Genomic DNA, 113,185 nt, shown 5'->3' on the forward strand with positions numbered 1-113,185 from the left:
AGGTGCTCCCAACCACCACTTCTGGGTCTTCCAAAAAGTCCCTTAAACTCCATGTGCCTCAGTGTCCTTATTTGCAAAATGGGAATACTCATAGTTACCTGCCTCATGGAGCTGCTAAGAGAATTAAATGAGAAAATGCTAGAGCATAGCACAAGCCTGGGCAAACAGTACTGATGATTAAATTAGAGGTTATTGGGATTATAAAGTCCTTCCTTGGGAAGGCTGTCTGCCATCTAAATCAGAAGTCTTGTTATGCTTCTTGTTGAATGTACCATACTCTGTAATTACTTTTTAAATGTTTCTAAACTTGGTGTCTGAGCTCTGTGAGGGCCAAGGCCATGCTTATCTCGCTCCCTGCTGAGACCCAAGCAATCAACAGATGTTTGTTGAATGCATAAATGAGTGACCTCCTTTGTCCCATGGTGTACCTGCAATGTGGGCTTTGAAGGGCAAGGGGTAAGTTAGGGGAGCAGACGGGGCAGGGCCGCCCACATGGTTTCATATCAGCCTCCACTATCAGTCTGCTAGATGGTCAACATGCCAGAAATCCCACCATTCCTGGGAAAGCCAACTCCAAAAGGAAGGGAGTTAGACCACCCAGAGGATAAGTCTGCCCCTGACTGGGGTGGCCAGGTCTGGGGGAGCAGAGAGTGGCAACTGCTGGGATGGACCAGTGTGAGACCTTGTGGGGGAAGCTAGGAAGCCTGGAGGATATTGTGGGGGGAGCCAGGACAGTGACGTTCTATTTGTATGTTTGGCTCTGGCCATACCCTCCCATCTCCAGAAGAAGAGGCTGTGCATTAGAGAAAAAACAGCAACAGGAGAACCACAACACAGAGCCAAGAGGCAGTGGGAAGATTTTACTAACTGCACAACACACAACTTTCCCAGGCCCCTGTGGGTGCCAGCATGCCCTTCAGCCATCAGGCCCCAGCAGTGCCCCTTGCTCCTGCACCCACTCGGGACTCTCGCCGGTAGGGAGGACTGGGCTGACAGTGTCATGGGTGGGAGAGCCAGGGTCAGGGTGGGACTCAGAGCTGGGGTCAGGGCTGGGCACAGGATCCGGGTCGGGGCTGGGACCAGATCTGTGATCAGGGCTGGCCCCAAGGTCGGAATTGGCATTGTGCCCAGGCTCAGGGTCAGAAGATTTGACAGAATCAGGGGTGGGGGTAGATCCAGAGCCAGGGATGGCTTTGGGGCTGGGATTGGGGGGGGAGCCCAGCGCAGAGCCAGGGTCAGGGTCAAGGCTAGAGCTGGGGCCGGGGCTGAGGCCCAGGCCTGAACCCAGCACAGAGACAGCATCAGGACCCAGAAGGGAGATCTGCCCCGGCCTCAACATCGAAGCGGGGCTGAGGCCCAAACCGGCGGCAGCCGCAGCAGCTGCAGCGGCTGCACCCTCATGCACCCGCTTATGCTTGGTGAGGCTGGAGGCTTGGCCGAAGGCCTTGCCGCAGAGCTGGCAGCGGTAGGGGCGCTCGCCCGAATGCACGTGCAGGTGTTGCAGCAGCGCCGAACTCTGCCCAAAGGCCTTGGAGCAGTGGGGACAGGCGTAGGGCCGCTCGCCTGTGTGGATGCGCAGGTGATGCTGCAGGTTGGAACTCTGGCCGAAGGCCTTGCCGCAGTGGGGGCAGCGGTAGGGGCGCTCGGCCGTGTGTGTGCGCTGGTGCTGCAGCAGCGCGGAGCTCTGGCCGAAGGCCTTGCCGCACTGCGGGCACGGGTACGGCCGCTCACCCGTGTGCGTGCGCAGGTGCTTAAGCAGCGCCGAGCCCTGCCCGAAGCCCTTGGCACACACCGGGCACTTGTGCGGCCGCGGGCCGCCGTGCGTGCGCAGGTGCTGCGCCAGCAGCGAACCGTGCCCGAAGGCTTTGCCGCACACGGGGCAGTGGTGCGGCTTCTCGCCGCTGTGGCTGCTGCGGTGCTTGAGCAGCGTGGAGCGCCAGCCAAAGGCCTTGCCGCACGCCGCGCACTGGTAGGGCCGCGCGCCTGTGTGGATGCCGCGGTGCTGAGCCAGCGTGGCGCCGTGGCTGAACGACTTGCCGCAGTCGGGGCAGCGGTAAGGCTTCTCGCCGCTGTGGGTGCGGCGGTGCTGGCTCAGACCCGAGCTGCGGCGGAAGGCTCGCCCGCAATCCGGGCAGGAGAAGGGCCGGGGCGGGCTGGCAGGTGCAGGGAGCACCGCGGGGCCGGCAGCCAGGACCTCGGGGGTGGCAGTGAGGTCGGACGAGAGGGGGTCCAGGTCTGGGGTGGCAGCGGGACTGAGGGTGTCGCTGTTAGGGTCGAGAACCAGGGGGACGGGGCCGATGACGTCTGGGTCGTCAAAACTTGAAGACATGGGGTCGAGATCTTGGGGATCCGAGTCACGGAGCCCCGAGATGGAGCTCGGAGCTTCCACATCGGGATCCAGATCCTCGGAGACAGGCTCCAGATCTTCATAGCTGGGGTCCACATCTTCAGAGACAGTGTTGAGGTCTTCCGGCTCAGGCTCTGGGTTTTCAAAAACTGGGTCCAGCTCTTCCCTCTTGGGGTCTAGGTCTTCTGAGTCGGAGTCAAGCTCTTCATAATTGGGCCTCGGGCCTTTGTGGCCTGGGTTCCTGACTAAGACCGAACGCCGCATCCTGGGTGTGGAAGTGCTGGCTGCTTCCGGAGCAGGATCTACAGGGTGAGGGCAGAAGGTGAGTGCAGGTAGGTTCTGGGGAACCGGGGGTCTCTTTTGGAACCTGAGCAGGGAAGGGAGAGGGGGCCAGACCATGCCCCAGATCCCACTCCGGGGCACACACATGGATCATTCTCTTGTACTGCAGGGAGATTTTGCACTCGCCCCCGCCAGGGCAGGGAGAAGAGGGACCCTGGTGGGACACGGGGAGGGTGGGGGGACTCCCTTCTCAGCCCCACACCTGGATAGAAGTCGTGGGACCCAGCACTAGAGGTCTCTAGTACCCAGCTCCATAGCTCTGCCCCTCTCTCCATCCTGGGCTCCTCCTCTCGTGGGCAGCTTGGGTCCTGTGGAGGAGAGAGAGTCTAGATACCTATCCCCTTGACCATGGCCCCTTCATGGGGAAGGGGGGTGTGTCTGGGTTCCTGTGCTTTCTGCTAAGTACATGGCCTGAATTCCAGTCCCATAGTTGGGGGTGGCACGTTTGGGGGTTCCTAGTAGGGAGGGCGACCCCTGGCTCACCTCCTAGAGAAGAAGCATCCTGACCTCTGAAGCCTCTATCTGGGGGAAGAGTGGGGCGGGGGCAAACAACAACTGGGACTCCTCACTGGGGGAGCGCAGAAAGACCCCTGGCTTGCTTCCTGGGGAAGAGACAACGTGAATTCCAAACCTCACAATTCTGGGGTAGGACTGAGTCAAAACACCTGTATTCTATCTTAGATAGAAGATCCTGAATGCAGATTTCTAAAGCTAGAGTGAGTGTGGGGATATAATATGTGGGACCCCTGGAGGGAGCAGGGAGACCATGGATCCATTAGCCAGGAGGGTAGGGACAGGTGTCGGTATACCTGTTTGCCCAAGTAGATAGAAGATCCTGAATTCTACCCCCTAGCTGGGGTGGGCAAAATAATACCTGGGGCTCCTCTTGGGTTACTGGAGGGACCCTAGGCCATCTCCTAGGAAGGAGAGATTCCTGAGTGACTGACCCCACGACCGACGCACGGGAATGGGCGTCAGGAACTCTGGTCCCCTCTTGGAAGAAAGATCCTGAATTCTAGCTCCATGGCTAGAGGTAGGGAGGTGGGCAGAGAAACAAGCTGGGATCCCTTCAGGGGAGCAGGAGGAACTCAGGATTACCTGAAGGGGAGGTGATGCCCACCACATGGCTAGGCCTTGGGGAGAAAACAACAAATAGATCTATTCCTGGGAGACAGGGGAGGACCTCTGGCTCTCCTTCTGGGGAGGGGGACCTCCAGAGCCACAACCCCAGAGCTGGGAGTGGGTACTCAAACAGAGAGGGCTGAGTTCCCAGTTCACCTCCTTAAATTCCACGATGGAGGGTCAGGGGACAGTGCTGAGTCCCCTCCTGGATTCCCAGGGGGCAGGGGGACCCTTAGATTCGCTCCTGAATTCCCATCTCTGAACTGCACGCTGGGAGGAGAAATAACTGGGATCCTTCTCTGAGTTCCTGGGGGCAGGTGGAACCCTGGATCACCTCCTGCGGAAGGGGCTTCCAGAACTCTGGACCCCAAGACTGGAGAGTGAAGGGAACAATAACTGGGGTCCTGGGGGAGGGAGGGAACCCCTGGATCCCCCTCTTGAGGATGGGCCTCCTGAACTCCCTACCCCAGGCTGAAGGGTGAGGAGAACAATACCTGGGGCCACTTCTGGGTTCCTGGGGTGGGGGGTCTGGATCGCCTCCAGGGGAGGCGGGCGTCCTGGACTCCCGCCCCCACCCCAACTGAGGGGTTCTCCCCCCACCCCCCTACCTCCCGATTGACGGCGCCCAGCTCGGGCCGGGCCCTCCCCCGGGGCCGCAGCGGCGGAACCGGCGCGCTAGGCCCGCGGGTCGCGCGGCCCCCTCCCATCGCGCCGGCGTCTCTGCTCTCCCGGGCCGGGGCTGGCGGCGCGCGAGGCTACGGAGGGGGGTGGACAGAGGTCGCCCAGGGCCGCGCCCCGCGTCGGGGCCCCCCGCCCGCCCGCCCCCCTCACCCCCGCCCCATCGCGGCCACCGCCCGCCCGACCAGCTCACGGGGACACTCACCCGGCGCCCCTCGCCCCAGCCCGGCCCGCCGCGCCCGCCGGCGCCCCCAGGGCCCGCAGGAAGCCCCCCGCCCGCCAGCCCCGCCGGCGGCCCCCTCGGCCCTGCGGCCCCGCCAAGCGCTCCCAGGGAGCGAGAGGGGCCGGCCGAGGGCCGCAGCGGGAGCTGCTGGGACTTGTAGTTCGCCCGCGTCCGCCTCGGCCGTCGCCATCGCTGCCCCCGCCTCCCCCCGGGCCAGCCTTTGTCCCGGCCCGGCCACCCGGCCGCGCGGCCGCGCCTTTGTCTGTGCCGCGCCCCGCCCGCGCTGTCCCCGCCGCGGCCTCTCCTCTTCTGCGTCTCTCTCAGCCGCTCTCGATCCCTCTCCGCCTCTTCCTGTCTCTCTCTGTTCCTTCTCTGTCGCTCTGTCCCTCTATTTCTATGTCTCTCTCCATTTCAATCTCTTTGCCTCTCTTGCCCTCACTTTTTCTGCCTCTGTCCCTCTGTGTCTCTATCCTCTTCTCTCTCCCTGTCTCTGCCTCCTGCCCAGGTCTCTGACTCTCTCTGGTTTCAAGAAACACCGAACATTCTCTCTCTGTCTTGCAGACTGGCAACGCACATCAGCATAGTCAAGACGCTGAGAATTTACAAACTTGTGTATCTTTGCTCAGTCCAGCATTTCCCTCTAAGACTCCTCCTCCAAGGAAAAGAGTTGGGGATACTGAGTGTTTCCTCCTCCTCCTCCCTGGTCACGCACCGCTGTCACTGGTGGACTCCCCGTGCCTGATGCTCTGAAGCCTAGACCAGATCTGGGAAGCACTCTGGGCAGACTTTACCTGGAGACACAGATCCCTGTGAGAAGGGAGTGAAATACAGCCCCGGCAGCTGGCAGCTGGGCTGTGTGATGTTCTTCCCTGAACATAAACAACGATCCCAGAATATAAACAATGATCACACAAGGCCGCTCTGTGACCGCGTCTGAGCGGAGATAGACACAAGGCCACTCTACAACCACAAAAATGAATACACACCCCCTTCTCTCCCCCGCCAACTAACTCAGATGACCGCCGCTTCTTCCCAATGACTGCCGCATGTCCATCCTCCCACTTCTGAGATAAGAATCACTAAAATACCCAGTCCCAGTCGCCGATCTGCTCCCTGCTTGCTGACAGCACCAGGCTAGAACTGCTTCTACTCTCCTCTTCTTAAAATTACCCAGCACAAGCCTGAATCCTATAAGATGCCCTCCTGTCCCCCAACTCTTCTGGAGATGCCCCATGGTTCCCCGCTATGGGATCTTCCTTGTTGCACAAGCTAAAAAAATTTTTTTGACTACAGGTGTGCTTCTGATGGTCTTTGACTGGTGAATTTGGACAACACCTACCCTTGCATGCAAATCAGGCCTCCAGGAGACTTCGCTCTTCCTTCCAGGACCTTCTAGATCTGGGCTGAACTTGTGGCCTGAGACCTGCTTTCCAGCTCTCTGTGGAGAAGCCAGCAGCAGATCTGAGAGACTTGAGACTGCAATTGGATTATGTTGCTTGTTCTTCATCCTGCTGGATGATCCCATTACAAATAATACTTGTAATGACAGCTGTCACTTCAGTCTGCCCACTATGTCTCTCAGCACCTTGCTTTCCCTTTGTGGAGCCCCCTCCACTACTCCAGCTGGAACCGTGTCTAACTCGTGCCCCCCCATACCATGCGATCTAAATTTACCAATCCAAGAACCCCACCCCCTGGCCACAGTGAGGTCTGGGATGAAGCCATGAAGTTGGAGAATCTCTTTCTTCCTTTGGGATCATGAGCTGTTTATAGGCTTCATTCTGCCTGCACCCACATTCCTCAGTTGTCTGGAAGAACAGTCTGCAGATTGAAGCCAATCTATACCAGGATGTAGAGGTGAGAGACAGAGAGACGGCTCTAGCTATGTTGGTTGAGCTCTTGGACATAGCCATACCCGAAGCCGGAAGCCCACAGTATCACGAGCCAACAAATTTCCTGGGTATTTGAGCTAGTTTAGTGGGTTTCTGTCTCTTGCAGTCATGACAGTCTTGACTAATTTAGACATGATTTCTAGAAAAGGGAAGGGTATTGAAGGAAATAACTTAATATGTGAAATTGGCTGAACAAAGGTGAAGTGGAGGGCCGGGGCCACCTTGACATATATATTCATTATGAAGTGAATAGGGCTTCAAGACTTGTGCAGTGCACAGCCTCCCCAGATATATGTGGCAGCCCTGTAGAAGGGCCTTGCTCAGGAAACCAGAAATCTGTTATGTTGAAGAAAAATAGCCGATTAAATTGTTGCCCATTTTATCTTCGCACTCTGTGTGTCACCTGAGACTGTGGCTCGAGCGGTTTTGGAGGAAAATATCAGGATGTTGGAATATGTGGGAGCTTTCATGAAGTCTTTGGCAAGGTCTTATAAGGTAGACACAAGCTACCTCTATGTGCTCCTTTTTTTAATACATTTATTTATTTGGCTGCACTGGGTCTTTACTGCTGCACATGGGCAGTACTCTTTGTCACGGTGCATGGGCTTCTCACTGCAGTGGCTTCTCTTGTTGCGGTGGCTTCTCTTGTTGCGGAGCATGAGCTCTAGATGTGCAGGCTTCAGTAGTTGTGGCTTGCGGACTCAGTAGTTGTGGCTCGCGGGCTCTAGAGCACAGGCTCAGTAATTGTGGCGCATGGGCTTAGTTGCTCCACAGCATGTGGGATCTTCCTGGACCAGGGCTCAAACCCGTGTCCCCTGCATTGGCAGGCGGCTTCTTAACCACTGTGCCACCAGGGAAGTCCCTATGAGCACCTTCTTAAAGCAGAGTCTAGCACCTGCTCAATTTTGTGAGATTGCTAGGGCTGAATTCTCTGCCCCAAGCTAAAAGAGGAAGTTAGTACTGAGATGGGGAGATAAGATTGGGATTATCAGAGATCTGGTGGTCTCTTAATGCCTCAGCCTTTCAAGCATTGGACACTGAACACTGCCTGTCTGTTAGGCACAATTACCCTCATTGGGAAGAGCCTATTGGCTGAGTCTTTCTGCCCTCTAGATTGTAACCTGGGGCAAGATAGATGCTATGGGGCTGGGCAGGCACAGGTCTGTTGCTAGGAGACAGGATCCAGCAAGATTGGGCTCCAGACTCCAAGATCCTGGTGAGGTCTGGGGAACCAAATCACCCAGGCATCCAATCACAGCATTCCATCCCTCTGGGCACAGTGATTGGTTCACAGCTGGCCATGTGACTCAAATGGGCCAGTTGGAGGGTTGTTAAATTCTAACGTGAGGAGTTGCAGGGAAGACCTCCACCCCTTCCTTTGGGGCTTTAATCATTAGGATTTGGGTTTTGTTTTGTATTGTTTTTGCTTTTGTTTTTTGCCACTGTTTGAACTGAGAGGTGGCAAGGGAGAGAGCATGCCTAATGAGGAATTAGCAGGCTTGATGTTAGACCTAATTACAGACTTTTCTTGTTTCTAAGTCAATAAAATCCCTTTCTGCTTGAGCAGATACAGCTGGGTTTCTGACACTTGCAACAAAAATACCCAAGACATTAACAAAACTTAGGCACTGTTTATTGAGCTGCAGCCAAGTGCGAGGCCCTGTTTTAAGAATGGTATATGCGGGCTTCCCTGGTGGCGCAGTGGTTGAGAGTCCGCCTGCCGATCGATGCAGGAGACACGGGTTCGTGCCCCGGTCCGGGAGGATCCCACATGCCACGGAGTGGCTGGGCCCGTGAGCCATGGCCGCTGAGCCTGCGCGTCCGGAGCCTGTGCTCCGCAACGGGAGAGGCCACAACAGTGAGAGGCCCGTGTACCGCAAAAAAAAAAAAAAAAGAAAGAAAGAAAGAAAGAAAAGAATTCGCCTGCCAATGCAGGGGACACGGGTTTGAGCCCTGGTCCAGGAAGATCCCACATGCTGTGGAGCAACTAAGCCTATGCGCCACAACTACTGAGCCTGTGCTCTAGAGCCCGCGAGCCACAACTACTGAGTCCGCGTGCCACAACTACTGAAGCCCACGCGCCTAGAGCCCGTGCTCCACAAGAGAAGCCACCGCAATGAGAAGCCTGCACACTGCAATGAAGAGTAGCCCCCGCTTGCTGCAACTAGAGAAAGCCTGCGCGCAACAAAGACCCAATGCAGCCAAAATAACATAAATAAATAAATTTATATATATATAAAAGAATGGTACACGCACATTTTATTTACTCCTTGTAACCACCCCATGAAGGAGGAACTGTTGCCATCCCCATTTTACAGATGAGGAAAGTGAGGGTCAGAGCATGAAATCATTTGCCTAGGGACAGAAAAAGACAAGTCTGCTGCTTAGCAATGATTACCATTGATAAAATGTTTTCCTTTAAAAATTAATCTGTTTTCCCGTGTTCAATCCTATTTTACTCACCTTATTTCATAAGTCTTTTTAGTTTTTGTCGTTCATATGAAATGCCTTTTCTGGGGGGGTAAGTGAGATATAGGAGGGATAGACATAAATCCATAGAATACATCCAGAATCATCATAATGTAGTGTCTTTCTGTACTGAAGACATCTTGAGTAAAGTTTCTGTTTTTTCCTGGCAACGCATCCTGGGGCTGGTCAGTTCCATTGTTAGAAAATGCTTCAAGTTGTGCTGAAATCTGTTTCCTTGTAACTCCTACCCATTATTTCTCATCTGATCTCTCAGTTGTTTGAACCATTCCTAGAACCAGGCAGGAGTACACATAATCCTGCAACTGGAGCTACATGGAATCAAAGCAACCTTTCTGAGCTTCCTGGCAGGCAAGGCAAAAAGGAAAAGCTTTTTGTACACGTAGTCTGGTCAACAAGCAGACTGGCTTTACCAGGAGAGACTAATTTGATCCTAGGAATCATTGTAGGATGGGTTTATTGCAGTGGTTCTCAACCAGGGGCAACTTTTCCCCCCAAGGGACATTTGGCAATGTCTGGAGACAATTTTGGTTGTCACAACTGGGCGGGGGAGAAGGAATGTGCTACTGGCAGGTAGTGGGTAGAGGTCAGGGATGATGCCAAGCATCCTACAATGCACAAGACAGCCTCCAACCGCAAAGAATGATCCTACCCAGAATGTCAATAGTGCCGAGATTGAGAAAGCTTGTTTTATCATGCGGTAATTCAGATGAGTGTCATCTGCATCACTGGTGGAAGATGAGTGTCATCTACATCATTAGTGGAAGCAAGCAGAAGAGGTGTTCTGCCTCTAGCAGACCCTCTCATGGTCAAAACATGGATACCATGACTGCAGCCAAAAGGTCCATCTTGTCCCCGTGGGACCCAAAACTGGACTCCTCTCCTTCCTGTGGAAACGACAAGCTGGTCTCACAGATTTGCTGCCCATGGGGAAAGGGCTCCTGGCCAGGCTTGAGGTTGGCTATTAGTGGCCCACTGGATTGGGGGCCTTGCTCTTTAAAGGTCTGTCTACAGGGTCAGGGAGCCGTGTTCATGCCCTGAAACCAGATTCTCAACAGCCTGCAGAGGCAGGGCCCAGGCATGGCCACCAAGGCCCATCTTATCATCCCAGACAGATCTGGCTTCTTGGTGCTGATTCATCAGACCCCAAGAGTTCAAGGTGGGGTGCTGTCCAAGGTACTAGTCCTTGACATACTTGATGTCCTTGACATACTTACCAGCTTCAAGTCTCCACCCCATACTCCTCCTTTCCACCCTTTTCATTCTGTCTCTGGCTGAACACCTACCCCCTTGGGCCTGATCACATCCTGATGACTTTTGTTGATTTGCCCCTGGACCCGGCTGTGATCTGGGGGGCCAGCTGCCCAGCCAGCCAGTGCACCATTCAGCTTCCAGGCTCTGCTCACAATAGGGGACATTGCTGGGCCATTCTCAGCATGTCCACCCTTTCGTGCCCCCTCTGGGCCTCACCCAGTCTCTCAATGATTGAGCTCCATCCTACACCCTCCTTACCTTCATCCTTGGAAAGGAAGCTCTCCCTTCTTGACCCCCAGCCACACACACTAACCAGTGTGTACATTTCTCATTTATAACAATCTAATGAGAGAGAGCTATTATTTATTTCCATTTTACAGATGAGCAAATAGAGGCTCAGAGGGGTCAAATGACTTGCCCAAGACTACTTTCCAGGACATGGAGGAGTCAGGATTTGCACTCTGTCCATTCAGCCCCAGGAGCCTACATTCTCAACCTCTCACCACACTGCCTCCGTTCAACAGTGTAACTCCATCCTCCCACACCATTCAGAAATTTTGGCAGCGAGAATTCCCTGGCGGTCCAGTGGTTAAGACTCGGCGCTTTCACTGACGTGGACCTGGGTTCAATCCCTGGTTGAGGAAGTAAGATCCCACAAGCCCTGTGGCACAGCCAAAAAAAAAAAAAAAAAAAGAAAGAAAGAAAGAAAGAAAGAAAAAAGAACTTGTGGTATCACCTGAACACGTTACAAGCGTCGGACCACCAAGGTTTTGCACAAACTGAGGTGGCCTCCCTGCCCAGAGTGGGATGACACCCAGGGTCTGCAGAAGTTCAGGGCTTCTCCATGGAGTCATTCTCTGCCATACATTCTCTCACCAACCCCACAGGCACCCTATCCTCTTTCATGGCTGACTGATGGAAAGTGGTGGGATGTTGCCAAAGTGGTGTTTATTGCTGGTGTACCCATGCTGCAGCATGGGTAGGTAGGGGTCTGGGGGGCCCGAGGGTCCACCTTCCCAGCCCCACAGCCCCACTGGCGAGGGGAGCCCAGGGACACATGACTCTCCTGGAGGTCGTCCCATCTCAGCACTGCTGGGCCCTGGTACTTGAAAGCAAACTCATCCTTGTTTAGGGTTGAGAAGAAGCGCTGTCTACCCAGCGGGGGCTCCAAGTGGCTATACTTGCACTGTGGAGTCAGGGTGGGGAGCCTGGCAGGGCAGCCTGGAGGATGGCTGGCCCACCCTGGCCACCCTGTAGTTTCCGCACCACCTTGGGAACATCAAAGAGTGGGGAAGGGCTCAGCGCAGTTTGGCTGATGATTGGGTCCTGGGGAGGTGGGCAAAAGGGAACCCCAGGTTGGGCTGACCCAGGAGCTGGATGAGAAGCTGGAGAGAAAGCAGGTGGGCCCCTGGAATGACCCCAGGGCTGGGTTGACCCTAGGTGACTCTGAGCTAACCCTTGGCTTGGAGTATAACTGTGGCTGGTGATACGAAGCTGACCCTGACATGACCCTGGGGCTGAGCTAGAGATGACCTGGGGCTGGGATGACATTAAGATGACCCTGAGCCTGGGGTGACCCTAGAGTGACCCTGAGTGGACTTGACACTAACTCTGAGTCTGACTTGATGTTATAATTTTCCTGAGATAACTCTACACTGATTTCGGGGGTTACCTGGTTAGAGAGATACCCCTTCCCCCTCCCTCACCCACTGTAGCATCTCCTCAGTCATAGAGGCTGGAGCTATTCTGTGTGGCTTCAGCACCTTCTGGTTCATGGTTAAAAAATCTGTTTCTGGAGATATGGGAGGGGTGGCTGAGCTGAGGGGCTGAGGGAGGAAAGGCAGGGCCCAGGGGGAAGGGACATGAGAGACTAAGGATGGGGTAAGGGTTCAAGGGCGACGCCTGGGCTAGTGCTGAAGTTATCAGGGGAGGAGGATGGATATGAGGCAGGGAGGACGAGGCAGCCAGGGCAGGGCTGAGGACGCCAGGGGCGGGGCAAGGGTAGACTAGCGAGGGTCGGGGGCTGGCGGGGGGAGGGGTGGGCAGGAAGAATAGTCTAGCTGGTCAGGGGGCGGAGCCAGAGTGTCGCAGAAGAGGAGGGGTAAGAGTCAGGAGAGGGCGGATATGGAGATGGGCGGGGCCAGACCAGAGGGCGGAGTCATGTAGCGGTGGGGCCATGACGGGGTGGGGGGGGCGTTGGGAGTCACGATCACGAGGGAGTGGGGTTGTTCAGGGTCACAGTTGGTAATCTTGGCTCATGGGGTGGGATCTAGCCCTTCAGGAGGCGGAGCCAGACTCGGGCAGGGAGCGGGGCGGGATTGGCCGGGGGCGGGACCACAGCTGTGGCAAGGGCGGGGCTTCCGAGGTGGAGCCTCGCTCATCGCCTGTGCCCTGGGGCAGGTTGCTCTGCAGCAAGTGGACGTTGAGCGCTTTCGGCGGCTTCTGCATCCCAGGGGGTAAATAGTCTGTGCCCGTGGAGGTCTGGAAGAACTGTCCGAGCAGCGACGGCTCCCCTAGGGTTATGTGACTCTGCAATTTCTCATGAGGCACGTGGCGGCTGGGTGGCTTGGTCGCGGGCAGCGGCTGTAGGACCACATGGCATCTGGGAAGCTCCCGGTGTCAGGGATGTCCCATGGCCAGGACGGAGGGCAGAAGTGGGCGCTGTGTGACCTTGGACGGCTCACACTCTCTCTGGGTCCCACGTGATGGCGCTGGGAGTTGGTGCTGTTATCTCAGTTTACAGGCAGAACCACTGAGGTCTGGAGTGGTTAAGCGACTCACCGTATGTCACGCAAACAGATCCAGGAGATCCCCGCACACATGTCAAGCTCCCTCCCACCTCAGGGCCTTTGCACTTGCTATTATTCACTCTGCTTGGGAAGCCCTTTTCTCTGATGAGCCCTGCTGCCTTCTTCCCCTTTTTGCTGACCTGGCCGTGGAAGAAGTGCATGGAGGTGGTGAGGCTGCCCGGATCAGGGCACCCATTTCCTTCCAGGATGTGCGACTCTGGAGTCTGGTCGTGGTGAAGAACAAAAGGCTCTGCCAGTGGCAGAGTAGGTCCTGAGCAGCTCTGAGAGGCTGCTGTGGGAGCGAGGGGCGGGGCAGGCAGCAGGCTCTCACCTGGCTCCCGGGCATAGAAGTGTTCACCCTTGGTGGTCCTGCCGTGGAAGAGGCCATCTCCAGGTCGAATATTCACACCGTGGATGTGGGCTGAGGCCTGGGCCTTGTCATACCTGCAGATAAGGAGGTGGGAGGAGGACCCATCTGATCTGGGCCCTTGCAACTCCCAGGAAAAAGGAGAGAGGGACAGGCTTTCTAATGGCCGAGCTGTGGGGTGCTAATCGTGGGAAGTGTGGCATAATAATGGGTCTTGCCTGTGGGTGATGGAGAATTCAAAGGCACAGCATTGGCCCTAGAGCCTTAGGTGACACATCCCACATGTCGTTGAGAGCCGTTTGCCCCATCTTAGTAGTAGGCCATGGTCCCTTCATACCTGTCTGGGGGCAAAACCTGGGGCCTGTAGGCTTGTTTCTGCTCTGCACACATGGGCCCATAGCCAATCTTGAAGTCTCCTAGTTCTGTGCTGGAGGAAGCCTGTGGGAGGACAGGGGTGGGAAGGGCAAGACCACCCAGCGCCCACCTCTGCTCCTCCCCCCCACCGCCAGCAGCACCAGCCCAGCCTCAATTTACCCTCTTACATGTCAAGGCAGGTGGGCCTGGAAGGGCCTGGAACTGTCTCTGGTAGGAGGTGCTGTCATCCTGTCTCCTGTGCTCCCACTCCAAAAATAATAAAAAATAATGAGAACAAGGGCGTTCCTTTGTGGCCAAGTGGTTAGGGTTCTGGGCTTTCACTGCTGTGACCCGGGTTCAATCCCTGGTCGGGGAACTGAGATCCCACAAGCCGTGCAGTGTGGCCAATAACAATAATAATAATGACAACAAGAATAGCTACCAAGTTTTGAGCCCAGTACCTAGGTTAAGTGGTTTGCACCTCATTTGGGGGGCCGATATTATCCCCCGCCACCTGAAGCCTCCTTGAAGCTCGGAGAGGTCAAATAACCTGCCAGAAATAATAGAAATTCAGAACCACCTGGAGTCAAAGCCAACTGACAATCCGTGAACCCAGCTTGGAGGGTCTCTGACTAGTGATGTCTACCAGAAGGTCCTCTGTATCACAGAATTGGAAAATCATATGAATGATAGCGACCCTTTGTTGAGTGCTCAGTATTTGACAGGCATATTCTGCACTCGGGGCTCTTTCGGCTTCACCAGTAACTATAAAGTGGGGCCCTGTTGTTGCACCCACTTTGCAGGTGAGTGAACTGAGGCTGGGAGAGGTCGACTTGCTCAGAGTCACACAACTACTAAGGTCACAGAGCTGGGGTGGTGGTGGGGGACACTTAGCAGATTTGTCTGACCCCAAACCAGCTTTCATGACTTCGGGCCACCGCACAGCACCCTGGAGAGATTCGGGAGACATGCCCATTGTGTGGATGCAGAAACTGAGGCTCAAGGAGCTTCCAGTGTGTCTCAGCCTCTGCACTATTGACATTTGGGGCTGGATAATTCTTTACTGTGGGAAGCTCTCCTGTGCGTGGTAGGATGTTTAGCAGCATCCCTGGCCTCCAGCCGCTCCCTGACGGTACCACCTTCTCCCCCCACCCCCACATCCAGTCGTGAAGACCAAAATATGATCCCCAGGCATTGCCAAATGTCCGCTGGGGTGGGCACAGAATCCCCGCTCGCCATGAGAACCATGGTGTTGGGTAAATTGCCTAGGGTGCCCGGGCGCGCGCTCACCGAAGTGGCAGGAGGGCTCGCGGAGCTTCGGGCAAATGTCGTGGAGCGAGAAGAAATCCTGGTGCGCGCTGGGCGGGATGGGCAGCTTGGTTCCGTCGCGGGATGGCACCGAGTCGCGGTCGAAGATGAGGCGCGCGCCGCGGATCTGCTCGCTGGCACGCTCTGGAAGCGCCGGCCTGCCGAAGTGGGCGCGCGCGGTGGAGAGGCCGGTGCGGGCGCGGGAGTCCGCGTGCGAGTGCAGGTTGCTGGCCTGCATGGCGAGCGTGCGCTCCCGTGCCAGTTCCCGCTCCCGCTCCCTTGACAGCAGCGGTGACGCGGGCGCATATGCGCAGTGCGTCTCCGACAGGAGCTCCTGGCCGGCCCAGCGCGCGTCCTGTTGGGAGAGGGACGCGCGGGGCGGCGGCTGGCACAGCGGCCCACGGGTAACGTTCCGGTAGGCGGGAAAGTCCCGGTGCGACGTGGACTGCTTGGCGTCCACGTGCAGCCGTGGGTCGGGCCCCAGCGCAAAGTGCGAGGCCTTGAGGAATTCCAGCCAGGACATTGGGCACGGCAGGAGGGGTCCCGCGGCCATCGCGGGACGCAGCGCCACCTGTGAGGGCGCGGAGAAGGGACTGAGCAGGTGCCCGCGGGGTCAGTGCTGCCTTTTACTCCTTTCTCTGTGCCAGGCACTGGACATCATAAGAAACAGGTGTAGGGGGTTCCCTGCTGGCCTAGTGGTTAGCACTCCGGGCTTTCACTGTGGGGCTCGGGTTCAATCCCTGGTCAGGAAACTGAGATCTCGGAAGCCGGTTGGCATGGCCAAAAAAAGGAAAAAAGAAAAAAAAAGAAACAGGTGTAGCCCCTCTGCCTGCCCCCAGGGAAAGCAGAGCTATAAGTCATCACTCATATGGCACTTATAGTGTGCCAGGCACGGTTCTAGGCCCCTAGAGGGGGTCCATCATTAACAGACCAAGAGCCTTGCTCTTGTGGAGATGGTAATGGGGCCCAGAGGGGACAAACAGTAATGTATAAATTTAATCACATCACTTGCGGAGTCAGTTACAAGCTGATAAGTGCTGTGGGGAAAAAATGTCACACAGGGTAGAAGGATGGGGTTTCGGGTGGAAGGGTTGTAGTTTTAAATAGTCAGGGAAGGCTTCACTGAGATGATAGTTGAGCAAAGAACTGGAAAGAGGGGCAACGGGGCATTTGGGTATCTGGGGGTAAGAGCATTCTGGGCAGAAGAAACAGCAGGTGCAAAGGCCCTGAGGCTGGTGCAGAGAAACAGGAAGAGCTGTAGAATTAACCACTGCATTTGACAGTTTGCTGCCGGAATCCATTCTCCTCACTCTCAGTCAGTTTTCAAGGCCATGGCTCTCCGCTCCTTCATGTCTGGGAACCCACTTCTGTCTCTCTGCCCAACACTGGCCACTGTCCCATCTCTGCCGCGCACCCCCTCACTGGTGTTCCTGCCCTCTGCGGTTGTCCCAGGTCCCGACTATTCTTTCTGTCCTCAAGCTGTTTGAGGTTTACACACCTCCTACTCATTTCTCTGGGCTTTTAGCTCCAGGCTCCCAGCACCCCACTTAGCCGACTGCGACTTTCTGGTCTTTGCTCAGAGCTGAGGTGTCTCCCTCACCCTCCTCTCTGCACCTTAGAGACCAGACCCTTGGATGCCACCAGCACCCCTGGCTCATCCTCACCTCCTGTGGGAGGCCCTCCTGGATCACTTCAGCCCACAGCTATTTGCTCATGTCAATCTCTTTAGAAAACACATATCAAAGGTTTTAACGAAACCACAGTGTTTTTTTTTCTTTTTTCTATCATTTCACCACCTAAAATAAAATACTTGAGGGTCAAGAAGATTTCAGATAATCTGTGGGAGAATCTGACAACTGAAATGACTAGCTGGGTCACCTTGGAATAAGTAACTGGGCTCCTGTGAGCTTCACTTTGTTTCCTGATCAGGGATGAGGAGACTGTACTTACCTCGCGGGGGGGGGGGGCATGGGGGCTAATGAGTCTTAGAAGATGCGCTTGGCATGGGCCTGACCCTTGAGACTCCCTCTGTCCCTGGTCTCCCAGAGGATACTCAGATGTTCCATCTGAGTCTGCATCCAAATGTGGTCCAGCCCTGCCCACTGTGACCCAATAAGCTGCCTGGGACAACGCTATCACAGTGGCCCCCCAGAAACTCTGGGGGGGCGCAACGGGAGGAAAATCAGGAGTGAGGCCAGAGGATCTTGCCTCCTGAGAGCTCAAGGGAGCCTGGCCAGTGACTTGACTTCTCGAAGACTCAGTTTTATCATCTGGAAAACGGGGCTGGGAACGGCAACCACTTCAGCGTGGAGGATTTGATGTCAGAGGCCACTGATGTCCATTATCCCCATTTCCCCAGGTTTTCCTCCTTGTCTGCTTTCTAACACTCTTCTGCACAGGATAGGCCAAACTGTTTGAGTCACTGTACCGCTTAATGCCACTCCAGGGCTCATATACCTGCCATGTAGCCTTAGAGACATCTGTGCTCTCCACCTCCAGCCCCAAGACCACCAGGGACACACATGTATTTGAACACATAGGGCTTGTTACTTGTTGCAGCGGGGAGGGCATACTCTATGGACCTATCAGACTTGGGCTTGTCTTAGGTGCTTCCTGGGAGGTTTCAGTAAGCGGGGCTTTGCTCTGTGTTGGATGCTTTTACCGGTCGGAAATTTGACTTCCTTTTTTTGAGATGTTCCGACAAATAAAGATAATATATAAAAACATCAGGACAGGGAAGTGGGGGTGGGGAGATGAGAAGCTGATGCTTAATGGGGACAGAGTTTCAGTTTGGGAAGATGAGAGAGTTCTGGAGACGATGGTGGGGATGGTTGCCCGACAGTGTGAATGTGCTTAATGCCACTGAGCACTTAAAGATGTTTAAAATGGTCAGTTTTATGTATATTTTACCACAATACAAAAAAAAAATTTTAAAGGAGAAAGCAGGGCTTCCCTGGTGGCGCAGTGGTTGAGAGTCCGCCTGCCGATGCAGGGGACACGGGTTCGTGCCGCAGTCTGGGAAGATCCCACATGCCGCGGAGCGGCTGGGCCCGTGAGCCATGGCCGCTGAGCCTGCGCGTCCGGAGCCTGTGCTCTGCAACGGGAGAGGCCACAACAGTGAGAGGCCCTCATACCGCAAAAAAAAAAAAAAAAAAAAAAAAAAGGAGAAAGCAGTTTCTTAAAGAAAAAAACAACAACTAACAAACAGATGAAATAAAAACGTAAGAGTGGTGAACCTGTCCCAGTTCATGGTGCCCTAAATCACCTACTGAATGGGATCTTCCCCTCCTTCCTCCCTCCTTCCCTCCCTCCCACCATCCCTCTCCCCTCCCTTCTTTCCTCCCTCCCTCCCTCCTTCCTTCCTCTCTCCCTCTCTCTCTTCTTTCCTTTCCATATAGTTGACATAACACTGTGTGAGTTTAAGGTATACAACATACCGATTTTTGATACATTTCTATTGCAACATGGTTGCTATTGTAGCCTTAGCCAACACCTCTATGGTGTCACATAACTATCACTTTTTTCTAGGTCTGAAACAATTAACATCTGATCTCTTGGCGGGTTTAATGTTTATAATAGAGTCTTCTGGTCTGTCGTCCCTGTACTTTGAATTTGAGCTCCAGGACTTATGTACTCAGTGGGTTCCTTTTCACTAAATTCAAGCAAAATGTTGTTTTGTCCACTGGGTCGAGGTCCCATTACCTGCTCCCTAGCCCAGGGCTCTGCTGAGGGCTTTGGCCCAGCCAGGTTGATGCAAATATACATTTTCCCTGCCTGCTGGGAAAAGGAGGGCCCAGGAGGGTGTAGATCCTGGATGCTGTCAGGAAGCAAGGGGGAGAGGTAACACTCTTACAGAGAAACAATAATTTTGATCACGAAGCCTAAGGAATGAAGTTAAGATTAAAGCAGCGATTGGCAAAGACACAGAAGTCATTTAGATTAGCCAGGAAATGTCTGGTCACTGTTGTGATCTGACAATGTTCATGTTTTGTCTGTGTTCAGACATCATGATGAAGTGGGCTTGTTTTGTCTTGTTCCACCACGGTCACAGAGTGGCCTTGTCCAATGTGGGCGTTCTGTGAAATTATTTGTGTCCAGCAGGAGAACACCAGCGCCTAGCTGTGATCACCCGGCCAGGCCCTAGCAACCACAAGGCCAGCTGTGAATGCCAGGCCAGTTCCTGTCTCTTCCCCAAAGGTCAAGCTCAGCCCCAACCCAATGGTGGCAGACACTGGGAGGGTGGGGCCCTGCCCACAAGACTCACCGCTGTCTCCTTGGTGCCTAGAATGGAGCCTGGTGCACAGTAGGCATCAGAGAAATGCCTTGTGTTTTTACAAGGTCAATGGGGACAGTACAGGCTCAAGAGAAGGGATCCAGTCACTCATGGAGCCGCTCCACAGCCCAAGGGCCCCCTTCCCTCTGTGGGCCTTGGGCTTGGCTTGGACTTTTTCTTTTTTTGTGTGTGTGTATATAGTTTTTGTTTTTGTTTTAATTTTTTTTGGCTGTACCATGTGACTTGCGGGATCTTAGTTCCTCGACCAGGGATCGAACCTGGGCCCCCTGCAGTGGAAGTGTGGAGTCCTAACCACTGGACCACCAGGGAAGTCCCTGGATTTTTTCTGCTGATGGAGCAGTGTCCCCAGTTAGGGGGTTGGGGAGCATACAGACCCCTGCACCCAAGGCTTAAGCAAGGAGGGCTGTGGTCGAATGTGAGGATTAAAGAGTCTCTTGGATGTCTTGGGGAAGTCAGGCCCTCGGGAGGAGGCTGGGGCTTGGGGTCCAGGTGAGAGAGAATGGGGGCTGCCTATGGAGGAAGCTGTGGGCTGGGAAAAAGTGGATGGATTCCAGGGATATTTTGGTGGCTGTTGGGACATGGGAGGGGCGTACTGAGGTAAAGAGGTGAGAGTGATATCCAGGTCTGTGCCTGGGTGATGGGCAGGGGAGCCTCGAGATGGGACTACAGAAGAGCAAGATGATGCTGATGTCAGTCTGATGTCAGTCTGGGAGTAGCTGAGTGTGAGGGGGCTTGTAGGATTTGCAGAGGAACTGTCCAGGGGGCAGGTGGGAGCAGTAGACAGGGCAGGATTGGAGAGAGATGGGGGGAGAGGCCAGCAAAGAGGTGGCTAGGGAAATCGTGGGAGTGGATAGGATCTCCCAGGACAGTGTGGATGGAGCAGAAACAGTGAGCTTTTGACAGGCCGTTGAGCCCCACAGGCAACAGCGCTTACTGAGAACCTATTTTGTGCCACGCTGTGGGGATCTAGCTGTGACCAAGACACATCCAAAGCCCTGCCCTGGTGGAGTTCACATTCTGTTGAGGAGAGAAAAATAACTAGACAACCAGACAAATAACTAAATGACTAGATTAAGTAGCAACGTAGACAGTTATGTCAGGTAGTGTTACCAACTAAGAAGAAAAATAAGGCAGCAAGAAATGTGGGCAGGAAGTGCCCAAGAGGGTGTGCAGGGGAGGTCCCATGAGAGGATGACATTTGAGTAAACGTGAGGAGGAGGTGAGGGAGGGAGCCATGTGGGTATCTGGAGGGAGAGCCTTCCAGGCAGAGCAAACAGCCCATGCAGAGGTCCTGAGTCAGGTATGGGCTGCAACTTCAAGGAACAGGAGGAGGGCAATGTGGTTGGATAGGAGTGAATGAGGCTGGGAGAGTAATAGGAGTTGAAATCAAGAGGAAATTTTTGTTATTTTAAAGGAAATCAGTCAACATCATTAGTGATCAGGGACATGCAAAGCAAAACCACAGTGAGATACCACTTCCCAGCTAGTAGGAGATGTACCATCTGTATCTCCTTACTGGTAAGCCAGCTTATCTTTCCCTGAACTCTACTGATTATTTTAGGCTCAGGAAAAATAGGAGAGCAGACGCAATCTTTCAAAGGAGGAAAGTACGTAGAGGCATTTCCTCAGCTGACTGAGAAGAGGAAGAAGAAAGCTGATGCACTATGAGAAGAGGATGGAGGTGGGGGGAGTAGGTGGTAAAACGTACGTACGTTAGTCCGGACTGATCCCATGCTGGCATGACAATATTTTTGGATATGCTGGGTTAAAATGTATTATTAAAATGAATAGTCCAAGTGTTGGCATGAATGTGGAGAAATTGGAACACTTATGCATTGCTGGTGGGAATGTAAAATGGTGGAGCCACTGTGGAAAACAGTCTGGTGGCTTCTCAAAAAGTCAAACATTGTTACCGTATAATCCAGCAATTCTGCTCTTAGGTATATGCCCAAAGGAATCGAAAGCAGGAACTAGAACGAGTACACGTACACCACGTTCATAGCAGCACTATTCACAAGAGTCAAAAGGTAGAAACAACCCAAGTGTCCATCAACCGATGAGCAGATAAACAAAATGTGACAGAGCCAGAGCATGGAATATTATTCAGCCACAAAAGGAATGAAGTACTGAGACATGCACAACGTGGATGAACCTCGAAAACAGGGTCAGTGAAAGAAGCCAGACACAAATGTTCACATATGGTATGATTCTATTTATATGAAATATCCAGAATAGGTAAGTCCATAGACACAGAAAGCAGATGGTGGTTGCTAGGGGTTAAGGAGGGGAGGAATAGAGTGACTGCTCGAAAGAGTGACAGAGTTTCCTTTGAGGGTGATGAAAACATTTTAAAACTCTAAAGGTGGGATGTCTGTACAACACGCGAGTGTACTAAATGCCACTGAATTGTACATCTTTTTTTATTTCTTTTTTCTTTTTTTCTTTTTTTCTTTTTGCGGTATGCGGGCCTCTCACTGTTGTGGCCTCTCCCGTTGCGGAGCACAGGCTCCGGATGCACAGGCCCAGCGGCCATGGCTCACGGGCCCAGCCGCTCCGCGGCATATGGGATCCTCCCAGACCGGGGCACGAACCCGTATCCCCTGCATCGGCAGGCGGACTCTTAACCACTGCGCCACCAGGGAGGCCCTGTACATCTTTTTTTAAAAAATATTTATTTATTTATTTTTATTTGGTGGCTCTGGGTCTTAGTTGCAGCAGGCGGGCTCCTTGGTTGCGGCTTGCAGGCTCCTTAGTTGTGGCATGTGAACTCTTAGTTGCAGCATGCATATGGGATCTAGTTCCCTGACCAGGGATTGAAACTGGGCCCCCTGCATTGGGAGTGTGGAGTCTTTTTTTTAAAAAATAAATTTATTTATTTATTCATTTATTTAATTTTTGGCTGCACTGGGTCTTTGCTGCTTCACGCGGGTTTTCTCTAGTTGCTGAGAGCCGGGGCTACTCTTTGTTGTGCGCAGGCTTCTCATTGTGGTGGCTTCTCTTGTTGCAGAGCACAGGCTCTAGGCGCACGGGCTTCAGTAGTTGCGGCTTGCGGGCTCTAAAGCGCAGGCTCAGTAGTTGTGGCGCACGGGCTTAGTTGCTCCGCAGCATGTGGGATCTTCCGGGACCAGGGCTCGAACCCGTGTCCCCTGCATTGGCAGGCGGATTCTTAACCACTGCGCCACCAGGGAAGCCCAAGTTTCCGTTTTATTGAGGGATTTACTGAGGACTGTAGCCCTAGACACAGCCTCAGACAGCTCTGAGGAAAAGGTGGGGGGAAGGTCAGTATAGGTGTGATTTTGGAGAAGGGTATGGGTAATCACACATCTCAGGAGAAGGTGGCTTCTGGTCACAAGGAACAAATACCACAGTTAATGATTTTAGTGCTTTTCTTAGTTTGGAAAGATGCAAGAATCCAGGCTCATAAAAAATTTGTCCTGAAAATATCTATCTGAAGTCCTGCCAGTTTCCCCCGAGCAGAAAGAGCCTCATTCCTGATCTTCGGCCCTGAACTCCTGTCGGTGTGATGAAGGTCAGTGACTGCAGTTGCCAATGACTCAGTCCTTGTAGAGCCAGACAGTGAGCAACATTCTTTGGTTGTCATTGGGAAGAGATTAAAATGTTCACCTTTGCACTGTTTTGTAGTTTTTGAATTTTGTTCAGTCTGCATGGACTAGCCGGTCAAAAAAATAAAAGACATTTTCTCAAAAAGTTGGCATAGCCTGTTTCCTTTTTTTTTTTTTTTTAATTGAGGTGAAATTCACATAACAAAAAGTTCACCATTTTAAGATATACAATTCAGTGACTTCCCTGGTGGCACCGTGGTTAAGACTATGCATGCATGCATGCATGATCTTAGTCCCAGGGACTGAACCTTCGCCCCCTGCAGTGGAAGCACAGCGTCCTAACCACTGGACCGCCAGGGAATTCCCCAAAGTTTCCTTGACTTTCTAAAAATGCCTTACATGATATGACAACAGCCATCCATGCTCCCTACAGACAAGTAGACAATACAGAAAGGGTGAAGCAGGAAAATTAGAGAACTCCCTTCTTGGACCACGGCAAACAGGTTGGTGCTTTTGCTTGGAATATTTTTGTGTGGGGGGGCAGTTGGTTACCTTTGAAAACACGGGTAGCTAACTCCGAGGGTCCACCTGGGTGCACAGGCCCTGGGGAGCGCACACGTGGCGGCCCCAAGGCTGCAAACTCTCTCCCTCCCAGCAGCAGACAAACGGTCAGGGAGCCGACAAACAGTTGCGGCCGCGCCTGCGCAGAACGTTCCCGGGAGCGCACAGCCTGGTGCCGGGCCCGCCCCCTGGCGCGGCGCGCTGACATCACGGAGACGTTACGGCGGAGTCGCCATGGAGGCCATGAGCGGTCTGGCGTCGGAGCTGGAGTCCTATAGGGGCCGCGACCGCCTGGTGAGGCTGGGGTGGAGCGCGGCCAGAGGTCTCGGAATCGGGCCAAAGCCCCGAGACCCGGACACTGAGCCCAGAGAGGGAGCGGGGTCACTCACGATCCCCCACGGCAGAGGCCCTGCCCCCGAGTAGTGGACATGTAGGTTGTTCCGGCCACCCCCTCGTGACTGGACATTTACAGTACCAACCAGATCCTCACGTTTGCACATTGGGATCCGGCCGGATCACTGTAGCTGGTCCTTGTGTCCCAAACAATATCGTATGAGGATTTAGGATGTTGCAGGGTCCCCTCTGGCAGGACATTTGGATCCTGAAAAATCCCCTATAGTTGGGCACTTAGGTTGTTCTGGCCAATTCAACCTGGCTGGACATTTCCATGCCAAACGAATCCATGTCTGGACATGTAGGATCGGACTAGGCCACTGTAGTTGGTCCCTGAGTTGTCCCAAACAATCTCATATGGGGATTTAAGATTTTGCAGGGCTTTCCCTATGGCTGGATGTTTAGGATCTGACCACATCCCCTCTGGTTGGGTATTTAGATTGTTCCTTCCAGGCCCCTGAGGTCAGATTCTGAGCTTGTCCCAATCAGTCTCTTACAGGTAGGCATTCAGGTTGTACTAGGGAGTGTACCAGTAGCTGGGCATTCAGGTTCCAACCAAATCCCATATGATTGGGTGTTCAGGTTTTAACAAATGCCCCCAAGCTGGACATTTAAATTGCAGCGTTTTTGCCATTACAAAGGTGCTGAAAAGGAATTACAAGTCAAAATAATACATAAAACAACAGGAAAAAGTATCTTCTGAAAAGCAGATGAAATAAAGATATAAGGGTGGTGATGCAGACCGAGTTCACCATGCCCCAAATCGCCACTGGGTTCTTTCTCACTAAAGTAATAAAAACAAATTATCCTTTTGTCCACTGGGTTGAGGCCTGGTCACCTTCCCAATCCACAGCCCAGCCACAGAATTTGGTGCAGCCAGGTAGATGCAAATATATTCGATACATTTCCACCTAGCCCTCCTACATGCTGGGAAAAGGAGGATCCAGGAGGTGGGAAATGGAGGTTTCTTCTTCTTGTCCCCATCACATATGTCTCCAAAGACTGTGCCATTCAGTGACAATACTCTGTTAATTTCCCAGGGCCTTTAGGACAATGACATCATGTGTCTCCATTTATCCCACCTACAAGTTTCCTTTTCAACTTTTGGCTTTTACTGGAAGTTTGTTGATTGAGACTCGTCCTCCCACTTGATCTTATGGGGTCCACGGCCAGGTCAGGGGGATCCAGCTCAGTCCTGCAGCAGGGCCATGCTGACTGCTTCTGGTTTCCCACAGATCCGAACGCTGGGGTACTGCTGCCAGCTGGTGGGCGGGGTCCTGGTGGAACAATGTCCTGCCAGATCAGAAGTGGGGACACGCCTGCTGGCACTGTCCTCCCAACTCAGCCACTGCAGGACCGTCCTGCGACTCTTTGATGACGTGGCCATGTTTGTCTACACTAAGCAGTACGGCCTTGGGGCAGAGGTAACAGGGCGCATTGGGCTGAAGGGAGGGGGCGTGGATCCCGGGAAGTCAGCGTCTTATGGACTGGTCTTTATAAAGGCAATCATGTGGGCAGTTTATTACTTTTCTCAATTTTACTTTTTTTGGCCACACTGCACAGCATGTGGGATCTTAGCTCCCTGACCAGGGATGGAACCTGCGCCCCCTGCATTGGAAGTGTGGAGTCTTGACCACTGGACCGCCAGGGAAGTCCCCAATTTTACTTCTTTTGGAGACAATCAGATGTGCTCATTTCAATTTTAATTAAAAAAATTAGCTCATACGTTTGCACATCCCTAAAGACTACATAATTAAAAAGTCTCTCTCCTTCCTGACCCTCTGGCCGCCAATTTTCCTCCTCAGAGGCAGCCACTGTTTTCAGCTTCTTGTGTTTCCTTTATGAGATCTCCTGCACCTGCACAGGCAAATGCACATTGCTTACATAAATAGTTGCATGCCATTTACACTCTTCTGCCACTTGCTTTTTTCACGTAACAGTACAACTTGGAGGTCATTCCATATCAATCCAAAAGAAGCTCCTTCCAGGAATTCCCTGGCATTCCAGTGGTTAGGACTCCATGCTTCCACTGCTGAGGGCCCAGGTTCCATCCCTGGTCGGGGAACTGAGATCCTAGCAAGCCCCATGGTGCAGTCAAAAACAAAAACAAAAAACCAAAAACAAAAGAAGCTTCTTCCTTCGTTATGGCCACATAGTACACATATATAGCCAGATGGTGATTTATTTAACTGATCCCCTGTTGGACAGGGGATCAGTTACATCTTGCTGTTACAACAGAACCTCATCATTTCACCAGTGGGTCTAGAGCAGTGTTCCTCATCCGGCCTGGGTGGTGGTATGATCTTGTGCCCCCCAGGGGATGGGCTGAGAAGCTGCCCTGGGCCAGCCTGGCTGAGTCATGCCCCCTTCCTGGGCTGCCCTGCCCCTCCTCACTGCTCTCCAAGGGTCTCCTCTCTGACTCACTTACTCAGATGCTCCCCCATTCTGCCCCAGTGCCAGTGGCCTGATCATCCCCAATCTCAAGTGTTTCCCTGGACTTTCCTCCTGCTTTGACACCCATCTCTTCAGCTTCCTGTGCATCCCCCCATCTCCTCTGTGAGGACTCCCCTGAGTCCCTAGGCAAGGGGTGGGGGGCTCCCTGCACCTCCTATGTCCCTTGGCCAGAACAAGAACCTCTTTTGTTGGTCCTCCCCAACTCCTACCTCCTGCCCCGGTGAGAATCTCCTCCCCAGCATAGGGCCCAGACCTTGCTGCTTCTCAGGAAACACCAGCGGAATGAGCACGTTGGGGTGGGGGTGGGAGGCCCCGTCCTCACGGAGGGGTGAAGTGTGCCAGAACACCCCAGAAGGCCCCAGACAGGATGGCGGAGCTGGAGTGGGATTAAGAACCCAGAGGGAGGCAGGATCACAGCTGGCCAGTAGGAAGGAGGCGGGCAGCGAGCATTGGTGGGGCCTTGGCCCGAAGGGCGGGGTTCCTGGGACGACAGAGAAGAGGCAGAGGGTATGGCAGGCAGTGAGGATGACGAGGTTAAAGGTAGAGAAGTGAAGGACTTGGCTGGCGACCCGACCAGCTTGGAGGCCTTGAGGGGGCCGGACCCTGAGGGGCGGAGCCCAGGGTAGAGGCTCTGGCAGCCTCAACTGGCCCTGCCTCGCTGGGTGCAGGCAGGGGCTCAGGACCCAGGGTTGGAGGGCATGGGATTTGCAACTCAACAGCCTGAGGCCCATCCCTGTATGAGATGGGGCACCTGGCAGCTTCCTCTAAGAGCCTCAGTTTGCCTGTTTGCAGGGGTGGTGACCCCTTTCTGCTTTGGGGGAGGTGACCCAAGCCTTGCAGCGTAGTGCCTGCTGGAAGTTGGCACCGGGTGTGTGGCAGCCCACCTGGCTACCCTGATCTGCCTGCTCAGGGTTCCCTGTGGGGCTGCCTCCCCTGCTCCCCTCTCAGGGTCCTGTACCAGACACCCACACACAGGAGCTAGGAAGGCTCTGATGCAGGGTGTCCCAAGTTGTCCTACACGGGAATCACCCGGGGACTTAAAAAAAATTCCTCGGTGAGGCAGAATCCATGGGGCTGGGGGCTGGGTGTGGCGTTTTTGAAACTCCCTGGGGGATTCCACTGAGCGGCTGACTTGAGACTCGCCACTCCACTGGGCAATGTTGACCACACTGCTGAGAAATCAGGCCTTTCTTTTCCTGCAGTGCTAGCTACAGGCCAGCCTGCCAGGCCTGGACATTGCCCTGTGACTGCCACCTGGCATGGCCTGGGCGCCTAACGTGGGCAGTGGGTAGGTCTGATCCCAGGCCCATCCCCCCATCTCTCCCGGTCCCGCAGGACAAGGCCATCTTTGTCCGCTGCGTGTCTGTCCTGGGCAACCTGGCTGACCAGCTCTACTACCCCTGTGAGCACGTCGCCTGGGCTGCCGACGCCAAAATCCTCCACGTGGAGTCTGCGCCGTGGTGGACACTGAGCACAGCCCTCTGGGGCCTCTCCCTGCTCCTGGGGATTGCCAGGTAAGCAGCGCTGCCGCCTGCCAGGGGGCTGGAAGGGAACACCTGAGATCCCCAGGCTGACGGGAAGACAGGCTGGAGGCGTGGGGGTCTTTGCCTCCTCTGCTTTTCCTCCTCACCACCTCACTGTATCCGTCCCCTGTTGCTGCTGAAACAGATTTCCACAAACTTGGCGGCTTTAAGCAACACAAATTGATCATCTTAACAGTTCTGGAGGTCGGAAGTCCAAAATGGGTCTCACTGGGCTAAAATCAAGGTGTGGGCAGGGCTGAGTTCCTTTCTGGAGGCTCCAGGGGGGAACCTGTTTCCTGGCCTTTTCCAGCTTCTAGAGGCTGCCTGCAGTCCTCGGCTCATGGCCCCATCCTCTATCTGCATTTTGTTTTTTGATTTTTAAAAATTTTATGTATGTATGTATGTATGTATGTATGTATGTATGTATGTATGTACGTATGTGGCTGCGTTGGGTCTTTGTTGCTGTGCGCGGGCTTTCTCTAGTTGTGGCGAGCGGGGCCTACTCTTCGTTGCGGTGCATGGGCTTCTCATTGTGGTGGCTTCTCTTGTTGCAGAGCTCGGGCTCTAGGCGTGCAGGCTTCAGTAGTTGTGGCTCGCGGGCTCTAGAGCACAGGCTCAGCAGTTGTGGCACACAGGCTTAGTTGCCTCGGGGCCTGTGGGATCTTCCCGGACCAGGGCTTGAACCCGTGCCCCCTGCATTGGCAGGTGGATTCTTAACCACTGCGCCACCAGGGAAGCCTGCAGCTCCTTTTTGATGTAAGCTCCCCTCGCAGCCACAGTGGCTGTCGTGGAGCTGGCCCGTCTATCTGTGCATTGGCCTTCCCCGCGTGATTGGGCTGCCTGGGCTGGGCTATGGCTGCTCTGAGGCTGCAGCGTCTCCTCAGGGCGTCTTGTGACCTCCTGCCCCAAGAGACTTCCTATTCTTGCTTAAGGGGCAGCCTTGGTTCCCTTGTTTTTACTAGACTTTTTCTTGGGGGCAGTTTTAGGTTCACAGCAAAACGGAGCCGGCAGTAGAGAGTTCCCATGTACGTACCCCCTACACACACACAGCCTCCCCTACCATCCACACGGCACCAGAGCACAACATTTGTTACAATCGATGAACCGACGCTGGCACAGCATAATCACCCCACGTCCATGGCTTACATCAGGGTTCACTCCCTGTGTTGCCTGCTCTATGAGATTGGACAAATGTATAATGACATGTGTCCACCAATGAAGTATCACACAGAACATTTTCACTGCCCTAAAAATCCCATTTTTAGGGTGAATATGCTCTGCCTGTTATTCCATTCATTTTTAGAGCTTCTAGTTTTCCCCTCATTTCTCTGTATGTGATGTGAGCAAGGGTGTGGGGCTTGGGAAGCATTTAGTGGGTGCTCATCATGACCAGGGGTTCCTAAGACCCCAGGGTGCCGGAGAGTCATGTGGGAGGTTGTTGAAATGTAGGTGCCTGGTCCAGGCTCCCAGAGGTTCTGATTCTTCAGGTCTGGGGGCCCAAGAAGCATCATTTTGCCTGAGTCCCCCCTGGTGGCTCTGATGCAGAGCCACTGACCTCACTGCAGGTGCTGCCCTCTGTCCCGTCCCCTCAGGGGACATGTCACCTGGATGGGTACACAGTGGCTGGGAAGATGTGATCAGGCCCTGGACAGACCTCTGAGTCAGGAAGTCTGGCTGAGGTCAGCCTTCCAACTTGTGGGAGTCGGCACATTCACGTCCCTGCACGGCCCACAGCCCAGGCTGCAGGGTGCAAGGGCTGTGCAGAGCAGCCTGGTTGGACACCACAAGGGCCCCAGAGTCCCCAGGGAGCACTAGAGGATGCCCATCTGATGGCCGCTTCCTCAGTCTGCAGACGCCAGCCCTCGGGGCCCAGAAGGTCATCTAGTTTCACCTCAGACAGGTCTGGCCAGTGTCCAGGGTGCGTGTGTGTGGGGAGGGGACAGGCCTGGCACCCATCTGGACCCCATTTCCCTGGTGAGCCAGCCAAGGCGCAGGGAGGGAACAGCTTTCCCAGGCCAGCTGTGGGCCAGCCTCGGTGTTCTCATCCACAGAGGGGTGGATCCCGGCTGGGCCATCAACCCTGCACGTGGCACAATGTTCTTTTGAGCTGTGGTCCTGGGGCCAATGGTTCACAGAGGCTGGGCTGGAGCCTGACTGGCCAGGTCAGAAGCCCTGGACGCTCCCAAACCTGCAACCCAAATAGGTGGGGGGCCTGCCTCAGGGATGAGTCCCCAGGAGCTTCCGAGGCACGGCTGCTCTGGGGCTCCAGAAGGGCGCAGGACAGATGAAGCCACCCACTGGTGAGGCTGGCAAACTTTACAGGGAACCTGTGGCCACAGTGGCGGGCGGGAGCCTCCTCTCAGGCCCCTGTGCACCCCACCCGGCTTCTCCAACCCTATCCTCTGTGGTGTTGCAGGTCCCTCTGGATGGTCCTGAAGCTGAGACAGAGGCTGAGGAGCCCCCGGGCAGCCCTCACCAGGTACAACGTCCGGGGTTTCGCCCAGGAGACAGGCCAACTTCTTCCTGCAGGCTGGGTACCCCAGAGGGTCTCCCCAAGCCAGGGAGGTGCTGAGTCACCAGCGATCAGCCCCGCCCTGTGCAGGCCCCGTTGTTGGGGGGGGCATGATGTGTGCCACGCTGAGGGGCCTCGCTGCTGCCTCCGGGTGGACGTAGCACTTTTACAGATGGGGAAACTGAGGCTAGCTGGAGGCCCCCTAGGCAGGAAATGGCAGAGCCAGGACTCCAGGGCTGAGCCTTCACGGCCGTGCCCCCATCAGGGAGGATGATGGGAGATGGAGTCCGTTTGCTGAGGACCAAGGTCAGTCACTATCTCATCCTGGGAGAGAACACGGGGTAGGGCCACGCCCAGCACAGGCCCAGAAGCTGCCCACATCCCTGCCCAGTTCCACGGGTTCAGGAGGACGGAGGTGTGGACCTGAGACTCTTGCTCCCGCCGTGGGCAACCTCTGGCGAGTGTGACCTGGACGCAGCCCTGCCAGTCCTCCTCCCTCCCCGGCACTCCTTGCCCTGCCCCTGCGGGTGGGCAGGGGGCGCCCGGGCCTTCCCTGAGCGCCCCCCCAACTCTGCTCCCACAGCCGGCTGCCCCAGGGCAAGCGGAGGGCCGTGGAGGCCCAGATCCGGTTGGAGGCGCTGACCCTCCTGAGCAACCTGGCTGACCTGGCCAACGCGGTGCACTGGCTGCCTCCGGGCATCCTGTGGGCCGGCCGCTTCCCCCCGTGGCTGGTGGGCCTCCTGGGCACCATCTCCTCGCTCCTCAGCATGTACCAGGCAGTCGGGGCCGGCGGCCAGGCCTACGCCGCCCCCGACGGACCGGGGAGCCGGAACCCTGATGGCGGCCCTTCCCACAGAGCAGCGATCGCCCAGGAGGGGCCAGGTCTTTAATTGAGCAGATCAAGGCCAGGTGTGGTGGGGCGCGGCCAGAGGATGCGCAGAGCAGCCTGGGGCATGAGCCCCCAAAGGGGCGGGTGTGTGTGGGCGGAGTGGGTAGACCCGGAGACTCGGTGCAGTGGAACAGGCACCTGCAGGCTGGAGTCCTGTATCCAAAAGGCGAGCGGGGGAGCCGGGTTGGGATGGCGAGCACCAGGTGGGCCTAAAGAAAGTGAAATGAGAATCAATTAAAGGCGGTGGTGCTGGTGCCAGGCCAGGTGTGAGAGCTTATTCCTAACGCCACGGTCCCTCCTGTCTGCTCACTCACACGCCCTCTCTCCCAGGCGGGCGGAGGTGCCCCTGGGCCTTATTTTAGGGAGGGTGTGCAGGTGCCCCTGTGGGCCTGGGTTCAGCCTCCCACGGGCTGGAGCTGCAGTGGGAAACCACACTTCCCCGCCCGCCTTCTGGAGCATCCTTGGCCGGTGGTCCCCTCCGACGCTGCCAAGTGCAGCCCGCTGACCCTGAGTGGCCCTCAGCCATGGAGGGCGGCCCTCCCTCCCCGCGGGCTCGGGCACCCCGGCCGTGGATGCTGCCTCCACCAGGCTGTGCCCGGGTCTCATGCTCCTGGGTGTCGCGGGGTGCCTGTCATGGCCGAAGCATCTCACAGCCATCCCTTGGACCCAGAGCTGCCGTTGTCCGTTCAGGGCTGGTCTGAGCATTCCGTGGGCTCTGAGCATCTCTGGAGACGCCCGAGGCTCCTGTCTCCCAGCTCATGGAAAGCACGGCAGGCAGGACAGGACGAGCTTGTTTTCCAGTCTGACGTTTGAGAGGCCACAGGCATGTGGCCTCGGGTGGCCTCGGTGGGCGGCGGGCGGCCCACATCTGCCCCTGGCTCTTGCCTGTGACCCTCCACATCTGAGTCCTGGCGGGAAAGCGGAGGGAATGGCGCTCTCCCTCACAACTCAGAAGCACCGGGGACCGGCGGTGTTTACAGTCCCTAAAGCCTCATGTGCTTTCAACCACATTTTGTTCTTTTACAAAGGTACATGGCCAGGAAGAGCTGGGGTGGGTGCAGGGACCCCACCTGGCCCCATCCAACGGGGGCGCTCCCTCTGGGCTAGGGGAAGGGAGAAGAGGAGGGAGGGGGTCCCTCTTCCCTCTGGTAAAGGGGGGCACGCTCTGCCTTCCCAGCACCCAGAGACACCAGCGACATTAGGGTGGGGGTCAGAGCAGCACCTGCCTTCCTGTCGGGACTCGGTGAGTTAACACCTGGAAGGCAGCGTGTTTGTCAGGGGACCGCGTGAACACCTGGATGTGTAACACGGCAGGTCACAGGTGCCCCAGGAGGCTGGCGTCCCCCCGGGCCTGGGCAGCCTGGGCAGCGGGGCGGAGACACAGCTGCACGGCCTCAGGCACAGCTGGGCGGGCTGACGACGAGGAGCGGCTCCAACTGTCATGTGGCCACACCCCCTGCCCGTGCCCTTCCCTGGGCTGGCAGCTCGGCTGCAGGTTGGGGTGAAGCAAGACAATTCCAGGGGACCGGCCCCGGGGCGGGACTCGGGGAGCGCGTGCTCTGTCAGGGAGCAGGGAGGCTGAGGGGCCCCACCTTGTCGAGGAGGCTGACGCCCCAGGACCACAGGGGCGGCCTAAGTGGGAGGGGACCGGCCAGGGCGGGAGGACCTGGCGGCATTCTCTGCACCCTGGCTTCGTCAGCGCTCCCCCTGGGGGCCACCGTAGCCACCTTGGCACTGGCACTGCCTCCAACTTTGTCCAGATGGAATCACTGTCTGGGGCTTCCTCACCGGGAACAGAGAAGGCTACCTGGCCTGGGCTGTCTGTGCAGTCCATCCAACCACTGGTCTGAGCTGGTGCCCAGCGGGGGGAAGGTGCTGTCACTTGCTTGGGAGGTGTCCCCGCCTCCCTACATTCCCCACCCCAGCCTCGGGGCACGGGGAGCAGTGCACCCAGCAGGAGAGGTGACAGCGGCAGAGAGCACTGCTGTGGCGTCCGGGGCCCACATGGGAGGGACAGGGCATCACAGGCAGGCCCTGGGCCTGGTGTTCAGGCCTAGTGCAGCAGAGGGTCCGAGGCTCCGCTCCTCCCCGCCCCCCCCCCCCCCCGAAAGCACACTGCAGCACCGACCTTTGGGCAGGTGATCCTAAAACAAAACTCCAAAGAACCACCACTCCGCTCAGCTCATCTCAGACACGTTTATTGCTAGAATCAGGTCTTAAGTTCTAGGGCGGTTCTGACATACATCACAGTGAGAAAATGCTGCCGTCATTGTAAAAATAACTGTCGGGTGGACTGAGGTCATGGTCACGATTAACGGGCACAGATCCCACAGAAATAGGAACATCTGCTCGACCCCTAACTTTACAAGTAAGACTGGACTCTACCTGGGAGTGACCTCGGGGTCCTGGTGAGATGTGCCCACGGTGCTGCCCCCGCTGCTGGCACCACCCAGAAATCTCCTCGGCTGCTGATATCCACGTGGCCTCGAGCTGCTGACCGCCCAAGGAATCCTCTGGGAGGGTCACAGCGGATCTGTGGGTGGGGCTCGCGGCCCAGCAATGTCCTCTTCACAACAGGACAGGAACTTAAAAGTCAACTTTTCTAAAGTGCTCTGATGCGTCTCAGTACAAAACACAAACACTGATTACAGACGTGGCACGTGTCCTGGGGCAGGGAGGCCGATGCTCGCTGATGCCGCAGGCCCTTGGGCAAGGGCGAGGTGGGGGAGGTCCCCAGAGGGGCAGGAAACAGCTCAGGAGCGGTCCGGAACCACTGTCAGTTCCTTGTCACTGCTGTGTCACCTCACCCCGGGTGCCTGGGCGCCTGTTCCACCAGGACTCAGTCTTCCCGCCAATGCTTCGGGAGGTACTGGGCTGTGGGTTCCACTGGGGAGGCTGGGGTGCAGGAAAAGGCTGGAATGCCCAAGCCTGCACTTGGCCAGAGCTGGAACGTGGGTCTGACCCAGTTACCACCCTGGGACTGTTCATGGACATGCGACGCCATCCCCGACACCTAGAGCCTCGCCTCGAGGCTGGACCGGTGGCCCTCTCCCTCCTCCTGGGTGTTTGTTGACAATAAGCTGCGACAGCTCACTGGACGTGAGGTGCCCGCGAGGCGGCCGTCTGTGCGCTTGCTGGCAACAGTCACCACCCAGGCCACATGGGTCCCTCCAGCGTTCCGCCCCACTGCCCTTTGTCCCAGCATCTGCCCATCGGCTCGGGACACCAGCCCTAGGGGCTACTCCCTGGCAGCCCTGGAACAACTGGCCCATCTCATGGGGGTGGAGGACCCTCCACCTGCAGCTGGGACCCTCAGGTGTGTGCCAGCCCTGGCTGAAGCTCTGGACTTGGCTTCCTGGGCGCCTGGTGTTCGAGAGGCCCACAGAACCACGCTGCCTTGGTGAGGCGCCTTGGGAAAGCACCGAGTTTGACAAGAGCAGGTTTTAAAAACCTCCACCATATTAAAATGAGCTACGGTCAGTCCCTTCCAGGTCAGCCCCTTTCAGCACGAGTTTCTGCACCTGTAGGACCCGCCAGGCAAGCCATCAGCCAACCTCTCTGGCTGCCTAGCCCTGTGGCCCTGTCCCGGGAGAGCTGTGTGCCACCCCTGGCTGGGCTCACGTCTTGGCCTGGAGGTTCCCCATGAACCCATTCATGGAAGTCAATTCTGCGTGATTCTGTGGACAGAGCCAACACCACTGGGCCCCTTCTGGTGCCATAATGACTCGCTCCAGGGTCTCCTGGTGGCCATGGAGCCCAGCCTGGGCCAGCATCTCCTCAGGCCAGGGTCTGGCCTGTTGTCATGCTCTAGGTGGAACCACAACAGTTGGTCACTACCTTGCAAACACAGCCTGGAGCTGGTCTCTCCTCTACCCAAATGGGGCGCTATGATGACAGCTCCGTGGGTTAGCTTTGGTTCAACCTTCCATTAAAAACTCTCCTTTTTGTATTAGAAAAAATAAGTTTACAAAGTTGCCCAGGCACCACTGCTAATCCTACAGAGAGCCTCAAGATGGCAGGCCAGCGCTGCCCGGCCTGGTGGTGGTTGGCAGAGGCCTACTTGGGAAGGGGAGAGGGCCGGGGGGCACGTCCCCAGAGAGCACGGACGGTGGCGGCACAGGGAAGGGTCTGCACCCCGAGCCACGCCCCCTAGAAGAAGATGACATCTTCCTTGCTGGCTTCTTCCTTGTCGAGTGGTGTGGAGAACAGGGCCATGGGTGGGAAGGATGCCCCCCAGGCCTTGAGGGCGAAGTACTCGTTGGGGACATCAGCCGGGACTGGGGTTGGGGCTGGGAGGCAGGAGTCTGGAAGAGGAGAGGGGGTTGTGGGTGTCAGCAGCTGCCAGGCACCGTGGGTGCCAGGGGGTGGGGTGCAGGCCGGCTCACCTGGGGGGGGTGTGGAGCTGAGCAGGACGGGACTCAGCGAGCGGCGGCTCCGAGAGGCGTTCTCCTCTTTGCCCATGAACTTGTTGAGGAGCAGCGGCTGCTTCAGGTCAAATGAGGCTGGAAGCGGGAGGAAGGTGCCGGCTGGGGTGCTCAGCCTCGCTCCAGGCACAGGAGCGCTCTGCGGACCTGGGCCAGGGCCTCATCCCACTTCTCGCCCACACTTTCCCCAGCGACCGTTCCCAGGGATAGACCCCACTCAGACATTAGGCCCCAAATTCAGTGACAAAATCCAGGGCAGACACCCCTGCCCGACCACAGAAGGCCCTGGAGTCATTCAACCTTTGGATGAGAGGCCCTGTGACCCTGGCTGCCCAGTGGTCCTGGGACACTGGCCCTGCTCCCCAGGAATGTCCCAGGGACTCTCCCCATGGGCCTTCCCTACCAGGGCCAACTGGCTGCAGGGTGCTCTGGTGCAAGGGCTGCGTGTGCCATCGGCGGAGCAAGGACATCAGCAGAGCTGGCAGCACCTGGACCGGCGCAGGGCGGGGCTCGGTGGGGGAGCGGTAGCAGCGATCACTGTGCAACCTCCTGCCCGACTTCCCGCCCGGGGCGACTAACTGCGCAAAGGTTTCCAAGGCTCGTTTCTGAATCACCAGCATGTTCCCTTGTCCCTGATCCCAGTTTGAGGGCCAAGGAGGGAACAGAGCTGAGGTTTGATGTTTCCATTTTTTTGCTCTTTGAGATGAAAAGACCTCCACGTGGTGGGGGGGCAGGGGGCAGCCTCAGTTGCCTCACCAGCTGTGCCTTGGGGTTTCCTCCCAATGCCCCCTCCAAAGGCGAGGGGCCAGGCACGCCCTGGGCAAGGTAGGGAGGGGTCTGCCAAGAGGCCCCGACTCACCTGAGCTCTCCGAGCGGTGGGAGCCCCGGCTCTTGGCGCCCTTGTCCTTGCCACCCTTGGTGGAGGCGGCCAGCTTGGTGGGGATCTGCTGCTGCACGGCCGCCTGCCTCTGGATCTGGTTAGTGGCGCTGAGCAGCTGGATGGGCACATCGCTCTTGGCTGGCCGACCCTCAGCCGGGGTGCTGTCCCTGCGGGTCACCTCGGGGCGCTCTGCGTACTCAGGCCCCGCACCAGACAGCAGCGAGCTCACCCGGGGCCGTGGCGCTTTAGTCAGGGCCGCGGGCCCTTCCAGCCCTTCCCCGTTGAAGCTGGGAGTGTGGCTGGGGGGCTGGGCCTGAAAGAGCGACAGAAGACACCAACGCTGGCTCCTGCGGGCAGCCCTTCCGTGTCCCGACAAGGGGCCACGCCCCGCACATTTGCATGGCGCCGCGGCTACCGGGTAGGGCGGGGTTTTTGGAGATTGATGGACCTGGCCTGCCTGCCTGCCCGCCCAGCTCCCGTGTCAGGGGTGGCTTAACGGAAGCTTCTTAGCTGGGAGGGTCAGATCTGGGCAGAGGCTGATGCTGGCCCGACGGAGCTGCCATTTACCGCCTGTCCCCAAAACACATACACACTCACGCATGTGCTCATGCACTCACAACCCACAGACGCGCCCGCGCGGGCCCAGGACGCACCCCCGGCACTCACCTCCGCAAGCACCTCGGGCGGCAGCGCCCCGGCTGCCCCGGGCACCGTGTTCTGCTTCTTCACTCTGCGCAGCAGCTCCAGCCGCTCGCGTTCCCGCTCCACGGCGCGCTGGGCTTCGCGCAGCCGCTCCAGGTCGTGCTGGTAGGCCTGGCGCTGGCGCTCCAGCTCCTCGCGCTCCTGGCTCAGCTGCTCCTGCAGCCGCAGCGCCTCGCTCTCGCGCTGCCGCAGCCGTGCTGAGGCCAGGCCCAGCTCCTGGCGCTCGCGCTCCCGCTCGCGCTCCCAGCGCTGCTGCTCCAGCCGCAGCTGGCCCTGCAGCTTCTGCACGCCCGCCAGCTCCTCCCGCTGCTTCTCGAAGTTGCGCTGCCGCTCCTGCTCCAGCAGCAGGTTCCCGCGCGTCGACTGCAGCCGGAACTGCTTCTCGCGCTCCTGGAGGGCCGCCCTCTGCGTCTCCACGTAGCTGTCCTGCTGGGCGATGACCACCTTGGGGAGGAGAGGGCCGGTGAGCGGCCGGCTTCAGGAAGAGCCCGGCCTTCCCCCAGACCACAGCCTCAACCCGGAGAAGGGCACGTGCGGCCTGCCACGCTCCCCGAAAGCCACGTACCTGGAGGTTGAGGAGCAGCTGGGACAGTGTCTGGATCCGCCGGACGAGCTGCTGAGAGAGGGAGAGGGACGTTGGCGCTCTGCAGGAAGCCCCGCCGGGCGTCCGTGGCGGCCCCGGGGAGGGGAACGCACAAGCCCGCGCTTACCTCCGACTCCAGGAGGGCGGGCAGCCGGGGGCTAGGTTCAGCACCTGGTGCCTCCGCCTGTGGAAACATGGCATCACAGCTCAGAGAGCTTCTAAGGGCCAATCCAGCTCGAGCGGGACCCGCGTATTATCACTAAGGCATCCCCTTAGCATGGGACAGGCCCCCCGCCTGCTTGTCTGACGTGTGCCAGCCTTGGTGTCTGGAAACTGAGGGCGCAGGGTGGGTGCAGGGTGGCCTCCGGGAGGTGCGAGGGCGGCGGGCGGGCTGGGCCCGCTGTGTGGGAGGCTCTGAGCCTGGCCGCGGGGGTGGTTGTCGGAGGAGCCTCAGGCCTCAGGCCTCAGGCCTCAGAGGTGGCCAGAGGCAGCCGGCCTCCAACTCTGACCCCAGCGCTTGGCAAGTGTGGGACTTCTGAGTCAAAGAGGAGGGAATAGCCAGTGACCTTGGCATCCGGCTGGCGGGGCGGGGCAGGACACCTGTGCAGACTGAAAGCTCGTGGTCCCCGCATGGTGGCTCTCACCTGTTGCTGAGGCCGCCGCCCTGAGCCCGCCCCTCCCCTGCCTCCCACCCCGCCCTTGCCTGGGCCTGCAGGAGGAACCAGGAGGGTCCCCTGGCCACATGTCAATCTGCACATTAACTACTAGTCACGGTCAACCGGGACGACGCTGCTCACTATTTGCCCTGAGACGGAAAAACCAGACAAGCCAAGCACAGGCTGTTCACCCTCACTGACGATAATTAAAAGCACTGGGGCCCTCTGTATGGAGCTCGGGAACATCCCAAGGAGGAAGCGTACCGCTTGCGATGCTTCCTCAGAGGCCCCTGGGGTGTCGCCGAGCCTCGAGTCCGGGCTGCCCGCGGCGCCCTGCCAGTCTCGGAGGCTGGGGTTGCTGCTGCAGACGTTCTTCTGAAAACTGCCATCTGAAACCCCAAGCCAGGTGCATGAGATGCTGCGGGTCCCGAGGGGTCTGCATGCCCTGTTCCCCACCCTGCCCCCAGCCTGGGTAGGAATCGTGACCAGGCTGCTGCCTTCCGACCTGGGCAGAAAGGGTGGCATCTGGGGCACAGAGACCAGCAGCAGGAACTGGCCTGGGTGCTGCTGTCAGAACGTGACTCACCACCCCTGGAAAGTTCCAGAACCCTGACCCCAGAGAGTTTATAGAAGGTTGAGGGGAATCAGCAGCAGAGATGCTGAACAGCAAACGCCTGGGCTTTGCCAAGGATGCTTTGTGAAGGGAACATTTCAAGAAACTGCACATTCTCCCGCACCCGCCGACCTCCTGGGGTCCCGAGAAGCCCCAGCCCCGAGAGGAGGCGGCGCCACTCACTCTTGCCGGGGCTGCCGGCACTGTCGTAGCCCCCGGAGGCCTCCACCCTCCGAGCTGAGGACGAGGATCCGCCCCCGTCATCCACCTGGCCGTTGGCGCTGCCCAGCTGCCTGCAGATCAGGCTCTGGATGTCCTCGACTGTGGGAGGAGATGGAGGGGAACCAAGTCACCCTGCGGCCCTGTCGTGGGCATCAGAGCAGGGTGCAGGGACCTGGGCCACGGCCTCGCAGGGTGTCCGGTCACCCCCTCTGACTCTGTGCACCCCCTACACAGGTACTGCACCCAGGATGTGCCAATCTGTATCTACACGAGGCCGGACCTCGGGGCGCTCCAGGCCCTGGGCCTAGGAGGGAACTCGGTGTGGCCACTGTCTGTGTGCTGACAGTCATACAGAAGGTCAGGGGCCATGGGAGGTGGCCTTGGGGGAGCAGGGCTGGTCATACAAGGTGCTCGAGGACAGACGGGCTTTGGTCAGGTGAGGAGGTGGGGAGACTATTCTAGGCCAAGGCACAGGACATGAGAGGGTCTCGGGAGCCCAAGGACAGTGGTGACTGGAGACATGGGAGGCATGGCCGGAGGGAGCAAGGCTGAGCAGGAGCACAGTCCAAGCGGGACCCCTCTGGCCTTTTCACTCTGATGGAAAATTCTGGAGGGCAGGGCTGTGTCTGTCTCGCCTGCCGTTGAAAGAACAGTGCTGGCCCTCCTGCCTGACTGCCCAGCAGGAGCACATGTCCTGGCCTAGCATGGGGCTCAGCAGCTGCGTGGAAGTTTCTAGGAGCTCCGCAAGGACCCTATCAGCTCCGGAAGCGGGCCGCTTACCGGCCAACGCCCTCCCGTGGCTGTGTGGCCAGGAGCCCCTGAAATGACCCACCAAATGTATATGTGTGTATTTTTCTGGGGACAGCATCAGTGACCCACTCATCAGAAAAGAGGAACCGTCTCAGTCAATTTGAGACCCCCAGGTCCAGCACTGGGAGTGTTTGTTGAGTGAATAGGAGATGGTACTTTAAATCTGCAGTGAGGGGTCTGCACCCAACTGGGTCCAAGGATCTTCCAGCTCTAAGCAGAATAGAAGCAGACAGAATCGTGCCCAGATAGGGTGGCCTGTGGGCCCCACGGGGCTGTGTGCCCAGCCTGGGGTCTCCCAGGAGCCCACCAGGCAGCACAGGGAGGGCGGGCCGGTGCTCAGCGAGGGCTGGTGTCTACTTACTCTCACTCATGGCCGACTTGAGAAGCAGCTCCCCCTGCAGGTTCTCGGGGGGGTACCCTCCCCGGAAGAGGAGCCGAGCAGGGGCGAGGTCCTCAAGGCCGCTCATCTCAGCCATCTCCAGGTAGATGTGCTGCTTCTCGCTGAGGCTCTGGGCAATCTGCTGGTCTTTAATGTTAAGTCGCTCTGCAAAGTGGCAATGGGCGTGGCGGTCGGCCTCCTCCGGGGTAGTTTCCCCCAGGAGCCGGTGTAAGGATGCCTCACAGGGCCAGGTGGGCCTCTGGGAACCCTGCTGATCCACGCCCTGTCTGGAGCTGGACCTCTCCCTTTGTCCAACATTCCCAACAAGCAGGCAAGGGTGTGGCCCTGTCTCCAGCTTGTTTCCCTCAATTATAAAAATCAAACACGGTGGGGGGGTATGGGGGAGGACCATAACGGGCTGATTTTTATTAGTTTGGGACAAATTGAGAGCCTTATAAGACTTAGTTTTCTAATCTTCTTACAAGTCTCTGGGTTTTATACTTTTTTTTTTTTTGGCCGCACCACGAGGCATGCGGGATCTTAGTTCCCTGACCAGGGGTTGAACCCGGACCACCTGCAATGGAAGCGTGGAGTCTTAACCACTGGACCACCAGGGAAGTCCCTATACCTTTTTTTTGCTGCCATGACTACGACTTATTTTATTAGACTTTCTCACTGGTGATTGCTAGTATAAATATACACATCCCGTTTGGCTAAATTATTGAGCTCTCTTACATTTCAAATAGTTTTCCAGTTGATTCTACAGGATTTCCTAGGCAGATAATCATGTCACCTGCAAAAAATAATTCTGCCACCTCCCTACCAGTTGTGATCTCTTACTTCCGCTTCTTCCCTTACTACCCTGGCTGGAACGACCAGGAGTAAGATACTAATGGTGAGAGTGGGGGGTGGGGGGCGGGGGGCCCTGCCTCGCTCCTGATTTTGATGGGAGTGTCCCTGATGGCCCAGTGTGAAGGATGAGATTGGCTTTTGGTCCAAGACAATAAAGGAGATCTTGGTGAAGGAAACATCTATTTCTAATTCACTAAGACTCTTGTCAGGAAAGGGTGATGAGGAGACGTTCCTGTATGATTCTGTGGTATCCACGGAGATGCATCTGTGCAGCGCATGTATTTTATTACCCTCCGGCAGAAATAAGAGTTAGAACAGGACACACTGGGGAAGAGGTGAACCAGCCCCGAGGGACCGGCGGAGCCCTGACAACATTGGAACAGCCCTGAGGCTGAGTGGATGGGCCCCTACTTTCTAGATGTTGGCCTCCTACCACTATTTGCCGTGTGGCTGACAGGGTCTTGGTGCTCCAGCCTGGTGTCAGGCCTGAGCCTCCGAGGTGGGAGAGCCGAGTTCAGGACATTCGTCCACCAGAGACCTCCACGTAATTACAATTGGCAAGAGCTCTCCCAGAGATCTCCGTCTCAACGCTAAGACCCAGCTCCACCCAATGGCCAGCAAGCTCCAGTGCTGGACGCCCCATGCCAAACAACTAGCAAGACAGGAACACAACCCCACCCATTAGCAGAGAGGCTGTTCAAAAATCATACTAAGTTGACAGACACCCCAACACACGCCACCAGATGCGGCCCTGCCCACCAGAGAGACAAGATCCAGCCCCACCCACCAGAACACAGGCACCAGTCCCCTCCACCAGGAAGCCTAAACAAGCCAGTGAAACAACCTCACCCACTGGGGGCAGACACCAAAAACAACGGGAACTACGAACCTGCAGCCTGTGAGAAGGAGACCCCAAACACATTAAGTTAAGCAAAATGAGAAGACAGAGAAACACACAGCAGATGAAGGAGCAAGATAAAAACCCACCAGACCAAACAAATGAAGAGGAAATAGGCAGTCTACCTGAAAAAGAATTCGGAGTAATGATAGTAAAGATGATCCAAAATCTTGGAAACAGAATGAAGAAAATACAACAAAAGTTTAACAAGGACCTAGAAGGACTAAAGAGCAAACAAACAATGATGAACAACACAATAAATGAAATTAAAAATACTCTAGAAGGAATCAATAGCAGAATAACTGAGGCAGAAGAAAGGATAAATGACCTGGAAGATAAAATAGTGGAAATAACTACCACAGAGCAGAATAAACAAAAAAGAATGAAAAGAATTGAGGACAATCTGAGACACCTCTGGGACAACATTAAACACAACAACATTCGAATTATAGGGGTCCCAGAAGAAGAAGAGAAAAAAAGGGACCGAGAAAATATTTGAAGAGATTATAGTTCAAAACTTCCCTAACATGGGAAAGGAAATAGTCAATCAAGTCCAGGAAGCACAGAGAGTCCCATACAGGATAAATCCAAGGAGAAACATGCCAAGACACATATTAATCAAACTATCAAAAATTAAATACAAAGAAAAAATATTAAAAGCAGCAAGGGAAAAGCAACAACATACAAGGGAATCCCCATAAGGTTAACAGCTGATCTTTCAGCAGAAACTCTGCAAGCCAGAAGGGAGTGGCAGGACATATTTAAAGTGATGAAAGGGAAAAACCTACAACCAAGATTACTCTACCCAGCAAGGATATCATTCAGATTCGACGGAGAAATTAAAACCTTTACAGACAAGCAAAAGTTAAGAGAATTCAGCACCACCAAACCAGCTTTACAACAAATGCTAAAGGAACTTCTCTAGGCAGGAAACATAAGAGAAGGAAAAGACCTACAAAAACAAACCCAAAACAATTAAGAAAATGGTAATAGGAAGATACATATCGATAATTACCTTAAATGTGAATGGATTAAATGTGCCAACCAAAAGACACAGACTGGCTGAATGGATACAAAAACAAGACCTGTATATATGCTGTCTACAAGAGACCCACTTCAGACCTAGGGACACATACAGACTGAAAATGAGGGGATGGAAAAAGATATTCCATGCAAATGGAAACCAAAAGAAAGCTGGAGTAGCAATTCTCATGTCAAACAAAATAGACTTTAAAATAAGGACTATTACAAGAGACAAAGAAGGACACTACATAATGATCAAGGGATGAATCCAAGAAGAAAATATAACAACTGTAAATATTTAGGCACCCAACATAGGAGCACGTCAATACATAAGGCAAATACTAACAGCCATAAAAAGGGAAATTGACAGTAACACAATAATAGTAGGGGACTTTAACATCCCACTTTTACCAATGGACAGATCATCCAAAATGAAAATAAATAAGGAAACACAAGATGTTTTAATAATGACACATTAGACAAGATGGACTTAATTGATATTTATAGGACATTCCATCCAAAAACAACAGAATACACTTTCTTCTCAAGTGCCTATGGAACATTCTCCAGGACAGATCATATCTTGGGTCACAAATCAAGCCTTGCTGAATTTAAGAAAATTAAATTGTATCAGGTATCTTTTCCAACCACAACGCTATGAGACTAGATATCAATTACAGGAAAAAAACTCTAAAAAAATACAAACACATGGAGGCTAAACAATACACTACTAAATAACCAAGAGATCACTGAAGAAATCAAAGAGGAAATAAAAAAATACCTAGAAACAAATGACAATGAAAACACGACGACCCAAAACCTGTGGGACACAGCAAAAGCAGTTCTAAGAGGGAAGTTTATAGCAATACAACCCTACCTCAAGAAACAAGAAAAATCTCAAATAAACAACCTAACCTTACACCTAAAGCAATTAGAGAAAGAAGAACAAAAAACCCCAAAGTTAGCAGAAGGAAAGAAATCATAAAGATCAGATAGGAAATAAATGAAAAAGAAATTAAGGAAACAATAACAAAGATCAATAAAACTAAAAGCTGGTTCTTTGAGAAGATAAACAAAATTGACAAACCATTAGCCAGATTCATCAAGAAAAAAAAGAAGACTCAAATCAATAGAATTAGAAATGAAAAAGGACAAGTAACAACTGACACTGCAGAAATACAAAGGATCATGAGAGATTACTACAAGCAACTATATGCAAATAAAATGCACAACCTGGAAGAAACGGACAAATTCTTAGAAAAGCACAACCCTCCAGACTGAACCAGGAAGAAATAGAAAATATAAACAGACTAATCACAAGCACTGAAATTGAAACTGTGATTAAAAATCTTCCAACAAAAAAAGAGCCCAGGACCAGATGGCTTCACAGGCAGATTCTATCAAACATTTAGAGAAGAGCTAACGCCTGTCCTTCTCAAACTCTTCCAAAATACAGCAGAGGGAGGAACACTCCCAAACTCATTCTACGAGGCCACCATCACCCTGATACCAAAACCAGACAAAGATGTCACAAAAAAAAGAAAACTACAGGCCAATATCACTGATGAACATAGACGCAAAAACCCTCAACAAAATACTAGCAAACAGAATCCAACAGCACATTAAATCATGATCAAGTGGGATTTATCCCAGGAATGCAAGAATTCTTCAATATATGCAAAACAATCATTGTGATATACCAGATTAACAAACTGAAGGATAAAAATCATATGATCATCTCAATAGATGCAGAAAAAGCTTTCAACAAAATTCAGTACCCATTTATGAAAAAAACTCTCCATAAAGTAGGCACAGAGGGAACCTACCTCAAAATAATAAAGGCCATATATGACAAACCCACAGCCAACATCGTTCTCAATGGTGAAAAACTGAAACCATTTCCACTAAGATCAGGAACAAGACAAGGTTGCCCACTTTCATGACTATTATTCAATGTAGTTTTGGAAGTTTTAGCCACAGCAATCAAAGAAAAAGAAATAAAAAGAATCCAAATCGGAAAAGAAGTAAAACTGTCACTGTTTGCCGCTGACATGATACTATACATAGAGAATCCTAAAGATGCTACCAGAAAACTACTAGAGCTAACCAATGAATTTGGTAAAGTAGCAGGGTACAAAATTAATGCACAGAAATCTCTTGCATTCCTATACACTAATGATGAAAAATCCGAAAGAGAAATTAAGGAAACACTCCCATTTACCATTGCAGCAAACAGAATAAAATACCTAGGAATAAACCTACCTAAGGAGACAAAAGGCCTGTATGCAGAAAACTATAAGACACTGATGAAAGACATTAAAGACGACACAAACAGATGGAGAGACACACCATGTTCTTGGACTGGAAGAATCAACATTGTGAAAATGACTATACTACCCAAAGCAATCTACAGATTCAATGCAATCCCTATCAAACTACCAATGGCATTTTTCACAGAACTAGAACAAAAAATTTCACAATTTGTATGGAAACACAAAAGACCCCGAATAGCCAAAGTAATCTTGAGAAAGAAAAACGGAGCTAGAGGAATCAGGCTCCCTGACTTCAGACTATACTACAAAGTTACAGTAATCAATACAGTATGGTACTGGCACAAAAACAGAACTATAGGTCAATGGAACAGGATAGAAAGCCCAGAGATAAACCCACACACAAATGGTCACCTTATTTTTGATAAAGGAGGCAAGAATATACAGTGGAGAAAAGACAGCCTTTTCAATAAGTGGTGCTGGGAAAACTGGACAGCTACATGTAAAAGAATGAAATTAGAACACTTCCTAACACCATATACAAAAATAAACACAAAATGGATTACAGACCTAAATGTAAGGCCAGACACTATAAAACTCTTAGAGGAAAACATAAGCAGAACACTCTATGACATAAATCACAGCAAGATCCTTTTTGACCCACCTCCTAGAGTAATGGAAACAAAAACAAAAATAAACAAATGGGACCTAATGAAACTTAAAAGCTTTTGCACAGCAAAGGAAACCATAAACAAGACGAAAAGACAACCCTCAGAATGGAAGAAAATATTTGCAAACGAAGCAACTGACAAAGGATTAATCTCCAAAATATACAAGCAGGTTGTGCAGCTCAATATCAAAAAAACCCAAACAACCCAATCCAAAAATGGGCAGAAGACTTAAACAGACATTTCTCCAAAGAAGATATACAGATTGCCAACAAATACATGAAAGGATGCTCAACATCACTCATCATTAAAGAAATGCAAATCGAAACTACAATGAGGTATCACCTCACACCGGTCAGAATGGCCAACATCAAAAAATCTACAAACAATAAATGCTGGAGAGGGTGTGGAGAAAAGGGAACCCTCTTGCACTGTTGGTGGGAATGTAAATTGATACAGCCACTATGGAGAACAGTATGGAGGTTCCTTAAAAAGCTAAAAATAGAACTACCATACGACCCAGCAATCCCACTACTGGGCATATACCCTGAGAAAACCATAGTTCACAAAGAGTCATGTACCCCAATGTTCATTGCAGCTCTATTTACAATAGCCAGGACATGGAAGCAACCTAAGTGTCCATCGACAGATGAATGGATGAAGAAGATGTGGCACATATATACAATGGAATATTTCTCAGCCATAAAAAGAAACGAAATTGAGTTATTTGTAGTTAGGTGGATGGACCTAGAGTCTGTCGTACAGAGTGAAGTAAGTCAGAAAGAGGAAAACAAATACCGTATGCTAACACATACATATGGAATCTAAAAAAAAAAAAAAAAGGGTTCTGATGAACCTAGGGGCAGGACAGGAATAAAGACGCAGATGTAGAGAATGGACTTGAGGACATGGGGAGGGGGAAGGGTAAGCTGGGACGAAGTGAGAGAATGGCATTGACATATATAAAACTACCAAATATAAAATGGATAGCTAGTAGGAAGCAGGTGCATAGCACAGGGAGATCAGCTCGGTGCTTTGTGACCCCCTAGAGGGGTGGGATAGGGAGGGTGGGAGGGAGACACAAGAGGGAGGGGATATGGGGATATATGTATACATAGAGCTGATTCACTTTGTTGTACAGCAGAAACTAACACAACATTGTAAAGCAATTATACTCCAATGAAGATGTTAAAAAAAAATTTAGAACAGGATGAAATGAATACTATGTTAACATTATACTTTCAGGGGTCGGTGGGATTTCTCTCCCTGATTTCTTTTGGACATTTTTATTCCTTAATACCCTCAAACTTGCACCTCTCCCCACAAAAAGAAATAAAATACATACTGCCTAATTTTATGCGCTTACTGCTCAAATGTTACTTATGTTAAACATAAATATCACAGTGAGTGAGAGAGAGGAGGGGAGTTGACTGAGACCACAAAGTACTGAGATGGATTCTTGGCAATGACCTCGCTGAAATCTCACAGGAATCTGTTAAAACCGGGGAGCTGAATAAGCACGATGTGGTCCATCCATACAATGGAATATTATTCAGCCTTAAAAAGGAAAGAGATTCTGCCGCAGGGATGAACCTTGAAAACATCATGCTTGGTGAAATAAGCCAGTCACCAAGCGACAAATATCCCCATTTATACGAGGTGTCTGGAATAAGTAAATTCATAGACAGATAGACAGTAGGACAGAAGTTCCCAGCTGCTAGAGATGGGGAAAGAACGGGAGTGACTGCTAATGGGGATGGTGTTTCTTTCTGGGGTGATGAAAACAGCCTAAAATTGACTGTGATGGTTGCACATCCTTTTGGTATATACTAAAAGCCACTGCATGGCACACTTTAAATGGGTGACTGGTAAGGTATGTGAATTATTGAGCCCTTCTTGCGCGAGGACCGAGAGGGAGCAACCCTAGCGCCCCACCCCCCTTTCCCACACGCCCTCTGGAAGAGCGCTACCCCAGGGCAAACGGCCCACAGAACCGCAGGACATGGGACAGCCCACAGCCAAACTCCTGGTCACCTGGGCGGCGGTTCGCTCCATGGCCAGTTCTGATGGGATAGAACAGAAAGGCCACAGCCGGGCCCAGGAGGGCTCTCAGGGCCAAGTCACCAGACGAGGTCACACTGACCCCATGCCCCCCACCCCACCCTTACCTTGGAAGTCCCTCAGCCTCATGGCGCGGGCCTCAACCACCTTCCTCTCCTCCTCGGCCTCGCTGTAGGGGCCCTCCTCCTCGTCTGGGCAGCTGCAGGGAGAGGGGACAGATGGGCGGACTGGCTGCCTCTGAAACAGCACTGAGGTCTGCCTGCAGGCCCAGCTGCAAAGAGCAGCTCTGATGTGCTGAGAGTTTTCATTTGTTAGTGGTGTGGTCAACCGCGCAGGACAGAAACACAGCCGTCGGCAAGCATCCAGTCTCAAAGTGTCAGGACGTAACCGGCCACAGGGTTTAAATGTCTGGCCAACTTGCAGTGGGTGGGGGGAGGAGGAGACGGAGCAGTTCCTTCCCTGGGGACCTCCGAGCGACACGACGCCGCAAAGCCAGCAGAGCCGACATCGAGTACTGAGGGGGCTCGAAGAAGACGAAAGCTTTGAGAAGCTTCTGGGCATAAAGGGAGGGAGCAGCAGGCTGGGCATGGGGACCGGACCACCGTCTGTCGGCGGACCAGGAGCCAGGCATCACTCAAAGCCACAGGGCTGGGGTCCTGAGGGGTCCCCTGGCCCAAGGAGGAAGGACAGCCCCCCGTGTCAGCGGGACAGCCCACTAATACAGAGCTACGGGCCCCGCATCCTCCAGCCACAGACATCTGGGCCTTTTTAGCCATTGTCGGAAGGGGCTGAATGGCGTCTCCTGTCTGCCCTTAGATGAGGGGACGGACAGAGAACCGAGGTGGAACGACAGGGAGGGGAAAAGCGAAGGGGTCTTCCGCCTGCGACCCTTGGCACCCTCGCAGGTGCTCCAAGGTCTCTGCTGATTTTCCAGCCACCAAAGCCAGGGGCACAGCCGTCGGTGGAGGGAAGGCCCACCTGGGCCCCTCTCACCTCTCCACGGCCCTTCGGATGTGAGCCATCCAGGTGTTCCTGTCCTCCTTGGAGCTGGTGTAGATCTCGTACATCTCGGGCCCGCGCAGGGAGGCGCTGATCAGAAACATGGCTTTCTCCTCGTTGGCCACCTCCCTCACGATGAGCTTTTGCAGCGAGATGATGGGGCGCTTGGAGTCCTGCAGAGGTGGGGCGGGGAGGGTCACCCTGTACCTGCCCCACAGCCATGGAGCCATGAGCCAGCGGGGGGGGGACTTGGGGGGGAGCGGGGGAGGCGTGCACCCTGCTTATCCTCCAACAATTCAAAGCAGAAAGATTTTGCCACCTGGGGGAAACGGACACTATCGTGATGATATCCTCACATCCTTTTCATGTGCTTGTTCAACGTGCTTAAAAAATGTTTTATAATTGCTAACGCATGTACACTGTATAAATCTCAGAAGATACAAGAGCAGGCAGGCTGTGATGACAAATAAATCTTCCTCCCAACCCTGTGCCCCAAACACCTAGAGCCAGCCAGTATTCCCAATCTGTGGTGTGTCCGACAAGAGATAATGCTCTGACCGAGCAGTAAAATGTGCAATTTTAACTGGTTGTTATGGGCTATACTGAATTTTCCCCCATTCCCCACTAAATCCAGATGCCGAGGTCCTAACCTCAGAATGTGACGGTATTTGGAGACAGGGTCTTTAAAGAGGAGGGTGGGCCCTGACCCAGCAGGACTGGTGTCTTTCTGAGGAGAGGCAATCAGGACACAGACACACAGACACACACACACAGAGGGCGAGCAGGGGAGGCCATGGGGAGCAGACGGCACAGCACATCATAGATGTCGCATCACCCTTGTGAGCGAACACACAGCGCACACGAGGTGGGCTGGCGTCAGGGCGAGACCACCGTTTGGCAAGACAGCGTGACCTATTTCTGGAAACTTCTTGAGAAGCTAGTTTAAGTCCCTGGGAAAGGGGCGAGACTCTGGAGTTGAGTGACAAAGGCCACCTTCCTCTCCAGGTGAACCCAGAGGCAAACAGGTTTGCTGAGCCCCTCCGTGGCAGGCACCCACAGGTCACCCAGGTGAGCAGGGGCGGAGGCCGCATCCCCGGTGGACGTGGGCCAGGTGGGATGGGCAGAATCCCAGCCTGACCCCGAGTCCTCCGTGCGCACGGAGCTCCCGGCCAGCTTGGCTCCCGTGACGCGGCTGTGCTGGGACCAGCATGCCGTGGGGCCGACGTGGTCATAGCTCCCAGGGCAGTGGCTGCCTGAGTGTGCATCCTCAGCGATGCGCTAGCTCCCCGGGAAGGAGGCACAGGCTCTCCCGGCGAGGTTGCCCGGGCCTGTGAGAGCCCGGGCGCCTGTGAGGGGAAGGGCCACGGAAGCACAGAGCCCGGGCAGAACTGGGCAAGATGTTGGTGTGACCCTGAAGCCGCCTCAGGCCACTGGACAGGAGCCCATTCAGTACCCCCTTCCCCGGCCTGTGCAGGCAGCTTTCGAGCAGCCCTTTCTGCGAAGGGACGGGACACGTACCACGGAAGCAAAGACGTATTTTTGATCCTTTTCTTGTAGCAGCAGAAGCACGTCCGTCAACAGGACAGCAAGGACATCTAAGGGGAGAACGCAGAAGGAAACATCTTACAGGGTCCCGCCAGGCAGACGTGGAATCCCAGGCCGGTGCCACAGCCCGCGGGCGCCCTTCAACCTGACCCCACCCCATCACCCTCCTGGTTTCAGCTTTTAACGCCAAGCCCCTGGACGCTGGCGTCCTGATTCCTGCCGTAGCAAAACTCTGGTGCCCGCATGCCCGAGCTTCCTGGTGGCGGCAGGCTCGGAGCCTTGTCCCTGTAGGGACATGGTGTGGTGACCCACCCAGCAGAGCTGGTGCATGTGGGTGCAAATCCTGAGCTGTGTTTCCAACAGGAGCGCTCGCGCTGCGGGAAACGAAAATACCGCCTCCTCGCGGAGCTTGTTCAGACACCCATCCCAATGAGACACCCTCTCCTCACGGAACTCTCTCGCGCTGCAGCCTGCTGGGTTCCTCTAAAGCACTTACTGTGCTTTTCACTGTTTTTGTGTTTACTTCTCTCCTTCTGCCCACCGACTGGAGCCCCACGTGGGCAGGGGCCTCTGCCACCCGCCTCCTGGCATGCAGGGGGTGTTCAACTGTAAACTGTATCTTTTGGCTACTCACCTGCTCAAATTAAGAACAAGTACATCCTGTCATTTGGCTACCTGCGACACCCACCAAAGATCTTTAAAGAGGCTGATGCCAGTGGACAGGTTAGGATGTTTCTAGAGGCTCATGAAATGGACAGGAAACTCAGGGATGAGCCCCGGGTGCTCTCTGGTCTGGAACCACACCACGGATCTTGAAAGTAGGGCGTGGAGCTCACCCCAAACAGCAGGTGGGATGCTGGGGGCCACGGAGGTCCATGGCCCAGGTGGCATCCGCTACCCCCACTGGGGCCTGTGACTGTTGTTTAGAATCCTGGGGCCTCTGCTAAATCTGGGGTGTCCTGATACCCCGGGTTTCTGTTCAGGAGTCAATGACTCGGTGTGCCCTCTTCACCCGGTGGCTTTCCCTGTGTGCACCACACCATCTCAACCACCGGACACACAGGGTGCTGGTACGACCACCTCCACCTCGTTCCTGCTCTACTTCTGCGCTTGACCTGACTCAGCAGGTAACCTCTCTTCAGCCGCGAAGCAGCCAGGCTGCAGGGGCTCTGTGCCAGCTGGTGCCCATCAATCCAAAATAGTGCTCACTCATCCAAGAAGGTACCCAAGACTCCAAGGTGGTGCCACTGACCCAGGATGGTGTGCCACTGATCCAAGATGGCATCCACCACTCCATGGTGGTGCCATCAACCCAGGATGGCACCCACCACTCCAAGATGGTGCCACCAGCCCAGGACGGCGTCCACCACTCCAAGGTGGTGCTACTAATCCCAAATGGTGTCTATCACTCCAAGATGGTGCCACTGATCCAAGATGGCGCCCATCAACCCAGGATGGCATCCAGCAGAGGTGACTGGAGCGGGACTTTACCTTTTAGGCGCCCGGACGTGGTCTTCCAGCACAGCATGCCCTCCAGGTGGAGCTGCCGCTGCAGCATGTCCTCCTTGCGGAAGGTCAGCCCGTTCTTGAGCTTGCTGGAGGACTTGAGGTCCATCTTCCCCGCGATCTCCCTGAGGCGCTGGCCTTTCTCACACTCGCTGACCCTGGCGTCCACTTGCGAGATGATGCCTTTGATGAGGTTCAGGGCCTGGGTCAGGTCTTTGTGGTCCTCGGAGTCAGCTGCCACACACAGCAGAGTTAGCGCTTTCCTTGGTCTGCGTCCACGAACACGATGGAGGCGGACAGGCTACGGGGTCGAGGAGGTGTGTCCCGAGGCCACTGCCCAGAGGACCCTTGAGAATCACCTTCCAACTCGAATTTCCTGAGATGTAAACGCTTCTCCAAAGTAAATGTGACAGCCCAGTGTTTGGTTTTCACCAAGACAGAGCTTCTGTCGAATGCAGAAGCTGAGGTGCAAATTAAGCGGCAAAAACAGCCCCTGCATAACTCCGCTGGCCATTCCTCGGTAAACAGACTCCCCCCTGCCCTCCAGCTCTCCATAAAAGACTCCCTCCACCTCCGGCCATTACCAAGGGCTGGCTCCTCCCACTCCAAGGGCTCTGCTTTCATGGCAGGGGAACATTGTGCATTCTCCCACCACCCAAATCCCCTGGAGATAAGGGAGGTGCGGTCAGCACTGGCCTGGCCTCCGGGAACCCCCGGCTGGGCTACATGCCCTTCCTCTCTGCCCTCCACGGCACCAGGTATGTGACACAGAAGTCACCTCTGGGCCTGTGAGGGTCACCCAGGGGTGACCTTAGCAAGGGCACTACCTGTGTCTTTTCATCCACTCTCCAATACTGACTGAGGGCTGCTCCAGCCCAGACTGTGCGGGGACTCAGGGGGGTAAGGGCAGGCGAGACCAGGCACCCTGGTTGGAAACCCTAGCACCCAGCACAGTGGATTCTGCAAGGTGGCAGCTCAGTTAGTGACTGCTGAGCCCAGCTGAATCTGGAGAACCAGGGACAGATGGCAGAGTGGATTATCTAACCCACTATTAGAATAGGGGGTGGGGAGACAGAGACCCTCCTCCCCACCAAGCACCTAAGGGCAAGACAGGAGAGCTACCGTACCTTCCGTGTTCTGAATAATACGCTCCACCAGCACGGGGTACTTGGTTATGCGCTGGGTGACCAGAAGGATACACTCCTGCACGCCAAGCCGCCTCACGATGGAGAAGTTGCCGATTCTCTATGAAACGGAGAAAACAAAGCCATGCTGCGAGGGTGTCTAATCTCCCGCCACATCAGTTCATGGTCGGATATCGAGTGATATCCAGTTCACGGTCCCTTTTCGGCTTATGGGGACCTTTTCCTTGCCGCTTTGCAGGTACTTGAAAGCAGGGACTGCCTGCTGTATACAGAAAGGCCACAAAGGCAGAGGCAGCCTCACCTGCTATAAGATGTGGGCCCCCACAGAACCCATTAGGAAGAAACCAGCCGGGGGGTGGGGGAGTGAGTGGGGGGGTGGTGGTTATGGGAATCGCCTGGAGAGCTGTCCATCTGCACACGCACACGCGCAGACCCTAACCCTGCTGATGGCCGTCGGGACCCTCCAGACGCGGCTGGGACGGTGCTCTCTGAACTGGCTCCCTGGCTGCTGCTGGTGCACGCTTCTGGCTACGAGCCTAAGAAGTGGTCACCTGAAGTCACTTTGTTTCCCAGCCACATCATGTGGCTTGCGGGATCTTAGTTCCCTGACCAGGGATTGAACCTGGGCCCGCGGCAGTGAAAGTGCCAAGTTCGTAACCACTGGACTCAGGTCCCCAAACGACCCTCTCCTTTTCACGTCTACCCACTGCAAGGATAATGGAGTGAAAGTTTTTTAGAATTTTTTTTTTTTTGGCCACACCTCGTGGCGTGCAGGATCTTAGTTCCCCGACCAGGGATCAAACCTGTGCCCCCTGCAGTGGAAGCACGGGGTCTTAACCACTGGACCGCCAGGGAAGTTCCCTGGGGTGAAATTTAACAACCCTGCATCCTTAACTCTAGACCTTTAGTTGCCGGATATCATTTCAGGGTAGAGTCCTTGGGGTACAGGCTGCAGATGTGGAGCTGTTGTGGGGTGCAGTGGGCCGGGGCTGCCTCAGGGCACATGCTGACCAGGCGCCCAGCAGCCCTGACCCAGGAGTGCCTCCCAGGATGCGGGGGGTGGGGTGGGTCTTGCCCGACTACTGACTCAGCTCCTGGGCCCTGAGCACTTGCACACTGCTGGGCAGAAAGAAGACAGGTGTGGGTCATTCCATGGGCCGCGGGTGATGCATGGGGACCAGACAGGGGAGGAGGTGACGAAAGGACAAAGGCTTAGAGGAAGGCAGGCCTTGCATCTGCCAGAGCATCCGAGGCAGAGCGGGTGGCTCTGGAGGGCCGGTTCCCGGGGCAGGGCGGCCCCTTGCGAGGACACTCATGTCCCCTCAACGGTCTGAGGACCCATGGTCATCCATTGAGGGGCATCTCAGGGGCCACCCTGCTGCGGCAGGAACAAAACCCTAGGCCTGCTTTGCTTTACACCCGGGGATTCTCCAGAGCTTTCACCACTGTGTTCTGAATGAGTTTGTGGTTAAAAATGAGACAGAACCTTGAAAAATCACTGCCTTATAACAAGTTGTTTATAATCCCAAGCTCTCCAAAAGCCTACAGTTCTGGGGGCGGGGGAGGGGACGGGGAACAACCTATTGCAAAGAGGTTACTTCTTATTTTTTTAAATTAAAAAAATTTTGGGGGCTTCCCTGGTGGCGCAGTGGTTGGGAGTCCGCCTGCCGATGCAGGGGACGTGGGTTCGTGCCCCGGTCTGGGAAGATCCCACATGCCGCGGAGCGGCTGGGCCCGTGAGCCATGGCCGCTGAGCCTGCGCGTCCGGAGCCTGTGCTCCTTAACGGGAGAGGCCACAGCAGTGAGAGGCCCGCGTACCGCAAAAAAAAAAAAAAAAAAAAAAATTTTTGGCCACACCGTGCAGCACGCGGGATCTCAGTTCCCTGATCAGGGATCAAATCCGTGCCACCTGCATTGGAAGCGTGGGTTCTTAACCACTGGACTGCCGGGGAAGTCCTGAGGATATGTTTTTAATTAAAAATAAATACTTTTTTTTTTTTTACCTTGATCAAGTTTTGAAATTTCTTGTTTTGCTGCAGCAGCAACTTGTAGTGACTGACGGCTTCGTTGTGGCCGCTACAAAAGACACCGTATTTTTCTTTCATTCTCTCCCCATTTTCACCTGAAAACTGAAGAGAGGCCGTGGAGGCGTTACTAAAAGGAAACACAAAAACTGCCAGGGAATAGTTTCACCTCATTCGCCTGACTCTGCTAAAACGCAGATTGACTTGACTTGGGATTTCACTTTCTTGTCTGGCTCACTGGCACCCAAACAGAGAAATGCTTTAGTATGTGGCGTCTCAGCACAAGGTACCGAAAGGGAAAAGGAGAAAATGTCTACAAGTCACAGGTGCTTGTAAAACATCCTGAAATCCGAGAAGGAAAAATAAATTTAAGTGGAAGAATGTTAGAAAAATTCAAAAGCGAACGGCATCTTCTTCCTATGAATCCTAGTTAGCTGACTTGGGATGCTCTGGGCACTCCAAGGGCAGACGAAGGGTCCTGGGTCCCCTTTGTCAATCTCGGTCTCGGCCCAGAAGTCCACTCAGGAGTCAGATCAGGGTCAACGGCCCTACCATGGATGGCTCTGGTCCAAAAACCAAACAGCCGTCAAGACCAAAAAAAATAAAAGCCAGCCAACCAAACAAAAGCCCAGAACACCCACTGGATAGTGTCTAGACGAGTGCGTTTGCCATTTGGGTCTCTGTTTCTAGGCTGGTGGCACGATGCGTGGCTGTTAAGGAGCCGGGACTTCAGTCCTTGGGGGCTGGGGCTCTCAGTCAATGGGGGGCATGTTCTTTCTGCATTGGAAGGAAAGAGACGGGGCAGGGGCTGGTCCAGGTCCGGAGCCGCCCTGGCCACGCCTACCTGCTGTACCAGGAGGTCCCCGATCTTCTGGACGATGTAGTTGCGGTCACTGCCCTCCTCCAGGGACTCCTGACGGCGCTCCTTCAGCCGAGACAGGAAGTGGCCGTGCACCTCCAGCAGGTCGTCTGCGCCCGGGAAGAGGAGGCTGACGGCCTTGGGGCTGAACTGCAGCTCCTCCCGCAGGGCCTTGGAGTAGACCTTCAGCATGATCTTGAGCGTCCGCACGTGGTGGGCCTCCGTCTGCATCAGCTCTGCCCGGACAGGGACACGGGACTTAGTGGTGCGGGGCCAACGCCCCGGCTTGGCCCTGCCTTGTACCGCGACGGGCCAGGCTGGCTTCTCAGGTTTCCGCGAAGCCCTCGCCCTGGTGGTCTGACAGCCCAGGGGCCAGGCTTCCTGTCTTCCCCGGCCCAGCAGTGCTGGGGGCCCAGCTTATGGGGGCAGCGAGGGGTGGAAGCACATCAGGAAAGACAGGACCGGGATGTGCGCTGGGACCTCAGATGCACAGGAGGGGTTCCTGCCTAATGTCAACCGAAGATGTTTCCAGGCTGTTTGAAACAAGAAGACTGTTCTGACCAACACCCCTCCCTGGGATGTGAAACTTGCATGTCAGAGACCTGCCCCAGACTATAACTGATGGGGAAAGGGGAGCTCCAGGGAGGACTTTAATTCACTGTTAAAGGCAAAGAAAGATTCGATTTTGTGATGGAGTTCCTCTGCCATTTAAGTCAAGGCCTTGAAGTTGTTAGAGATGAAACAGAAGTCAGTGGCGCTGGCCGGGGCCAGGGTCGCCAGCCACAGGGCTTGGAAGGACTCTGCGCTTGCCCAGCAGCGGAGACAGCGTGACACAGGACTGCCCAGAGGGAAGCGACGGACTGCACTGCCCACCCCCCCTAGGCAGGACTCCTGGCCGGGCTCAGGCTCTCCTCCCCACCCACACCCCAACCTGCTCTGGCCCTGGCAGGGAGCTCAGTGTGCAAAACGTGGAAGGAAGTGAGTGTCCACTGGTGAGTGGAAACCACTGAGCAGTGTTGGGGGCCTGGAGGGGCCCACGGGGGGCACCCAGCCCAGGGATGAGCGGTGCCTGGGAGATGTGGTTTCCACAGCGACTGCAACATCCCATATAAGGACAGCGGCTGCCCACGGCCAGGTTTTCCAACAGCCGGTGGGAAGGTGCGCCCACCCCGGAGCAGCGCTACAGTCACATGCAGAGAGGGACCTGCCTCCAAAACTTCCACCACACCCAGGACTGTCTGTGGTCACCAGGGATGACTGGGATGGGCCCAGGCGGTCTTCTCTCCTGGGGTCACCAGCAAGGTAAGGACGAGTCAGGACTGGGCATTCGGTCATTCCTGTCCTTGGGGACTGGTTCTCACAAAGCGCCGTCCGGCCACCTCCTTCCCGGCCCGGAAGGCAGGGCTACCCTGGGGCAGTAGGTGGAGTGGGCCACACAGTCTCAGGGAGGGTTAGCAGTGGAGCCCTGGCTCCCAGATGGAATTAATAAATTAAAAAAAAAAAAAATCAAGAAGAAGAAGAGGGAGGGGGAGGGGGAGGAGAAAAAGAAAAAGAAGAAGGGGGAGGGGGAGGAATGGAAGGGCTGGCGTGGCAGGCCTCCTTACCATAGAGCACATCCTGCCTTTTCACCACCTCCCTCTTCTGTTTCTTCACATATGCGGGGTCCACAGAGAGGCTCCAGGACTCAGCCTCGAACTCATGGGCATCTGCTTCGATCTCACGCCTCAGCGAGGCAGTGTAGGGGTCTGAGGGAAGGATAGGAGGCCGCTGCTCAGGGGCCCGGGGCCTTGGCAGGCTTGGGGCTGCCCCTGTCCGTGCCGCCTGGATGCCCGGATGTGGGTCCCAGTGCCTCCCAGTGAATGGAGACCACCTGACACCCGAGAAAGAATCGAGGTGACGGTACCTTCTATAAAGATGGAGTCAGTGTTCAAAGATGTAAGTGAAAGAGAGTCATCGGCTGCCTGCTTGAACTTCAGAGACACTGTGTCGGTTTCATCCATCTCTCCTGTGACTGGTCTAAATGGAAATCATAAAACCAGTCATTTAAAAAAATTGCATTACACACACACACACACACACACACACACATTCTACAAAGGCAAATCACGTTATTACTCAATCTGATTAGATACTATTTGAGAACTTTCTGGCTATCAACATAAGTCTTAACTCACAGAACATTTTGAAAATTAGGAGACTATCTGTCAATGTGACATCAGGTCTTCTTCCATCAAAACTGCCTTTTTTGGGGGGGGAATACAGTTGATGTACAATATATTAGTTACAGGTGTATAACATAGTGATTCACAATTTTTAAAGGTTATACTCCATTTATACTTATTAAAAAACACTGGCGATATTCCCTGTGTTGTATAATATACCTGTTTATTTTATTTTATTTTTTAAAATAAATTTATTTATGGCTGCGTTGAGTCTGTTGCTGCGCGCGGGCTTTCTCTAGTTGCGGCAAGCGGGGGCTATTCTTTGTTGCAGTGCTTGGGCTTCTCATTGTGGTGGCTTCTCTGTTGCGAAGCACGGGCTCTAGACATGCGGGCTTCAGTAGTTGTGGCACGCGGGCTCAGCAGTTGTGGCTCGTGGGCTCTAGGCTCAGTAGTTGTGGTGCACGGGCTCAGTTGCTCCACAGCATGAGGAATCTTCCCGGACCAGGGCTCGAACCCATGTCCCATGTCCCCTGCACTGGCAGGCAGATTCTTAACCACTGCGCCACCACCAGGGAAGCCCTATCTATTTTATACATAGTAGTTTGTGCCTCTTAATCCCCTGCCCCTATCTTGCCCCTCTCCCCTTCCCTCTCCCCACTGGCAACCACTAGTTTGTTCCCTATATCTGCCATCAAAACTAACTTCAGTTTAATGTTCAAGTACATTCTAAGGGTGCATTCATTATATGCTGCCTTTCCTGGCCACCGGAGCCCTCAGGAACCCCTGGAATTCTTTCTGGCCAGAGTAGGGTGGACACAGTCTCACTCCCACTTGAGATTGGAGGGAGAATCCTTTCTAGAGGAAAAAGAAAATCAGCTCCTTTCCCCACCGACTCATCCAAGGATCACTGCAGTGACATTTTTTTTTTTTACATGAGGTTTTCTACCTGAACGCTGCTGAATGCAATATTACAAGAACCACCTCAAAGTCCTAGGAAAATCGGATTAAGGCATGAATAACAGGACACAAACTTCGCGGCAACCTCAGTGGGCTTCCAGCCTCGTCTGGAGGACACAGAGGAGCCCTGTCCAAGGGCCCTTCAAGAGCAGGAAGCAAACTGGCTCCAAATGGCCGAGGACCCCCAGAGCACATCATTTTTGAAAAAGGAAAAGGAGTGAATCTCCAAAGCAGGTGTTAACAGCAATCTTGCCGCTTGGTGGGGCTCTCCCCAACCCCCCCTACTGCCCCCACCGAGGGTCTCCTTCCGGAGAGGCTGCCCTCAGGGTCCCTGAGGAATGCCACCCCTGCTCCCTCCCTTCGCCAGCCCCTGTGGCAGAGGGGCTACCCGACTCACCCAAGTCTCGTCCCCGTTCCCGCCGGGCTGGGTGCTGGCTGTGGACCCCCCTTCTGCGAGACCGTCATGCCGACATTCCTGGCCAGGCCCGGGCTGCCATCGGACAGGAGGGTGGCCCTCGGGTGCTCCTTCAGGGAGGCTGCGACGGAGGCAAAGACAGAGCTGGTGCTGAGGAAGTGGGCAGGGTAGCGGAGGTGGCCCGTCCGGAGGCCCCGCTCCGACTGGGGCCGCAGCACGGACAGAATCTTGGAGGTCAGCAGCTCGTTATCCAGAAAGACGTTCTCGCTCCACTTCCTGGGAAAAGAGCTGTAGAACGAGAGCTCGGGGCGGCCGTGGAGCGAGCTGGCCCCCTTGCTGCTCTTGGAGTGGGTGTTCCCCATGGTCACACTGGGGGCGCTGAGACCCGGCTGGGCTGTGCCCGTTTTTATAGCCCTGGGGGTGATCCTTCTAGAAATGGAAAGCTGCTTCTCTTACTGTATTGGCTGAAGCCTTGGGTATGGAGGGCAGGAAGTTGGTCCCCGCTGTGACCGTTTAGTGTGGAAATTACACAGTATTTTCTCCGCAGGGAAAATAAGAACAACACGACAACTCCTCCACCCCATATCCCTCCGTCTTGGTAGGGGATAAAAAGCAAAGAGCAGTTTACATCCACCGCAAAGAGTCTTAAGATCACGGATTGGGAGCTTGTGCCGACATCACACACATCTCCGATTGTAATTAATCTGAGACCGGCTGTCAGGATGATGCTGAGACGCAGAGACCATGGGGTCTCTGGTGTTTGGCCGCACGCGCCACTGTTCGTAATTGCTCTGATAGAATTTGACTCCCAAGGTTGATGAGAGGCCCTGATCCTATATTATAAGGCGATCGTAAACCAACCTAACACACAACAGGGGCCCCGAAGGGTTGTCTGCCCTCATCTGCTCGTTAAGAGTTGGGATATTACTGTTGATGCCAACTACCTCCAGTAGATCATATACTTGAATATGTTCTTCCCATATGTTCTATGTTAATTCATTCGATCCTCTCAATAAGTATCAAGGTATGCAATCTTATCTTCCCCTTGATAAATAAGGACAGTGAGAATTAAGAAGATATGTACAATGTCCAGTGCCACTTATATTTGATAAATGAAAGCCCATGACCTCACTCACAGGACTCCCTGATTCAAATCTGCAAGTTTTTTCATACTCGGTACTAGCAAGAATTTGTATGTTCTATTAAGGTCATAATCTACAGACAAGTACTGATCTATTATAATTATACTTGAAGTACATGATTTTTGTACTGGATTTTGGACACATACACCCAAACACATACATACACACACATAACAAAAACAAAAACAAACAACAACAAAAACAGAAATCTAGCATCAGATTGGATATTGAATAGAAAGGATGTTGAACACAAGTAAGAGACAAAGAGTCAAATTATTTTAAAAAATAATGTGATATTAGAATAAGTGTTTAAAGAATGTGAATGTAATTTTTACCTTTTTAAATTAAAAAATATGTAGTGAAAAGAAAAAAAAGAGTTGGAATGTTCAGATGTATTGTACCCACTGATCCTTCCCTATCAATGGAAAGATGCAGCTCTTGGAAAGCCAGGCTGTCATTAATGAAGCTGTTTTTTCTTTTCCTCCTCCTATTTGACAAGTCGACCATTTAAGTCAAGCCTAGTTGCGACGGGCCGCTTGGCTAATTTACTTATTCTCAGGGTGAAAGCCACATTTGAAAGCTTTGCTCTAAGACAAACAGCAGCCTTGAAAAGAAATCTGGGGACTTCCCTGGTGGTCCAGTGGTTAAGACTCCACGCTCCCAATGCAGGGGACATGGGTTCCATCCCTGGTCAGGGAACTAAGATCCCGTATGCTGAGCAGCATGGCCAAAAAAAAAAGAAAAAAGAAAAAAAGAAGAAATCTGTCTAGTGGCCTTCCTGACACGGCTCCTGGGTCCCCAATGCACCCACCCACCAGTTTCTCTATGTCACACAAGGAAAGTAGTTGAGACTCTGGTTCTGAGCAGCATGGAGACTACGTGATGCCATTTGGTCGGTGACTTCAAACATCCTGATGTCGTGATCATAAATAGCTAACAATGGCTATTATCATAGTAGACAAAGGTGACAAGGCTGTTCGTTCACATACCAACACTCGTTTGCTATGGTGAAAATCATAAATGGAGGCCTCCACGGTCCAGGGCAGGCACTTCCTGGCATTTCTATGTCCAGTGAACTCCACCCAGGCAACTATGATCTGGATGTACAAATATGGGACAAATGCTAAAATGAAGACTTTGCCCGGCGTCCTGGTGCGGCTGACAGATTGTTCCTGTGATCCGAGGTCCTGCCTGAAGTCGGATGGATTCTGCTTTAATCAAACAGCCCACGGGAGGAAAAGTCACCCTAAACACCCTCTAAGAATCACTGGCTCCAGAGAAGTTTTAGAAAATGATCGGTAATGCTAAATCTACGATAAATGGAATTAGATCTTCCTTGGATGATTAAGAAGACACTTTGAGGTTTTTGTGTCTTGGGGGTCATGATCAGGGGCCTCAGGTACAACTGGACTCAAAAGGGTACAAGGGGTAGAATTCCAGCTAAAAGAATGATGAATTAGCCCCCTAAACGTATGATATAATTTACTTATTCTAATCACTGTCTGTCTCCCCAGTAGAATGGAGGACAGTGCCTCCCACAAAACAGGTGCCAAGAAATTCACTGTTTCATGGGATTTTATTTAGCCATAAAAAAGAATGAAATTCTGGGGTTTCCCTGGTGGCGCAGTGGTTAAGAGTCCGCCTGCCGATGCAGGGGACACGGGTTCGTGCCCCGGTCCGGGAAGATCCCACATGCCGCGGAGCGGCTGGGCCCGTGAGCCATGGCCACTGAGCCTGCACGTCCGGAGCCTGTGCTCTGCAACGGGAGAGGCCACAGTGGTGAGAGGCCCGTGTACCACAAAAAAAAAAAAAAAAAAAAAAAAAAGACACGTGTTTGCAGTATGAACTGAAGCAAGAATGCAGGGGGCACGGCCTGTTCAACCTCAGCTGGGAACGTGCGTCTTAGTGACTCACATTTTTCACTGCAAGTGTCTCTGCATGTGACTGTGAAAACACCCCACAAGTACTGATTGGAGGGTTACAAATACATTTTAGCCAGTAGGTGAATTTGCAAAGACAGAATCCTGCATCCATACAATGGAATAGCATTCATCTAAAGAAGAAATGAGATGCTGAAACATGCTCCGATGTGGATGGGCCCGGGAAATATCCTGCTGAGTGAAAGTGGTCAGGCACACAAGACCACGCAGTGTAGGATTCCATCTATAGGAAACATGCAGAATAGGTAAATCCACAATGACGGAAAGTAGATCAATAGGTAGGTGCCTAGGACTTGGGGACATTGGAGGGTGACAGCTAATGGGTATGGGGTTTCTCTTGGGGGTTCTAAAATTGATTGTGGAAAAAAAAAGGGGGGGATTCCCTGGCAGTCCAGTGGTTAGGATTCGGCGCTCTCACTGCTGAGGGTCTGGGTGCGACCCCTGGTTGGGGAACTAAGATCCCCCAAGCTGTGCAGCATGGCCAAAAATAAATAAAATAAAATAAAACAAAATAAAATAAATTGATTGCAGTGACTCTGAATACACTAAAAGCCACTGCACTGTACACTGAAATGGGTGCATTGTATGATACGTGAATTATATCTCAGTTAAAGCTGTTCAGCGGATAAAGTCCTGCGAAGAAGGGTTACCTTTCTGCAGAACAAGCCCAGTGATTTGTAGGTTTCACACCCAGTATGACTTAGTCACGCTGCCCCTGGCTCTGAGACAGACAGGAATCTGTATTCATCCTGCCCTCATGTTTTCCTAAACCAGACAGCCATGGTGAGGCAGACAGCGGGTGGTGGGTCACTGGGATCTGGGCTGTGCTGTCGGCACAGCCATCGAACCTGATTCGGAGCTTAATTAGCACCGTCTGCCCACCGCTGAGAGGTGCCATCGATCGGCATGCTCCCGGCCTGCTGCGGCAACCGGTCCACCACAGAGGGGACCCAGAGGAGAGCCAGGAATGACAATGAGAAGTGAACGGTGAAAATGGAATAAGTTCTTGGCCCGGAGGAAAAAACACACCCGTTCTTAGCCACAAACAGCAGCCTGTTCTCATGATTTTTTTTTTTTAAACCTGTTTTGCCTCGGTTTCTTGAAGAGTGGTCTCTGTGAGCAAATCAGACGACTAAGCTGGTGTGACAGCTACGATGATCCCACTTTGGGATTTTACTTGGACAACAGACCCCACGCCACAAAGTTCAGGTTAATAGGGGCTCATTTCTAGTGTACTTAGGCTCCCGAGTGACCTGCAGTCTATAAATCCTCTGATACACAAGCACAACCCCATCAGCCCTTGGGGGAACGTAAGGACCCTCGAGGGAAGTCCATGAACAAGACTCGACAGTTAAGAACCTGTTGAAAGTCATTTTTCAAGGAAACTCATTATGACATATCAAGTGACCATCTTAATTGGGCTTAAACTGTCCTTTATAATCTAGAAGCATACTGGCTTCTAGAAACACCAACTTCCAAGCAAGAATTTTATATTCTAACCAACAAGGACCTACTGTATAGCACAGGGAACTATACTCAATATCTTATAATAACCAGTAATGGAAAAAAATCTGAAAAAGAATATATAGATATATATATGTATAACTGAATCACTTTGCTGTACACCTGAAACTAACACAACACTGTCAATCAACTATACTTCAATTTAAAAAAAAGAATTCTAGGCTTCCCTGGTGGTGCAGTGGTTGAGAGTCCGCCTGCCGATGCAGGGGACACGGGTTCGTGCCCCGGTCCGGGAAGATCCCACATGCTGCGGAGCGGCTAGGCCTGTGAGCCATAGCCACTGAGCCTGCGCGCCCGGAGCCTGTGCTCCACAACGGGAGAGGCCACAACAGTGAGAGGCCCGCGTACCGCAAAAAAAAAAAATTCTATATTCTAAATGGCAGATTCCTCCTGCTACTTGATGGGAAAGTAACTGGAAACATCTTTGGGAAGCAGCTGGGCCCGGGCACAGAGGTCCCTGCAGTTTTCTGCAAAAGGCCATGCAGGGGACTTCACTGGTGGTCCAGTGGGTAAGACTCCGTGCTCCCAATGCAGGTGGCCTGGGTTCGATCCCTGGTTGGGGAACTAGATCCCACATGCCGCAACTAAAGATCCCGCATGCCACAACTAACAAGTCCGCATGCCGCAACTAAGAGCCGGAGCAGCCAAAATAAACAAACAAATAAATAAATATTAAAAACAAAAAAACAAACCAAAAAACCACCAGCCGCCCGGCAGTTTCAAAGGCTTGGCTTCGAAACAGCTGCCCATTTTCTCATATTTGGTGAGGTCCTAGGCCCCTCTCCCTGCCCCCATTCTTTGTGTCTTCGAAGACTTTTCTCTCAGGCTGCGAGTGCCACCTGTCTCTGGAGAGTTCTAGCAAGCACGGGCTGTGGGCGAGTGTTCGAGAGACAATTAAGAAAATCTGATACCAAATGAAGTTTTCAGTTCACAGTTCCCGGCTTGGCAGCCACCTGGGAATAGACTAAATCAATGCCGAGACAACTCATTGATTTCTCTGCCCTGCTTCAGTTGGATGTTACAAAAGCAAGACAGCATAAAAAAGAAAAATACAGGAGGGGGAAACCCCCCCACCCCCAAACCTTAACCCCATGCCTCAGAGGACAAAGAGAGAAAAAAAAAAAAAAGAAAAAAGGAAAAAAAAAAAAAGGCATATTGGGGCTTAGAAGTATGAGCCAGAAAGAATACTCTTTGTGAACGTGAAATTTAAAAAATACACAAGCCCCCCCCCACCTCCCAAATTACGTCAAACCCAGCAAACACCACTTAAAAACGAATTGTGGGATCTTCTTGACTGCGTGTGCAGAAGACTTAAAAATCACAAAACAGTATAAAAGTAGAAATAACCTGTACTGCCACCACCCACAGTTAACTGCTTCTGGAATGAATATTTATAAGTTGAGAATTAATGTTTAATAATGCGTGATCTAGAGATCTGTGTTGAAAAATCCCTCGTGTATAGCAAAAGGATAATATGGTAGCAAATATATATTTTTGGTGTAAATATCATGCAGGACATGTGGGTTATACCATCAAGCGATATGCTTGCAAATCACTATTCTACAAAATAGTTTGTATTACTCTATGGATAATTCCGGAAGTTAATGCAGAAAGGACCAATGGCCATGTCCATGGGCATAAAAATGAACCTCAACTTAAACTTCATGCTTTTCACAAACAAGAACTCAAAATGGACCACAGATTTAAACAGAAAATGTAGAACTGTAAGACTTTTCAGAGCTAACATAGGAGAAAATCTTCAGGAACTGGGGCTTGGATGGGTGAAAGAGTTCTTTGCTATGACACCAGAAGCCTGATCCACAAAAGAAAAATATATCTTTAAACTGACTTTGTCATAATTAAAAACATTTGCTTGAGGAAGATCTGTTAAAAGGATGAAAAGACAGGCTACAGAGTGGGAGGAAATATTTTGCAAACTGCCTATCTGACGAAGGACTAGCATTTAGAATATATGACGCACTCTCAAAATCCAACAGTAAAAATACAAACAACCCATTCAGAAAATGAGCATAAGAGATGAAGACTACATTTCACCGAAGAAGATATACAGATGGTAAAAAAGCATGTGAAATGATGTTCAAAATCATTTAGCCATCAGAGAAATGCAAAACCACCGTGAGCCGTCACTACCAGAGCGGCTAAAATAAAAAACGGTGATGATGCTAAATGCTGGTGAGGATGTGGAGAACTGGATCACTCATACATTGCTGGTGGGAATGTAAAAGGGTGCAGCCACTCTGGAAAACAGTTGGGTGGTTTGTAAAGAAAACTAAACAATTGCATTCTTGTGTATTTATCTCAGAGAAATGCAAAACTCCGGTCCAGACAAAAACCTTTACATGACTGTTCGCAGCTGCTTTGAGGCCAAAACAGGAAACAACACAGATGTCTTTCACTGAGTAAACGGTCAGACAAACTGCGGTCCATCCATGCCACGGAATACTACTCGGCAAGGAAAAGGAACTGTTGATAACACACAGCAACCTGGGTAGATCTCACGGGCGTTATACTGAGATGAAAGACAATCTCAAAAGGTCACTGTATGATTCCATTTATGTAACATTCTTTTTTTTGGCTGCACTGAGGGGTTGCGGGATCTTAGTTCTCCAACCAGGGATCAAATCCAGGCCCCCAACAAGGGAAGTGCGGAGTCCTAACCACTGGACCACCAGGGAATTCCCTATGTAGCTTTCTTGAAATGACAAAATTATAGAGATAGAGAAAAGATTTGTGGTTGCTGGAGTTTAAGTGGGGGGGGGGTGCGCGTGAAGAGTGGGTGAGAATATAACGCAGAAGTTCAAGGGCCACCTGTGGTGATGGAACAGTCCTGGATCTTGAGGGAAGTGGTGGCTGTGGGAATCTACACATGTAATAAAATGGCATTGGACCAGACTCACATATTGTCCAGATGACAATTTCCTCATTTTGACATCCTATTATATTGTAGTTACAAAGAAGTAACCAGTGGGGGAAACTGCGTGAGGGGTACACGTGACCTCTCTGTACCACCTTTGCAATTTCCCGTGAATTTGTAATGATTTCAAAAGAAAAAGTGTGAAACAAATAAAAGCATCACCACCAACAAAAAAAAAGAAAGAACACTCATGCCCAAAGTCGTAAACAGCTCCGGCTGCCATAATAAAAAAACAGATTGGGTGGTTTAAACAATAGAAATTTATGTCCTTATAGTCCTGGAGGCTGGGAAGTCCAAGACTAAGGTGTCAGTAGATTCGGCCTTTGCTGAGGGCTTGCTTCCTGGCTTCAGATGGCCACCTTCTTGCTGGGTCCTTACATGGTAGAGAGAGTGAGCACAAGCTATCTAGGGTTTTTTCTTATAAGGGCCTAATCCCGTCATGGGGGCCCCACCCTCATGACCTCATCTACTCCAATCATCTTGCAAAGATGATCCACCTCCTATTACCATCATGCTGGGGTCTTAGGGATGCAACATGGGAATTTGGGGGGAACACAATTCAGACCAGAACACAGTGAATAAAGCCATGTTTCCTGCGAACTCATTTAATTCCAGAGCTTCTCTTATCACTCACTGGACACCTCAGCAGAAAGAACAAGCAGCCTTCCTCTTTCTTCCCTCCCTTCATCTTTTAGAGGGAAGGCCAAAGGCACAGTCTCTTAAGAAGAATTCCTGCAGACGGTGATGGACACTCAACTGAGACCTCAGAGAGCAGTTCTGATGGCCAAGGAGGAGGGTCTGGGAATAGTGCTTTATAAGAAAGCAGGCTTGGAGACATTCAGAGAGGGTTACAATGAAAATGAGAAATGCCCGAGGACCTCATGGAGAGTCACCATAATTTGGGAGAAGAGACTGTGAGAGTATAAAAAGTAATGAGAGGGACTTCCCTGGTGGTCCAGCGGTGAGGACTCGGTGCTTCCACTGCAGGGGGCATGGGTTTGATGCCTGGTTGGGGACTAAGATCCCACAAGCTTTGCAGTGCGGCACCCCCCCCCCAAAAAAAAGAGCCACCCAATGGGATGTGGGGCTGCTCCACTGAGAGTGGCCGAACGCAAGACTTTGTCCTGGCTAGAAACCTGGGGACTTCGTGCAGAAGCCTCTGCCAGGGGCCACCATGTAAAAGAGAAATGCGCAAAGGTGTGGATGGTAAGAAATGATACCTGGCTGAGAGAGCTGCCAGACGGCCCTAGGCCAGCCATCCCTGCCTGTCCCCGACCTCATGGGAGAATCTGCCCTTAATGAGTAAATCCCCAACATCACCACAAGGCACAAAGAAATTTATTTGGGGACTTCCCTGGTGGCGCAGTGGTTAAGAATCCGCCTGCCAATGCAGGGGACATGGGTTCAAGCCCTGGTCTGGGAAGTTCCCACATGCTGTGGAGCAACTAAGCCTGTGCACCATAACTACTGAGCCTGTGCTCTAGAGCCTGCGAACCACAACTACTGAGCCCGCGAGCCACAACTACTGCACCCACGCGCCACAACTACTGAAGTCCGCACACCTAGAGCCTGTGCTCCGCAACAAGAGAAGCCACCATAATGAGAAAACTGTGCCCCGCAATGAAGAGTAGCCCCTGCTCGCCTCAACTAGAGAAAGCCCGCACACAGCAACGTAGACCCAATGCAGCCAAAAATAAATAAATAAATAAATAAATAAATAAATAAAATTTGTAAAAAAAGAAAAATATTCTTTGTTATTAGCATGAATGTTAAATACCGTCATCCTTCGGTATCCGGAGGGGATTGGTTCCAGGGCCTCTAAGGATGCCAAAATCCCAAATCCCAGGATGCTCAAGTCCCTCACATGAAATGGCAAAGTATCAATACAGTTGACTCTTGAACAACATGGGCTTGAACTGTGCAGGTCCACTTATAGTGGATTTTTTTTCCCACTAAATATGTGCTATAGTTCTATACAATCCGTGGTTGATTGAATCTGAGGATGTGGAGCCACAGATATAAAAGGCCAACTATAAAGTTATACTCAGATTTTCGACTGCACAGAGGGTCAGCGCCCCTACCCCACCCCCTCACACTGTTCAGGGGTCAGCTGGATCTGCATAGAACCTATGCACACCCTCAGGTATACTTTAAATCATCTCAAGGTTACTTATCATACCTAATACAATGTAAATGCTAGGTAAATAGTTGGCTGCGAGCGCAGCAAGTTCAAGTTTTGCTTTCTGGAAGTTTCTGGAGTATTTTTGAACCTTGGTTGGCTGAATCAAGGATGTGGAACGTGTGGACATGGTGGGGGGGCAACTGTACCTTGTCTGCTTAGCTAAGGAACTGTTTCCAACTCACTGTCTACCTGTGTCTAGAGAAAAGGGAACTGCGTGATCTTTTATGCATATGTATCTTGCTGAAAATTAATCTGAGTAAAAGATTTTTGGAAAGCTCAGGTCTGAAATGACATTTCGCTGGGTACACCTGACATTTGTGAATGTTATGTTACCGAACAGGGCCTGCAACTTAGGAAGCATATGTACCTTAAAATTAAAACAAAAACAAACAATAACAAAAATGAATGGCCAAGAAGCCTCCTCTCTCTGAAGTGGATTGGTTGGCAGATAACCTGGAGGTTCATCACCTGAATAGCATTTTCCTTTTCTCCAATGACATCAATGAATATGTTGGTACCAAAATGCAGTGATTTTTTTTTTGCAGTGATGTTTTATAATGAGTAGATGCCTGCCTATTGTGATTATAGATAATTCCTCCTTTGTTTGGTTTTGTGTTAAGAGTTTACTTCTGAGAAGAAGAAGAAAAGAGGGGTTTATTTCAAAGACCTGATATCTGAGATTAAAGGGGGAAGGGGGGTCTTAAAAATTTGGAAAATGAACCCAGACAAAACTATAATTCAAAAAGATACATGCACCCCAATATTTGCAGCAGCACTGTTCACAACAGCCAAGACATGGAAGCAACCTATATGTCCACTGACAGAGGAATGGATAAAGAAGATGTGGTACATGGTCCCACATGTGGCACATGGAATATTACTCAGCCATAAAAAAAAGAATGACATAATGCCATTTGCAGCAACATGGATGGACCTAGAGATTATCATACTAAGTGAAGTAAGTCAGACAGAGAAAGACAAATACCATATGATATCACTTATAGGTGGAATCTAAAATACGACACAAATGAACATACCTATGAAACAAAAACAGACTCCCAGACATAGAGAACAGACTGGGGGGTGGGGGTGGGGGAGGGATGGATTGGGGGTTTGGGATTAGCAGATGCAAACTAGTATATACAGGATGGATAAACAACAAGGTCCTACTGTGTAGCACAGGGAACTATATTCAATATCCTAATAAACCATAATAGAAAAGAATATAAAAAGAATATATATAGATAACTGAGTCACTTTGTGGTACAGCAAAAATTAACACAACGTTGTCAGTCAACTATACTTCGATAAAATAAAAAATTTGGAAAACGATTTGATGAAGGATCATGAGGAGTAAGGAAAGGGGGCAGGATCTGAAGGAGGAGGATGAGGGGCTGCCATGGAAGACCACCAAGTTCAGATTTTCAAAGGCTGGTTATTAGAACTGATGATGCTTAACTGCAAAGGGTGACAACACAGGGAAGTAGCTCAACAGTGAAATCCACTAAGCGCAATGTGGGCTCCTGGGCTGGATCTTGGCACAGAAAACCTGGTGAAACCTGAATAAAGTACAGAGTTTAGTCAACAGTAATGTGAACATCAGGGGAAACTACGTGGGGGGGGTATAAGGAAACTCCATACTCTCTTTGCAAGTTTTTTATAAACTGAAAACTATTCTCAAATGAAAGTTTCCTTTATTTTAAATAAAAAGTTAAGTTCAGGAGGAACTGAGCCTGGTTAAAAACAAAAGAATAACATTTGAAAAGGTATGTGTGTGCAGGTGCTCCGAGTTATGTTTCAAAAGGGCAGGAATGGGCCAGGCCCCTCTTGGGACAGAAGGAGGGAAGTGACAAGTAATCGAAAACATTTAGGGACACCCATGTTCACAGCAGCATTATTCACAATGATGCTGAGGTGGAAGCAACCCAAGTGTCCATCGATGGATGAATGGATAAACAAAATGTAGTCCTTTTTTAACACTGGAATATTATTCAGCCCTAAAAAGGAAGGAGAGTCTGACACCTGCTACAACAGGGATGAACCTTGAGGACATGATGTTCAGTGAATGAAGTCAGACACAAAAGCACAAATACTGTATGATTCCACTCATGTGAGGTCCCTAAATGAGTCACATCCACAGAGACAGGAAGTAGATGGTGGGTGTCAGGGGCTGGGGGTGGGGTATGAGGAGTCAGTGTTTCATGGGGACAGAGTTTCAGTTTGGGAAGATGGGAAAGTTCTGGAGATGATGGTGGGGATGGTTGCCCAACAATGTGAATGTGCTTAATGCCACCGGGCTGTGCACTTACGATGGTTAAGATGATAAAGCTTTTGCACAGCAAAGGAAACCATAAAGAAAACGAAAAGACAACCTAGGAACTGGGAGAAAATATTTGCACATAATACCACATAATACCACCTGACAGAGAAGAAATGAGACTCCCCCCTCCCCCCCATTTTTTTGGGCCACACCGCGTGGCTTGTGGGATCTCAGTTCAGGGATTGAACCCGGGCCACAGCAGTGAAAGCCCGGGATCCTAACCACTAGGCCACCAGGGAACTCCCTAAAATGAGACTCCTTAACCGTGGCTTCCTTTTTTCTCCTCTGTTGGTGAGATGGCACTTGGACCAGAAAAGATTAGAGAAAACACGTTGAGAATGGCGTCGAAGCTCAATGCAGGACGAGGGACGTGTAGCTGACCTCAACTCCTCAGTACCTGGCACATGGCTGTCCAGGGACACAGATGGCACCAACTAAAGTCGCCAGATCGGACAACGTTTGCGTCAGACACAGAGACAGTTTGCTGAGCCTGTGTGGAGTGCCTCTGGGGAGCCGGGGAGGGCAGAGTGACAGAAAACAACAGAAGGGCAAAGCGATCCTGATTGGAAAAGAGGAAGGAAGTTAATCGTACAAACTCGATGTTGATCTCTGGCAAAAAATGGCTTACGGGCTGTGGGGATGGGAAATAGGCCGTGAATCCTGGGTTTCCTGTTTCCTGGAACAAATCAAGACTAAACTCTGAGAGGTGTGCTTTGCAGCCCTACAGGAGAGTAGACAGAGAGAAGGTGTTTACAGCCACTACAGCAAATGGGTCGCTAATCCTCGTGGCTCTGGACACAGTGGGGAGACAGAGTGGATACGGGCCCCTGGGGTATCAGCTGGGTGCTGGCTGAATCCCTCATGACACCCTTGTAAATTCCAGGGGGTATTAAGAACTGATGAGTGCAGGTTGGGCGACTTTAAAATTTACTGGACATCCACACTCAAGCTTGGTAATGGACCGATCTTACGTAGAAAGAGGGTCTCTAGTGGAATACCAAAGGGCTCTGTCCTCGGTCTTGCCTGAGATGAGACCATAGGAGGCTTGCTTATCAAATTCACAGATGACATGGAGCAGAGAAGCTGCCCCAGGTTTTGTTTGGAAATAAAGACAGAGAGATGAATTAACACAAAGCTTTTTTTGGGGGGGGGCCGCCCCATGTGGCATGCGGGATCCCCGACCACTGATTGAACCTGGGCCCCCTGCGGTGGAAGTGCCGAGTCCTAACCACCGGACCGCCAGGGAAGTCCCAAACACAAAACCATCTTGATAGGCTACTATGGAGGAAATATCAAGAGATTCAGCAACGATGGGGGGCATGGGAGGTTCCCACCTGTAGCAGCAGCACAGGTGAGAAAACCAAAGGGGTTTTTGGTGCCTGCAGGCAGGCTCAATAAACCAACAGTGTGGTGCACACAGGGCTGGGTCATCTTAGGTCACAGCAGTATCAGTGCAATAACCAGAGCTAGGAGGGCCAAACTGCTGGCCGGCCAAGCCTGCCCTGGAGTTTATCTAGGGCCTGGGCCAAGTTCAGTGAGTTCACTGGCCGGAAGTGGCACCTAGAAAGCTGTGTTCTAGTAAGTACCATGGAGGGTGGGATGTAGGTGGACTGAGGCCCCCATGAGCGCCAACTTGGGCTGAGTGGGGTATGCCCTGGAGAGTTTATAGAACTACCGAGGGGTCCCAGCCGTGACTTGAGAGGAAGGGGCCGAAGGATGGGGGTGATGCTTGGAGGACAGGAAGCCCAAGATGGCGGTCCCCGTGAACAGCTGGCTCGGAAGTGGGCTCTCCTGGGGGGCTCCCTTATGTAACAGGTGATGTTAACGCAGACGTGGGATTTCTAGTTTTCCATAATAATTAAATAGCAACCGCCTGGGATTTCACAAACCAGACAGAACCACTGCTCCTGTTTTAACATTCCTTTCCATTCTTATTTCTGTTCATTTCAATGAGGTCACACGGTTGCCAACCGTCAACCATTTCTGACCTCCAAAAAATGACCATTTCCCACGGTTTGACCTAATACATGGGTGAGCTCCTGCCCAAACTTAATTTTACATCCTGCCTTTCTGTTTAAGATGTGTCATAAACATTCTGCCAGCCTGTCAAATATACTGTGTAAAGCTTTTACAACAGCTTTCCTATGGAAATCTTTTGCAATGGCTGTAAAATCACTTATTAAACACGACCATTCCTCTAACTTCGTGTTCTTGGGGGTATTTCCAATGTTTCCCGTGGTTGTAAATTAAACTGTGATGGACATCTGCGTGACACACTTCATCAGCAGTGGATACTCTCCTGGGATAAATTCTTAGCAGTTGGGTCCCCCACCCCTTGTTTCCATAGTCCATCTTCCCCCACCATAGCGCAGACCATCTGGAAGCTTCCTGAGAGCAGGCCGCTGTCTGGTCGAGCACTGTATCCCCAGCTGCTGGGGAGCTTAGTGGGTCGCACTCTGCAAGCAGGGTCGAGGGTCTGGATTCTCAGATACTTTAGATCCACTCAAAAAAGCTCTTCGGGGGGCAGGGGGAAGGGGTAAATTGGGAGATTGGGATTGACATAGACACACTACTATATATAAAATAGAAAGCTAATAAGGACCTACTGTATAGCACAGGGAACTCTACTCAGTACTCTGTAATGACCCATATGGGAAAACAATCTAAAAAAGAGTGAATATAGGTATATGTATAACTGACTCACTTTGCTGTAGAGCAGAAACTAACACAATGCTGTAAATCAACTCTACTCTAATAAAAATTTAAAAATTAAAAAAAAAAAAAGAGCTCTGCTGAGCACTGTGGTAAGCTGGGAGCACGCGGCCTCCCCCCACCAGGGAACTTGGACTTGACACACTTCCCAGGAGAGGTGGCTTCCCCTCGGCCCACACTCATTCTCTCCCTGCATTGTCCCCGGGGCCCCTCCCCGTGCTCTTCAGGGAGCCTCCTCCCCTCTGTGCAGGGCCCTCCCTCCGTGCCAGCGGGACAAGTCCTGGCTGATGAGCCAAGGCTGTGACCTCCTTGGCTGACTGCCCATCCAGGCTTGCCACCCCGGTCCCTCCCCACCTGCTGCCTGTGCGGCTTCCCACACACCTGATCGGCGTCCCCATGGCTTTGGTATAAAGTCCTAACTCTCTGGCCTGCTTGTGCTGGACTCTCCAGGGTTCGGGCCCCTCCCAGGCCTCACCTCTTGCCACCAACTGCACCCTGTACCCCAACTGTACTGTCATGCAGCACTGGGGAGCCCTGGAGTCCCTGGGAGCCCCGGCCCAGGTGCCCCTTTGGGTTGCCCTGCCCTGCTCCCCACCCCCGTGGTCTAGGCCTTCCGGTGTGCTTCCGTTACCTGCCCCCCACCCCCCTACACGCACTGCTTTCATCTCATTGCCTCAGGCCCCATCAAACCTTGACCTCATCAGGGTGAGGGTCGGGTGTCACTCATCTCTGAGTGACATCACCGGCCATCTCTGTGCTCATGGCACAGGTACACAGCAAGACCTGGTCCCTGCCAGGAAGGCCAAGGGCAGATACCCAAGGGTGAGGGCTACAGGGGTCGGGTGTGAGCCCGTCCTTGGCTATTTCACTTTAAAGACAACTTGTCACCTTTCCACTTAAGAAACAAAAAAAATCTCCACGGAACAGACTGGGCTCTGCTGGAAGGTGGGGGAACGAAATGAGGGTCTGTCAACCCTCACGGCTCCTCTCTTGATGAACTCCCTGCCCACCGCGCCCCTCGCCCCAGGACCTTATGCACTTTCTCACCCCCAGACCTGTCGTTTACTGAGTCAGCATCACCCCGACAGGACCTGTCCCGTCCTGTGCCCCCTGAAAGCTGACCTCCCCCTGCCCAAGCCCACTCTTCTCCTGGGGTCTCCGTGGCCCTCTTGCTACCCTGGCTGACTTCAATGAGGACAGCTCTCCTCCTCTGCACTGCACCCAGAGACATTCCCACCCTTGGGAACTGGGCAGACACAACTGCCCTTGGCCCCAGAGGGTGGGCTTTCCTGGCAGAGTTTATTTATTTTTATTTTTATTTATTTATTTAGGCCACACTGTGTGGCTTGTGGGATCTTAGTTCCCCGACCAGGGATCAACCCCGGGCCCTCGGCAGTGAAAGCTCGGAGTCCTAACCACTGGACTGCCAGGGAATTCCCTCCTGGCAGGTTTTAAAGTTCTGTGCCTGCAAGCAGGCCAGATGGAACCCCACTACCCGTCTGGAAGCGGGGTGATGGGTCAGGTGGCCTCTAGCTTGTCAGGGGAAAGATGAGGGCGGGGCCGTGGGTGGTCTCATCTCTAACCCCCCAGATCAGGACCCGGTCTCCCTCGGGCTCCTCCAGCCCCAGAATTCTGAGAGATGCACAAGGCCCTTCAGAACCTTTCCACACTGCGAGGTGACCTCTGATTAAAAAGTTCTGATGGCACACTAAGGAAAAACTCAGATGCGTGGGGAGAAACCGCACCCCTCCATGAAAACTGTTTGAAGCTGCTTTTTCTTCCGGAACATCTAAGAGTCAGGGACACTTCATGGCACAAAATATACGCTAACTGGAACTATTCATGTGAGACCTTTATCCTGGCAGAAATGCGCCAATCCATCCCCATGATACCTCAAGCAGTCTAGCATAATTTCGGTGACACGATGTGTAGAAAAATATTACTCTGATTTTGCATAAGGGAAAAAATGAGGTTGGCATGGGACAGTCAGGCAGAGAGCTAGGTTTTAGTGCCCAAATCACTAGATGTCAATTAAGTAGCTGGTGTACTGCCTAGGAGTGAATTCTTAGTGAATGTTCTTTTTTTAAAAAATAAATTTATTTATTTATTTATTATTTATTTTTGGCTGCATTGGGTCTTTGCTGCTGCATGTGGCTTTCTCTAGCTGAGGCGAGCAGGGGCCACTCCTCACCGCGGTGCATGGGCCTCTCACTGCGGTGGCCTCTCCCGTTGCAGAGCTTGGGCTCCAGCCGCATGGGCCTCAGTAGCTGTGGCCTGAGGGCTGTAGAGCGCAGGCTCAGTAGTTGTGGCTCGCGGGCTCTAGGCGAGCAGGCTCAGTAGCTGTGGCGCACGGGCTCAGTTGCTCCGTGGCATGTGGGATCTTCCCGGACCAGGGCTCGAACCCATGTCCCCCACACTGGCAGGCGGACTCCCAACCACTGTGCCACCAGGGAAGCCCTTAGCGAGCGTTCTTAATAAACCTTAACCTCAAAGGTTTTTTTTGGGGGGGGGGTGGCGGGCACTGGCTTAATTAGTCCATCGATAAATAAGGCACATCTCTGATTAATATCTAATGCCAAGATGGCATTTTTAAAAAAACTTATTCTTCTTTAATAAAGATAAGAACTAACTGAGGCAAACTGCTAGTGGTGAGTCATCTGAGGGGCAAAAAAAAAAGAACAAAGCAGAACATTCTTGGGCATAAATCCAGCCGGCTGCATATTATGGTCCTGAAGAACAAATGTGGCACGAACTCTTCACCTGCAAAGATTCTAGGCTGATAAGAAACGGCCCTCATGAAACACTGGTAAGGGCTCATGAAAAAATGTCACCTATGTCACTGTTACCTGAATTTGATCCCTCAATAGTACAGGAGTGAACTTAAAAACATTTTTAAAGGAAAAATTAAAAGAAAATGAAAATCGGCCAATATTCTTGCCATCATTTACAAATGTCACTGTGCCCCGATCTTTATCTGCCTGGGTGTATACGATGACAGTTGTCATCACGGTGAATATACCAACGTTCCACGTTTTGCATGCTGCTATGGTCTTTGTAAGTACTGCTTTAGTCATTTCCCTGTTGTCAGATGTCAGATGTATGCATTACAATCACACACACACGTCTCAAAGGGACAGAATTGCGGAGGCAAAGGTTAGAAATGCTTTATGATTTTAGATATGCATCACCAAACTGCTTTTTCAAATGACTGTACCGACAAGGACAACCCTGCAGGAAAACAGGGGTAAAGAAAGAAAATCCTGGGGGGTGATACAACAAAATGACAACTAACTGTAGTTGCAAGGGATTTTGGGTGTTTTCCCCCATTTTTCTATTTTCCAAATTTTCTGCAATGGTCATATGACATTTATAATTAAAAAAAAAAAGTTAATGCTAGGAAGCTGGGTGCAGGGTATGTGGGAACTCTCTGCACGATCTTTTTTCTTTTTGGCTGCGCCACGTGGCTTACAGGATCCTAGTTCCCTGACCAGGGATCGAACCTGGCTCCCAGCAGTGAAAGCATCAAGTCCCAACCACTGGACTGCCAGGGAATACCTGCATGATCTTTTTTTTTTTAACCCTTCGTAAATCTAAAATTATTTCAAAGGATTCAGTAGTTGGATGGCCGGAGGTTTCTTTAAATTTCCGATTAAATGGAAATTAGAGAGCAGAGTCTCTACCATAGGTCTGGTTTCAAGAAACATGACAAATTTCCATCGGTGGAAAGGCTGTTGGATCTACACCAAAAGACAGGCAAAAAAAGTACATTTATCTACTTTAAGCTAACTACTGAAGGCATATGACTTTTAAAAATAAATGCTGGCCTTTTGTGATGAGTTGATCATCTCTGAGTGCTCACAGGCTGGAGGTGAGGCCTTGGGCTGGGCTCGATCCTCCCGCGGGCAGTCACCTATCATGCAGTGTGTGGAGTTCAGAAAACCCATATGGACAAGATAAGGACCACCAGGGCAGGCTCTGCCCCAGATCTCCCGTGTGACTCACTCATGTCCCACGAGAACCTGTCCTCCTACAGCTGGCTTGTCCGGAGCATGGGGAGAAGCTGGGGTGGTTCCTTGGAATGAGGAGTCCTGAGTGAAAAGGGGCTTGGAGGAGCAAGGGTCGGGAGAGTAAGACTCGGAGACAGATGCCTGTCCTGCACGAGGCATGGCAGGGCCTCCAATTCAGGGCAAGGGTGTGCTCCTGAGACAGGTTGGGATGAGGAGTTCCCCGCACAGTGGCTGGGGATCCCAGGCTGCAGATGCCCCTGGGGTGCAGGGGACAAACGTGGTTGGAGAGAAGACATACCTGCAGGGCAGAGGTGAAGGGGAAGGTCAAGGAGGCCCAATCTGGGAGGTTTCTGCACCTACTCGTGCACTAGCTACGTCTATAAAGTTGTTGCGAACACTGAGTTAGTGGTTACCGAGCCGTTGCTTCTAGGGCAAATCTGGGGTCAGATTCCAAGAGCCTCTGGTCATATTTTCATCAACCCATTAATACAGAACCTTGTGTGATGTGTGTTTCTGTTGAAAGGTGGCTTACAGAATATATATCGCTGACTCATGAACACTGAACTCGTGGCCAACAGCTCTGTAACTCACAGAGCTCGTGGGACACACGTGTTTTCCCCAAGAGGGAGCATTGCAGCCTCCCTGGGCTTAGGAGGCTAGACAGCGCTTCAGCCCTAGGCTTGGGGGCCATTTTCAAAACAGCAAAATTGCCAACAGAAAGCACAAGAATGCAGAAAATGTGGCACTAAATACACCACAAAAAGGATGCTTGTTTACAGAACAAGCTGAGAGGGGGAAGGCGGGAGGGGAAGGCGGGAAGGAGAAGGCGGGAAGGCGGAGTGTGCAGTTCAACCTCAGCTAGGGCCAGGAACGCGCTGTTGAATGGCGGAGAAAGCTCTGTGAGCGCTGACTTGGGGGATTACAGATAAACTTTAGCCAGTAGGCGAATTCGTGAATACAGAATCCACAACTAATGAGGAGAGTACTGCATTTTCATGTTTTACTTAGGAAACTCCACGCAGGTGGGGATCTCTGTGTTGTCAGTTATGGGCACAGGGCCTGGTGCAGGGTGGATGCCCAATAAATATTTGTTCAGGGGAGAGAGAGAGAGGCAGGGAAGTAAGGGAGGTGCTTGGTCTGCGGTTTAGAAGAGGAGAAACTAGGAGAAACAAAGTGGGGTGGAGGGGCAGTGGGGAAGGGAATGCCTTGTGTGCAACGGTTCTGTGGTGGGCCTTAGGGGGCCCCTGGGGGTTATACTTTATCCTTGAAACTGAAGCCACAGAAAGGTTTATGCATGAGGTTATTAGTTCAGATTTGCTTCTGGAAGTAGCGGATGCAACCAGGCAGCAGACTGGAAGGGGCCGAGGGTGGAGGCTGCCAGGACCACTGACCTGGGCGGGGGGGACAGGCAGGGCAGATTTGGGGCCGGGGTTGGGGGGAGCGGTGGCGGGTTTGACCCAAGCTGCTTGGGAGGACTCGGGGTGATGGCAGGTGGCAGCTAGACACAGGAGTGGGGCGCTCAGGAGACAGGTCTAGAAGAGGGATGGAGATTTGGGCAGAGGACGGTACCCAAAGCCAAGGAGTTTACAAGATTCCAGGGCTAGGGAGACTGCTTTGCAGAGCTGCCTGGTGACTGAATGGGACAAGACACGGAAATGACAGCCCTGAGGGGCCCTGCTTTGTTGCAAGTAGTACCGGAACAGGAAAGGGGGGCGAGGAGTAGTTCAACTCAGAACCACTGGTTCAAACTATTATTATTATTATCAACTGAAATCTCTAGGTTGTTTCCTCACAGGCTGCCATTCAGTCCTATTTTCCCATCCTATATTTCCATAGTTGCTTATTTAGACCAGTGGTTGATTCAGATCCCTGGGAGACATTTGGCAGCATCTAGACACATTTTTTTTTTTTTTTTGCGGTACGCGGGCCTCTCACTGTTGTGGCCTCTCCCGTTGCAGAGCACAGGCTCTGGAAGCGTAGGCCCAGCGGCCATGGCTCGTGGGCCCAGCTGCTCCACGGCACATGGGATCTTCCCGGACCGGGGCACGAACCCGTGTCCCCTGCATCAGCAGGCGGACTCTCAACCACTGCGCCACCAGGGAAGCCCTGGACACATTTTTGATCATTACTACCAGGGGTTATGGGGGGGCGCTCCTGACATTGAGTGGGTCACCACCAAGGATGCCGCTCGGCATCCCAACCACGGAGAATCAGCTGGCCCCAAATGTCCACGGCGTCCAGGCCAGGAAATGCCGAGTTAGATCCAGGCATGGGAATCGAAACATTCCTTGCCCCGAAGCCCACCTTGCTGGCTTCAGCTAACTATTTCAGTCGCTGAGATTTGGGGGCCCCGATTCTACGACACAGAGATGGAGGCCACCCCTCCAGCTTTGATAAGCAAATTTTCCACATCTTTGCTTTTCTAAATGACATGGTAGGGACTTCCCTGGTGGTCCAGTGGTAAAGAATCTGCCTCCTAATGCAGGGGACGTGGGTTCGATCCCTGGTCAGGGAACTAAAAGCCCGCATGCCGCAATGAAGACCAGACACAGCCAACATAAATTTAAAAAAAAAATTAGATGGTAAATGACTGGTGGACAGAGCAGAGGATGGAACTCGGGGTGGGGGGGGACGACCTCCCTCTAATTAACTCACTAATTAACGCCGTTTGGGAACTTTCATCCAACTAGTTATAAACCTGGCTAAATGGTGATTAGCTCAGAATTATCTTAACATCTCTGTGTGCTTCTCACTTCCGCCCCCAAGAATGATGTCCAGGACCTGGAGCTGACGCTTCCCATCTCCCTACGTTCCACCCCGTTTTCCTGGTCTACTGACTAGACGGTCACCTGCCAGAAGAGGAAATGAGGCTGATGTGACACCATTTCTTCCTAATGATTCATGCTGGCTTTTCAGGCTCATGACTTCAGCTTTGATAACCCACTCTTCTGGGGGACAGGGGGATGACAGCGGGTTGGCTGGTCTCTAGTTGGGAGACTGCCCTGGGCCAATTCTTCTGCTTCCTTTCCAGGCCTGGGACCATACTTACCAGACACCAGTCTTCTGGTGGAATGCCTGGAGATGTCAGAGGTCATGGGTATCTAAGACTTGTTTTTAAGTTCTTATAACCCTCTGGTGTCAGATGCAATGAGTGTAGAGAAGTCTTACCATTTAACGATTAAAAAACAAACAATCTGATTCAAAAATGGGCAAAGCGCGTGAATAGACATTTCTCTAAAGAAGATACAGACGTGGCCAATAAGCACGTGAGAAGATGCTCAACATCCTTACTGCTAGGAAAATGCAAATCAAAACCACAATGAGATGCCGCTTCACACCCACTAGGATGGTCCAATGGAAAGTAACGAGGGTTGGTGAGGATGTAGAGGAACTAGAATCCTCATATGTTGCTGGTGGGAATGCAAAATGGTGCGGATGCTATGGAAAAGTGTGGCAGTTCCTCAGAAAAGTCAAACATAGAATTACCATTTGATCCAACAATTCCACTTCTGGCTGTGGACCCAAAAGAACTGAAAGCAGGGACTCAGATATTTGCACACCCATGTTCATAGCAGCATGATTCACAATACTCAAAAGGTGGAAGCAACCCAAGTGTCCACTGACAGATGAATGGATAAACAAAATGTGATATATCTGTAAAATGTAGTATTATCCAGCCTTAAAAAGGAAGGAAATTCTCACACCTGCTACACCTGGGTGAGGACATCATGCTCCGTGAAATAAGCCAGTCACAAAAGGACAAATACTGCATGATTTTACGTATACGAGGGACTTAGTGTAGTCAAATTCTTAGAGGCAGAAAGTAGAATGGTGGGGGGCAGGGGGCTGGGGAGTCAGTGTTTAATGGGGACAGAATTTGGGAAGATGAGAAAGTCCAGGAGATGGGCGGAGGGGATGGATGTACAGCAATGTGAATCTATACTTAAAAATGGTTAAAATGTTTTCTTAAAAAAAAGAAAGCACAACTAGAGCTGTAGGAGACTTGACCTGCGGAGCGAGCATCTGCTGCTCAACCATCGTGGATTTCAACTTCCTCCCATGAACCTGACGTCTCCGGGGCAGAAGACAGACTCAAACAGCACTTAAGAACCTCATTCATCCTTCTCTACTGACAGCTGTCCTGCGTGATGGATGGGACCCTGAGAGCTTCGTTGAGGAACTGGTTCTGACACCCAGGGACCCCCACAGTGTAAGTGGCCTGGAAGGCGCCCTGTGGTGCTCACTCCTCAGAGCTCCCTTAGCATTTGACAAGGATGGTTCATGGAAATAAGGGGGAAAAAAATGCTCCATTTACTGTTGTGAGTCATTCTGATGAACAAGTTTCACCACTGCATGGGGGGGAGTGGGGAGGCGGGGGTGTCCCTGGAACTTTTTACCAAGAGTAAACTAGTAGTTACCATATGATCCAGCAATCCCACTCCTGGGCACAGATCCAGAGAAAAGTCTAATTTGAAAAGATACATACATCCCAATGTTCACAGCAGCACTATTTACAAACAGCCAGGATATGGAAGCAACCCAAGTGCACATCAACAGATGAATGGATAAAGAAGATGTGAGATATATATATACACACACACACACACATATGAAATAGAATATTACTCAGTCATAAAAAAGAATGAAATAATGCCATTTGCAGCAACATGGATGGACCTAGAGATTATCATACTAAGTGAAATAAGCCAGACAGAGAAGACAAATATCATACGATATCACTTATATGTGGAATCTAAAAAAATGATACAAGTGATCTAATTTACAAAACAGAAATAGACTCACAGACATAGAAAACAAACTTATGGTAACCAAAGGGAGAGTGGGGGGCAAGGAGAGATAAATTAGGAGTTTGGGATTAACATACACACACTACTATATGTAAACCAGGTAAACAACAAGGACCTACTGTATAGCACTGGGAACTATACTCGATATCTTGTAATAATACATAATGGAAAAGAATCTGAAAAAGAATACACACACACACACACACACACACACACACATTTCTGAATCACTTTGCTGTATACCTGGAGCTAGCACAATATTGTAAATTAACTATACTTCAATTAAAAAGAAATTCTATAGTGATTTTTTTTAAAAAAAAGAGTAAACTAGTAAGAATCACACTTAAAGGATGACATTGACCACCAACGGAAATGGCCTTCCAACATGAGGTTGAAAAAGGGCAAATCTGGTCGGAAGGACAGAGGTATGACCTTGACACTTCGGTATGAACACAGCTGGGAAAGAACATGAGGAAGACACCCCTGCACTGTCCAGGCTTGTCCCAGAGCTTATCCGCTCCCCTTTGCTCCATTTCACACTACCTTCTGGTGTCAGGAAGGAGGCACCTTCAGTCTCATCCACAGGGAGTTCAGACCCTAAGAAAGCATATGCCTGGTGGGTATGTATTTCTCGTCCCTCTGAGTACAAGGCCAGATGCTTGTACTGGCCCCAGCAAAACCATTCCACCCCCTTAGGCCCCGCCAGGAAGGGCAGCCGGCTTTTCGTCACTGGCGTGTTTTAAACAATTATGTTAATTCAACTGACTGTCCAGAAATCAAAATGACATGATTGAAAAACATTTCAATGAAAACAGATGATTTTGAAAAGATTAATTCAGGTGTAGCTACTACACATCTGAAATCTTCCAGAAAACCCCAACTGGCCTTATTATATATTATTACTATTTTAAAAACCTTTAATGCAGGAAACACAGAGCAAATGTTAGCAGAGGTGGCTGGAAGGAGGGCAGAGGAAATCAAACACTTGACAGAGGCCAGTGGGTTTCTCTTTCAGCAGATAAAAAGCATTCTGTTAAAGGCGGAAGGGAGGAAAGAAAAACTTGCACCTACAATGCCAGGAAAAAAAAAACAAAACCTGTTTGCTTGCAATGGCCTGGGAAATTATTCAAGGGCGCTGCATTTCTGTCAAAAGACAACCAAAATGGTGTGAGGGGTAGGTGAGGCTTAGCAAGACCCTCCATGGGGAGTTCCCAGTGCAAACTCACACCTGCGAGGAACTCCTGTCCCCCCTGCACCTGTGTCCCTCATCAAATTTACAAGATCAGAGTCATGGGCCTAGAAAGAGAACAGGAAAAGTCATGAGTCTATTGTAGGGGGTGGCAGACTCTGGCCTGTGGGCCAGCCACCTGTTTTTGTAAATAAAGTTTTACTGACTCCCAGCCATGCCCACTTGTTTCTGCGTAGTCTGGGGCTGCTTTAGCAAGTCGGGTAGCTGTGACCGAGGCTGTGTGACCTGCAGAGACTATAGTATATACTATCGGGCTCTTTACAGAAAAAGTCTGCTGAGCCCTGGTCTACTGTATCTAATTGGTTTGTTTTGGAAACGAGGGCCTATTCCTAACAATCAAGATGCACCCAGCAGGGCTCATGGGGCATGGGAAGCTCCCATTTTTAATCCCGACACACACAAGGGAAAGGAATAAAGGAAGCAGCAAAGTGGCTTAACTGTTTGGAGTCATTACTGAATCCAGAGCCCTGAAATAGCCCATGCTGGCAGCAAACAGGTATGAGGTGGGTTTCTGAGCATCTCAAGATCCTCACCGTCATAAGAATGCCAGCTCTAACCAGCTCCTATATTAGGAAAATTCCAGAACCTTGCAAAACCTTCATTAGTATTCCTTTTAGTGCTGCAACGGTGTGAGCTTGAATATATTTTAATATATCTCATGTCTCAAGGTCAGGAAGAAAACACTTTCATGTACTTATGTAAGCTAGGTGCAGGGCTAGGCAGATGGAACATTTTTTTCCCTCTCTAAGGTACAAGAGTTGTGTATTTGATGAGGGTGGTATTTGAACGCACGGAGAAGGAGGAGATTATTCAGAGTACAGGCAAATAGTCAAACATTTTGACCCACTGTAATATATTAGGCACCTATTTATACTTCGTAGCAAATTATATTCGCAGCGGATTCCGATTTAGAAGCTTCCAAGCAAGGAACTAGTTTTCCTGAAGATCTCCTCTTTCCTCTTCTTACTTACTGGGTTCCTGAGAGTGAGCCGAAGTTCAACACTTAGCTTTAAAATACCTGAAAATTACAATGTGTTCTAAAGAATGTAAGAATGAAATACTAACAACCCCTGTAAACTTGTTCTCATTTACAAGTCACTGGAAATAGAAAGTTCCTGAGGGGGGTGGAATAGGGTCCCCCCCAGATTCATGTCCACCCGGAACCTCAGAATGTGGCCTTATTTGGAAACGGGGTCTTTGCAGATGTAATCAAGTCAATGATCTCAAGATGAGATCATCCTGGATTTAGGGTGGGCCCTCCTAGATCCAAAGGATGGTGTCTTTATAAGGGAAAGAAGAGGGAGATTTGGACGCAGAGACACACCGATACAGAGACAGACAGACACATAGAGAGGAGAAGGCCATGTGAAGATGGAGGCAGGGGCTTCCCTGGTGGCACAGTGGTTAAGAATCCGCCTGCCAATGCAGGGGACACGGGTTCGAGCCCTGGTCCAGGAAGATTCCATATGCTGAGGAGCAAATAAGTCCGGGTGCCACAACTACTGAGCCTGTGCTCTACAGCCTGTGAGCCACAACTACTGAGCCCACATGCCACAACTACTGAGCCTGCGTTTCACAACTACTGAGCCCATGTGCCTAGAGCCTGTGCTCTGCAACAAGAGAAGCCACTGCAATGAGAAACCCGCGCACCGCAACGAAGAGTAGCCCCTGCTAGCCGCAACTAGAGAAAAACCGCACGCAGCATCGAAGACCCAACACAGCCCCAAATAAAAATAAATAAAATAAATTTATTTAAAAAAAGATGGAGGCAGAAGGATGGATAAACAACAAGGTCCTACTGTAGAGCACAGGGAACTATATTCAATATCCTGTGATAAACCATAATGGAAAAGAATATGAAAAAGAATGTATATATGTGTATAACTGAATCACTTTCCTGTACAGTAGAAATTAATACAACATTGTAAATCAACTATATTTAAATTAAAAAAAAAAAAAAAAAAGATGGCCAAAGCCAAAGATCGCCTCTGGCCACCTCTAGAAGCTGAAAGAGTCTATCACAAGGAAGGATCCTTCCCTAAAGCCTTCTGAAGAAGAAAGGCCCTGCATACACCTTGATTTCAGACTTCCGGCCTCCAGAACCATGAAAGAATATATTTCTGTCATTTTAAACCACCCATTTTGTAGTCATTTGTTACAGTAACCCTAGGAAACTAATACAGTTCCTCAAAAGTCAGAGTTATTGTGTCACCAAGTGCTTCATCCTTTTCTAAACATTCTTTTACCGTCTGGTGCACTGGGACCCCGGCGTGGCATTCTGACATGGAGGACCAGTTGAGGACCAGGCCCATTCATGAGTTGGGAAGACAGCTTATAATAAAATAGAATAGAAACTACCAGAGTAAAACTTTGGTTCCCGTGTGTGTGTGTCTGTGTCTGTGTCTGTGTCTGTGTGTCTGTGTGTGTCTGTGCATGTGTGCGCATGCTTATGGCATCACTGTGTAAAATGGTAGTTTTCATTATGATTGTGGTCAAAACCAAACACACAATAGTGTCCCAGAAGCCCCCATATCCAGGCCCATCTACAAGGCGAACCTTCTAGACTAACGGAAAGCAACCCCAGTTTTTAAAAATCTCTGGGGGCAGTGTTTAGTTTTACCATCTAGAAGGCCTTCAGATTTCACCTTAACTCCGTTTCTGCTTTTTGTTTGTTTGTTTGTTTATCTTTTGGCCTTGCCTTGCGGCATGTGGGATCTTAGTTCCCGACCCGGGATGGAACCCGCAGCCCCCTGCAATGGAAGCGCGGAGTCTTAACCACTGGACTGCCAGAGAATTCTCTCTGCTTCTTGACTAGAGATCAGTTGTCCAGGCAAAATCCATAGAGACAGGAAACAGATTTGTGCCTGGGGACAGGGAAATGGGGGGTGACTGCTAATGAGTAGGAGATTTCCTTTTCCAGTGATGAGAATGTTCTGGAATTAGTGGCGATGGTTGCACAACTCTGTGACTATATTAAAAACCACTGATTCATATACTTTAAAAGGGTGAATGCTATGGTATATGAATTATAATATCCCAATTTAAAAAAGCAGCAGCAGAATGGCTGACCCTGTGGATGGCAGAGCTCTCCCCAGCAGGTGGGGAAGGTGGGGGCCTTCTCCTTTGATCAGAGCTCTGGGAATATTCTAGAAGAGGGAGAAACACCACAAGGAAGGTTTTAGCTTCCTGATCATAAGCGGGGAGGGGGTGCAGGGGGAACCTGGTGACAAATTTAGAAGCACTGATTTACCAGGTGTGACTTATAATTAGGCCTTGGATTTCTGGAGTAGATCCCTGTGGCTGTACTTCGTTTAAGAAAAAACCTATATGTATGTAGATATATATTTGTTTTGAAAGAAGTTATTTAAAAAAAAATAAAAGCAAAGTTGTGTTCACTGTTGTAACCCTAGGACCTGGTTCACAGAGGGTGCCAGGTAATAATCTGCTGAATGAATTAATGAAGGAATGAACGAACACCCCCAAACGCTGCAGGAGCACTCCACATGCAATGACAACCCTAGGAGATAAGGAGTGGTATTATGTTTCTAATTTGATAGACAGGAAGCTGAGGTTTAGAGAGTTTTAGCTGCACCTCCAATATCACGGAAGCAGACCTGAGCTCCCTGCTGCCGCCTCTGTGTTCACGGTGCTCACGGCTATGTGTGCAGAGAAGGGACTGCAGGGCAGGTCAGCGAAGGTGGGGTGACAGCGGCTTGCTGGGGAATGTTAAAAAGCCTGGAATGTTAGAAGCTTCCGTGGTAGAAGGACAGACGGAAAGGGAAATGAGATGGCGCAGGGGTGCGCATAGGAGGCTCCCAAGTCAAATGAGAAGGAAAACCAGGTGCACGAGTTTCCTATTGCTTCTGTAACAAACTACCACAAACGCTGGCTGAGAACAACACAAATCTATTCTCTTTCGGTTCTGGAGGTCCGAAGTCTAAAACAGGTCAAGGGTTTCCCTGGTGGCACAGTGGTTAAGAATCCGCCTGTCAATGCAGGGGACACGGGTTTGATCCCTGCTCTGGGAAAATCTCACATGCCGCGGAGCAACTAGGCCCATGCGCCACAACTACTGAGCCCATGCAGCACAACTACTGAGGCTGCGTGCTGCAACTACTGAAGCCGGTGCGCCTAGAGCCCGTGATCCGCAACACGAGAAGCCACCGCGATGAGTAGCCTCTGCTCGCTGCAACTAGAGAAAGCTCCCGCGGGGCAACAAAGGCAGCCATTAAAAAAAATAAAAACAAAATAAAATAAAATGTAACCACCCACAATGCGTTAACCGTATATACTCTAACTTAAACCTTTAGAATATTATTTTTTCAAGATGCGATGGCAAATCGTCTGTGTATTTGCTACTTTGAACGTAAGCAAACACTACTTTAACCTCGGTGGAAACTATGAATCTACCTAAGAACAAAAGCAAAGAAACGCCAGTTGAATTTAGTTTACACCCAAGGCAATTTTAACCACACAAAAAGTGAGCATAGCTGCAGGGGTCCTTTCCCTGAGACCTCCACAAGGACATTATTTTAATTACTCTGCCCTTCCCCCGTCAGCCACATTCCTCCTCCAAAAAAATTCCTAGCGGCCGCTCCAGAACTGTGACTGGAATTGTTTTGCACCTGGAGAGAGGGTTTTCAAAACAGAGCGGCTCTTCGCCACTTTCAGGGGAAAAGTAAAGTTTAACTAACAAATAACAAAGAAACAGTGATTGGGCTGGAGGTAACAAAGACCTCTGGGCTTAAAATGACTTATGAGTGCCCCGATGAAAATGTTTAGATGAAAGTGTTTAAAAAGTCATCGATGGAATTTGAGGAAATGGAAACAGGACCCAGGATGAGTGAAGAAAAATGAAGGAGACCTTGACACAAGGATCAGAAATATGCTAAACACGTGGAAGGTAAACACCCAGGGAGGCACAGCTGGTGACCACAGCCCTAGTCCCGGGCGCTGGTGACATGGGCAACGGGCCCTGCAGCCAGCTGTAATCGTTACTGTGTGACAAGAATGAAAATTAGACCGCAGTTTCTGCCAGGAACAACGTACGTGCCACCACAACTTTCAGCGTGGGGGCATTCTCAAGTCAACTGAAGGAAAAAAGAGAAAGAAAGGAATCAAAGAATCCCTTTCTCCTTTCTCTCAGGTATGCCATTGAAAAGGGACATAAGTGATACAAACCCCAAACAAGTTACATTTACAATAATTAAATTTAGTATGCCCGCCGGCTGTATGCTCTTACTGGATTTAGAGCAACCTTTTTTTTTCTTTCTTTCCCACTCAAAAGGGCTTGACCCATAGAACTAGCAAGCTATTGGTAAAACATAAAACTCTGACCCAGTCCAAACAACCGAGATGCTCAAACTTTCCAGACTCTTTATTACTTGGAATGTCAACTTAAAAATACAGGCCTGGGATGGAAGGAAGGAAGGAAGGAAGGAAGAAATAATGCCATTTGCAGCAACATGGATGGACCTAGAGAATATCATATTAAGCGAAGTAAGTCAGAAAGAGAAAGACAGGGCTTCCCTGGTGGCACAGTGGTTAAGAATCCACCTGCCAATGCAGGGGACACGGGTTTGAGCCCTGGTCCGGGAAGATCCCACATGCCGCTGAGCAACTAAGCCCGTGCGCCACAACTACTGAGCCCGCGCGCCTAGAGTCCATGCTTTGCAACAAGAGAAGCCACCACAATGAAGCCCGCGCACTGCAACGAAGAGTAGCGCCCGCTCACCGCAACTAGAGAAAGCCCGTGCGCAGCAACGAAGACCCAACGCAGCCAAAAATAAATAATAAATAAAATAAACATTAAAAAATCTTATCTATAAAAAAAGACAAATATCACATATCACTTATATGTGGAATCTAAAAAAAATGATACAAATGAACTTATCTACGAAGCAGAAATAGACTCACAGACATAGGAAACAAACTTATGGTTACCAAAGGGGATGGCGGGGGTGGGGGATAAACCAGGAATTTGGGATTAACATATACACACCTGTTGTTTACCTGTTTATATATAAAGCAGGTAAACAACAAGGACTTACTGTATAGCACAGGGAACTATACTCAATATCTTGTAATAACCTATAATGGAAAAGAATCTGAAAAAGAATATATATAACTGAATCACTCTGCTGTACACTTGAAACTAACACAACCTTGTAAATCAACTGTACTTCAAAAACAATTAAAATTAAAATACAGGCCTGGGGGCATACCATATGCACGGAGTATATAACATTTATTGAGCATTCACCATATGCTAGGCGCTGTGCCATGCACCTTACACATATGATCCCATCAAATCCCCAACCAACCCTTATTCCCGGTTTAAAGGTGGGGAGACTGAGCCTTAGTGGTGGAAACTGGCACCAGAACCCAGATCTGATTTGACACTCAAGCCTGGGCTCTGGACACTTCTCCGTACAGCTCCAGAATTACTCATTCACCCGGATACCTGCAAAATCATCCCCAGATCGCCCTTGGCCATAGGGCTGTTCACCTGTCCTGAACTCTAGTCAACAAGAAGGGACCCGCCCTTCCTCGCTCCAGGCTGGAGTTCCACTCTCCCACGAACGGAGGCAAAAGGGGGAAAAGCTGTGTTCTTCCCTTCTGTGGTAAAACTTCGCGAACACTTTTGACCCCTTGGGCCAGCCATCTCTTCTACCGCTTCGATCTCAACGGAGCACCAGGTAGAGGAGACAAGGAGAAGACAGCTACCACAAACCGTGCAAGGACCAAGGGCCTCTCATTCCTGCACCGCACCATCTAAATTCTCCCACAAGAGAGAAACTAGAGAGAGAACTAAGAAAGACCCAAAGCACACACACTTCGTATGTCTTTGTTACCCCAACGATCAATTGTCAGGAGGACGTCTGCTCCGCGGAATAAGTGCCGCTCGGAGGCTTCAAGTCCCCCGGTGCTGGGTATTGTTATGGTTATCGCCACATCCCAGGTCCTGCCCCGGGGAGCTCCAGAACCTGGAACCCGTGTCCTTTACCGGCTGAACCACGGAGGTTGCACCGCCCAAGCGCCGGGGCTCGGACAGAACCGGCGGGCATCGTCTGCACTCTGCATTCGCCAAACACAGCCCACATGCACGAAAGGGGCAGCCGGCACTGCAGGACCCGCCCGCCAGTTTGGACGAGCCCATGGGGGCCGGGCCCGAAGCCCAGGCAGTCCCGGGGGTCCAGCGCCCGAGGCCGCCCCCGGGCCCCGACGGCGCCTCCCCGGGGCCCGAGCCCCGTTCTCCTCAGCCCCGCCCCGCCGGCCTCACCTCGGTCCCCCGCAGGTCACTCGCCGCCCGCAGCTTCCTCAGTGTCCCGGCCTCCCCTGCCGCCCGGCCTCCCGGGATCCACTGCCGCCCTCAGCCCGGAGCCGGAAGCGGGAAGCCGCGCGGGCGAGGTGCGCACGCGCCGCTCCGCCCCGGAGGGTGGACTAGAGGGTGTGGGCCCGGAAGGGGGCGTGGCCGCGAGGATCGGTGGGTCCCGGTAACTAAGGACTTGGGTTGAAGCTGAACCTGGGGTCTCAGGCAGGGGTCGTTCTCTCGGGTTTACGCGGGGCGAGGGGACTGAAGAGTATTTGCGAGGAGGGTGAGAGTGATCCTTGAGGGGCGGGTTAGTGGAGCAGGGGGGCGCCTACGGGCGATCCTGAGGGGAAATCCGCGGGGTGGGGGGCTTTTTGGGGGAGGGGGTCAGTGGGACGCTGGGGTATCTGTGGGACTGGGGGGCGCTTAGAGGGGATCCTAAGGAGAGATCAGCGGGGTTGGGGGGCGTTTTGTGGGGTCAACGGGGGCCTGGGTGATTAGCGGGACCGAGAGGGGTTTCCTGGGAGAAGATAGCGGTGCTGGGGGGGGGGCGACTTGGGGAATTGGGGGTGTCTGGAGGCGGGAGTTGGGGTACAGTGGAAGCCTGGGGACATCTACGGGGGATGAGTCCGGGGGCGAGAAGTTTGAGAGGGGAGGGTACAAGAAATGGAGAGAACAGGTCTGTCTCCTGTGAAGAAGTGGCAGCATAGATTATAGGAAATGAAGATTACGGGTCTCGGAAAAATGAGTCATATATCTCTCAGGTGGTCCCAGACACCCCAGCATAGGTACCACCAGATACCCCAAACACATACCAGACACCCAGGCAGATGCCATCAGATACTTGCTTTCAGGCACCCGCAAATAGGTCAGACACCCACATAGGTCTGTTAAATGCCCCCAAACTATTCAAAATCTGAAAAACATACCAAATATCTCAAAAGTACCGGACACCTTCATCCAGGAGCCATCAGATACCCCCAAACAGGCTTTCAGACACCCAGAAACATACCAGAGACCCCACATGGACACTTTCAGACACCCTCCAACACAGATGCTATCAGATACCCCCAAACAGGTGTTCAGAGTCTGAAACACATGCCAGACGCCCCCACACAGATGTTTTTAGACATCTATAGCCATGCCAGATGTCTCTCCAAGTGTCAGCACCCCTCAGGTGCCATCAGCCATCCGGGTCCTGAGGCTTCTTGTCTAACCCAGGTCCCCCATAAGTGGAGGGGGTGGGCAGGAACCAGGAGAGAAGCCAAGCACCTTTCACCTAAGGCCCAAGTTGTTCAACCAGGTCAAGGTCGCCCCAAACCAAACTCACCTCAAAACACACACAATCTGTGGTTGAGAGCGCTCAGTTCAGAAACTGGGTGGCAAAGTCCCCAAGTGACCTGCCTTCACTTTAAGTTTAGGCTTCATGATCAAGAGAGGGAGCATGTCCAGGGAGTTGGAGGGTCCAGAAGTGCAAGAACCCCACCCCAGTTGAGGCCATCAGATACCCCACCCCAATTGAGGTCAGAAGCCCAGACACAGGTATTTTGAGGTCTCGATGGATCTGTAAATGTTCACTCTCTGAATTGCTATGACTTTTGGACTTTATCCCAAAGGCACTGGGGAGCCATTGAAGATTCTAAGCAGGAAGAATGGCATGATCCTTATTTCTATAGCCCCCTTGGTTATAGAAACCTTCAGGTTGACAAAGTTCTCCCCTAAAACCTTTTCAAGGGGCCTGTCAGGAAGGAGAGGTATCTCTTGTCTTCCTTTTATCCATCCAACCATTTCCTGCATTTTATTGAGTCCTTATCATGGGCCAGGGACTCTGCTAAAAGCTAAGGAGCTATATGTCTATAGCTGCATTTCCCAGTCTTGGTACTAATGACAATTGGGGCTGGATAATTCTCTGTCGTCAGGGGCTTCTGTGCATCAGAGGATATTGAATAACATCCGTGGTCTCTTCCCATTAGATGCAAGTAGCACTCCTAGTCCTGACTACCAGTAATGTCTCCAGATATGGCCAAATATTCTTTGGGGGGACAAAATGGCCCTTGGCTGACAGCAGTTGGCCTCAGAGACGCTCAGAATTTACAGTCACCTAATGCCGGCTTCCTGGGGAGGTGGCCCTTCGCTTTGTTTTAGAGAGTGAGTAAGTTATGTGGCAGAGGCAGTTCCAGGAACAGCGCTGAATGAGCAAGGCGCAGGTGATGGGCACAGGCAGCCACAAGACTTCAGGGTGGCGGCGCCGGGCAATCCTGGTGGCTGAGTAGTGGGAGAGAAGGGTGGAGGGGTAGGTGGGGTCAGACCACGGAGGGACCTCAGAGGTCAAGGCCAGGAACAGGACTGTCTGGAATGGTGTTCCATCAGCGGGGCTGGTCTCTAGGAAAGCACCTCAGCTTTACCCTGGAGACGCACCTTCTGTAATTACCTGGAGCGTGACTCATTCACTGTTCTGTTTAACTTACTGTGGGGCTGTTTCCTTAAGTCAGTAACATCTGGCTTTGAATACCTGCGATGGGAGGTAGGCTTGTGACGAGTTATACCTGGGCAGTGCCTGCCCTCAGCCTGCTGGGAGCAAGACACAGCTGTTCTGGCCTCACGTGCTTCCTTAGACAGGTGTGGGGCTGTGGTCAGAGCCCAGGGTTAGGGTCTGTGATTTAGATGCTAGCTTTGCCTCCTCAACAACAAGAAATAATGATGGTGTCAGTAGGTGCTACCATCGCCTGTAAGTACCAGGCGCCACGCTGAGTGCTAGCCACATCATTTCTGTGACACGAACTCCAATCTTCCCTGACCTCAAAGGGTTGTCCCGGAAGTCAAATGATGCTTCCAGGAGGTGGAACTTGACTCCTGCTATCCTGAGAGTAGGCTGGATTGAGGGACTTGCTTCCTAAAAAGAGAGTAGGGAAATGGGAAAATAGTAACCTGGCAGATGTTACCTTAACCAGGTGTTAAAGGTTAACATCTTCACGGATGTCATGTCAATAGCATGTCCCCCCGATCTGATGAGCCAGGAAGGTTCCCCAAACCCATAACCCCTTTCTAATTATAAGAAAACCTCAGACAAACCCAGATTAAAGGACATTGTACAAGACACCTGGATAATATTTCTCAAGACTGTCAAGGTCATGAACAATAAGAAGAGACGGAGAAACCCTCAAAGACCAGAGAGACTGGGAAGACAGGGTGGTTGAAGATAATGTAGTATCTGAATTGGATCCTGAAACAGAAGGAGAACACTAATGGGAAAAAAAAAACTGGTGAAATCTGAATTAAGTCTGGAGTTTGGTTAATAGTACGGTACCAATGTTGGTTCCTAAATTGTGACAAACATATTGTGGTCATATAAGATATTAACATGAGGGGAAGCTAGGTGAATGATGTAAGGGGGCTCTCTCTGCACTTTTCTGTAAATCTAAAATGAAAGTACTTCCCTGGTGGTGCAGTGGTTAAGAATCCGCCTGCCAATGCAGGGGACACGGGTTCAAGCCCTGGTCCGGGAAGATCCCACATGCCACGGAGCAACTAAGCCCGAGCGCCACAACTACTGAGCCTGCGCTCTAGAGCCCACGAGCCACAACTACGGAAGCCCACACGCTCTAGAGCCCGTGCTCCACAACAAGAGAAGCCACCGCAATGAAGCCCGCGCACCGCACCGAAGAGTAGCCCCTGCTCACTGCAACTAGAGAAACCCCGCATGCAGCAATGAAGACCCAGCGCAGCCAAAAAAATAAAATAAAATAAAATAAAAAAGAAAAATAAAAAAAGTTTAAAAATAAAATGAAAAATTTTGGGGAGAAAAGGGATCTGCTGCCCACTGGAGGGTTAGGAGAGTCCTCAGATAGATAGTTGTATACTCTAAGTTAGGGTATAATGCCAAAATACAGCAAAAGATTCCACTTACAAGTCCCAGGTCTGGTCTTTTTGAAGTAACAAACAAAACATTTAAGTTATCCCTCCTGCCTGCCTTGCATTGCATTCTACGTGTGGTAATTCATTGGTTTATGCTAACCACGGACAGCAATCCACAACAGTTTCATGCTTATACCAAAGAATGGAATCTGATCCTTAGTACCTGGTATTTTGCCTGTAAGTCTACTGATAAAAGATTATTGGAGGGCTTCCCTGGTGGCGCAGTGGTTGAGAGTCCGCCTGCCGATGCAGGGGATGTGGGTTCGTGCCCTGGTCCAGGAAGATCCCACATGCCGCGTAGCAGCTGGGCCCGTGAGCCATGGCCGCTGAGCCTGCGTGTCTGGAGCCTGTGCTCCGCAACAGGAGAGGCCACAACAGTGAGAGGCCCGCGTACCGCCAAAAAAAAAAAAAAAAAAAAAATTATTGGAAGCCAGTCACAGAATCTGAAAATAAACTCTAGTCTCTCATTTACTATTTTAGGGCTTTCATAGAAGCCAAGGACTCATTGCAAAACATTTTTGCAAGGATGACCACTTGTATTCCATCCAGGAACAATATATTTTTGCTTGGTTTAGGATTTCCGGTAGCTTATTTCAAAGCAAAGGAAAACCAGCTGAGCACGTGTTTGCTGTCTTTAGAACAGCTGGCAAAAATATGGTATGAAAGTGTTTTCATCTTCCTATTATTCTTTTTTTTTTTCTTTTTGCGGTATGCGGGCCTCTCACTGTTGCGGCCTCTCCCGTTGCGGAGCACAGGCTCCGGATGCGCAGGCCCAGCGGCCATGGCTCACGGGCCCAGCCGCTCCGCGGCATATGGGATCCTCCCAGACCGGGGCACGAACCCGTATCCCCTGCATCGGCAGGCGGACTCTTAACCACTGCGCCACCAGGGAGGCCCTTCTTCCTATTATTCTAAATATTATTGTACAGAGCTATTATTAATGCCTTTTTTTGGTGGGAAAACCTTAAAAATTGCCCCAAATATTGACATTAAGCACGTCAAACAACAGAGTGTCTTTGGTATATTAAACTTTTGGTTTTCATGTATCTGTAATTTAATTTTCTTTTAAACTATAAAATTTTGCCTTTGGTACAACTAAAAGAATTAAAAGTTAATTTTATTAAACAAAAAATAGGGACTTCTCTGGCGCTCCAGTGGTTAAGACTTCCTCTTCCATTGCAGGGGGTGCGGGGTTGATCCCTGGTTGGGGAGCTAAGATCCCACATGCCTCGTGACCAAAAAACCAAAACATAAAACAGAAGCAACATTGTAACAAATTCAATAAAACTTTAAAAACGGTCCACATCAAAAAAAAAAAAGTTAAAAAAAATTAAATGGTGTCATGTGGCAGTAGATTGGTGATTAGGGGCTCAGGCTCTGAGTTCAGACCCTGCTCTGTGACCTTTGGCAAGAACTTAACTCCTCTGGGCCTCAGATTCCTCATCTGTAGAAAGGGGGAATACTAGTGCCTATCTTACAGAGTTGTGAAGATTAATGAGGAAATCTGTTTAAAGGACTTGGTGTTTGGGATATTGTATCTGCTCAGTATAGTAATATTACTCTCTAACTATTTGTACAAAGTCTTCTGTGATTGTAAAGTGACCTTCAGGAAATTAATCCCTGTTGGAACCCTCATGTTCAAGGTCAGATGTGTAAGGGGTTCATTGATCTGTTGGCTACTGTAAGTCACTTCCCTGGGTCTTCCTTGCTGCTGGGAAAGCTAGCTCGGGGATCGGCAAACTTTGGCTATAAAGAGCCGTAAGGTAAATATTTGCAGCTTTGCGAGCATGCTGCAAAATCCTCAACCCTGCCATTATAGCGTGGATGCATTTCTGTACTGTCCATGGCCCAGTCCCGGATCTTTGACCTCATTCTTCCTCCTGCCAACCTCCCACTTGCCCCTTGAATTTGATGCCTGAGATACAGCTCCTTGGGGCTTGATCCTGGCCCTCCAGGGACGTCCCTGTATCCAGCAGACCTCACCTCCGACCCCCAGAAGAAGAGATTAGGAAGTCAACAGAAACAGGAAGTCACCTGCTGCTTAAAAGGACTTTAAGATGCTGAAGACTTTGCAAAGCCCAGGTGGCCTCAGCTGAAAACTGAGGCCATGTGTCAGAAAGCGGGTTGGAAATCTTCCAATGCAGAGAAAGCTCCGAAGGGGACACCCCTGACAAGAGCAGCCAACAGTCCCACCACCAGCAAAAACAGTGCTCTGGAAAGAGGGAGGAATCAGGAAGAAGGAAGATGCCCACGTGTGGGGCCAGGCAAGGAGGAAATGCAAAACCTGCGGCTCAGGTCACAGGGAGGCACCTGCCCTGCAGGTGGAGGGACAGCTCTCACGGCACAGCCCATCCTGGGGTCAGTTCTCTACTGCACTCCCCAGTGATTCTCACTGGGGCAATACTAGCCCCCAGGGGACATTTGGCCGCATCTAGAGACATTTTTGGTTGTCATGACTCATGGGATGGGAGTTAATAGGTATCTAGTAGGTGGAGACCAGGGATGCTGGTCAACATCCTCCAAAGCACAAAATAGTTCCCCCTTCCCCCAACAAAGAATTACTAGGCCTCAAATAGCAATAGGGCCAAGGTTGAGGAACCCTGAATTAGCCTGAATTTGCAACTAACATGCAGTTGCTGGTGCCTCCTCTCTCTCCCTTACAAAGCCCAATTTGTTTTCAAAAAGGTGATATGCTAAATCTCAGAAAAGGCCAGAGTCATCTCCCTCCAAGGCCTCTGGAACCCAGTATTTTTTCCTGAGCAGACACCATTACCCCCCAGACAGCCCCGGGAGGCAGGAAATTGCCTGTTATGGGCTGATCGTGCCTCCCCCCACCGACCCCAATTCATATGTTACAGTCCTAATCCCCCTCAGTACATCAGAAGGTGGCCTTATTTGGAAATAGGGTCATTGCCAGTTTATTTAGTTCAATGAGGTCATACTATGGTAGGGTCGGCCCCTAAAACAATGTGACTGGCATCCTTAGGAAAAGGGGAATTTCAGACGTAGACAAGCATACAGGGACAATGCCATATGAAGATTATAATTCTGCTGGCACAAGCCACTGGACTTCCAGAAGCCAGGAGACACACCTGGGGTGGACCCTTCCCTAGCACCTTCAGAGGGAGCCTGGTCCTGCTGACACCTTGATGTCGAACTTCTTCAGAACTGTGAGACAATGCATTTCTGTGGTTTAAGCCAACCAGATGGTGTTACTTTGTTACGCAGCCCTAGCTAACTAATATACTGCCCAAGTCTGGATTTTGCCAAAGGATTTTTGCAACGACGAAAGCTGAGACTTAAAGGGAATTTGGTGGGGGGGCAAGCTAACCAAATGGTCCCTGCTCTTAGGGATGGATCCCTGGTGACATCCAGGAAGCCAGAGTTGGTCCGAGCTTAGAAAGGGTGAAATAGGACGAGGATGCAAAGAGCGAAGGAGGCCATGAGAACGATTTAGGGGAAGTGAAGGAGAGGAAGTGGCTGCCATCGAGGGGATGGGCTGGGCCACCAGACTTACCAGAGCTCAGAAAAGGTTTGCCACACAGCGGGCAGCTGGAGTGTCCAGAGTAGGTTCCTTGAGCCAGCTGGTGCCCGTTGACACATTCTTTCCACTCTCGAGCATCCTGACCTTTGTCTTTCAGAAGCACTGGGCTCTTCCCCTGTTGGGGACAGAGGTGGGCCTTAGAATGCCCTGTGCATCCAGTCTCGCCTCGAATCATAGAGATCTGGAGCCAGGGGCACCCTGACAAGCTGCAGAAGGCAGAGGGGGATTGCCCCCCCTACCCCCGGCCCGGCCCCCTGACCTTCTCCTTCTGCCTGGTGACTCGACATCGGAGGGAACTCAGTCTGCGCTTCACCCTGGCACTCCTGTCACTTCTCTCCATCTTCCCCGCTCTGTCCTCGCTCCTGAGGGGCAGAAAATTTGGTGAGGAGAGCGCAGCAGACCCAGAAGGCCCTTCTGAGCCAGTCCTGCAGGTTGCTTCTGGGATCCACCTGGAGTCTGTCTCCCTGAGGCCCCTTCATCCTGTTTCACCCCTGCTGTGGTCCCTAAGTCTCTCCCTCCTTCTCTCACTCACTCATTCACTGAACAAACATTTACAGAGGTTTGCAAATTTCAGGAACCTTGGGGACCAGGTTTGCAGAGGGGAAGGTGACATGGTCTCCAACTTGAGGTCCCTTGATGGGCCTTGTCCATCTCAGCCTCCTCCCTCTGATTCATGCCCCCTTCCTATCTCATCAGCCTAAAATCCTGCCCATTCCTCCTGTGGGATATCTGTCAAACCCAGCTTCCCTCTTCCCATCCAATGCTGCAGCCCCAGATCGTGCCTCTCCTGGATGACTGGCACACCCTCATTTAATAAATATGTATTAAGTCATTGACAAAGAAACCCAGCCCCCACAGAATCTAGTCCCTGGAGGGAGATTCCGTACCTCCAGTCTGTACCCTTCATTGCTCACCATCATCGCTCACCACAGAGCTGTGCTCCTTTGCTTCCCAGGTGTGATCTGGCCTCTGCTGACTCCCCCCTCCCTCCCCTCCTCCCAGCCCCACCCTGACACCGTTCCTGAGGAAGGCACCCATTTCTTTTCCCCATCCTCATTTCTTCGTATTGGTGAACTCCTACTGTTCCGTTGGAACCCAGCTCAAGCTGTCACCTCCTCCAAGAAGCCCTCCTCTGCCCTACCAGGGCATATGAGGAGCCCCCCTACCACCCCCACCATTGCCCTGGCGGTTCCAGTGAGAGGACGGGGCCCCCAGCTCAGGGCCCACAGTAACCTCTTGTGGGAATCCAGTGGCGGCCCGCCAACAGCTCTGCGTACTCACTCGGACAGGAACTCAAACCAGGTGAGGTTTGAGTGGGCTCCTCCGGGGCTGACGGACAAGGAAGCCCTCTGCCAGGCCCTGCAGGAACAGAGGGGACAGACACAGCAGCCCTTCCTTCCTCCCGCAGGTGCCCCCTCTCGTGCCCCTCTCCCTCTGGGCTCCTGTGGATAGGTGTGCCCCCCGTGCCATGTCTGAGATCACACCATCCCTCCATGTGTGGGCTTGTATACGTGGTCATTGCGATGGGTTTTCCAGCAGAGGGTGATAACAGGACTTGGTCAAACAAAATCAGCATGTCAGGAAGTTTTTCTAACAGATGGCAGTATTTTGGTAAAGAGGTACCTTTTCCCATTTGGACAAAGGTAGGGCATGGACTGCTGGCGGCTTGCTTCTGCACCCTGTCCTTTCCCACACCTGGACGTCCTCCCACTTCTCCTGTCACCGTTATCTTCCCATTTCTCCTTGTCTTCACACCATGCCTGTTCACTCCTATACCTGTCCCCCTACAATTTCCCCCTACACCTGTCCTCTGCATCTGCCCTCACATACCTGTTGCCTCACACCTAGCCCCCTTTCCACTTACCCATGGTACTGTCGGAGTTCTTGAAGCACCTGCTGGACAATCAGCCTGCAATGGCAGATAAAAACAGCCCACAGTTGCCCCACATGACAGACATTCCCCAAGGTGAGCTGTGATTATCCTACCTGGTCCCAGGTCCTGATGCAGCCCCTAAACTGGATCCCCAGCCCCTCCCTCATGCTGTCGAGAGCCTTTCTGAGGGGACTGGGTCCCTCTCCTGGGAGAAGGATGGTGTGGTAGAGAAGATCGAGATTATTATAGGCGGACAGTGGCTGGTCACTTACAGCCAGTGATGCTACACCCTGCGTCCCTCCTCCCCAAGCCTTGACTCCTTGGCTGTCCAGGGGGTCCCTCCCTGAGCCAGGGGCGGACACTCACACATGATCTGGCTCTACGTGGTCCTTTTCCATGCACTCCAGCACCGGTGGATCCAGGCCTGGAATCAGCCCCCACCCCAAGAGGCACAGGCATGAAGGGGGCCCTGGGGCAGGACCAGCCTGGCATGGCGCCCCCTAAACCCACCCCTGCAGAAATGGAGACTGTCCAGATATGGCTTGCCACTCTTGGGGAGGAGAGGTGAAAAGAGGGCAGAGAGCCAGGGATGGAAGTGTCCCCGGTGTGTCATGACTGCTTACGACTGGCTAAATGCTTTACACATATGCGGTCAGTGAACCCTCCAAGTGACCCTAAGGAGATACAGTAATTGTCTCATTCTCCGCGAGAAAGCTAAGGAGGCTTAGAAACTTGCTAGAAAGTGGTAGATTCTGGTTTGGCCTGTAGGTCTGTCTGACAACAGAGGGACACAAGCTCTTCAGATAGAGATTCAGAGACAAAGAAGGAGATAAAGAAAGAGACAGAGTCAGAGGGAGAAGGGGTAGCCCTGCGGGTCATTGCAGTGTTGTGTCCACCTTGGCTGGAGGATCCCTGGGGGTGGGGGGGGAAGGGCAGATGATGCAGGAATCCCCCCCACCCCCTCAGCATTCTGCCCAGTTCTTGTCCAGGGGACCCTAAGCCCCCTCCACCAGCCCCATCCAGGGGACCCTCCAGCAGAAACCCCCTACTCCACTTGGTTTAAATGAAGGAAACCCCCAGGCTGGGCTACCTTGAACCGCTGGAGCGGGCACTTCCAAAGCCGGAAAGATTTCCAGGGAGCTGATCTCATCGAAGGACACGGGGACTGACCGTGACCTCACTCTTTTTTCGGGGCTGTCACATTCCTGCAGGGAATAAGCATCTCGCTAAGCCTGGAGACAGCCCAGGCTGCAGGCAGGCTCGCCGGGTCGAGGGTCCCCAGCCTTCAGTTGCAGACAGGGGCTGCCCCCAGCCATGTGGCATGAGCACAGAGTTGGGACTCCATAGCAGCTGAGGGCTGGAGCCATACCCTCCCCAGCCATGGGCTGCAGTCCTGCAAAGGACCACCAACTCCCCACCCCAGCTGTGGGCTGGAGCTCTGGAATTCTGAGCCACAAATTCCAGCTATGGCCAGTAATTTCCCCCCAGGTCATGGTCATGGGCAAAGATGCTCCAGGCAGAGGCAACAGCTCCGATCATGCATTCCCCAGGTTTGGGCTAAAATCCCAGACCTCAGACGAGCCCTCCCTACTTTCCAAACTCCAGTCACAGGCAGCACCTCCTTCCAGCTGCAAAGATGCAGAGACATGCCCCTGCTCCCCAGCCCAGGGGTGTACTTATGGCCAAGGATCCCAGCCCAGTAAAGGACCTTCAGGTCTGGGCTGTAATCTCAGGACCCAGCGACTCCCCAGTCATGGGCTATACCTGCCATGATAAAGCAGTCCCCCCAGCTATGGGCAAGGCACTCCTTGGAACCTGCAGAGACAGTGCCTGGGCCCACAGGTGTGTTATCATCTGGGGTGGCTGCAGGTTGCACCCACCTTGTTTGGTGCCTCTGGGGGGGTTCCACCCCCAGACAGACACCCTTTGGTCCAGGCCTGCAGGCCCTCTCCTGGCAGGTTCAGAGCAAGGCTGGCCAGTGTCCGAGGGAGACAGGGCCCCTCATTTTCAGCTGAGGCTTCGAGGCTGAGCCTGGTGGAGGAAGGGAGGGAGTCGGGTCTCTTCCACATGGTTGCTGCCCCAGCTCCAGCATGTGAGGCATGGGGGCCTGGAGGGAACCCGTGGGTAGCCCTCTGGGGGGACAGGGCACAGAGAAGGGTCCAGCTCTCCCAGTACCAGAGAGGTGGGTGGGGAGTCTGGCTGGGGAATTTTATGCTGAAGTTCCATTTGCATCGCGGGCCCACTCTTTTTTGTGTTTTGGGTTTTCTTACCTTTTTTTTTTTGGCCCAGCAGCATGTGGTATTAACTTAGTTCCCCTACAGGGATCAAACCCATGTCCCTGGATTGGAAGCTCGGAGTCTTAACCACTGGACCACCAGGGAAGTCCTCCCTCCCACTGTTTTTTTTTACACAGACTGGATTTCTATCTGGGGGGACCTGTGAGGGGTGGAGGGGGCAGCTAAAGCACCCCTCTCTACTGTTGGGGCTACCACTGTGGTTTGTGGGTGGCACTGAGCACGCATCTGTGTTTTGATCACAAGTGCATCTGTGGCTTTGTGCACGCATGTGCAAGTGACATGTTCATGCCTCCCTGGGTTTGAGCAGGGGGAGGGTGCACGCCTGCATGTTGAGCGTGGGCGTGTACGCCCAGGGTGCACGGGCGGGTGTGCACATCTAGGTCTGAGCCTGCCTGCCGGGTTCACGCAATTCCAGTCTGGGCTGGTGCACGCTCCTTCAGCGTGTGCGTGCTTACCCATGCACACGGATTCATGTGCCCACGTGGGCTCTGTGTGCAGGCCTGCATCTCCGGAGAGGGCCTTTGGGGCTGCCTTCTGACAGTGCAGACACCTCTGGTGGCCCTTGAGCTAGATGACAGAGAGGCGGGGGGCAGCGTGGCCTGGTCTCCCTGAGGGTGTGTCCCGGAAGGCGTTAGCAGGTGGGGCGACTGACCTCTGCCAGGTCTCAGAGCAGCTCCGTGACCTCTCCCAGCTGCGTCTTCGAGGCAGGCCCTGGGACCCTGCCAGGCTGGAGAAGGGCGAGTCTTCTCCGGCTTCTTCGCTAGGGGGCCCACTGCCCCTGGCCCCTCTAGGCTGGTTTTGTGAAGGGACCTCAAGGCCCAGGTCCTGGATATACTCACTGCCGTGAAGCTCCCCCAAGTCCAGGCTGAAGTCCTCTGAGCTCTTGCCATTGCCAAGCAGCCCTGGAATTCCATCCTCCTGGACACGGATGGGGAAAAGGCATTGACCGAGGGCAGCAGAGGCCCCCAACTCGCAGACCCTGCCCATCCCCCTCCCGTCCAACCTGGGTTCAGCGCCCATCTAGTGGCAGGCGGGGTAGAATGGGGGTGGTCCCCTCAGTGTAATGTCTAACGCAGGCCTTCAAGGCTTTATTCCCCCAAAAGGGGCCAGAAATCTGGGCTGGCAGACCTGATTCCACCTCCCTTACTGAATTTCTGTCTGACGGTCTTATGAAACAGACAAAATAACCTGTCCTGTCGACTCACCCAGCTTGTTTTAAGCCTCAGGTAAGATCATGCCTATGAATGCAGTTTGTAAAAGCGCTGCACGGAGGTAAATTATCCTCGGCGCTACTGCTACTGGTGGAATTTCAGGCAGTGTCAGGGCTCGTAGTCTTTCTTTCTTTTTTTTGGCCGCACTGCGCAGCATGCGCTATCTTCATTCCCCCACCCGGAATCGGACCCGCACCCCCTGCAGTGGAAGCCCGGAGTCTTAACCACTGAACTACCAGGGAAGTCCCAAGGGGCTCCTAGTCTTTTCCCGGGGATGCTTAGGGTGTGCACTCATGGGTCTTCTGTACCCTAAGTCTCCCTCCCAGGCCTAGGGTGAGGCAAGTGAGGCACTCACCTCGGACACAAAATTGTAGGGGGTGCCCCAAAACTCAGGAATAAAGAAAATCATACTTTAATATAATATTTTTAAAAAGAACTCAATACAGTGCAAAGAGGTCCATGATGAGCAAATTATCAAAATGTTAAGACATGACAGTTTCGGACCCCGCACCTCACTTGCCTCCCCCTATTTCCGGCCCTGCTCCGTCCTACCAGAGGGTAGCCTGGAACCTCTGCGCTCCTAAATCCCCTGCAATAACTTCCACTCCCGGACAGCAGAAGCCTGAGCTCGTGAGCACAGTGCAGAGGGCTCCAGGGTCGGCTGCCTCCTGCTTCTGGCCCGTCTGCAGCCTCACGTTGCAACCCACCCATGAGGCATCGATGTGCTAGGCGCTGTTAGACACGGAAGATACACAGGGGTGGACGATGATTGCCACATCCACCAAAGCAGCAACCAATCTGCACCCAGAACTACACGGGTGTTAGCCCTAATCCCACCTCAGCTCCACCAGGGGGCGTTGTTGTCCCACTTTCCAGATCAGGAGACAGGCTCAGGGAGGAGAAAGGACCACACAGTCCTGGGCCACACAGTCAGTAAACCGCAGCCAGACCCAAACTCAGATCTGTCTGGATCCAAAGCTCTATCCTCTTTCTTACCCTTGTTACTCTTCTATTTCTTTTTCCTCTCTCTCCCTCCCAGTCATTCTATTTGTCATTTTTTTTCCCCAGCCAGAGCACCTGCTTTTTCCTCTCCTTGGAGAATCTCTTCTCCCAAGTCCCCCAGAGGCAGCCTGGTGAACTCCTATTCACCCGTCAAAACCCAGCTTGGGCATGCCCTCCAGGCTGCCTTCCTGATTCCTCCAGTCTAAATAAGATATCCCTCCTTTGGGCTGTCAGGATCTGCAGGACAGGGTCTGTCCTTTTCCAGGCCTTTGTTAGCACTGTCCTCAGACAGGGTTTTGTGGGTAGGTGGGGAGTCCTCTACCAGTGCTCCATGAAAAACCAACCCTGAGATGTGACCCCAGACACCTATGTGAGCTCAGGCAGCCCCTGATGGACTGTCCCAATTGGTGGCCTGAAGGGCCCACTGAGGAGACATGGCCCCCTTCATGAGCTCTATAAGAGGCCCCAGGATAGGACTGCCAGATAAAATGCAGGACGCCCAGTGAAATTCCAATTTCATATAAACAACGAATTTTTTTTCTAGTGTAAGTAGAATCCAAACATTACAATATTCAAGTCTAACTGCGCATCCTTTAATTTTATCTGCTCAATATTGCAACCCTATTTATCCCTGGACCATTTGGCCGGTCATGGCCAGTCTTTACTAGGGGAGGGGTAACAGGAAGGTCCCTGCTAACACTTGGTGTGGGGAATTTTCAGAGAAGCAGCCAATTGAAAGTGGAAAACACCTGCCAGCCAAGAGCCACGCTCTTGGTCACTGCGGATCTTGCCTGGCAGGACGCAGGTGGCAGTGTCCACACCTGCGGTGGAATGAGGGTGGAAGAGCTATGCAGGGTCTGGATTTTTCTCTCACCTCCCCCACTTGGAGCTTTCTACAGTTTTGACACCTTCCTTCTTTTTTAAAATCGTAGTAAAGTATACATAACATGGACTTCACCATTTTAACCATTTTTAAGTATACAACTCAGTGGCATTAAGTACATTTACACTATTGTGCAATCGTCACCACTGTCCATCTCCAGAACTTTTTTTCATCTTCCTCCAAAGAAGGTTTGTACCCATTAAACAGTAACTCCCCATTCTCACTTCCTTGAGCCCCTGGTCACCTCAACTCTACTGTGTCTTATTGAATTTGCCTATTCTAGGGACATCGTATAAGTGGAGTCGTACAGTATTTGTCCTCTTGTGTCTAGTTTATTTCACTTAGCATAATGTTTTCAAGTTCATCTGTATTTTAGCATGGGTCAGAACTTCCTTCCTTTTAAAGGCTAACATTCCATTGTATGGATGGACCATATTGTATGGATATAAACAAAACTACATTTTGTTTATCCATTCAGTCTTTGATGGACATTTGGGTTGCTTCCACCTTTTGGTTCTTGTGGATTATGCTGCTATGAACATGGATGTACAATGTCTGTCTGAGTCCCTGCTTTCACCTCTTTTGGGTAGATCTGCAGAAGTGGGGATGCTGGATCGTACGGCAATTCTCTGATTGGCTTTTTGAGCCCCGGCCATACTGTTTTCCATGGTCTTGAATCTTTCCTTTGCACCCACTGATCTTTTTTTGGGGGGGCTGCACTGCGTGGCATGTGGGATCTTAGTTCCCTGACCAGGAATCGAACCCATGCCCCCTGCAATGGAAGTGCAGAGTCTTAACCACTGCACTGCCAGGGAAGTGCCTGCACCCACTGATCTTGCTTCCCCCCACCTCCCTGGCTGCTTCTTCTCTTCCTGCTGCTTCCTCCCTGTATCTTTCATATACCAGGGTCCCTCTTCTTCAGTCTCCGTCCAAAAAACCCACATCTCTGGCCCTGGCTGGTCCAGGTTCCCCTGGTTCTCCTATGACTTCAGCAGCAGCCTTCCCAAGATCACTCCAATCCCATCCCTGGTGCCTCGGTAACCTCTGCCAACTCCTGTCTCCTCTGCCACAGCCCCAAAAGTTTCCTTGCCTCTCTGGTTTTCATCCTCCTGTAAATATAAATACATCAGGACAGCCGCTTGGCCTGGGCCGGGCCCTCCCCACTCCCTCTACATCTGGCCTCCCTCACAGGAGGCAGAAGTGGGAACCCCGCCAGAGCTTTGGGTGGAAGGGGATGGTGGGCCGTTGTGGCAGGTACAGAGATGGAGGGGGAGGGAGGGGGCTTTGTCCTTTGCTGGGGAAATTGTGTCTTTCCTCCAACATTTCCTGGGTCAGGAATGGGAGCCGGCCCACTGAGGGCCTTCCCAGGCATCTCCCTAAACATTTGTATGCTGACCCTGATGCCCCAGAGATGATACAGTAAATCCAGGTTCCTGCTCCCAGAACCCTGGGGAAACTTGAGGGATGGGTCTGCCCTCAATGGCAGACCCAGAGACGAGATGTCCCAGGAATTCCACTCTACCAAAGGGCTTGCTGTGTGCAGATTGAGATAGTACATGGATCAACGTTTTTTAAAAATGTAAATAGTTATTTATCTCCTTGTATATTAAGAAAAAATAGCACACCAAAGCAATTTCAAGCATATCATTTCTCTGGTTCCATTTCATCGTGTAAAAAGGGAATTGATTTCAAACAAAAGAGCAAATAAATAACGGGTACAGACAGTTTTTGGATGGCTGGAATGATAGAAAGGCCTTAGTCAAGGTTTGCATCCCTCGCGTGTGTTTTATTAGCTCAGTGTGACCTTAGGCAAGTTTCTAACCCTCTCTGGGCCTCAGTCTTCTCATCTCTAAAATGGGCGCGATGCTGCCTTTTTGTAGGATTGCTGGGCAGGTAAAATGAGATGATGCTTACACATTGCAAGCCCTCGATCAATGAAAGCAGATATTGGTTGTTGCAACTATGGTTGTTGTTTTTATACTTCAGGAGTCAGGGCCCTTCCTCTGGGCAAATTGATGACCCTGCCAGATGGAGCTAATTGGAGTAGACTGACAACTAAATCCAGCGATTATAATCAAGGATGAGCGAATGTTCTAGAAAATGGGCTGGGGAAGAACTGAAGGGAGGCCCGCTGACCCCGTTTGAAGGGACAGGAATTCTGGTTTGGAGTTCTACTTAGAAAATCCCTTTTTTGTTATTATTATTTTAAACTTAAATTTATTTTTTTTAAGTTTGAAAAATAAGATTTATTCTAAGCCAGATCATATAAAGAATTCTTTTTTAAAAAAGGAAAAACCCTGGGGTAATCATTGGTGTGCAAAATCTACTAAGGACAACTCAACTAGGACAGGTTAGACCATCTTTAGACAGTTTCCGTAACAAAATAAAACCCCCAAACCCTACTTCCAACCACATAAAATAGTGTCTATGTGACATGTAAATGATTTCTTGAGCTGGCTATATAGGTCAAGTTGCATATATTTTAAAATAATTTACATCTTATCAGTATATATATCTTTTTCAATGAAAAGAAAGAAAGAAAAAGAAAGAAAGAGAAAGAAAGAAAGAAAGAAAGAAAGAAGAAGGGAAGAAAGAAAGGAAGAAATCAGGGAGGGCTTCCTAGAGGAAGTGACAGTGAGGGAAGCCCTGAGGAATGAGTAGGAGTTAGCTAGGTAGAGGCTCTGGATGAGGGCGTTCCAGACATTAAGAGAACAGGATGTTCAGAAGCCTGTTGGCTTGAGAGCTCACAGTGCTTCCCCCACAAACTGGCAAGATTTCCTTATGACTGAAGGGGTTTGTGTGGGGGAGGGAATGGGGTTGGATCAGCAGGCCTGGTAGGCCAAGGAAGGATTTAATCTCTAAGTTCCAAACAATGGTGTTATGGAGGCCAGGGGGCTGTGATTTGCCTTCAGAAAGATTATGTAAGATGCAGAGCCCAGATAGGCTTGGACAGGGGCAGGGCTGTTGGAGCAGTGAAGACACCTGTGCAGATCACCTGGGTGAGCAATTACAGTGGCCTCCACCAGGGCAGTGGAGAAGGAAGGAGAGACATGGACAGAATTGAGGGTTGTACAGGTGTAGTGTTCACAGGGCTTGGGGAGGGAAGGGCAAGGATGTTGCCTTCTGCTGCTTCCAGCTCTGGTGACCAACTAGATAAGGACATGGATGCGGGTGGCGGGGCTTATTTGGTGGTGGTGGGGTAGAGCCTCCCCGTATATACCCAGAGCTCCCTGCTTCTCCAGGTACACGCTTCCTCCATGGCCATCCTATCTGCCCAATTGCCTGCAGTCCAAGAGGTCCAGAGCCCTGGAAGGATCCAGAACTGAACTTGAGTCCTGGTCCCGTCTTCATTTACCCTGGATTCTCCCTGACACCTAGGCCAATTCTTTCCCTGCTTGGACCCCAGTATGCTCTTCTATAAATTGACAGGGGCAGATACACAGAATTTCCTACATATGGTTTGACTGTAATGGACCCTCCTTCCTTAGTGTGGTGGGTGTTATAAAATGCCACCCAGACACCCCCTTCAGTGAGGATGTGCTGCCCCAGATGCTGGGGGAGGGCTGCCAGCAGATGGCTGTCAGCTGTCAGTCTCCTTCTGGGAAGTCACATCCCTTCCTGGGCAGTCCACAGGCCACGACTGATTGATAAGGGGACGTAATGGCTTGGCCATCTCAGCCTGATTTAGGACCACTCTGCAGGGCTGTTCTAGCTCAGAGGTCCCCATGGGAGCTTTTTCTTCCTTTTTCATTGATTGCTCTACCCACCCATGCACCCATCTAGCCACCCTTCCCTCCTCCCTCCCTCCCTTCCCTCCATTCTTTCATCCATCCATCCATCCACCCATCCATCCATCTCTTTTGTCAATCCTTCCTTCCTTCCATCCATCCATCAACCCTCCCCTCTACTCATCCCACCCTCCCTCTTCTTGTTCCAGAAAGGATTCATTTCCTCATCTGTAGAATGGGATAATAACTACTCTGCCATATTTTGATGAGAGTTCCCTGAAATAATGCACACAAAGTTCCTGCAGGTGCTAAAAAAGTGTACTTGCTGCCACAGGCGTCCTCATCTCCTGCCCGTCTCAGCAGTCAGACACATGCCTGCTCATCCTCCATGGCGGAGAAGTCTGGGTCCTCAGGCCTCCAGGGTCCACCGCTGCTCTTTGTGGCTGAGTCTGCAGCTCCAGAGTCAAAGGGCTGGACATATGGCTTGGGCTCAGAGCCTGTGGGGAAAGGAGGGACAAGGTGTCATGGCTGAGTGGGAGGCCTGAAGAGTCAGGGCCTGAGTGCTGCATCTGGGCCTCAGTTTTCTTATCTGTAAAATGGGATGGCAGGGGAGGATGGTCCCAATGATCTTTTTTTTTTTTGGCCACACCCTGTGGCTTGTGGGCTCTTAGTTCCCTGACCAGGGATCGAATCCAGGCCCTCGGCAGTGAAAGAGTGAGTCCTCACCACTGGACCGCCAGGGAATTCCCTCTTTAAGCCAACATACACAACACCACTCATGCTGAGCCTGGGACAGATATTTCTATTCAATCCCAGGGCTCTTTCTTCCTGAGCCATGGTCCCCTCAGAATGCTTCCCACTGCATCATTTTTGGAAGCCATCTCCAGCTGATCCGAGTTAGCTCATGAGATGAAATCGATTAGTCATGCCTGCTCTAGCAAAAAGCCCTCATTTGCTAGAATGGGTCCCTAAGACCAAATGCAAGTACCCAGTGCCCACATTTAGAGGGTCTCTAATGGTAGAACTTCAGGCTGTCTCTGCCCCTATATTGTACTTTGAGTTCCAGGGACCCCTGGGTGGCATGGTATAGAGGAGAAAACAAGGGGTTTTGGGGTCAACCAGACTGTGTCCTTGCCTGGACCTGTCCCTAGTGGCTGCACACCTTTGGGGAAGTCACCTCCCTGAGTCTCAGTTTCCTCACCTGGAAGGTGGGTGTGATGGTGCCCACCTTTCAGGGCCCGATCCTGGGGCGCTTGGTCACCTTCCTTGCCCTCCAGGTCAGGAGGGTGCCCTGGCTTGATCTTGGGTGTTGGATGGAGCCTTTTGCCGTTGGAGAAACAGGCACTCCCGACTCTCTCCCCCTGCCCCTTACACTGCAGCTAGAGCCCGTCACCCCTGCATATCCGAATCCCCACGGAGGTTACCCACCGCCTGCAGGAAGAATGTCAAATGTCTTGGTCCAGCCACTGGTGTTCACCAGGATCTTCCTTCTGTGCCTTGTCCCTGCCACTGCAGGACCCATTGCCTAAGAGCCCCCCATTCCTGTTGTAGGGCCGCCTGCCTAAAGACCTCATCCTATTCGCTCCAGAAATCTTTGTCCACCCCCCCATCTACGGTGCCTCTCCTGTGCATTGCATTGCACTGCATTGTGTTGTACTGCACTGCACTGCACTGCATTGCCTTGGCATCTGGACTCCCTTCACTCCTCCACACCCCCTGCAAAAACATCCTGGGTCCTGCTGCAACCAGGGAGCTGAAGGGAGAGTGCCTGGAGGTGAGGCTGGAGGATCATGGGTGAAGGTGGAGGTGAGGAGTCCAATGGAGGTGATACCCAGAGAGACTGACCCGCACGTTTGCAGTAAGAGCGGTAGCAGCCTCAGGAAGGGCCGAGGTGGGGGTGGGGAGCGGGATGGCGATGCCTTTGGACAGTGGCAGTTAGGTCCTCATCTATTCCTTAGCTTGGGTCCCCTGTGGCTGGGTGACCCCATGTCTCAGCTTGCTGGGGACAGTCCTGGTTTATGCTACTGAGTCAAGTAATGTTTAACAGTAGCCCACTTTCATCCTCCAAAGGGTACAGGTGGGGTGATCTATTTTGGGGCCACTCGGCCTATAACCATTGCAGCTGGCAGAGGGGAAGGGGTGATGCTGTCCTCTTCTATCCCAACATGGGGTGAGCTGTCTGTACCCACTTATGTTCCCTCCTCCCAGCTGTGTAAGTACAAACACTGCCCCAGGTTTTGGGGGTGCTGACAGTTGTATAATTTGGGGAGCCTTCTTTAAGAAAACGAATACAAAATTGTGAATGCAAAATTGCTGGGGCTTTTTGGAAGGTAGCAAGAACAGCAGAAAATAGCTAAGGCAGAAATAAACACATTTCATAAACAGATGAATGAAAAGGTATCACATGGACATAAAAAACTCAAGGAGTCTGGAAAACATTTTGGCAATTCTTCAAAAAATTAAGCATAGAGTTGCCATACGACCCAGCCATTCCACTCCTAGGTCTATACCCAAGAGAATGGAAAACATAGATCCACCCAAAAACTTGTACATGACAGTTCATGGCAGTATTATTCTCAATTGCCAAAAGGTGGAA

At 51.9% G+C, this 113,185-nt stretch overlaps 4 protein-coding genes across 10 annotated transcripts; 1 reads left to right on the forward strand and 3 right to left on the reverse strand.

Moving 5' to 3' along the window:
- Positions 1-840: 840 nt before the first annotated feature.
- Positions 841-4,744, reverse strand: ZNF358 (zinc finger protein 358). Of its 5 annotated transcripts, none has more exons than XM_060094276.1 (3): positions 4,695-4,736; positions 2,892-2,997; positions 841-2,649 (listed from the first exon to the last, which is right to left on the reverse strand). In XM_060094276.1, the coding sequence occupies exons 2-3, from the start codon at positions 2,962-2,964 to the stop codon at positions 917-919; spliced, it is 1,806 nt and encodes a 601-aa protein (XP_059950259.1). In that variant the 5' UTR covers positions 2,965-2,997; positions 4,695-4,736; the 3' UTR covers positions 841-916. The 5 variants fall into 5 exon arrangements, with proteins under 5 accessions (XP_059950259.1, XP_059950258.1, XP_059950260.1 ...); XM_060094275.1 differs by lacking the exon at positions 4,695-4,736 and adding an exon at positions 4,306-4,533; XM_060094277.1 differs by lacking the exon at positions 4,695-4,736 and adding an exon at positions 3,173-3,286.
- Positions 4,745-5,416: 672 nt separating this feature from the next.
- On the reverse strand, positions 5,417-15,716 carry SAXO5 (stabilizer of axonemal microtubules 5). The gene is made up of 13 exons (XM_060094487.1): positions 15,146-15,716; positions 14,457-14,512; positions 14,036-14,122; positions 13,839-13,939; positions 13,466-13,578; positions 13,275-13,384; positions 12,718-12,928; positions 12,052-12,131; positions 11,309-11,531; positions 10,378-10,439; positions 9,916-9,978; positions 6,052-6,150; positions 5,417-5,503 (listed from the first exon to the last, which is right to left on the reverse strand). The coding sequence occupies exons 1-13, from the start codon at positions 15,714-15,716 to the stop codon at positions 5,417-5,419; spliced, it is 1,863 nt and encodes a 620-aa protein (XP_059950470.1).
- Positions 15,717-23,793: 8,077 nt separating this feature from the next.
- PEX11G (peroxisomal biogenesis factor 11 gamma) lies at positions 23,794-31,599 on the forward strand. Its single transcript, XM_060092324.1, has 5 exons — positions 23,794-23,875; positions 25,210-25,398; positions 27,764-27,942; positions 30,368-30,430; positions 31,047-31,599. The coding sequence occupies exons 1-5, from the start codon at positions 23,816-23,818 to the stop codon at positions 31,351-31,353; spliced, it is 798 nt and encodes a 265-aa protein (XP_059948307.1). The 5' UTR covers positions 23,794-23,815; the 3' UTR covers positions 31,354-31,599.
- Positions 31,600-33,537: 1,938 nt separating this feature from the next.
- Positions 33,538-92,199, reverse strand: ARHGEF18 (Rho/Rac guanine nucleotide exchange factor 18). 3 transcript variants are annotated; one of them, XM_060094282.1, is made up of 20 exons: positions 92,131-92,199; positions 59,988-60,126; positions 58,375-58,487; positions 58,076-58,216; positions 56,457-56,707; positions 55,592-55,717; positions 53,571-53,688; positions 52,429-52,677; positions 50,911-50,987; positions 49,387-49,565; positions 48,501-48,592; positions 40,604-40,786; positions 39,394-39,531; positions 38,862-38,986; positions 38,069-38,125; positions 37,924-37,974; positions 37,323-37,802; positions 36,636-36,969; positions 35,738-35,854; positions 33,538-35,656 (listed from the first exon to the last, which is right to left on the reverse strand). In XM_060094282.1, the coding sequence occupies exons 2-20, from the start codon at positions 60,053-60,055 to the stop codon at positions 35,502-35,504; spliced, it is 3,054 nt and encodes a 1,017-aa protein (XP_059950265.1). In that variant the 5' UTR covers positions 60,056-60,126; positions 92,131-92,199; the 3' UTR covers positions 33,538-35,501. The 3 variants fall into 3 exon arrangements, with proteins under 3 accessions (XP_059950265.1, XP_059950264.1, XP_059950263.1); XM_060094281.1 differs by having other exon boundaries at positions 92,107-92,199; XM_060094280.1 differs by lacking the exon at positions 92,131-92,199 and having other exon boundaries at positions 37,924-37,971; positions 59,988-60,367.
- Positions 92,200-113,185: the final 20,986 nt, after the last annotated feature.

Source organism: Mesoplodon densirostris, chromosome 3 (genome assembly GCF_025265405.1).
Source record: "Mesoplodon densirostris isolate mMesDen1 chromosome 3, mMesDen1 primary haplotype, whole genome shotgun sequence".
Classification (NCBI taxonomy): Eukaryota; Metazoa; Chordata; class Mammalia; order Artiodactyla; family Ziphiidae; genus Mesoplodon; species Mesoplodon densirostris.

What these genes read in the sequence shown, in the direction of transcription:
- ZNF358 (XM_060094275.1), bottom strand. Translation starts at nt 4,518, where the DNA reads ATGGGAGGGGGCCGCGCGACCCGCGGGCCTAGCGCGCCGGTTCCGCCG. An exon ending in GAACCCAGAAGTGGCCCCAG is followed by an intron (nt 2,998 to 4,305) that starts GTATTGTTCTCC and finishes TCTCCTCCACAG; the next exon opens with GACCCAAGCTGCCCACGAGA. An exon ending in GTCCCACGACTTCTATCCAG is followed by an intron (nt 2,650 to 2,891) that starts GTGTGGGGCTGA and finishes CTCACCCTGTAG; the next exon opens with ATCCTGCTCCGGAAGCAGCC.
- SAXO5 (XM_060094487.1), bottom strand. Translation starts at nt 15,716, where the DNA reads ATGGCCGCGGGACCCCTCCTGCCGTGCCCAATGTCCTGGCTGGAATTC. An exon ending in CCAAGCTGGGTTCACGGATT is followed by an intron (nt 14,123 to 14,456) that starts GTCAGTTGGCTT and finishes TTATTTTTGGAG; the next exon opens with TGGGAGCACAGGAGACAGGA. An exon ending in ATGTGATCAGGCCCAAGGGG is followed by an intron (nt 9,979 to 10,377) that starts GTAGGTGTTCAG and finishes TCGTTTCCACAG; the next exon opens with GAAGGAGAGGAGTCCAGTTT.
- PEX11G (XM_060092324.1), top strand. Translation starts at nt 23,816, where the DNA reads ATGGAGGCCATGAGCGGTCTGGCGTCGGAGCTGGAGTCCTATAGGGGC. An exon ending in ATAGGGGCCGCGACCGCCTG is followed by an intron (nt 23,876 to 25,209) that starts GTGAGGCTGGGG and finishes GGTTTCCCACAG; the next exon opens with ATCCGAACGCTGGGGTACTG. An exon ending in AGTACGGCCTTGGGGCAGAG is followed by an intron (nt 25,399 to 27,763) that starts GTAACAGGGCGC and finishes CCGGTCCCGCAG; the next exon opens with GACAAGGCCATCTTTGTCCG.
- ARHGEF18 (XM_060094280.1), bottom strand. Translation starts at nt 60,367, where the DNA reads ATGGGGAACACCCACTCCAAGAGCAGCAAGGGGGCCAGCTCGCTCCAC. An exon ending in AATACGTCTTTGCTTCCGTG is followed by an intron (nt 49,566 to 50,910) that starts GTACGTGTCCCG and finishes CCACCTCTGCAG; the next exon opens with GACTCCAAGCGCCCCATCAT. An exon ending in CTGAGGAAGCATCGCAAGCG is followed by an intron (nt 38,126 to 38,861) that starts GTACGCTTCCTC and finishes ATGTTTCCACAG; the next exon opens with GCGGAGGCACCAGGTGCTGA.